The 144,179-nt window shown below is 38.1% G+C and overlaps 1 protein-coding gene across 2 annotated transcripts; it reads right to left on the bottom strand.

The window, feature by feature from the left end:
- Window positions 1-33,771: 33,771 nt before the first annotated feature.
- Window positions 33,772-112,337, bottom strand: FLRT2 (fibronectin leucine rich transmembrane protein 2). Of its 2 annotated transcripts, none has more exons than XM_014059511.2 (2): window positions 111,770-112,337; window positions 33,772-36,918 (listed from the first exon to the last, which is right to left on the bottom strand). In XM_014059511.2, exon 2 carries the CDS (start codon window positions 36,533-36,535, stop codon window positions 34,544-34,546), a length of 1,992 nt encoding a protein of 663 aa, XP_013914986.2. In that variant the 5' UTR covers window positions 36,536-36,918; window positions 111,770-112,337; the 3' UTR covers window positions 33,772-34,543. The 2 variants fall into 2 exon arrangements, with proteins under 2 accessions (XP_013914986.2, XP_013914987.2); XM_014059512.2 differs by lacking the exon at window positions 111,770-112,337 and adding an exon at window positions 107,547-107,981.
- Between the last annotated feature and the right edge of the window lie 31,842 nt (window positions 112,338-144,179).

The following is a 144,179-nucleotide window of genomic DNA, read 5'->3' as shown; positions in this document are numbered from 1 at the left end:
CAAACGGACAAAATACTGGCGCATAATACACCAGACATCACACTGGTTGAGAAAAACAAGGTTACAATCATAGACATTGCAATACCAGGTGATAGCAGGGTTGATGAGAAGGAATGTGAAAAAATCGCAAAATACCAGGACTTAAAAATCGAAATTCAACGACTATGGCAGTGGTAATTGGTAAACCAGCAGTGGTAATTCCAGTGGTAATCGGCACACTGGGTGCTATTCCAAAAGCACTGGAATTACAGTTAAAACAGTTAAAAATTGACAAAATCACCATCAGTCAAATGCAAAAAGCCGCACTGCTTGGATCTGCACGCATATTACGAAAATATGTTACGATGTCCTAGGCCCCTGGGTGGGGCCCGACTAGTAATCAATGCCAAATCCAGCAAAACATCTGGCCGCTGTGATACAATTGTGTTGTTGCGAATAATAATAATAATAATTCTGACTTGCAAAAATCCAGGTTATTATTAAATGGAAGCAAAGAGTCAGGTTTATTAATATCTATATACTGCCATCTAGATGTCATCTGGAATTTGCAGTCCAAACATCTTAATTTTAACTTCTAAAATAGATGATTCTTCCACCAGGGGGTATCAAACTGGTGGCCCATGGGCCAGATGCATTAGTTGCAGGCCATGCCCGCCCCTGGCTCCGCAAAAGCAAAAAATGTCACAGTATATCATGTGACACGATCGAGTTGGACACCAATACTCTAGACCAGTGTTTCTCAACCTTGTCAACTTGAAGATGTCTGGACTTCAACTGCCAGAATTCCCCAGCCAGCGAATGCTGGCTGGGGGATTCTGGGAGTTGAAGTCCAGACACCTTCAAGTTGACAAGGTTGAGAAACACTGCTCTAGACTTATGAAGAAAAAAAGTAGAGCAGACTAAAAATTAAGGCAGAATGTACATTTTCAGAGTTCAAATAGCAAAATTTAAAAATCTGAATTATACAGCATCATTCAGGATGTCTGACCATTTCAGCTAGATGTTGTCATAAATACTAATAATATTTACCTTGTAAAATTAGAAAGTTCTAAATATTAGCAGTCTTGCTTATTTACTGGAGTTTTTAGTACATGTTAAACTACCTGATGGATAAATTATGTTATTGTAACTGTTAGATAGAGTAATGGATAGGCACACTCAGGCTAACAGTAACAACAGATCTTTATTAAGCACAACAAGTGAAAACAATCCAGTGAAGGTTGAGTCTGACAGCAGCCCTTTTATAGGGAACTGTCAGACCCTTTGACCAATAGGATTAAACCTCTGTTCCCTCAGGAACAGAGGACCTTGGTGGAAACCACTGTAGTTAAAGCAAGTATCTAACACACCTCCCTTCTTGGATGGAATAATCCTACTTGTTACATAGTCCCGCAGCAACGACATGTGGTGAGGTTCACGGCCAGTGAGGCAAGCGGGCAGGATCTCTATATTCTCCTCTCCCCACCCCTCCAATCTAGGTAGGGTCCAAGCTGATCCAGAAAAAAATAACTGTCTGCCTCTTTCCTTTGAAGGAGAGGAGGAGGAGGAGGGGGACACCTGCTTGGGGAGGGGGGGTAGCACAAGCTGCAGGGTTCATCTCCCTGCCGCATAAGGATCGGAGGGCTCGCCTCGCAGCCTGCCTCTCTGAGCACGCGCTTGCTTGCTATAGCTGGGTGAGGGGGGCGGGGGCGGCGGGGGGGTTAAGCCAAGGATCTGAACGCCTCCCCCACAAGAAATGAATCATCTCCCTGAGCCAGCCTCCAGAGCAGCCTCGCACACCAGAAGCACCGAGGAGGGACAGCAGCGGCTGGCATTGGCAGAGCTCCCTGCCTCTGCCCGCCCTTACTCGCCGGGATTTTCCTTGTGGCATTCTGCCACCCCCACCGCCAGCCGGAATAGTGCACGCGCACGAGCCATCCAACCCCCACCCCCGCTGCACCTGAGGAGAGGGGGAAAACCAAGCAGAGCCCCCCCTTCCCACGCAAAGCCCCCTAAAAAGCAGAGAAGAAGTCCGCTCTATGGCAGACAGGCGCGCCGGCACTTTAAAGTGCATGCTGCCGCGCCCCACCATAAAGCGGGACATGTCCCACTTTATGACTAGGGCAGCGGCATGCACTTTAAAGTGCATGCCGCTGCCCCAGCCATACAGCGGGACCCACTGTATGGCCGGAAGCGTGCCAGCACTTTAAAGTGCATGTCCCCACGCTCCGCCATAAAGCAGGACACATACCACTTTATGGCTGGGGTGGCAGAATGCACTTTAAAGTGCATGCCGCCACCCCAGCCATACAGTGGGACCCTCTGTATGGCCGAAAGCGCACCGGCACTTTAATGTGGATGCCCCCATGCCCTGTCATAAAGCAGGACACTTTATGGCCACCGCCCCGGCCACACAGCGAGACCCACTGTATGGTCGGAAGCCGGCATGTCCCGCTCTATGATGAGGCGTGGCGGCATGGCTTTAAAAAATAAAAAATAAAGTGCCAGCCTGCGCGCCAGCAGAGGCACACACACACACACACACACAAAAAATACTTATAATAATACAAATTACAATTACTTACAAATAATTTTGAATTCCTCCCCCCTCCCCCTCCCTCCGACCCACATACCTTTTCCAGCTGTGTCACAGAGGATTTCAACTGTCCTCTTGTCTGCCACGATGAACATGTGAAAATGTAAAAAGAAAAAGGCAAGAGCTAAAGAGCTACTCTAGCCAGGCTGGGATAGTTGCTGCTAGAGTCACCATGTGGATGACTCTGCTTAACTGTTTAAAAAAAGCCTCTAAACAAAGTGCCCTCTGCAGGAGGAGACAAGAGAACTACATGCCTCCTTTGCATAAGGAATTTTTCGCCTTTTAATCCTTGCTTAACTCTGCTCAAGTGATCATAAAGATAGAGTAAAGGAGGCACGTGGTTCTCTCGCCTCCTCCTGCAGTTAAGCACTAAGCAGAGTCATCCACTGTGACTTTGGCAGCACTACCTTAGCCTTTTTCCTTTTCAATTTCTTTTTCATGATGACAGTGGTGAGGCCCTGCCTCCCCTGCCTCCCCTGACTGCACGTCCCTCTCACGCAGGTAGGTGGGCTTTTGGATAGCTCTGCCAGACCTGCACAGTTCAGTCAGAGGCTGTTCTTTGGACAGGTCAGATGGACCTGTTTGCTCTGCAGCTCCGCTTGGTGGAAGCTCCTGGAACCTTTCACAGGGCATGGCTGGAACTTCTAGAGCCGGTTCGCTTGGAGCTTGCTGCAGGCCTGCAACATAACCAGGTAAGTGTCCCAGTACCCTTGGGCTTGAGCTGGCTATGGAAGGAGTCAGTGTTTGCTCCATTTGGGTAGGGCTTTGGCTAACTCATGCAGGAGTTACCTCTAGTTGTCTAAGAGTGGAGTTGGAGATGCAGCCATGGAATTCAATTCTCTAATTCTCCAATTCCGACTGTCCTCGAGTTCTAAGAGGTAAGAGCGAGGCCCGGTGATGCCTATCACTGTGGCAGGAATCCACAGAGTTGCCCCAGTGTAATTGTGGGTGTATACCAAATCCCCTATGCTAAAAGTCCAAATCTTGCTTGTGGAGTCAGGTGGCGAGGAGGCAAAATAGTTTGGGTGTAGCCGGTCTAAGTGGAACCTTAGCTAAAGACCCATGAGAAGCTTGGAGGGGCTTCTCCCTGTAGTGGCACTGGGTGTGATGTGCTGAATTAGCAAAAATTGGTCAACCCGTGTTTACCAACCTCCCGGGCCCATCCTAGTGAGGGCCTCTTTTGCAGATTTCACCATTTTCTCCACCTGACCATTGGAGGCTGGATGGAATGGCATGATCAAGTCATGTCTGATTCCCTGAGCTGCTAGGAAGGTCTCAAATTGCATGGCTGTGAATTGGGGCCCGTTGTCAGAGACCAAGATGTGTGGCAGGCCAAGCATGGAGAAAAATCTCTGTAGCATCTTGATGACCGTTTCTGCCGTAGTGGAGGTCATCAGGACTATCTCTAGCTATTTCGAGTAGGCGTCCACAACTACGAGGAATGTCTGGCCATGAACTGGGCCAACAAAGTCAATGTGCACCCTAAACCATGGTGCTTGAGGTCGCTCCCACTCCTTAGCGGGCACCTCTGGGGAGCTGGTCTTGACTCCTGGCATGGTGTGCAGTTAGCCACCCATTCTTCAATCTCCCTGTCCATGTTAGGCCACCACATGTAACTCCCAGCCAAAGACTTCATCCTGACAATTCCAGGATGCCCTAGGTGAAAGCCTCTAATACTGCAATGCACAGTGGAACAATGACCCGGTCCTCCCACAGTAAACAGCCATTTACAACCAATAACTCATCATGTTTCATAAAATACATTTTGAAATCAGCCCCCAAAGGCCCCTTTGGCACCCCCTCCACACCCAGTTCAAAATTTGTTTGATGGTGGAGTCATTTGCAGAGTGATAGGCAATGTCGCTGCAAGACATCCTCGAACTCCTTAAAAATGGCTTCAGCGCCATCATCTTTCAAGGCATTGATACTAGTCACGTCTAGGCCCAGGGCTTCGAACCAGTCAAGCCCCAGGAGGCTCTACAGGTTGCTGCTGAAATGCTTGAATTTCACCTGGTAGGTGCCTTGGTCCACGATGGGGACCTGGTTGCCCTGGTAATCGCGTAGGCGGATGTCAGGGGTGCGTAGATGTTGTTTCTTCAAGCTAGGGATAGCCTGCTTGATGGTAGACCACGGCATGATGGTCAGTGATCACCCGGTGTCAATCTCCATCTCACATGGAGAGTCCTCGATAAGGACTGACCTTCAGCATTTTTGGCCGCCTGGTGCGGACTTGGCCAATTGACATATGGTAGGTGACTCTAGTGTCACCCTCTGAGCACTGTGGTGGCTTCTGCCAGGCCCCTTGGTTGAATCTCTGCTGGAGGTTTGGTGCGCTTCTTGGCTGCCAGATAGTAGCAGGGAATTCAATCCAGCACACCTTGGCGATGTGCCCCTTTCGCTCGCAGCGCTGGCAGGTAGCATTGTGGAAACGGTAAGCTGATCTGGCATGGTCTCCTCCCCAGCTAGCACAAAGCGAGGTGGGGATGGCTGCTAGTTTCCCTGCTCCATTTGGCTGGGCAGAAAAAACATCAAATTAAACCAGCGGTTTTGGCTCGGAGGTTTGAAAAAGAGGTCCTTGCAACTGAGTAAGACTCAGGGGACCTGAATAGCCAGTTCCCTGGACGATCTTCAGAAGGACGCCACTCCAAGACGTCCCCTGGCCCCACAGTAACCTGAAACGCTCAACGAGATGGGAGAGGAATGGCGGTGCTGCGCTGAAGACTTCCCTTCGGCGTTTTCGGCGTTTTTTAAGCCTTCGGCACTTTAATCACTCGCTTAACGCTAGCTCGACTTCCGTCGCTGATCGGAAGGAGCCCTGGTTGCCTGCCTGCTTTGGAGAGAGACTATTAAAGGACCATTAAAGGACTATAAAGAGACTATTAAAGGACTATTAAAGGACTATTGGAGAACTATTGTGGCTGAAGGAGGTGAGTGATTTGAATCTGTGCTGGATGAGACGAGGCAGCTGGCTTATGCCATCCTTGGATCCAGCCATTTTAAATAACTACCGTCCTGTCTCCAACCTGCCCTTCGTTGGGAAGGTTGTTGAGAAGGTGGTGGCCTTCCAGCTTCAACGGGCCTTGGAGGAACCTAGTTACCTTGACCCCTTCCAGTCCGGCTTCAGACCCGGTTACAGCACAGAAACCGCTTTGGTCGCATTGACCGATGATCTCTGGAGGGCCAGAGATGGAGGCCATGCGTCCATCCTGGTTCTCCTTGAGCTCTCGGTGGCTTTCGATACCATCGACCATGGCATCCTTCTGCGACGACTGCGGGAGGTGGGGGTGGGAGGCACTGTTTTGTAGTGGTTCTCCTCCTACCTCTCGGACAGGTCACAGTCGGTGTTGGTCGGGGGGCAGAGATCGTCCCTGAGGCCCCTAAAATATGGGGTGCCGCAGGGTTTGGTATTATCCCCCCTACTATTTAACATATACATGAAACCGCTGGGCGAGATCATTCGGAGGCGTGGGATAAAATACCATCAATATGCGAACGATACGCAATTGTATCTGTCCGCCCCGTGCCAACTCAATGAAGCGGTGGACGTGATGAACCGGGGTCTTGAGGCCGTTAAGAACTGGATGAGTGCTAACAAACTGGTACTCAACCCGGACAAGACCGAGTGGCTGTTGTGTTTCCCTCCCAACAATTTGGCCAATGTTCCATCTATCAGGCTGGGGGGTCAAATTTTATACCCCTCAGATAGGGTTCGTAACTTAGGAGTCCTCCTGGACCCACAGCTGACTCTCGACCATCATTTGTCGGCTGTGACCAGGGGGGCATTTGCCCAGGTTCGCCTGGTCCGCCAGTTACGACCCTACCTGAACCGGGAGGCTCTCGCAACAGTCACTCGAGCCCTTGTGATCTCTAGGCTGGAATACTGCAATGTGCTCTACATGGGGCTGCCCCTGAGGTGCATCCGGCGACTGCAGTTAGTTCAGAATGCGGCCGCGCGAGTGATAGTGGGCGCACCGCGGTTCGCCCACATAACACCCATCCTCCGCGAGCTGCACTGGCTACCTGTTGATCTCCGGGTGCGCTTCAGGGTGTTGTTGACCACCTTTAAAGCCCTTCATGGTAGTGGATCTGAGTACTTGAGAGACCGCCTTCTGCCGATCACCTCCCTCCGACCGATAAGATCGCACAGACTGGGCCTCCTCCGAATCCCATCCGCCAGTCAATGTCGACTGGCGACTACACGGAGGAGAGCCTTTTCTGTTGCAGCTCCGACCCTGTGGAACGACCTCCCCGTCGAGATACGCACCCTCACCACCGTCCAGGCCTTCTGCACAGCCCTCAAGACCTGGCTATCCCAACAGGCCTGGGGATAAGCTTCTCATTTGCCCCACCCGAGTGTTGAGTGTTGAATGCAAGTTGTGTTTTTATTATTTTACTTTGTTCACATATTGTTTATTTTTGAACTGCACCCCCTCCCTAATGATTGTAAGCTGCCCTGAGTCCCCTCAGGGAAAAGGGCGGCCTATAAATCCTAATAAAATGACAAAAAAAATGGTTGCGGGAGGTGGGAGTGGGAGGCACCGTCCTTCGTTGGTTCTCCTCCTACCTCTCAGATAGGTCGCAGTTGGTGTTGGTCGGAGGGCAGAGGTCGACTCCTAGGCCCCTCAACTATGGGGTGCTGCAGGGTTCCGTCCTGTCCCTCCTCCTATTTAACATCTACATGAAGCCGCTGGGTGAGATCATATGCCGGCACGGCATTAAATATCACCAATATGCGAACGATACACAGTTGTATCTGTCCACCCCGTGCCAACTCAGTGAAGCGGTAGAAGTGATGTGCCAGTGCCTGGAGGCTGTTAGGGTCTGGATGGGAACGAACAAGCTTGCACTCAATCCCGACAAGACCGAGTGGCTATTGATGCTCCCTCCCAAAGATGGTCCAGCTATTCCATCTCTCAGCCTGGGGGGTGAAATTATACGCCCCTCAGAGAGGGTTCACAGTTTGGGAGTCCTCCTGGATCCGCAGCTGACTTTAGAACACCATCTGTCAGCTGTGACCAGGGGGATCTTTGCCCAGGTTCGCCTGGTGCACCAATTGCGACCATATCTGGACCGGGAGGCCCTTCGGATAGTCACTCATGCCCTCGTGACCTCAAGACTGGACTACTGTAACGCGCTCTATATGGGGCTGCCCTTGAAGAGTGTTCGAAGACTTCAGCTTGTCCAGAACGCAGCCGCTGGAGCGATTGTGGGTGCACCTCGGTACACCCACGTCACACATATCCTCCGCGAGCTGCACTGGCTTTCCATTGGTCTCGAGACACGCTTCAAGGTGCTAGTCGTTATTTTTAAAGCCCTACATGGTATCGGACCTGGGTACTTGAGAGACCTCCTCCTGCCAATTACCTCCCAAAGACCTATTAGATCCCACAGACTAGGCCTCCTCCGAATCCCATCTGCCAGCCAATGTTGGCTGGCAACTCCCCAGGGGAGGGCCTTCTCTGTGGCTGCTCCGGCCCTCTGGAACGATCTCCCCGTTGAGATCCTGACCCTCACCTCCCTTCAGGCTTTCCTCAAAACAACTAAGACCTGGCTGTTCCGGCAGGCCTGGGGCTGTTGAATCTTCCAGCCCCATCCGAGGTTACGACTGTTGCTGTATTTTTAAATTGTTTGTCTTTTTATTTTATTTTGTATCCCCCTTCCCCTTCAGATTGTTAGCCGCCCTGAGTCTCTCGGGAATAAGGTGGCATACAAACTAAATAAACCTTAAACCTTAAAAGCTGTTTGAATTTGCACACCGGCTGGGTGCTACTGCACATGCAGCAGCTGTCTTCTTCCTTGCCTTCTGAGCTCTCGGCCTCTGCAGCCTCGCGATGTACACGTGTACACTTTCGCGTGTCTTGTGGAGCACTTTGGGGCTGCAGAGTTTCAGTGGATTTGATGGCTGATTCGGACGCCCTGGCTTCGTCCAAGGTAATTTGTAGAGTGAGGTTAGATTTAGCGAGTAACCTCCTCTGTAAGTTAATGTCCCGCACGCCGCAAATTATGCGGTCCAGAATCAGCTCGTCCAGGTCTTGGAACTCGCAGTATGCTGCAGCCTTTCATAGCACCGCAACGTACTCATTTATCAATTTGCCCTCCTTCTGGTTCATGATGTTAAACTCATGTTAAACTCATGCTTGGATGGCTTGGGCCATAGTGGGTCCTCAGCATCTGCTGGAGCACGGACCAAGCGACTGATTGTAACAGCGTCGGCTCAGAGAGGTCTTTCACCATTTCGAACACTTCCCAGCCACAGTATCCAAGGAACATGTTCTTCTTGCGGCCTTCAGAAATGCCCATGAGGTCATTGGCCTTGAGGAAGCAGTCAAATCATAGCATATACGAATCCCAGTGCTCGCTGACTTGGTCATACGGCGCTGTCAGTCGGTAGGGCGTGCATGGCCATTTTGTGTTCTGCAGGCATTTTGAGTTTGCCTCTAAAAAATGGCTGCTCAAAGCCATGCTGAGCTCTGGGCTGGATGTACTTGCCGGATTGCTACACTGTTTTTGGTTCGCCTGATTGCCTTCCAATCCCATCCTTGTTGCCAGTGTTAGATCGGGTAATGGATAGGCACACACAGGCTAATGGTAACAACAGCTCTTTATTAAGTACAACAAGTGAGAACAATCCAGCGAAGATTGAGTCTGACAGCAGCCCTTTTATAGGGAGCTGTCAGACCCTTCGACCAATAGGATTAAACCTCTGTTCCCGCTGGAACAGAGGACCTTGGTGGAAACCACTGTAGTTAAAGCAAGTATCTAACAGTAACTAATAATTTCTTTGAGGCAATCTTTGATGTAATAGTAAAACAGTAAAAAATAAAACTTGTAATTAATAACAGACCAATAGTATAAAATGGATGGTGAGATAATTGGAGCATCAATGAGACAGTCATCAAAACATTAAAGGTGGGACCAACTCTCGAAATTAGCAGATGACTTTGGAAAGCTGAAAAGATGACTAAGTTTTTTTAAGGCTCCCAAAGTGAAGAAATATTTTGTGAAATTGTTATGCATGCAGGGTAGTATTTTTGTATTTACCTTAGGTAAATACAAAATAGATGTAGAATGCCATCTTCTTTTGCTCTAAATTCATCTGCATAGCAACTTTCTGACTCCTTGTGTTTTAACTGTCATGAACGTACTCTTTTAGTAATTTTATTAAATATCGTAATTACAGTAGTAAAACCTAATACAAACTAAAAAAAGATTTAAAAATAGAAAGAGTAAAAGGTGGAAAGAGAAAAAATGGGAAAGACATAAAGAATAGAAAAGAAAATAACAGTAAAGAAAAAGAAAAGAAATATATAAATGACTCCCAGACTCCATCACAATTTTACTAATTTTTTAAATTACAACACATGGCCTCTTTTTCCCATATTCCACCTCTTATCTATAGACAAATTCATAAGTATCATCATGAGCCCCAATGTCAACAAAAGTCCATTAAGCTTTCCAGAAATAACCACATATTTATTTTAACCTTATTCAAATAACCAACTTTATATTCCTTCATTTTATTTCTAATAATCTTAATCTTTAGTCCAATCAAATGTTGCAGATTTTGACTTAATTTCTCCTTTGTCTCTTCTCATCATTTTCTTTAGAGCTTTAAATTTAAAGAACTTAAAGTTTAAGAACTTTCTGACCTTGCCAAAGTTTTTTTTAAGTCCAATGTAGAAATATTATACACTTCAGTCTCTTGGTTTATTGTTTGGATTTCCCTGTTAATTATTAAAACATTCAGCCAGTTTATTTTCTATGTCCAGTGTAACACCTTTTTCCACTTCATTCTTGTAGCCTTTCATTTGTAAGTCCATTTTCAACCCAGTCTCTGACTGAATAAGGTAAGCTAACACCTTTAGACAGATTCAATGTTTGAATATTTCACTCTATTCTGTAACTGTTACATATGTTACATATGTTTTCTACATTAATTTAAATCATTGTTTTCTTTTGGTATCCAATTTTAAAAATAATCAAAATAAAAGCATTTTCCCATAGGAAGGATTTTTTAAATTAATTTTAAATCTTGTTTCAAATTTTTCTGGATTTTTAGTTTTTGACTTTCTAAAATCAACGTTTTAATCAACCTTCTGCTGTTTATTTATTTTTTAATCTTCAGAGTGGGTTTGTCCTTCAGAACTGTTATGAAAAAAGTTCTTCACCTTTCAGAGAAACTTCACTGTTGTACATTCCAGTGTCCAAGATGTTTAAATACTAATCAATTTGGGTTCCATCAGAAATAGAAAATTCAATTCTCTTCTTTTACTAAAAGAAACCAGCACTCTTGAAAAATTATTCACTGATGGAAAAGGCAAAAAAAATTGGGAGAAAGCATACATAAATTTACCCACCCAACTTAGAGCATTAAGAATGATTAAAGTCTGGATTTTTATATTCGTGTTTTCTGGATTTAAAATATGTTTTGCTTAAATGTGTTTCTAATAGGCTATATATCTTTCATTATTACTTGAGAGGCAGATATAAAATATTTATCAGAAACAATATCTACCAAGAAGTGTAGAAATGTCTTCATTAAGAATATGGACAGAATTCTCTGTGTTGTCAATTAGTATGACACTAAATGAAATTGAGATATTTATCTAACTGATTGTGCTTATCTTCAATTTGTGATTCTATCCTCCTTCTTTCTGCTATTATATAATTAAAATGTTGTTCTTCCCTCTTTCAGTTCACTTCAAAATAGCTTATGGTTGAGACACAATAAAATATTCTCCACAATCTAATTATGTTCAAATTAGTCTTTCTATTAATAACATTATATAACATGATTTGTATCCACAATAAAATAACAAAGATTTAATTGGTAAAAACTAATTAAGGAATCATTGAAAAAAAGTGTTCTACATGTGCAAACATAGATCAACCAAAATTATATCATATGATAGCTATGATATGCTATCTAAAATAGCAAAGAAGTGGGAATGAGCAGTTTTGGTATTGGATATTAGCTTTCCAGATGTTAACATTCTCTCTTAAGTTAAGTAGAGAAAAAAGCATGATTCAGAGTGGTGATTACTAGCATCATCCAACCATCATATGAGGAGATGCTTGATATTGCCTCAACAGTAACCTGGTATTAAAATTCTATCATGGGGGAAGGTTTTATAAATGGAACATGGCATAGGCCATACCTGATCTCTGAGAAGAGTAATAAAATATATGGTGTATGAATTCCCTGTGCTCACTCTGAATTTTAAACTATCTGTAGGCCTAGCTTCAACTTTGCTCAGACTGTAATAGAATATTCCATTTCTCGTTACAATGCTGATTCCCGTAACAAGCAAACAAAAGCAATAAGGCACTATCGTTTTCCAGATTGACTCTGAAATTTAGCAAGGGAGACAGTCAGTCTGTGCTTGGTATGAGATTAACTATGATTATCATTTTTTTTTAATATAATGACATTCAGTGTGACATCATATTCACATAAAATAATTGATGGTGTCAAATATAGGAACAGGAACACTTTCACCAGTAGGCTCATTTTTTTCAGTCATTTACTGAAACATAATTTTGTTTTTGGTCTGATGAAAATTCTACCATATGAAAAGTATGAATTTCTATACAAAAATGGATACTGTACTATAGAAACATGGTTTGAATGTATCTGAGCTATTTGCATGATTTAGTCATAATCATTTGTTGCCTTCTGGTATCTCACTTGGAGTAAACCAGCAATTTTATTGCAAGTTTATTTCATCATCATGATCATCCAACTGGATAAGATTTTGCAGAATATTTAGTTAAATGGTTTAAAACAGATTTCTTTATCATAAAGCCCGTTTCACATACTGCTTTAACAAATGCTATTTCCAAAACAAGTAATGTGAAGAGAAGGGTGTTTGCACTGCTTTCATTAAGGAAGGATCAACATATAGCTTCCCTGAGTTATTGACTATATTTTGAAAGATGAAGTAGCTCTCCCACCAGAAATGTCTCTACTTACAGAATACAGAATAACAGAGTTGGGAGTGACCTTGGAGGTCTTCTAATCCAACCCTTTGAGACTCTATACAATTCTGGACAAAATGATGTCCAATTTCTTCTTTAAAACTTTCAGTGATAGAACACCTACAACTTCTGGAGGCAAGGCATTCTACTGATTAATTGTTCTCACTGCTAGGAAATTTCTCCTTAGTTCTAAGTGAGATCTCCCCTTGATAGTCTCTGTACATTACTTCTTGTCCCGCCCTTGGGTGCGCAGATAGGTAGATCTGATAGCTCCATGAAGTCATCAGCAACTGAGCTTGATTCAAAAGAATCTTATATTTTGACATCTAATTTAAATCTTATTGGATGCAGTTGAATATGTTAATTCTTGTTTTGCCACAATAGAGGTAACAACTAAATTGTTCATAAAGTAATTGTAAATGGTATTCTTCATTGGCTTCTCTACATGAACCAGACATAAGGGAAAAAAATACTTGTAAAGTTCTATGCCTCTGTATTAAAACCTCAAGGCAAACATGGGAATTGTCCTGTGATTTCCTGAAAAGAATTATTTTTGTCCTATGTTTGACTTTAGCTCTACAGTCTTTACCAGGAAGCACTTCAGATAGTCCTCAAGTTATCATCACATTCAAAAGGCAACCACAGTTTTATTTTTCTTGAAGACTTTTCACTTCTCATCCAAGAAACTTTTTCAATTCTCTGACTGAATGGTTGGGAACAGAAGGATTTATATTCCTTCCAGTCCTCTGATTGAATATAAATCCTTCCATTATCCAATATCCCATCAGAACTGAACAAGCTTTGTGGGTGAGAAGCAAAACTTCCTAAAGGAAAAAAGCAAAAAAAAAGTCCTGTTGCCTTTTGAAAAAGCACCTTTCAAACAACCATGACCTGGATGATCAAGAATCTCCCTAAAATTGAGCCTAAAATTGCTGTTGCTAAGTGAGCAATTGTTCAGTGAATTTTGCCCCATTTATGACCATTCTTGCCACATTTGTTAAGTGAATCACTGCAGTTGTTAAGTTAGCAATATGGTTGTTGAATAAAACTGGCTTCCACATTCACTTTGCTTGCCAAAAGGTCACAAAAGTTGATCACATAAGCCCAGAACACTGCAATGTCAGAAATATAGCAATAGCACTATAGCACTTAGACTTATATACCACTTCATAGTGCTTTAAATTTGAGTTTGAGTTTATTGGTCTTGTATGCCACCCATTCCCGAAGGACTCCGGGCGGCTTACAATAAACAAGGGAAGGGGATAAATACACAAAATAACACTTTAAAATACACAACAGTCACAGTTTCCGTGGGGCTGGATATTTCGAGAGCCCCCCGGCCTGCTGGAGCAGCCAGGACTTAACAGCTTTGCGGAAGGCCGGGAGGGTAGTAAGGGTCCGGATCTCCACGGGGAGATCGTTCCAAAGGGCTGAAGCTGCGACAGAGAAGGCTCTCCCCCGGGGAGTCGCAAGCCAACATTGGCTGGCAGATGGAATCTGGAGAAGACCTAACCTGTGAGATATAATCGGTCTATGGGAGGTGATCGGCAGGAGGCAGTCTCTCAGGTATCCAGGTCCGATGCCATGTAGGGCTTTATAGGTAACGACCAGCACCTTGAAGCGGGTCCGGTGACTAATGAGTAGCCAGTGCAGCTCTCGGAGGATAGGTGTGACGTGGGTGTACCTGGGTGCACCCACAATCGCTCGTGCAGCTGCGTTCTGGACCAGCTAAAGTCTTCGAACACTCTTCAAGGGCAGCCCCATGTAGAGCACGTTACAGTAATAATGCGCTTTACAGCCCTCTCTAAGTGGTTTACAGAGTCAACATATTGCAACAATCTGGGTCATCATTATACCAACCTCAGAAGGATGAAAGGCTGAGTCAACCTTGAGCCAGTGACAATCAAACTGCTGAACTTCTGCTGGCAGCCAGCAGAATTAGCCTACAATACTGCATTCTAACCACTGTGTCACCCTGGCTCTTAATTGAAGAGAGAAGAATTGAAAGCTTTGATTAAGAGAGTGTTCTTGACCATGCTGATGCTTTTAGATGCCTTCAAGCCAAGGTCTTCAGAATTCCCAACAAAAGGCATTGAGCACTGAGGGATCAGGACAAAAGGCATTAAGCACTGAGGGATCATGACAGGAAATAGGGCATGGAGGACTCATATCCTTTACATCGGTTGGTAAATTTTATTAGGACATTGTTTTTGTGGATGTTGTTCTCTGCCATGTTCATCATTAATCAGTAGAATTAAAAGAACACTCTTTTAATTCAACTGCATTGAATCTGGACTATGTAAGAAAAGGAAAATCATTTAAGGGAGGTGAGGCTGACGTTGTGACAATACAACGTGTGATCTTGAAGCTCCAAGATCGCCGTCAATATCTTGGCCCTGGACGGTCCTTTTGGACCTAAACTGTCCCTCAGAGATGGTGATAGAGAAGGTTACATCCTGCTGATCCCAGGACATCGCAAAGTCCCTGTTAGATCCAGGAGAAGCCCTTTTTCCAGTGACAAAGAAGCAGCCATTAAAGCTACTGAAAGTTGGAACAGCTCCAGAACAGAAGGAAAGCAGAAGAGAAAGTGTGTTGAATTGGTGGGATAAATTTTATTATTAGAGAAGAGAACACCCAAAAAGATCAAAAGTAAAGTTAAAATTGAAGACAGAAGAGGTTAAGCGGCAAGATTAAGCCTGAGTCAAACTTAGTGTGTTATTTTTCTTTAATCTTTTTATTGATGGAATTTTTACAAATGCTTCTTACTTTACAAACTGAACTGGGTTTTTTCTTCTTCTTTTATTTCACTTTTTAAAATACTTATTGATTAAGACTTTTTTATTTTTATTTTTTCAATGTTCTATTGCATTTTCTTTTTAAGAATTTTTATTTTTCTCCTTAAGTTTGGAATATAAAGAGGGAAGTAAAAGTAGAGGAAAAGAAGTAACACTGCCACTTAGAGGCTTGGAGGCTTGGGAACATTGTTTTTCCTTTTTTTCCTTTGAACATATGATCTACATTTCAAGGTCTCTGAGCTCGTTTATTGAAAATGATAGCGGGATGAACACGAATTGTTCATACAAGTGCTCCTCCGGGGTACTATCAGTAGCTGGACTGGAGTGAAAGAAAAATTTGACTTGAAAGAGAGAAGATTGCAGTGAACTTGTTTGGATCTTAATAAAAAGGCCTTGGATTTTATATAGTCCAAGTGTTTGCTCTTTGGAGGAAAAGACCAATACAGATGATGTTGCAACACAAAAAAGGAAAGGAAGTGACTTTGCAGATGATTATGCAAGAAATTCAAAAAATACAAGTAACAACAGAGATCATTGAAAAGAGAATGGAGAATATTGAACAAAGAATAGGAAAAATAGATGGAAAAATTGAGAATATTTACCAAAGATGATGAAATATGAGGATAGATTTCAAAAAATTGAAGAAAAAGATGAACAAAGAGATAAGAAAATTGGAGGTATTGACAGCAGAGGGTGCGTGGTTGAAAAAGACAAGCATTGAATATTGGAATGGGAGAAGGACAGATCAGAATTTTATCTCAGATTCCAGAATATAGAAGAAGAAAAGGGAGAAAATTTGGCAGAAGTAATGATAGAAATTCTGGCAGAAGCATCGGTGATAACCAAAGGGAAGCTGACGGAAGGAACAGATGAGGGATTTTGAGTCTTTACAAGATATGCAGTGAAAAACAAGTTGCCAAGAGAAGTCCATATAAGATTTACCAAGAAAACAATTAGAACACAAATACTACAAATGGCAAGATATAAGATTGTACTACTATTGGATGGATACAGGATGATATAATGAAATGCTATAATAAAAATTAATTTAAATTTAGTTAAACTTAGAATATTATGCATAAAATGAAGAAATAGTTATAGTCATATAAATGATTAACAGTGATAATATTCTCTCTCTCTCTCTCTCTCTCTCTCTCTCTCTATCTATCTATCTATCTATCTATCTATGTACACACACACACACACACACACACACACACACACACACACACACACACACACACACATATATATATATATATATATATATATATATATATATATATATATATAATTGATAATATGATAATATGAAATTGTATATAAATTGTAAATGAGGACTATGGAGAGGATACATTAAAGTTTTGTAATCAAAAATAAACAATTTTATACAGAACGCAATATAAAGATGTAATATTACTGGATGGTTTTGGGATGATGTGATGAAATGCCATAATGTAAATTTATTCTAAACTTAGAATATTTCACATAAAAGAAAGTAATAATGGTTGTAGTCAAATAAATGTTTAATGATGATAATAATTGTATGCATATATATATTAGATTGATAATATGAGGTTCTATATAAATTGTAAGCGAAGACTGTGGTGAAGGAGACAAAAGTTTTGTAACAAATCTACACACTGTATGTAATTGGAGGATGGTTTTTATGTTTTATGTCTGTTTATGTTTGTTTGTTTAAAAATAAAAATAAAAAAGAACACTCTTCTTAGAATCTTGATCTTGCTTGATAGATTATTTCTGCAATGTTATCACTCTGATCTATGGATAAAATTTAACATTTTGGTTTCTACTTATGGTTTTAGAAATTATAGTAGTAACAATAATGTAAGGAGAATAAAGAAGAACTAGAGAAAACTGTGATTTTCATTATTATTCCAATGAGTAATTGGAAAATATTCTGCATATTTTTTTCTAGCTGTGAAATGCCTCTATCAACGAAAGAGTTGCCAATTCCATTTATATATTAAATTTATTGGCTGTACAACTCCAATGAACTCTTTAAAGCAACATTTTACATGTGCATCTAGGGAATAAGGGTGGGTTTTTCCCCCCTATTCAGTGCTAATCGTATTACTAATCATAGATGTTTTCATGCAAAATTTTGCAGTACGGTTGAATTGTTTTCAGGTATTTGAGGAAGGAAAGTAGTAGCAAGACAAAAAGAAGCAAACAGTGTGTCTTTGGACAACTTGCTGAAAGTTCTTAACAATTTTGTATGCTGAACTAGAATTAAATTAATGTTCTGAAAACCTTTTTTAAAACTCCCTTTCTTGATGTACCATCTATAATAAAACCATATAATTATTTGAGGTATAATATTTTCAACATATGTTCAGCAATAAATATGTTTGGAAATAATATTTTTGCCATATGGTATAAAGTAACAATAGTCTTGATTTGTACACATTAAGTGGGAGTTCAAGTTTCCTTCGCTTCCTTCATTTTTCCTACAGTATGTCTTACACTATTCTAGAAATGAATCTTAAAAGAATCCCTTTATAAATATATTTTCCTTTTCCTGACTTTACTAATAATGCTTAATCTAAACAGCTGTTAAAAAGTTTCCATAATAAAGGTTTAATGAAAACAAATCTAATATGGGCCTTTTCAGTTAATGCATTAATTTCATAATGTGGAATATTGGCAACTGCCTGAAAGAATTGACAATATTAATTAAACAATGTACAGTATAGTTATTGTATTGTGTTATTCACCTAAGAATTAAAAAGAAGAAAAATTGTTTTAAAGAAGAATACCTAAATGTGTTGTATTCTAAAGAGCACTTATTTGGAAATAAGATGTATTTTTTGTAATAGTTAAATCATAATAAACCAAACTAACAAATGTTGTAAGAATCTGTGACCTTCCTGTCTCTTGCATAACCCAAAAAAGAACTGCCCAAAGAATTAAGGATATAGAAGCACAAAATGATATAGCTATCCTTAGTAAGGTGTGTAACTTAAAATGGCTGAGTAAATGCAAACAAACTTTACAAGTAGACCGCTATTTGAAGTTACAACTGCCAAAACATCTTAGGGAGATATTTACATGAGCGAGATTTGAACAGCTTGACACAATGGTCAGATATGGGAAGTTCCATTCTATACCCTACAATGAGAGTCTCTGCATTTGTGAAGCAGCAGATGTAGAAGACCTGGCTCACATCCTATTTGATTGTTGCTTGTATAAGGGGACAGGTACCTTGGTCTATATACCATTGGGTTCCCCATATCAAAACAACTTACCTTATGTGAGGCCAGAACTTGAAAATAACATTTAACACAGCACAGTACTTGAACAAAATGGTTGAGATCTGCATATGTAGGACTGTCTGGGATAAACTGCAGGGGTGACACCAAAATATAATTTTATCATATTTTATCTATATCTTAAATTATTGAATTCTATTCCAATTTCATTTTAGGGTGTATTTCATCAAATTCCATTTTAAATTGCTTTTTATCAGATTTTAGTAATAATTTGTCTCTGGAACTTTGCACTTTGATAATCCTCAAGGACTAATCAATAAAGACTCAATGGGCATGATAAACCATTCAATTACACAGTTACACTGAAGAAATCACATCATTTTTAGAATTTCACTTAAACAAAGGTTTGTTTATGTGTCTGTGTGCATGCAAGGATGCATGCAATTCTCTATTTCTTACATTAAGTATCATTGTTAAGTCTGCATTCAAGAGCTGCAGGATTTAAAAAAGAAGGCTGTTATATAACTTTCCTCTTACATGCATACCATGCATTTTTAACGAAGAAAAAAAAGTACTCCTGTCTATTGGTTGGTAAGAGAGTACTTTTAAACCTTATTGTCCTGCTTTTTCTGATGTAAGACCTCCTCCCATCTGTTCTTTCTCCCATTTATATCTTCACTAAAGCTTTGGAAGTATGGCCAGAAGATTGAATTCATATTAGGAACAGCAGTAGTTAACACAAGACTGGCTTTTATGATTGATACTCATCAATTTTTCTTGTTCTATGATATATTAAGAACAATTGTGCTTGAAACTGTGCTTGCTAAAATTACAACTAAAATGGTCTTTTGAAATTCTGCATCATATTTATGGGCAGAGCAGGTAAAAATACTACCAATGTTATCTTGGCTTGGTAGCTAAATAAGATTGAGTCTGATTTGTTTTTGAATGGGATTTCACTAGAGAAACAATTCAAACTTTAAAGTAGACTGAAAGGACCAACAACAACCCAAAGAAAGAAGAAAAGAACAAACCATTTCTCTATTGTTGCAAAGAAAATGTAGAGATGTGGTCAGGTAGGCATCAGAGTTGAGACTGACATGATAACGTTGCTACCTTTATCTTTAGAAATTGAAATATTTTAAACAGAAGAAGAGTTTTTCCAATAATTTCTCACATACAGGACTTATAGCCAGGTTGTAGCACTAGTACTGGAATAGACTAATGAGAAAAGGTGTTTTGTGATATTTCCCTTTGAAATTTAAATATTTAATTTTGAAATTAATATTTTTATTAATATTTAATTAAAAATTAGCCTCTGAGATTTTTTTCAAAATTCTTTTTTTTCCTTTGAAGAATGCAAAATCAAATTCTATTTAATCAACTTGAGTAAGAAAGGGAAAGGGAAAAAATCAGAATGTATCTACCTAGCATTGGCAAGAATACCACATGTGGATGAGAGGTGGGTTCCTGCCAGTTCTAACCTCTTCTATAGAAGAGGTTCCATAAATCTACAGTGTCGTTTATAACTAGTTCTAGCTCCCTCCTCCCGCCCATCCGCACATCATCAAGATAAAGAGCAAGAGGAGGAATTCTGGGAGTTGAAGTCCACAAGTCTTAAAGCTGTCAAGTTTGAACACCCTTGGGGGTTTTATCTAAAGGGTTAGAGGTGCAAGGGTCTTGTAATTTGACAGCTTTAAGACTTGCACACTTCAATGCCAGAGTTCCTGAGCCAACATGGCTGGAAGAGAAACGCTGGGAGGTGAAGTCCATAGGTCTTAAAGCTGTCATGTTTGAACACCCCTGGGTTTTTTTCTAAAGGGTTAGGGGTGCAAGGGTCTTGTAACTTGACAACTTTAAGACTTGCTTGCTTCAAATACCAGAGTTTCTGAGCCAACATTTTGGTTGCTAAGCAAGAGCGTTGTTAAGTGAGTTTCACCACATTTTACAAGTTGGCCACTCCCACCCAGTCACATGGCTGACAAGCCACTCCCACCATCACATAGCTGGCAAGCCATTCCCACCCGGTCACATGGCTGGCAAGCCACTCCCACAAAGCAGGCCACACCTACAGTAGAGGTTCTAAAAAATTTTGAAACCCACCACTGATGTGGGTATATATGATAGAGATGGCCAGAGCCAATATGTTCCACTCTTGGAAGACTTGACACAGAGTGGGATGGTCAACTGCTTTTTATGTCACTATAAGGGGATGTGATGTGGTTGTGGTGGTCCAGAAATGACACCTATTTCAGAAATTATTTCAGGTTTCTTATATATACAAGATCTTACACATATAGCTAAACCAGAGTTCTTTAATCTTTCCAGATTTGTGGATCAGTGGGGGTGGGTGGGAATGGTTTTGCAAGGCAACCTTCAAGTGTGTATGCACAACTCCATTTGTGTGAATGGCTGGCACGCTCACCTGCTGCAGACATGGAGACAAAATAGCTTGCGAGCTCTAAAAGCCTGGATCCAGCCGTATCTAGGGAGAATCTTGCTGTTTTCTCTTATGCCTCTACTTATTTATGGACAGCTCAATGATAGGAATAAATATAATGAAGTATTATCTTTAAAGGAGAGAAATATGGATCCAAGGAACTGCAGAACAATCAATCTGAGAGCAGTTCAGTAGGTCTAAATCTAATTTAGATTTACATTTATATATCATAAAGAGATTTACTTGTAAAGCTATAATTACTAATAATCAACATAGAATTAAAAAGTCCAGATCTTACCAGATTAATTTTATCTCCTATTTTGATTGGATAATTTCTTTAGTAGATTGTGAGAATGCTATAGTACCTTGATTTTTAGCAAAGCATTTGAAAAAAATATCACATCACACTTAACTAAACAAGCTCTTTAAAAGTGGCCTGAGTTATAGTACAATAAAATGGATGCATAACTGACTAGAAAATTGTACTCAAAGGTACTTATCTGTCTCTTTTCATCAATCTGAAAAGAGATACTTAGTGAGCTACCATGAGTTTGCATCCTGGTCTCTGTAATCTTCAAAGTTTGCATTCATGGTTTTGATGAGAAAGTAGATGAAAATTTTATCATGTTTGCAGATGACAGTAGATTTGGTGGATAGTTACATATAAAAGACAGACAAATATTCATAATGAACTTGATGAGTTAGAGAAATGAGATGAAAGTTATATTTATCAAACACAAATAATATTTACTAAATGCAAGTTATCTGTTCAGAAAATATTACTGAAGCATAGGGTATAGAGTGATGATAGTAATTGTGATAAAGCATTTGGTACTGATGACAAACTGCATATGAATCAGAGGTGAAATGGGGCAACCAAAAATGCAAATGTCATCTTAGGCTGCAACAACAGAAGTATTGTTTCAAATGTACAGGAGGCAATAGTTTAATTTTATTCTATATTGATCAGAGCACAATTTAATTACTTGTGCCCATTCTAGCTACCACACTAAGAATTCCCCATTTTATCCTCTCTTCGTCTAGGATTCCTTTTTATACTCTTTATTAATATTGATTTTTTTAAAAAAAAATATCTGTTACTTTTTATATTTGTATGTTTTTTGATTGTTGTGCACCACCCAGAGATGCTTTTGATGGATGAACAGCTATACAAGTTTGGTTAACAAATAAAATTAAAATGCAGGTAATTTGCGGTAACTTCCGAGAAGAACAAGAAGGATAATTAGAAGACTAAAAACAGTTTTGTGAAGAGAAATTTAAGGAATTAGGGTTGTTTAATCTTGGTAAAAGAAGATGATAGCAGTGTTTGGGGTAGAGAAAGATATGATACTATTCTTCAAAGCCCTGAAAGGAAATCCCTGAAACAGAAGAAGATCCAGACTTCCCCTGGAGTACAGTCACAAAGTTTCAGGAATTCCAAACGAATATTAGAAAGATTTTATGAAAGTACGAATGGTTTGACAGGAGCCAATTATGCAGAGAGATGGTAGACTCCCCTGTGCTTAGTATGTTTAAAGGGAGGCCAGACAGCCATCTGTTGGAGATTATTTAATTTGGATTCCTGCATTGAGTAGGGGATTGGATTTGATGACCTAAATTAATCTTTCCAACTGTATGATTCCTCTGAACACAGCTTGAAATTATGTGTTTCTGAAGAGTCACAGAAGGAAAAAAAGGGCCTCACTTAGCTTTTATCACACAAAGCTTACCAAACACAGGCAGGGAGTGGGTGGGAGATGATGCAAAGAATGATTTAACCAAAGTGTCAGATCTTATTCTCTAGATAACTTTTTTCATCATAAGATGCCTGAAAAATATGCAAGAATTCAAACGACATATTTCTGTGGAATGGACAGCGATCGTCTTTTGAATGTCAGAAGTTACATACTCTAGGAGTAATGGCATTGATGCATAATAGATTTTACAAAATGCCTCAATGAAGGGGAGAGATGTTCCTTCCCCTTTCCAAAACAGCATCTGTTTTCTGCCCAAAATCTATCATCACTTGCTAAGAAATATTTCCTTTGAAGTGATATTCTAAAATAAATGGGACTGTTCAATAAATAGTTACGCTCAGATCTGTGTTGTAATATTTCCTCCTCCAATTGTGTTATGCTGTGTGTTTTCCCTATTTTCTGAAAGGCACCAACTGTAAGGTTACACACTGCACCTTGTGTCATCAACACATTTGTCAGATAAATTGGGATTCTACACTTTTTTATTGTTAGCAAATGAAAAGGTGGTTGTGGAAAATTATTTACAAAGAAAAGATGCTAGGTCAAATACTATCACCACACAGAAAACTTGTTTGCTCTGATTCTAAAATAGATCATGTTCAAGTGCTTTTTAAATATCACCAGGCTTAGAGATGAAATGAAATGGTAAATTGTTTCTAGATATAGCACTCATTATTTATAAGCAAAGAGCAATTGTTAAGTAATTTTAATGGATATGATAAGGAACAGATTTTGAGAATACTTTCAGTCTGGAGTCAGTTAGATTTAGCCTTGGAATGTATTTTAAATAATATTTAATATATTTTGGAATTCACTTGTACCAAATAATAGTATCTATAAGTATGTGCTGTATGTCCTTTTTCTACCCACATATCAAAGGCAAATGGCAAAATCAAAGGCAGGATAGAGATATTATAGGTAGCACTGGTTCTTAATTGAAAGCAAACAGCTAGAGCTCTGGAGACATCACAAAGATTCCAGATGCCAAATTTTAATTATTCAGTGTAAACTTTTATTTGGGGGAGACCTGCTCCTTAAAAAACATGCTGCATTATTAAACATGCTATAACTCCAGGCTTAAATCTCCAGTTTCTATTTTTTTTTTCCATGGAGCTTTGATCTTTCCTTGCCACTCAATAAAATTATCTGGGATTTGAGTCTACAACTACATTTTATCAACCTATATTTTTGAGATGTCCCAAGCCAAATCTGGAAAATTGTTCTCAAGTTTGGACAAGAATTCCTCTTCAATCTATATACTGTATATTGATGATTCTAGGTGTACCTAAGCATTGATCAAGAATGTCAAAAGGGGAGTGTAAACCAAAATATAAAACCCATATCTTTTTTTACATGCATATAATGATATTCAAAACAGGCAAGACTCTTGATGTCACTAACTGTTGTTGTAGAAGCCCCTAGATGATTTATTTCCATGCTATTCCCTCTTTCTAGAGCACATAAACTCTGAACAGAATTAAAACAACTTAAATTGGATTGAGAAAATGTTGGGAATCTTTTTCATTGTGCATTTCAATTAATTTTGTGATGCAGTTCTTGTCACACACAGAAATTACAGAAGCGTGCCTATTGTGGAAAATTGTAAATAAAATATGTACATTTGGGAATGATATATACAAAATCATTATATTATGAATAACTATACATGAAAACAAATGCATTTTTCCAAAATAGCAAAATGATGCAGAAATGGGATGGATAACATCTTATTAAATATGTATCAGACTAATACAAAATAAATGTGGAGTCATACATTCCTACTTAAGATTCCTGGATTCCTACTTATCAATCCCTCAACTTCCTTATATCCCCTCCTCTGCATACAATCTTAGAATCCCAGCCTTTTAGCTAGTTACTATGTAATCATGGGAATGTTAACAGGCAACATCTGCCTTCTTTTGCTTTCCCTATTGTTGACTAACATGTACTCTTTTCAGCTCAAAAATGCCCTTTAACAATCATTTACTCTTGTTTGGAAGCTAGGAAGAAGGCATCTGATATTCACAAGGACTATCTACTTTTGCTGTTGATCCAACACTTGTCTCAGAGTGGATGAGAGACTTAAGACTTAAATGAGCCATCTGCACATAACATAACAAATGCAGAATAACTACCAGGACCCAAAGCACACCGGAATTGGTTTGAAGTTCATTTTTGTAACAAACATTCATATTAATGGTGTTGCTATTGTTTTATTTTTGGTTTTATCATTTTATCACTGATTTTTTTCCTAGTCATTCTACTTATTTTAATGTCTTTATATATGTAGTATTATTTTATTTGCACAGGAGCACTGAACTGTGGAAAGACAATCCATTTGCTGCCGAAAAGTATAGTATTGATTTGAGATTTCAAATGCATTCCGTTGCATTTCAGTGCATTTCACTAAAGCAAATACATGATACATTGAGAAGTTATGTGAAATTCCTCCAGTCTAGAAAGTTATTATGAACTTTACATGATTAGCCTACAGAGTCAAAGGCATAAGAAGAATCAACATTTTATTAAATTATCATTTGTCATTTTTGTCTGTGCAGCTTATTCTATTTCAAATCATTACTATGTCACATATATATGTATCTGCTCATCTGTGCATATTCTAACAAAGTTTTCTGCCTACATGTGAAAACTGCATATAAAGAGTGAGGAGTGTAAGACTAACTAAAAGGGACAAAACTTAACCCATTATGCCATGGAAACATCGTTGCTGGGCCCTGAAAAAAGAAATGAAAAAAAAATGACATTCTATAAATATTCTATATTATTTTCTTTTCAGAAATGTCTATTTTCAGGTAAGAAATGATCCAGCCAAAATTATGTAATATAAATGTTATGCAATTTTTACATTTTAGAGACAATGTATTTTTTAGCCTTCTACCTTTTTTTTTAGAAACTATTAGGTAGTCCTCGACTTACAACCACAATTGAATCCAAAATTTCTGTTACTAAGCGAGACTTTTGGTAATCATTGCAGTTGTTAAGTTAGCAACATGGTTGTTCAGGAAATCTGGCTTTTACATTGACTTTACTTGTCAGAAGATAGCAAAAGAAGATCCTATGAACCCAGGACACTGCAAAGGTTGTGAGTCAGTTGCCAAGTAACTGAATTTGATCACATAACCATGGGGATGCTACAACAGTCACAAATATGAAAAATGGTCATAAGTCACTTTTTTCAGTAATGATGCAACTTTGAATGGTCACTAAATGAACTGTTCTAAGTCGAGGATTACCTGTAGTGTTCTTTTTAGAAAACTGTCTCAATTTTACAAACAGTTGAGGAATAATGCAACTGAAGTTGTTTCATGGGCCTTAAAAGAAAATCACTATATGTAGTGGTCAGTATCTTAAAATGGCCTCAGGCACAATTTTCAAAGTATTATAGGAAGCCCTGTCTTGTGGTTTCATTTCACACATGGTGATAATTTATGCTTTTATTACTTTCTTCTTGAATTTCTAAATTGAGGGAAGTCTATGGTAAGGCTGATGAAAGAGTTGATGTGAGATTTCAGGTTAAGTTGATCTACTGCATTTGCAATATGATAGCAGCAAGACCTGATTAATATGTCCTCAGCTCTGAAATTTTATCTACTGTATGATATAGATATATCTACTCAATAAGCTCCCACAGGACGCTGATGCTCTCCCCCTTCTATGCAATAGATTCTTCAGTATCTAATTTTCAGTAACAAAATCATAAGGACAAAGAACATGTAATAGCTAATGTTGAATGGTAATTCCCATCATCCTTGATTATTACCCATATTGGAACTGAAGTCTAATATGTTTTCTCCCTGGTAAAGCAAATAAAGACCTTTCATGCGGAAAATATCAGATCATGTGGGGCAAGATTTATTTTTCCTTGTGTAATTTCTCCTAAAAATCAGTACTTTACCCATCACCCATGTCCTTTTAACTAAGGATTTTAACTTGAGATGTTCTGCTTGCAAACAATGTTTTCATTGAGTGTGACCCAGCAATTAAGGCAAATACTTATATAACTTTAATCTGCTGAAGGCTGTCAGTCAGTTTTGATGATTGAGTGACATATTGATAAACACACAGGCACACACATGAAAAATCCTATCATTAATGAACTAGGCAGATTTGGATTTTTTTAAAATATGAGATCATATTTCAGGTGAACCCTTAGACAACATTTATTTTTCTAGTAAAAATGGTGGAATATCCATGGGTATTTCTTAGCAGTTTGCCACTGAAGTAAGGAGAATCAATTGCTGAGTAGATAGGAGAGGGAGTTTTGAGGCCACAAAACGGAGCTGGGGAATGCACACATTCTACTGTGTGAGGCTTCCCCACTCCTGCAGTGTGCTTGTAAAACCAACAATTGGGGCTTTATTTTTATTCTGTCTTCAAGTAATCCGCTACAGCTTTTCTGAGGGTACCTTTGAGCTGTAGTATGATTTTGGTGGTGCAGGGGCTAAAATGCAGCATTTGCAGGCCAAATCTGCCCACTGAACTAAATTGAACCTGTTCAATCCTGCCAGGTTCAAGGTTGACTCAGCCTTCCCTCTTTTCAAGGTTGGTAAAATGAGGACCCAAATTGTTGGGAGGAATATGCCGACACTGTAAACTGCTCAGAGTGCTGTAAAGCACTAAAGGGTGGTATATAGATCTAAAAGCTATTGCTATTTAAGAACAAACGTGTTATCTTTACCCACTCTGCCATATTTTTATAGGGCTCAGGACGAAGTGGCTATGAAGAAATGTCTTCTTTGGATGGAGGACATATTCAGAATTTACAGATGAATTATTCTAGGAGCTACACACAGGAGACATAAGAGATAGCAACTTGAAATCCACTCTTAATGCCCAAAGGTTGTGCAAATCTTTCAAAAGAGTGAACATATGGAAGTCTATACAAAACATTTATCCTCCCTTCTTTAATGCAACTACAATAGCAAGGTTTAGTAGGTTTGCATACACTAACATGTGGAAACAGCTTCCAGAACAGCAATCAAAGCTTGGAAAAAAGAGGTGGATGCATTCAAAGCTTAGGAATTTTTTTTTAATAGTCTCTCTCTTCTACTTTCCAAATTGCTATTGCAATCATCAAGAACAATGTGAATTAAAGAGTCTTAAAATTAGCCTGTCAGCAAAGCAATGCTATTGGGGAGAATAGCATTTTTTTAAAAAATGTGTGAGTTATGTTTCTATGATATTCATTCTCTGAAATTTTGTTGCAAGTGTTGTGCAGTATTGCAAACTGGTGTTTTGCTAACTTGGAAGTCCATACATTTAAAGTTGCCAAGTTTGAAAAAACTACTGTAAACTGTTCCAGTACACAAACCTGAGGCCTCTTAATATCATCTGCAAAGTGCTTCACTTCCTCTGAGCTTGTTACTGCTTACTGGCTGGTTTTTTCCCCCCACTGACATTTAGTACTAAAATGAATTCTCTTCCTATCTGCAAAACAGGAAAGCACTAGGAGGCATAGTATGCTGATGTTGGAGGTGGAACTAACAACACAGTCCTACATTTCTTTCTGTCATTTTCTGGCTGCACAGAATACTTACAAAGATACCTTTTACAGTGAGATACTACAGTAGACATTGGAAACTTTAAAAGTTATGCACCATTGGATTCACAAGTATTTTTTAAGTTGGGGTGGCATCATGCCTTAAGGTATTGATCCCACATTGCTTACCTACCTTCAGATGAAGTGGGATAATTTAACTTTGGAGAGTTAAATTATGGATTTAACTTTCTCAATGACTGTAATCACTTCCAGAGGGTGGATGGATTGATGAATAAAAGGGCATATTATTTTTTGCATTATCCCATTCAGCTACCAGAATTAATTAATATATGCTTTTCAGCATTGTTCCAAAAATATTAGCTATTGTATATATGAAAAGCAGCCAGCTACTTTGTCATCAGAATTAATTTTCTAATCTCCAGATCTTGTATGATGATAATTTACTTTGTTTTGCCCATTAGAAGTATCACACAATTTTTAATATAATAAAATAACCTCCCTGCTCAGTTCTCTACATAAAATCATTTTAATTTGAGGAAATTCTATATTACCCTTGAAAAATAATGAAGAGACAGTCACTATTTAGTGAGGGTTTAACAAATGTTATTCACTTGCATATCAAAGTTTTGTGAGATGCATATATTTCTCTGCAATCATTAGTGCTTTATTCATATTTTTATAAGATCTGAGCATTTTATCCAGGTCAAACAAACTCATGGGAACTGGGAGAAATCTTTAATGTTATAATTAGCTATCTAGTCTCTTATTCTCTTGTGAAATTTTGATTTTGCATGACATTAGTTAGCAATCATAAACTGAGTCATTTTATAGAAAATAAAGAGTTAATCCTATATAATGGTTCAAATTCTAATAGTCTACTGCTTTTAGAAAGTCATGCTTTCCTTCCATACACCTGTTCCTTTGTAGAAAAAAATATCTACTTATATATGTTTGAAATTTGGCCAAGTCATTCGCCACCATCAATATTTCTATAATTCTATGAAATTGGGTAACAGCTTCTCATAATGGTACTTTTATGCCGATAAATGTCCCAACCTGCTGAAAAAGTTACAGTCAATTCTTTTTGGTATGGGACAATGAAACATCCTTTTTTCTTTATACAGTCAACCACACGTTGGAACTGACTATCTTTGAAATAATCCAATTAGATCAGGAAAATTTTGGGATTGGACTTTCAAACTACAGCAAGTGGTATTGACACTGCTAGCAAAAGCATCAGATGATCAAATGACTAGCTTTCCACCAAATCTTTCAAATCTTATTGCTTGTAAATTTTCTGCATAGAATAGCAATAGTATTAAATGCCTAAAGACATTAAGTTAATGCACTATCATGAGCCTAACTGGAAGATAAAACAGTAAATGTATCCAGGACATTTTTTAAAATAATGGATAAAGTTAATCCTGACATGTTTAAACTGTTGTTAAAGATCTCCTTGACTAGGTTTACATAACATTTGACTAATCTAAAATAGGTAGATTGAAACTTGATAATTTTCCATTTATAAAGTTGTAGGAAACTCAACTTTTGACTTAGCATATCTCTTAAGTTTTATCCATTTTGAAGTCTCATTGTTTGGTTTGCACATGTTGTATAAACACAGTAATTGTCCTTTGTAACATAGGTGTAAAAGCATATTATAAAAACCTTGAGGTGTGTGTATGCGTGTATGCTGTAGGATTACATATATCTCCAATCATCCATTATATTATGAAAAGTAGAAGTAGGAAGAGTTCTAAGGGAAGAAACCAACTGAAAATTGTTCATAGAAGCATAGAAATAGGAATTTTGCAACTTGAAAAGTGGTTTGGTTAAGAACTCATTGTAAATTGTTTATTTGGAATAAGCCATAGCTTTCACGACTGGTGTTCTTAGTAATGCTTATGCTTTCTGAACAGAATGAAACCAGGTCATGTTTCAAAGATGAGACGGAGAATTTCTTTCTTGTCATTGGGTGAAAAATCCTGATAAGACAACAATCAAACAAGACAACAAACTATCTCGACCCCTTCCAGTCAGGCTTCAGACCCGGTTACAGCACTGAAACCGCTTTGGTCGCATTGACTGATGATCTATGGAGAGCCAGAGATGGAGGACATTCCTCCATCCTGGTTCTCCTTGACCTCTCAGCGGCTTTCGATACCATCGACCATGGTATCCTTCTGCGACGACTGCGGGAGGTGGGGGTGGGAGGCACCGTGTTGCGGTGGTTCTCTTCCTATCTCTCGGACAGGTCGCAGTCGGTGTTAGTGGGGGGGCAGAGATCGTCCCCTAGGCCCCTAACATATGGGGTGCCTCAGGGCTCGGTCTTATCCCCCCTACTATTCAACATCTACATGAAACCGCTGGGAGAGATCATCCGCAGGCACGGGATTAGATACCATCAATATGCGGACGATACTCAATTGTATCTGTCCGCCCCGTGCCAACTCAATGAAGCGGCAGACGTGATGAGCCGGGGTCTGGAGGCGGTTATGGACTGGATGAGGGCTAACAAGCTTGTGCTCAACCCAGAAAAGACCGAGTGGCTGTTGTGTTTCCCTCCCAAGGATTCCACCAATATTCCATCTCTCAGGCTGGGGGGCCAAACTTTATACCCCTCAGAGAGGGTCCGCAACTTGGGAGTCCTCCTAGATCCACAGCTATCATTCGACCACCATTTGACGGCTGTGGCTAGGGGGGCATTCGCCCAGGTACGCCTGGTGCGCCAGTTGCGACCCTACCTGAATCGGGAGGCACTCACAACAGTCACTCGGGCCCTCGTGACCTCTAGGCTGGAATACTGCAATGTGCTCTACATGGGGCTGCCCTTGAAGAGCATCCGGCGTCTTCAGCTAGTGCAGAACGCAGCCGCGCGAGCGATAGTGGGTGCACCGCGGTTCACCCACATTACACCTATCCTCCGCGAGCTGCGCTGGCTACCTGTCGACTTCCGGATGCGCTTCAAGGTGCTGTTAATCACCCATAAAGCCCTACATGGTAGTGGATCTGGATACTTGAGAGACCGCCTTCTGCCAATTACCAATTACCTCCCTGCGACCAATAAGATCACACAGATTGGGCCTCCTCCGTATTCCATCGGCCAGCCAGTGTCGGCTGGCAACTACAAGGAGGAGGGCCTTCTCAGTAGTCGCCCCGACCCTTTGGAACGAACTCCCCGTGGAGATTCGTACCCTCACCACCGTCCAGGCCTTCCGCGCAGCCTTGAAGAACTGGCTAGCCCGTCAGGCCTGGGGATGAAGATAGTTGCCCCCCCCCGAATGATGAATGCATGTTGGTTACTGCTTTTATTATATGTGTCTTTGTTATTGTCTGTATCTCCCCTTCCCCGATTTTATGTGAGCCGCCCTGAGTCCCCTCAGGGAAAAGGGCGGCCTACAAATTTCAATAAAATCACTATTAAAAAAAAAAAAAAAAAAAAAAATCAGGAATGCAAAGGAGAAGGTAAAATCCTGACAAAGATTATTAGGATGGCATTGTTGAATATCGTATTTACTTTCTTTCATTCATGTAAATTATATATTGTAACAAAGATACAAATCTACCGTTTGGACTCTTCATTTTATTATTGATAAGATAGTGTATATGTGTGTGTGTTGCTTAGGTTCATGATATAGAAAAACATAACTAGAAACACCTAGATTAGACATAAAAGCCTATTTAGTCTATCATAATATTTCTCAAGTACATGATTCTGATTAGGAGAAAGTAATAATAACAGCTGTTACTCTGAGCAGTTGAAATTCAGAGGCATTCCTTATGCTGGAAATAAGATTTAGCCTTATGCTCTGTAAAGGGATTCAGTTTGGAGGACATCTCATTATCCGGCATGTGCAAATAATTAGGATTTTTTAACTACATAAAGTTATCCCTGTTCCACTTAGATGGCATCCTGCTTACAGGAAAGCCTTTCTTTCAACACTTTTCATAGATCTGTGTGTTTCTTCTTAATGTTTAAACAGTATCTTCTGTCAACAAACAGTTCAGTCAAAAGGGGAGAAAAGCTGTTTCCTAGCTAAAATTATATATTTCAAACCATATGGCTATCTTTTAATTAGCAACCTTTAGCAACTACACTGATATTACACAGGTTGCCTAAAATACCAATGGAAATTCTTGTTATTGTTAAAGGATGATTGCAAAATTATTGGACTCTGCTATCTTACAAAGTAGTGATCCATCTGAATGTTGCTGAACATTAATATATCTGTAGGTGTGTTTTGTGATTAATAACAGATTAGGTAAACTGAGAAAGTATACTGATCATGTTTCTTGTTTCTGTACCTTAAGTTCTCCTTTTTTCAAAGGAGATTTTTGGTTAGCCTTTAATTAAAGGATATATTACTGAGATGACTAATTTTGTAGATCCTTTCTGATTATTAGAAAATAGCTTTAAGCATCTGTTTCAAATTAATATAATTGTGGCAGACAAGACATAGTAATTGTTATTTTTAAAAATGAATGAGTTGATAATTGTGCTTAATTCTCAAGTATTCTGCATATGACTGGAGAGAGTGAATTTATTTAGATTTTAAAAAACAGAGAAGAGTGTAAGGGAAGGCCACACTAATTTATTGATTAAAATAAATAAAAATCAAATCAAATATGGGTAGTATAATCCAGCCTTCTCCAACCTGGTGCTCTCTACGTTTAGTGGACTACAATTCCATAATTTCAGCTAACATCTTATCCCTTGGCTAATATCCCAGTCATGTCAGTATATGAAGCCATCATACAGTCATGTCCTCAACTTCATGCAGAGACTACATATGATGGGGAAAGGGGAGCGTTAGCTAATCTACCATCAGTGGATCTTTGTCTAACACTAAGAGCTGCACTAAATTATCCATGCATAGCATAAGATGTTTCATATGATGCAGTGGAAACTGTCCTTTTTCTTTCACTAAAGGAGTAGGTATTCTTTTTGTCATGTTCCCATATTAATAGAACTGTACAGCTTAGAATCCCAGGAAGTCCTTTTGCAAAGATACAAAACTGGACAATATAATCTGGAAGGAATCAGATAAAGTTGAGGACATTTCCTTAACCTGAAATAATGCAAGTTGTGCAATTGGCAAAATCAGTTTGGCAAGTAATTGTAAATGGTTATACAAGACTGCAAAGTCAATGGGGAAGCCATATTTACTTAGCAATCATGTGACTGACTTAACAACTGCAGTGATTCATTTAACAATAGTGGCAAGAAAGGTCATAAACGGGACAAATTTTACTGAACAACTGACTCACTTAACAACAGAAATTTTGAGTTCAATTGTAGTCATAAGTTGAGGACTACCTGTAGAATGAAAGTATTGACTGTATTCTGCCAAAGATCAGTCTGGATTGTTAATAGAATTTTTGAAATTTATGACCGAATGTGATTTCACTGGGAATTCAAAAATGCATTTCTGGAGAAAACAAAAAAAGTCTAGATGCAGTTTAATTAAAAAAAAAAAGCATTCCCAATTTGATGAGACTTTAATAACAAATGCCTTGATGAATTCCATACCAGCTTTTTTGAGAAGAAACGAACAAAGTAATATACCTTTTGGAAAAAAAAATTAACAAAATGAAGGATACAGGTTTATTAAGCCCAATATCCAGGGAGTTCCTAGTTTTAGTCTCTGACTAAAGGGAGCTAAAGGGGCAGAGGCAGGCAAGGTGGCCAATCTAATTTTTACAAATACTATTCCATTTTTTGTAAAGATCACCAATGAAGTTAAATTGTTTTCCACTCATGTAACACTGCTTAGGCATTCCTAAAGTTTCCTCTTGTAATACAAACTTATCTTAAACTAATGGATATACGAGCCAAAATCCCCCAAACAGCTCCAAAATCAAAGTATTGAACGTTTGAAGAATGAGGCATTTTGTTTTGTATTTCCTTTGCCATGGCATCGGGTTCTTATTGTACAACCCTGTACAGTACTTCTTCAATATATATATATATTTATATATATATATTTATATATATTTTAAAGATTTAAAAAGCAAAAAGTTACAAAACTGTTTGCAATTAACTTGAAATAGAAAAGATAGCACTTTTTTTTAAATCCCATTATATAGTACACCATATAAATTACAGAGTATTCAAATGCGCAAATGCATTTGCGTAACATTTATCAAATGTAATTTTTGTTGATTTGTGTGTGAGTAGATTAATTTTGCTTGCTCCCTCTGGGTTTTTGCTTGTGGTAATATTGCCTCACCACACACCTCACTATCACGTATGACAGTGTTCCAGGTCTGAGACACTGCTGTTGCAATATCGCATATTGTTGGGGATGTGGCAGTCTGTATAGTTAATGCCCCCATTTGGGGTATATATAGGCTGCAATCTGAAATCTCCTTTAAGGAGCTGATCATTATTTAAGGAGACAATCTGAAAGCTGGTTTCTGTCATCTCCAGGATGGAGTTGTCCTTCTTGGTTCCTGCCTCACAGTAGTCATCTTTCCGTCGCCCACGGTTGTATTTCCACTTCTGAGAGGTGTAGCGTCCTTTTTTGTGCATGTGCCAGCAGAAGATACTGAGCAGAACCACCAGGACAAATACAACAGCCCCCCCAATTAAGCCTGCTAACAGAAATGGAGAACCAAGGTTATGAGAAGTTGTCTGTTCGTGGCTAGAAGCTGAGTTGCTTCCGTTATTCAACAGGGAAGCCTTCGTTGTGCCTTCTGAGCACACAGTGTCCTCACCAATGCGGTAATTATTAAAATCATCCAAGGGAACCAAACAAATCCGATATGTAGATTTGGGCTCTAAATTTGTCAAGCTGATGTTCTGCCTCTTATCAGTAACTATCCGTTCCTGAATAATGCCTCCTTCCAGACTATGACCCATTTTAACCCAAGTAAGCTTGTAGGCCATCACGTTAAAGAGGGAATGCCAGCTCACTTGGATGCAACTGCCATTTACAACGTGGATAAACAGCTGAAATCGTTCAACAGTGGGAAAGGTCATTTTTTCTTCATCATTCCTCTCAGGCACAGTGGGGATTGTGGTTATAGTAGGGGCAAGAAGAACGCTTGTTTGTTTACTACTTGGGGTTAAGTGTGATGAAGTAGAGGCCATCGTGGTTGGCAAAGATGTTGTGGGAACATGGGTAACAAATGAGGCATCTGGGGTAGTTGTGGGGCATGACAACATGTTCATGTTGAGTTCCCTGACTGCCATACCTCGGACTTGTTCTGGTCCCTGACACATGAATCCTCGGACATTGAGGGAGGGAGGAATTAATTTGAGCCATTCAGTAACCCATTTAATACTACAATCACATAGCCAGGGATTATTCCTAGCTGTCAGTTGTTTCAGGCTGCGAAGATTGTCAAAAACACCTTTAGACAGCATCCGGAGCTGATTGTTGGAAATATCAAGTCGTTCCAGGAGATGAAGATTTGAAAAGGCTGAAAGTGGTATGTGTGATATCTGGTTGTCCTGTAAATAAAGCCTAAGTAGATTTGTACCTGGAAGATCGGGAGGTGGGTATGTCAATGAATTCCTTATTATAGAGAATTCCTTAAGTTTGGATAAGTGGCTAAAGGTGCCATCTGCAATGCCTTTATTTGTAAGGAGATTACCATCCACTATGAGACGTTCCAAACTTGTGAGATTCTGAAAGGCCATGTCTGATATGATGGCAATTCTATTTTCATCCACTCGTAGTTCTTGTAAGTCCATTGGAAGGCCAACTGGTACACTGCTTAAGTGATTCTTGGATAAGAACAGAAGCTTGAGGCTAACAGCTTCCCGGAATGCCCCATCCTCCACTCCAACAGTAGAGATAGAATTATCATCCAGATGAAGCTCTTCCAGTTTCAAGAGTTGTGCCAGAGCAGCCCGAGAAATGGTCTGGATGTTGTTTTCTTGCAGGTGGAGAACCCTGACATTCTTGGGGAGATTCATAGGGAACTCGTCTAGCTGGTTGCCATACAGGTAGACTGTGTGCACAGACTGGACATTGTGAAGTTCTGCAGGAAATCCAGCATTATTAATTTGGTTATTGTGGAGGTAGAGTATGGTTACACCCTCCGGTATTCCAAGAGGCACTGAGGTCAAGCTTCGTTCATTACAATAGACAAAATTTCGGTCGCAACGGCATACAGTTGGACAGGCCAATGCTTTGGAAAACTGCACATACAATCCCAGAAAAAAAACAAGCCGGGATTTCAAGAAAGCAAACCTGTCCATGGGCCACATTCTAGTCCACGGGCCCATTTCTAACTGAAGAAAGAAGGGAGAGTTGAATAAAAAGAAGAAATAAAACAAAATAGATGTATTTTGTCCCCTTTGTTATATTCCTAGAAACTAAATGCAAAATAATCCTTGTACAACTGGACTGTCATCCAGTCGGCTTCTGAAAATCACTGTATTGTTAGCCAGGTTTACACATTTTGATGCCTTCCTCCATGTATGCGAAATGGCAGAGTAACTATGTCCTATACAGAAGGCCAATCCTCAATGAGAAGTTCCAAACGTTGACAGCAGATAGGATGGTTGGATTAGCTTTTCCTTTCACTCTGGTATCAGTAGTGAAAGTGCACTCAGTTTCCTTCCATCTAAAAGGCATTCATTTCAGCTTTAAGCTGGGTTTCAGAAATCTGTTGAGAGAGAAGAAGGAAGAGAAAATAAAAAGGCTGCATTGTTAATTGACAAACATCCTGTAAAGACAAATCCATTAAGGGTGTGAATTTGTAACATAAATAAGCCAGACAGCATTCATAAATAATTCAAACTAAATTGAAAAATTAACTGGGAAAGGAGAATGAATAATGGGTTCCTATGTTGTGGACATAACAATGTACAGGTGTACAGCAAGCAGTAGAAACAAGGGGAAAAGCAAGCTAGGAATACAGTACATATATATTTTACAGGAAAATCAGAAAAGCGGTGTTTACTGAATATATGTTTCTCCATCAGGGTGCATGGAGAAAATATCTGCTGTGAACTCCACATAGGCATCAGGAAGGGCATCCGACCAGTAAATGCTCAGCTCCATTCTGTTGCCCCCAACCCACCCTGAAGCAAGAAATTAGAGTCATAAAAAGAAAAACAAAGGTTATGTGAAGCTGAATGGAATGTAGACATTTTTTTTTCATTTTTGATTTTGAGGAGTGTAATTCAAAATGTTACTATTATTCAGATAATTGTTGTCATTAAGACAATTGTTAAATTTCAAGTCTTCCAACACCTTCCTGAATTTCTCATGTCTGTGTTAAGACTGTAGTCCTGTACATTGTCTCTTTACATCCATTTTATTTGGAATCACTACATCAAAGGTCATGTTTCCTAAGATTCAGTCTTAGAGATATAAAGCTTTTTCATTGGATGGTTTGCAAAAGTGTCATTTCATACTTTGAAACTATGGTAGTTTAAGCTTTTATTAAAGAAGTAAAGATAACACCAGTCATTTTATATCACAAAAAAAGCTTATGCTAGACTTCTTTGCAATAAAGTTTCTATGTGAATGCACAAAGCTAATAGGTCAAAAAATTAAGGCATTGGGAATCAACACTGCAATCTGCAGAGTTTGGGGAACATTTTCCTGCACTGTTAGGTTTTCCATTACATATCAAATATTCCTTAATTTTCCTTTCTCTTTCTGGTTATATTCATTACTTAAATTTAAAAGTGATTTTTTAAAAATTCCTTAAATTCCTTCCATTGTGATAGAAGATCCCTCTCCAAGATTATTTACCATTATTATGACTAATTTATATTTTTGTATATATTACATATTTAATTGTTAATGTTATAAATAATTTAACAACTAATTTATTTTAGTGAAATGCTGAGCAAAGTGCTACACAAATTTAACTCCCAATTTCACACGTGTTTCATAAAGGCAATTAACAACTGTCACAAACTATATTGGATAGGGAAAATGTCAGCATTATCTACCTATATTCCAAAGTAGTTTTTCAAGAGGCAACTTTTCAAGAGTTTCTGCCTCTTTTTTTTTAAGACATTTCGCTTCTCATCCAAGAAGCTTCTTCAGTTCTGCACATTTGGGACAACCATGACCTGGATGACCGAGAATTTCCAGATATCTACCTACATATTTCTAGGTAGGCATGGGCATATAGGAAAAGTATATATACCAATGAAAATCTTCCAGCCTGTATCTTTCTCATTACAGCTGACAGTACTATTATGTATGTATGCATGCATGCATGCATGCATGTATGTGTGTATGCGCGCGCGCACACACACACACATTTTCGTAGATTTTCATGGGTGTAGGTATGCTGGTCTTGTTGTATTCAGGTCTTTTCCCATGTAAGATTGAGATTGTCTTGGTAATGTTTGCCAAAGAAAAAACCTCCTCCCTTTTCCAGCATCTTAAAGCACCAGGACATGAAATTGATTTTGAAGGAACTAAATTAATCTCCAAAACAGAACACTTCAACAAGACAATAATTATGGAAGCCATCAAAATAGAGAAACACCCCCACAACATGAATAAACGTGATGATACCTCCCGCCTACCAGACATCTAGAAACCAACCCTGGTCAACAAACGAACCCCACCCACTACCCAGGTCGTTACAACACAAAAGAACAACAGACACATAGCCAGCACCTCAGCCACACAGGATGATACGAAACAGCCGACCAATCTACAAACATCAACTCCATCTACTAATCAGGATGCAACTACACAGCCAACCAACCCACTTACAGTAACAAATCCAGCACTCCACCCCCCTCCACCAAGATTTATAGAAAGATGACAGCAAGAACGCAGTAAGAAAAAAGGAAAAAAACTTCCTCCCTTTTTCAGCACTTTAAAGCTGAAGGACATGAAATTAATTTTGAAGAAACCAGGTTAATCTCCAAAACTGAACACTTCAACTAGAGAATAATTATGGGAGCTATCGAAATAGAGAAACACCCACCACCCAGGCCATTAAAACATGAAAGAACAACGGACACACAGCCAGCACCAATCAACCAATCAGGATACAACCACACAACCAATCATTCCACTTACTGAAACAAAGCCAACACTCCACAGGATGATACGAAACAGCCGACCAATCTACAAATATCAACATCATCTACGAATCATGATACAACCAAACAACCAATCATTCCACTTACAGCAAGAAAGCCAGCACTCCAAACACACCCCACCAAGATTTATAAAAAGACGGCAGCTCCAACCACACTTTAAGCCCCAAACCCAGCCTGAAGATGGCAAGTGACACCTTGCCGAAATGTTGCCAAGACAATCTCAATCTTACATGGGAAAAGACCCAAATACAACAAGACCAGCATACCTACACCCGTGAAAATCTACGAACACACACACACACACACATACACACACACACACACACACACACTGAATTATTGATCTTACATAGATTATAAGTTTGTTACATATAGCAAATAGAGCAAATTATATGAAACTCTTTAAACCGCAAAGTTAAAATTGCTATGAAGACAATCCAGGCTCCATTTCCGACTGCCACAGTCTCCTGCAATGCTCTGCCAGTGAAAATTACCTCTGACCAACATAATACATATTCTAAGATCAGCAGTATTCCATCAGGAGTTTTCACGGGCAGAGGGTTGCAGCTCCCAGCCAAAAATGGAGCCAGGAAGCCCGTTTTTCACTGGTAGAACACTTGGGCTACCATGGGCGTCCCCGACATGAGTGATGCCAAGTTGGCCATTCCCACCTTGGTCAGCCTCCCCTGCCCCCCTCTCCCAGGTCAAACATAACTCTGATGTGGCCCTCAATGAAATCGAGTTTGACATCCCTGATTTAGATCTAACAAATAAATATTATTCATGTAATTTAGTGACATATATATGCCTACACATGAACACACATAGAGCAGCAAATACAATGTTATAGACTAAGGAAATACATAAAATGCCCTCGATGCATTTCTGGTAAGCTGAAGCTGAATAAGAAAGCAAGTAGTGCCCTATATTTCAGTTTTCTTTCAAATGTCAGAAAGTGGGTGGGTGGGGTACAGAGAACAGTATGTTTGCACAAAAAACCCAAGGGAAGTGTTTCTCTTTTGCCTTCAAATTTCTAAAAAAATCTCATTGCAATCTGGAGTAATTTAACCACATGATCTTACGATATTAAAACTCACTTTATTGTATGATGCTAGGAGGTAGGACTATAAAGATGATTCAGCTCTCCCTTGTTCATATCCCTCTTGACACAATTTTAATTACACCTGTCTTTCTGCCTCATTTACTAATGGAGTTCAGAATTAGAAATGGAAAGCCAAAGCCGTCGGCATGAGATGGAAAAGGCAAATTGATGAATGAGAAAGGGGAGATGAGGGTTGAACACAGGGGAAATGTGCTAAGTGGAAGAAGGACTAATAACCAACACATTATAGCTTTACTGTGCATGTGTCCACTGTCAGCCTGATCAATGGCTGCATTGTTTCCATCTGCAATTTCCTTTGTCAACTGAGCATTCCTCAGGACAAAAGCTGCATCACCCACTATATTTATAAACCAAGTCATAGAAATAATTCCACAGGAGAAAAATAGCCATTCAGTGCCAAGAGTAGAAAAGGTTAGCCAATATGGAACTATAATAACAAACTAAGAATAAGCAGCAAAATAGAGTGGAGCTTGTTTGATTTCAGACTAGCACAATATATGAATACAGCCATTCTGAGTAGTAAATCCCTCAGTATAGGATTTAGTATTACATTTATATCAGGCCATTACAGTTATTTAAAAGCTATTGGTAAAACAAATTATGGCTTTGCATAATGTGTGAACTCAAACCTGTATCTTAAGCAAACCGCCAACATGGATATTTAGTTAGGGAAAATCTCAATCAAAGAGAGGAAATGTTCTATGTTAATTTTAAGATTTTAATTTTCTCCTCTCACCCATCCCTCGGCAAAAAATTTTAGGTATGCTGGGAAACAGAATCTAGCCCCTCCAAAATTTTATTAGTTCCCTCCCTCTTACTCATCCTGCCTCTCACTGTTTCCTTCTTTCATTAGTAGTCAGATTATGCTGACCTCTCTGACTTGGATCAGTGCTACAGTATTACTGGCAATTACCATTTCCTACAGTTTGAACCGTTAAAATCAGAATAGCTGACCCAGTTTCAGCTTATGGCAGCACTGGTCCCTGGATGAGCTGATCAAGTGCAAATGGAAATTGGTATAAGATGACTGAAAATGTATACGACATAGGCTCAAAAGATTGTTGAGAATTACCCCTGAGCAACATAATACATATTCTAAGATCAGCAGTATTCCAGTCAGGAGTGCAGTGTTAAGCACTACAGTCTCATTCCCTGGAGCATAATTTCAGAGGTGAAACTAGAGGGGGTATCAGTAAGAGAAAACAAGAATCAAAATGAAGGGGAGGGGGAAGCATATTTTAAGGGCATTTGTTGCAGAAAACAAAGAGATATTTGTTCTTAAGGAACAATGTTCCTTGACATTAGGGATGCCTTTAACCTAGCCAAATATATTAACCAGTTTTATTTATTTTGGAAACAAAGAATGTTCAAGGATTTAGGACAGCAACACCAGCAGCATAGAAAATGACCAGAAGAATTACAATCTCTTTATCTTTCTCTACTCTATGTAGCTGATAGGAATGCCACTTAAGATTTACTAAGATACAACTCAAAACCAAGGAGTATATATGAACTGCTGATGGTTGCAATCGTTATGGTGGAGTAAAGCTTTGAAGCGGTGCTTTGTTTTGACAACAGAATGAAGCACTTCCTTGAAGCTGCTTTGCAAAGCAATATGGACCCTCCAGTTATAGAAAGTCAAGGTCCTGCATTGCTTTTGTTTTTCTTATTCTTGACATCTTTAACAAAAAGTCTCAATAGATTCTCCCCTGGAATCACCAGGGGTGGCTTTTCTTCAGTGTGCTCACAACACACTCAGTAATCCCTTCTAGCTACTAAAAAGGCCAAAGGAAGCCACAGAAAGAATGCAAAGTATTTTGAGATTAATTGAATCCTTTCTTCTTCTTTTTTGCTTTATCAAGATGAAGCAGAGTTACAAAAAAAAGCTCTAGTAAATGTCCAAGAGCAGTTGGTTTTATTCTTGCCTTTCCTTCCCTCCTTCTCCACATTGACCTTTCTGGGAGGGAGGGAGGGACTGAGGAAAGAAGGGAAGGAGGAAATGTTTATTTGCTTCCCTATATTAGTGCAGCTTGCATGTGAGAAAGAATTATTGATGTACACAGGTGAGATATATTTTTTTATGGGATGACTTTGTTTAGTGAAGTAAAATGTCTCACGTTGAGCTTGATTCTTGAGTTTTGTTTCTCACAACTATGAAATTGGATGACAACAAAGCAGGAGTAATTGTTTTCCATGATGAAAATGTAGAAGTGATTTGCTACTGCCTGTTTCAATTTTTATTTTTCAGGGGTGGGTGGGGGAAATTTTATAATGTTTTAATCTACCCAGGGGTGTTAAACACAATGCCCACGGGCCACATTTGGCCCATAGGGCCATCCTGGAAAAAGTAAGGGGCCATCCTGCATTGCTTTGACTCAGTCTATCCAATGTGAAAAGGAAACATCGGCCCAACATAGCTTTCGACCAATCTACCCAATGCAAAGAGGAAACATTGGGCCACCAAGGCTTCAGCCTGGTCCACCCAATGCAAAGAGGAAACATGTCAGCAGTTTGGGAAGTGGCATCAAGCTGGTCATGCCCACCCAGTCAGCCACACGTCAAGCTGGCCATGCCCATCCAGTTGGCCATACCCGTCAGGTTCCCCGAGGTGAACCACAGCCCTGGTATGGCCCTCAATGAAATTGAGTTTGACACCCCTGATCTGGCACAAAGGACCACATTTCTTGATAGTTTCCCGTCCAAATACAAAACATGTCCGACCTTGCTTAGCTTTTAATGATTAGCAAAAATCTATCTAGTTAGAATACATAAATGGATGAGAGGGGGGAGAGAAGAGAGGGAGACAGACAGACATGTGGAGAGATGTATGTGTGTTTGTGTGCATACTTGAATATATATGTGCGTGTGCACACACACACACACATATATATGTGTGTGTGTGCGCACGCACATGTGTGTGTGTGTGTGTGTGTGTGTGGGTGGGTGTAAAGATTTTTAGGCTTGGTTTCAGTTGCAATTCCAGGGCAGAGGTCTTTTCTATGCACTTTTAGTTATGTCAGCCTGATTCTCCATTGTTCTTACCATGCATTCACCTTAAATTCCGATTACTCTTCCCTGTGGTATATACAGTATTATTTGGGGGGGGGGAAGTATATCTAAGCAATTGACTGAGAAAATACCAAGGTCAAAGCTGGTCACAATCTCTGTCATTAAATAGGAAAATATTGTATTTCTATTTAAATAATTGTAATTCTATATTTGCAAGAATATATGTGAATTATAGAATATGGAAATTAATATATTTATACAACCTTATCCTCTTTTCTCTTCCTCCTAGGGAAGCACAGGTAATAAAGGTGAAAAGCAATCAGCTGGCTGATTATTCTATGTGGACCATTTAAGGACCAAGCTGTTTTTTTGTCAGGTTAGGATTTAGAAGTTAAGCATTTTTGTAAGGAATACTTCATTGGTTTTGAGATAAACAGGCGACACTCTACACTTTAAATAAGTAAAATAAATTAGGATAGATGATACTTAGGGATATTTATAGAAACTTAAATCTCCTTGTGCTTATATACCTATTCTCAAGCTTTTCTGAAACCAATCAAAAATGTTATTAAGAACAGAAGAATCAACTGTCTGGTTCTCGTGAAGAGTGAGTTGGTGGCTCTGGGCTTCTCTAAAACAAGGAGAATGTCGTTGTGCATTAAATTAGGCTTTTAGTTTGAAAAACAAAAAGAAACAGTGCCTCTTTGTTTATTACACTCTCACAAGAAATGTCACTCTTGGAGTTTCTTAACATGGGTAGAGAAAGAAGGAAAGATAAGGCAAACTTTAGATATTAATGTAGCCTTAAAGTAACTAACAATATTAATTGATGCTCTGCTCAATGTTATGATGATGAAACCTGAGAACCTGGGTGAATGTTTAACATTGTAGTATAGTAGTCAACAGTTTTAAATATATTTTCTTACAATTTCTTCATGCTATCGTATTCTCTTGTCTTACCAATAAAAATGATTGAATAATTATGTGTGTATGTCTGTGTTACCCATTTTAAAGTCTGACCTTTGGACATTTTCTTCCCCTTTGGTACTCGTATATTTTTTTATCTCATTTCATTATCTCATTATCTCTTTTAAATAAAACATGCTGCTAAAATGAAGAACATTCTTTTTTAAAATGAATTCTCCCTTTTCCATAGTTTAATAAGCATTTATTTCCTTGCCAGGCACAATATCCATTTTTTATAAATTACTTTAAAATTACCTTTAGTCTGTAGCTGAGACAGAGACACATCTTTAACCCAGAAGGTAGTCCTGATTTATGGCTGTTTCTACCATGAATCACAACAATCACTAGACTCCCTTTACATTTTGAAACCTTAATTTAACTGCACACTTTTCAATGTTTAGAGAAACATCTGTTCAAAATAATTGATTCCAAGTTTTCCTCTCTAGCGGAAAAAAGAACCACCCCATAATAAAGCAAAGCAGTGAGACACACACCACACACAAATGTCACAGTTGCCTCAGATTTAACTCAGACTGTCTGATGCAGGTATGTAAGTTATGCTATTTACATGATACTATTCGGTGCATAACATCATTGGTCCCCTTTCCTATCTCAGATCCCCATTTTAAAATAGGGAGAATGGAAACTAGTTTAAGATTATTTTGAAGCATGTATTTGAGAATGTCTTTGCAGATATTCAAAGAACATGGAAAGTGCAGATCAACATCGTATCTCAAATCCCCACTTATTAGGGAAACAATCAAAACTGCAGATTTTTCTGTTTAAAGAAAGCCCATGCATACGCATAAAGAAATCTAGGAGAGAATTGCCTGATTCTAATCAAAATAAAAGCTGTGGAAATTAAAAAAGAAACACAAATGATATTCTGCATGAGAAAACTGCATAGCATTATACAAGGAAAAAATCTACATTTACATTTTACTTAAGATCTCCCATCTTAATCAAGGTAACTATTTGTACCAATATTCTTATCAACACTAACCAAACTATATCTATACGTATGACATACTGAATTCAATTTAACACTATTTCACATGATTTCATATCAAATAATGGGGCATAGTTCTTAAATTCCACTCTGAATTACTGGAGTTGAAAAAAAATGTTTTGTGGTATGCAACCAAAATTCAGATCAACTCAGTGTGAAATTAAACCAAACTTCTCCATCAGAAAAAATTGTTTAGTAATCATTGCTCTTTAAAATGATTCTTTTTTTTTGTAACCTTACATATATAATTTTGCTGAATAGAAATTGATAAAATGATTCCTGTATTTCAAGCATGGCATGAAAGTGCTTTATTTACTGAGAGGAACATTCTGACTAAAGTGGGTGTCCGGCCTTCCCAGCATGGATTTTTAGGAAAGAAAGACCCTCAACTCCATTTTGTAGTGAAAGGTATACTTTTACTAAAACTAAGTGGTTACAGCATAAGCAAAGTCAGATCTGAATATTCCTATGTAAACCCGGTGATTTCCCCTTCTCTTGGATTCTCCCCCTCTGTCATTTCACCAATGTCCAATAATATTCAAACTATGTATTTTGGTAGCAGTTTTAAAGTTTGGTGCCCTTTTGGTGGGTGTTTGCATTCCACTCTCATGCCTTTTCTCTTGGATCTTTCAACCATTATGTCTTGCCTTGGGTTGCAACTCTGTCATTCCCCCTTCCGATATTTCCCTACTTGCCCTTGCCCCTTTTTATGGCGGGATGCCATCAAAGTGAAGAAAGGCTGAAGCATTGTGATGGCAGATCTGACAGTGGGCCCTATTATCTGAATTGTGCCTCAGTCTGACTGTTTTATTACCAGGAAAGGAGACCAGTATAGTCTGTAAGAACACAGATTATAAGTGAAAATTTCTCTAATCCCTTTCAAACAACCATCTCCCAATGTAGAGCGATGATATAAAGAGAGAAAAAATTCTTATGAAATTTGTCCCAGGTCTTTGAAGGAAAAATAGAATGCATGTGTTATAAAAAAATTTCTAAGCACAGCTAAACTATAACCACCTAAACAGGACTTTTAATATTTTTCTCAAGAAGCAAACTGTACAAACTGTATTTATTATCTTATAGGGAGAGTATATCATATAATTAATTATAATATAAGTTAAATAAAAATGGATGAGGGAAAAATCTCTTTTCCTTCTCGGCTCCTAAATGTTTTCCCATGTATTTTAAAGATGAATGTTTCAACTTACAGAGCTGTGGCAGGAGAAATGCTGTTCATGAGAAACTGAAATGCTCTGCTTTCAGGCATCCCTCACTAATCATGAAATTAAATCTCCATGTGCCAAATTTTCAAATTTAAGTACCCAGTGCTCCTGGTCCTATTCCCTAACTTTTATTTAATTGTCCTTGGATTTGCTTCAAGAATGTAGCAGTAATAAACAGAGGAAGCAACTTATTATGGCACTAAGATCTTATTAAAAGAAGTTATTTAAATATTGAAATTTCACTTACTGCATTTTATGTGGTTAATTATGATGCATATATGCAGACTTGATTGCATACAGACAATAAGGATACACACACACACACACATACATCACTGCATCTTCCTTCCACACTAAGAAAAGGGTGCCTGCATATAAAACCTTTAAACTTTCTAAAAGAAACTGAAGGCAATAATGTTTCCTGAAACACTGTGATTGTTAACTAAATATTTGTATAGAATAGATTTAGCTAAATTCCCAACTGGATGTTCCTTCACTGTCTGCAAGTACAAATCAAATAGTTGTGATCAAATCTGGAGTAATAAGTATCAAGGCTACCCTGCTTTTATGGAATTTCCTTCTGCTCTTTTGTTTATGTTGCAAGCTTCATTTTTGCAAATGTTAATACAATACAAAGCAAATGAGCCCACAGTATCAATATATTGAGATAACCTCTCAAAAGAAGTCCACCATAATTTTGTCTCTAACCAGCAGTAGAGGGAGCTCTTCCACAACTACAAATCTCTATTTTCTGCTCTTTATCACACCCTGAAACCTTTAAAAAATGTTTTTGATACAATTGTAGCATTCCATGGGATATATGCATATATTATGTCTGTTAAAAAAAATATTCCTTTTCCTTGCCTGTAACTGTAAATCTCTCTCTCTCTTTCTCTCTCTCTCTTTCTCTCTCCCTCCCTCCCTCCCTCTCCCCCCCTCTCTCTATTGGCTTACCGCATATGTATCATATTTAAAGATTTCTTTAACCAATTCAAATTGTTGGAAGATTTCATCATAGTTTATAATGAAATATCAAAACACCCAAAATTTCTTATTCCTCTTTGCAATAATGGGAGCTTTTTTAAGAGGATTCTTTATCCACATAATGTTGAAATAGTTCACCAATTTGCTGAAATTCATCACCTTGAGTTTTTTTAAAGGAGGGAAGGGAAGAACCAAGGGGGTGCAGTGGTCAGAGTGCAGTACTGCAGGATACTTCAGTTGACTGCTAGCTGCAGTTCGGCAGTTCAAATCTCACCGGCTCAAGATTGACTTAGCCTTTCATACTTCCGAGATCAGTAAAATTAGGACCCAGATTGTTGGGGGCAATAGGCTGACTCTCTAAACCACTTAGAGAGGGCTATAAAAGCACTATGAAGCAGTATATAAGTCTAAGTGCTATTGCTATATAATAGCCTCTAACAGCAAGCACACTATCTCAGGATACAATGACAAAAATTACTCAGAACAATGCAAGAGAGAAACAGATAAGCAGCAGATAAAAATTAAATAGGATTAAAATAATTGGGAGGAATAAGAGAATGTAAGAAATAAAGCAGTTAAAGAACTGATTACACAGACTTTTGAAATAATACAGACTACACATTTAAAAAAAAACCAGTTTGGTGTAGTAGTTAAAGGCAGGAGGCTAGCAACTAGGAGATGATGAGTTTTAATTCTGTTTCAAGAGAAAAGTCAGCTAGGGAACTTTAGGCCAGTCACTTACAGACACCTAGGAAGCAGGCAATGACAAACCATTCAAATCTTATTAAGAAAACTACATGTTCTTCAAGACATAGTCTGCAGGAGTCAACACTGATTCAAACTCACCCAAAAAATAAATATAACTAAATGTTAGCATTGTAATATAGCACTGTGAATCAGCTTTAATATGAAAAGTTTAGGATTGAAAATAAATGGATGAAAGGATTAAGAAACGGTTAAAGAGATAAAAAAGGTTAGGGGAAGAAGTGAATTAATATTGGTATTGCAGTTGGATGATACCAGTTTTATGAATAAAATAATAATTAGGTTTTACTTATTCCCAGAGTAAATGAACAAGCATATAAATTGCCTTATAAAAACCACACATTTCTGTATTTTCACACAGTAAATATATTTATCTTCAACATGTTAGCAAAATGAAAAGTAATTTGATCATCCTCATAACTACAACAAATTAATTAATTTAAAATATGAAAAAGAAGACAAGCATTCTACATCCATCAAATGTAGAAAACTTGCTAGACAATTTAAAATTGTGTTAATTGGTTCTATTTCTTTTAAAAGTTTAATTAAATAATTTCAAAATGTAGGTCAATGGATTTTTACTTTATGAACATACTAATAACAAAATCATCTATGTATGTATGTATGTATGTATGTATGTATGTATGTATGTATGTATGTATACAGTATATAGAATATGTGTGTGTGTGTGTGTGTGTATTCTCATGCACTGGATATAAGATTTTTAGGACTATCCTATGTGTGGTACAAAATTTAGCTTATGCTTGATTCTGAAAAGAGGATTCCAAGTGTCCAGTCATTCTATCGATTAGTACCATACTGAAAAAGCAAAATATATAAATAGGCTTTAGGGAAATTAGGAAGTCCTTTAGTCCCCGATTTTGAACCCTTTGGACTATTTCCTAGAAAAACAAAATATCTTTCTCTCTCTTTTTCTGAATTAACTCACATGCTTTCATTTTTTGCAAAATATGAAAGTAATGTGGGCAAAGATTGTTTTCCAAAGTGAGAATGTTAGAGTACATTGAAAAGAAGATGCACAGCACACAATGCACGAATACAATTTGTTCAATTCCCCTAAATAAATGTACTCGGGTGTCCTCCACTGACTTCCTGCTCATATTCTTTAGTGTCAGCCTTAAGTCAGTGATGATAAAGTGTTTGCCTATCGAGAAATTGATCTAGCTTTCTTCTGATATAAAAAATTGTGAGCAATCTATTCTGGCAAATCTTTCTCCAAAACTATATTTTCACTCCAAAAGGCCAAGAGGAACAGATGATCAAATTCAGAACTAATTAAAACAGGTTTCATGTCAGGCAGGATACAGTTATGGCAGGACTGTCAAACTCCCGCCCCCTGGGCCAGATGTGTCCCATGATGGCCCCGCCCATACCTGACTTAGTGAAAGGGGAAAAAAGTCTGGATACATCATGTGACACTGCTGTGATGTGAATTTGACATCCCTGTGCTATGGAACAGGTCAGTTTGTGTTTTAATTCATCTGGCTTCAGAGCCACAATTGTCAAAATAGTTCCTGCTTAAACCTGATCCAAAAAAGCAAGAGCTCCAAAGACACCTCATTTGCCAGATAATTATATCACATGTCCTAAAGAAAGGAAATTGATATTATTTCCAACTAAAGCATGAAACGTAACATGAAATTAAAATCCCTGCTCTACACGTAAACAGGCTTTGAACAGTGAGGGACACATAATTCTCTGTTCCTTATTGTGTGTGTGATAGGGCAGAAAGGCACTGATCAAAATGGTGGCATTGATGATGACATATAAATATGCATGATACCAGAAGCAAGAATTGAAAATGGTAATAACTTTTCAAGATCTTATAGGGTTGAGTGTTTTTTTTAATGCCTATTTCAAAGAAACTAGGCTTTTCTATCTAAAAAAAAAATAAGGTCTGCTGCTTGGTAAGGTAATGAGGCCAAATTCATTAAAATATATGTTCTTAACCTTAATGCTTAGTTTTGTATGTGGCAAAGTGCATTTCTATTTAAAATAGGTGGAGAAAGAAACAGCTTGCTGTGTTTTTGCAAGCAAATTGGCTTCTGCCTATAAATTATTCTACACAGTTTGCTTTTATCTAGGCAGCCTAGCAAAATGTTTAGAGATAATTTGAAAAAGCTGCTTTCTCTGGCCTGAGTAGAGGTGGATCTTGACACTTCAATGCCACAAGCCTAGTACTGCATTACTAATGGGGTGCATGGCACCATGAGAGGCAAAAATATGAGTCTGTGTTCTCTTCTTTCTTGTCACCTTAATTAAAAGGAAAATTGGCAAGGGAGGCAGGTTCCCATGATGCCATTGCTAATAGGAAGTAGATTCCATTATCTTCTCTGGGGCTTTCAATTCCCCTATCTTTGCACACTGAGTATGAAGTGCATTGGGCATCCTCGCACATGAGCCCGAAGAAACTTATTGTATGCTGTTTTCCAGAATTATCCAACAGCTGTGGAAGGCATCTGTGCAATCCCAGGGGAAAAAAGATATTGCCTTGAACTTTTCCAGGCATGCATTATGTTCATGCTTTCCCCACCTTTTGAAGATCAAAGCACTGTACAGTGTCTTAAGAGCTTTTATGATTACATCAAATGTGATGTGTGTGTGTGTGTATGTGTATGTGTGTGTGTGTGCGTGCGTGTGTGTGTATGTCTGACTACAGCTTGGTCTAAGTTGTCTGGAGGAAGGGATGCATATACAGCCTTAACTTATTCCTCCTAAGACAAGGTATATGTGATAATTCAAACACATGGAGCAATGTTTAGCCATCACACAAGTGTTGCAACTAATATGGTAGAGTAACAGTGCAAAAATATGATGTCTTTTGCCGGAAACCCAATATCCATGAATGACAGAATCCTCAGCCTTCAAAATATGAATTGCTATAGGATATGAATAGGATTCATGCTTCTGAAAATGTGTATACATTTTCCCTTTATGTGGTAGCCTTCCAATTTGGGACATGACTGAGCACTGCTACTCCAGATGAGAGAAATGTTTTCTGTTAATCTTATGAACTTCAGAGTGTTTGTAAAGTCAAGACTTTCTCTTATCAGGTTTTTGGATACATCTTTAGCAAATTCCAAAACTCTCATTCTGGTGTGGCTTGTTTATGAAGCCATCATAAAGGTGGTGCAGTGGTTAGGGTGCAGTACTGCAGGCCACTTCAGCTGACTGTTATCTGCAGTTTAACAGTTCTAATCTCACCCGCTCAAGGTTGACTCAGCCTTCCATCCTTCCGAGGTGGGTGAAATGAGGACCCAGACTGTGGGGGCGATATGCTGACTCTGTAAACCGCTTAGAGAGGGCTGAAAGCCCTATGAAGCGGTATATAAGTCTAACTGCTATAGCTATTGCTAACAACATGCAGAGAAAGTTTTACCATATCAGCCATCAAAATTTAGATAATATAATAGCAATAGCAGTTAGACTTATATACCGCTTCATAGGGCCTTCAGCCCTCTCTACGCGGTTTACAGAGTCAGCATATTGCCCCCAACAACAATCCGGGTCCTCATTTTACCCACCTCGGAAGGATGGAAGGCTGAGTCAACCCTGAGCCGGTGAGATTTGAACAGCCGAACTGCAGAACTGCAGTCAGCTGAAGTAGCCTGTAGTGCTGCATTTAACACTGCACCACCTCAGCTCTTAGGGTTGTTCTATATTTAGCTACTGTTTGGAGCCTGAACATCACTTGATTGAAAGTTGTTCCAGGACAGGCCTTATTCTTAAAAGAAACTTGGGAAATTATATTTGTTTTCTCTTCATTAATTTTCATAATCCTAAAAGGAGACCACTAAAGATAATCGAGGCATTCTTAGTTTGCCACAAAATGTTCTTTCTTTAGGGAAAATTATATTAGATGTTACTAGGAATAGGAGACATATGAGCAATTCTTTAAAAAGAAATGAATATTTTTAGCACTGTACGCTTATCATTTTAATGCAAATAGCCCATTGCTATCCACAATATTGTTACAATATGGTTTTTAAAGTTTGATTTAGATTTAGATTAAAATAGAGCATTATATAGTCCAGCACATAAATTGTTTTTCATTATTCATTCCTTATAACTATGTTGATATTTACTATGTCATTCACCTTTTGTAAACATGCAGACCTGATAGCTTTCTTGCCTTCCTTAACCTGCATCCTTCAAAGGTAAGATTGCTGAGGGATCCAACTATGGCTCGAGGCTTGGCAACTGTAGACCCAAAATATCTGGAAGGCATGAGATTGAGGAAGATTGCTATCCTTTCAATTACTACTGTGTGTGTAATTTATGCATATTCAGTTTACCAAATATTTTATTTTTATGTTCTTCTAACCCCTAAGATTTATGTTTCATATTTTTTCTTTATTTTCACCATTCAACAGTATCTTATGACTTAGTTTTTTTATTACTATTATAAAGCCTTTCAACATGTTGATTTAAATAGCTAGTTTTGCTTGATGCTTTCAATGTATGTTACTTATAAGATTGATTATAGTTACTTATAAACAATTAAAATTAATTTATTATTTTAATTATTTTAATTATTATTAATTACTTCTCTCAAATTGAGAAATGGACGGTAAGGACTGCAAGCCAGGATTTAGCCAAGGAAGTGGATTACCCTGATTAAGTAAAGGGAAAAAAAAACTATTTTCCTTCTATTTACTGCAGCTTCTATTAGAGGAGACATGAACAAGCAGAGATTGTCCTATAATATAAAAATTAGATGATAATTTTAACTTAACTAACTAATTAATTAACTAAGATCCAAAGAGATTGGATAAATTCATGAAATATTTACCACTAATAGTTTTGAAGGCATAATGTTTTTTGAGTTGGAAGCATGCTGTCCTCGAGAAGCTTCTGAGACTTTCGTAAAGTATTTGACTGACCATTGTGAAAAAGCAAAGTGCTGGGCCAAGGGACTTTGTTCTTATTCTTATGCTCAAGTGTCACTATTTCTCTTAAGAGTAGAGAACCAGTGATTTTTCTCTGCATCCAGGTTGCAAAAACAACGGTTAGAAATAAAGCCTTTCTTTCTTCTAGCTATTCTGAAAATGCATATCTGCTTTCAGGCCCACAAAGCAGGAAGGGCAAAAGTGCCAAATAGGGTTTATTTTTTGGCTTAGTGCACTGTGAGTATCCATGCAGTATAATTCTCAACAATGCTCAGTGTGTGGCTTCGGCACAGTCTCTCTGATTGAATAGATTTATACGTGTGGAATTATGTGTTTGTGTGTGTGTTTGTGTGTGGCCCTTGTTGCTCTATCTACCAGCGTGTTGCAGCATCTAGCAGGTTAGTGGAAATAGCAAAAAGCTTTTCAACACCAAGAGATTCATAACTGGGCTTCAGAGATAAAGTTTGCATATTCATTGCAATTTAGGATTATAAGTTTGGCACAATGGATCCATTCCTCTCCTCTACCTTAGAAAATGTGACTTATTATTTCTCCCCAGTATTAGGGATGGAGTTATCTTTAGCCAAGTTTATCAATCGGGAGGGAAACAACTTAAATAACAAATGTCAGACAATCCATTATCAATGGAAGTTGGTGCAGAATTACTATTTATTCAATATGAATTTTGCATATTTGATTAAAGGATAAAAAAAAGAAGAGAGCAGCAAATTCTTAGGCTTTTGCCTCCGATTGTCCTTGGTCAGCTATTTCTGAGTTGAAAAAGTTTTGAATTATTTATGTGTAGAGTTAAATCAAAATGAATGTTATTTCTTGCTTTTCTGTCTCAGAGAAACTAACACATTGTCTGTTTGAAATGCAAGCTAATGCCAGCTCATACGTCTCCATAATTATTGCTAGCTCTTTCAACTAGATGGAAAAATGCTGCATCTTGTATACAAAAACAGAGAGAAGGAAAGGCTTATATAGTGTATTTCAAATGTTTCATAAAATTTACATTGTTTGACACCTTCTGTAGCTGAGCAGAAAAATCTATTATCACCGATGATCAGATTTTAAATTGATATTAGAGGGAATAGAATAAAATACTATTACTAATAGTAACATTTATCATCATCTAAGCCTCTTGGCATTCTCTTCTGCTTCCAATACTTTAAATTTCTGCCTTTTCTCTTGTCAGACTTTGTCAGCTGATGCTGTTTCATTTTCCTGATGTCAATAATCATTTCAGAAACTGAATTTCAATGTTTCAGATTCACAAACCATAGAAGACAAAACATTCATATCAGATATATTTTCCTCCTCTGTTTGATGAACAGATTTTAATAATTAATGACTTGATATGATATATACTGCAAGTTGTACTCTTACAAAACCTGCAAGGCTAAATGCATACTGTAATATTTGTACAACTGAATGCTACCACGTAATTATTCCCTATTCCTCTTATAGATATTCCTGCCCATTGTAGGTTGCTGATAGTGAGGCAGCACTGATGTGATATGAAACACCTACAAATTCTAGGTCTTTGTCGAGGCTGAAAAACCAGATCTGTTTTCTTCCTTTCGTAAGCCACAAGTGAAATGAATATGCCAGTAAATTCATCCTGTATTCGGATGCATTTTTTTTTTCATTACACACACTGGCTGCCACTTCCTAGCTTGCATTTCACTCAGATCCTAGTGTCTGTTTCTTGCTTTGGAGAAGCCCTCAAATGCAATTTTGCTGACATACAAAGGGTTTACTGACATGTTCTGGATTTGCTGAGATTATGTATTGTTCAATTATTTATCAATTCCAGCACTGTCCAGTTGCATACAAACTCTGGTCAGTTCACAATACAAAAAAAAAAAACAAATTTTTCAATAAATAATGAACAGGACAGGAGGTTGCATCAAACACAGAAATGCAATACATACACACACAAAGGGTCCTCATCACCCTAGCCTAAGGCCTGGGAAAACAGCAAGAAGTTTAAGAAGTTTCAGAACACCATCAAGGTGAAGCCATATGGATTTCAGGGGAACTCATTCCAGAGGGCAAATGCCACAACAGACAATCTACTGATCTGCCACCATAGTCTGTCTGTCTGTCTGTCTGTCTCTCATATGGCTTTGTCTGTGGAGGACATAACAGAAGCATTTTTATTTATTTTTGAAGAAAGGCGGAATAACTTTTCATTCATGAAGCATGAGAACCTTTTGGTGGGAACAGTAAACTCTGTATTAAGTAAGCTTGATGCAGAGAAAGTTACTGTTGTTTGGCTGGTGTTTGGGTATTTAACTATTGGCTAGCAGAGACTGAATAAAGATTAGTTGCAATTGAAGACTAACCTTCGGTCTTGGAAGATTATACAGTAACTAACACTATGTAGTATAGTCTTTATTGTCATTATACAAAATAAATACAACAAAATTGGTTGTAATGTAATCCAGTCTGCAGATAAGCACAACAGCATGGAGGAAATGTAAGTTGGTTGGAACAAAGAGAAAATGGAATGGCTGGTGGTATGGCATTTTTCACTATTTGCCTATTTTACGTAGACTAACATTTCTTCCTTCTCTTCTTCCTATTTGCAACAGGTGAGAAAGAGAGGGAGGAAGACACAGTAGCAGCCGCCACCACTACCTCCCCCCACAAAGGCAAAAGTCATAGTACACTTGAAAAAAGAAGTTTAAGAAAGTATCCATGATTCTGAAGAGTTAAATAAATATGACTGATGCTCTCCATTAAAAATATTTACAGTAACAGTATCCTTTTTCATTGAACAGAAGAAGTAAAATGAAGCTAAATGTTTTAAACAGCAGCCTCTATTATGCTCCGCAGCTAGCATGCCCTAGATAACTTACTGCAAAAGTAATAAAAGCAAACAAGATACAATATCCTTCTCTGGCTTGTATTCAACGTAGTACGACCTAAAATTCAAAAAAGAAGAATATGCTTTTTTGTACCTTGCTGCATTAGTACCTTGTATAGCATGGTCATCTAAATAGAACTACTTTCTTTTATGCATTACATCTTTTCAGCATGCTCTTTTTCTCCAATCTTTGGGCTCAGTTGTTTAAAAGCCAAAATACTGTCTGCAGGTTAAAAAAAACCAAAACACCTGACTTAGCATAAGGTAGAATAGAATGTATGTAGTTCAGGGTTGAACTGTGGAGTCTCTGGTGCTTTTTGATTAGGTAATATCAGTGCAAGTGAGTGTAAGGTTTGATTCCAGTTTTTATACAAAAGCTTGCCCTGCCAGGTTTTGGTGGATGATGTTTTCTCCTTAGTAATTCCTTGGTATCATTTTATGACCAATTGTCTGGTGTTAATCCCTGCTTTTCTGCGTGATATCTGGCTGCTGGAAAGAATATTTGTCGGTCTGTTTGTTTCCTCAGAACAATCAATCAACTGATGTTACCTAGTTGGGTAATGGAACATCTGCAAGCACACAACCAAGTATCCTATTAGCATAAAAACCCTACCACTTCTCATTTTCAAATGAGAAAGCTTTAGAATATCATTAGCAGACTTGCCTAAGTAAATAAAGTATCCATTTGCCTGGACAAGTTTGGGATTAGGGCATGATAAACAGACACCCATGTTGCCTGTAGCATACTGTATAACTAGCCAAATCTTATTGGGGAAACTCAGCCAATTTTCTACTATGTTTGCAATTGCACAATTAGCCAGATGGATAAGGAACTTCTCCTTGAAATGAACCAAAAGTGCCACCTTGTGTCATGTCTCCTGTTAGGGGACAGATGAAACACTATACTTCAGCCAGCTAAGGGTTTGTAACTAATCCTCATGACCACATTTTGAGGAAGTTAGGTTTAATTGCTGCTTGTGAAAAGACAGTGAAAGTAACACAGAGACAAAGTAGTATTTTATTTCCATATGCTTCACAGTCATAGAGAATGTGTACACTGTTATTACTATACAATTTACAGGTACTGCTGTTTGGCTAAATCTGCTGTCATTCTAGGCAGAATTATATTAATTAGACAGGCTGCTACTTATTTTTTTAAAAAACTAATAAAAAATCTTGGGACTCCAGATTGTCCTTCCTCTTTGTCTCTTACTTTAAGGCATATGCTTTAGTTACATGAATTTCCCATCTCAGAATAGAAAGAATGGTCCTCTCTTGCTTCAATTTCATACACTTGTAGTCAAGAGAAAATTCTAATCCTATATGCTATATTTGTGACACAGTTGGTTATTTTTGCCTAATACACAATGAGGCTTGGATCATTTACCCAATATCAATATTATCTGGGGCCCTTCAAGGCTGGGGTGGCAGAAGAATTTCAAATGGAGAAATGAATATACATATATATTTCAAACGAGTGCCTTCTTACTCTGTGATATCTCTGCAACTGAGATTTACTTCATATTTACTTTATAATGCAGATATGTGAATTCTTTTCATTCAGAATTATGTGGAAACGTGAAAGCTTTGTGAGTTAATGATATGTGACTGCTTAAAACCATGGGTTATCTCAATGTTCAGCAGGCTGGTGTTCAGCCAACCTGTCAAAGACCAAGCACAACTTCTTTAGGCTATATATTGTTAGTTATGTGCTGATGAGCCTTCACACTGAGATCGCAAAAGCAGACAGTAATCCCCACAGAATCGAAACAGCAGCTTCTAACCTACTTCTGCTCTGGGATTTGCAGTTGCCAGCAGAGCAAAGCTGAGCTAAAATAATTAACTCTCTATTAAGGTGATATGAGCCTGTTCTTGCTCGTTCCCTCTAATACACATTAATTTCTCACTTCCAGTTAATATAATGGATACATTTCAACAACAGGTTGTATAATAATTTACTGTCAACAGACCTAGGTGCCCTTCCCTCAGGACTGATATACCTATATAGCAGTGGTGGGTTTGGGGCGGTAAAGCCCAGTACGGGTATACAGGTGATAGCTGGGAGCAGCGGCCACCGTACCGGAATAGTGGCTCATTTGGACCACCCGCATTCCTTACCGCTTTTTGATGCAAACGGGCAAATTGCGTACGCGTGCATAGCATGTGGCCCCTGCGTGACTTCTGCTTTCATGCTTGAACTGAAAGAAACCAGTATACCATGCTGGGCTTGGCAGCATAAAAAACTAGCCGTGGAAATGATATCCATTGGGTATATTCACATTTTAATTATGATTGCCTACAACTGTGTTATCTGTCAATGTTTTATTTGCACCTGTGACATAGAACAGCTTTTCCCATCCTAATGTTCTCCATATGTATTGGGACTGTGGGCAACTTGAAGATTATTGCTAATATGCCATCTAATCGGTAGCATATTAGTAACCACACAGATTTCCTCCATGACAATTTGCCCCTATGGGAATTATTAGAGTTGTAATCTAAATATATCTAGAGAATTATACCTGGTTATGGGAGGCTCACCTATATGTTGGTCTCACAACATTCTAAAACCTGTCTGAGATGGCGATACATGGCTTATCTGGCTTATAGCCCTACTAGGTTTCTGTTCTCCTTTCTTTATTTTCTTATGCCAATCTTACAGTAATTCAATGCAAGTGCAAAGCAGGGAATGGAAATCACAGTGGGGAATTGACTGTAATGAAAGCTCTTGCTGAAGTCCCTCTGTTTCCCGGAACAGCACAAATGGATGGTGTGATTTACAAGGTTAAAATGAAACGAGAGTACCATTGCCCTGGATGCTGTACTATAGACATCAGGAGAAATGCAACATTAGTAGCACAAATGATGCGATTGAAGGTAAATTCTCCTTCAAATTGAGTTTTCTCTTGGTGACTTCATAGATATAGTAGTTTGGCAGTGCAGTAGATGTGGTTTACCATTATATTCCCTTAAAATTTTGGTATTCCTTAAGAGTCTCCCATGAAAGTAAAAACCAGGCCCAATTTTCCTTAGCTTCTGAGTGCAGACAAGGTCAGCTAAATCCTGCCACATGGTAAAGCACAAAACTCTTTTGCTTCTCATGTTTTAAATTATTAATAATGGTTTCTCTTATTTCACTTTCTCCTTTCAAAGGGCAGATCACATAAAAACACTGCTTGACTGTCATCAGTCCATAGACTGATATGAACATTGAGATGTTCTGGACCAGTTGCAAAAATAAGGTCACAGAGAACAGTCTCTCAGAATCAATCTGACATAGGATCAGAGCCATGGACTAAAAAAAGAAAGAAATTTAATTAGTAAATGATTTGCAATAAACAGTAATATAAAAATATAGGAATATTTTTTTAAAAAAGTGTAAAAATGCCTCATGCCTACCCTATAGAATATCTCAGCTGAACATGATATGTTTTCACAGCCCCATATAACCAGAGCCTATGTGTTGAGCATCTGCACAAGGAAAATCTAGTCAAGGAGATGTTTTCCATCCATATTTTAAGTGTGTGCATCTTCAAAATGGAAGCCTCATTGAGTATCATGAACTGATGACATTTTATGTTCAGGTTCCTTTTGAACAAGGATAAAGTGGAATACAATACAATACAATACCAGAGTTGGAAGGGACTTGGAGGTCTTCTAGTCCAACCCCCTGCCTAGGCAGGAAACCCTATACCGTTTCAGACAAATGGCTATCCAACATCTTCTTAAAGACTTCCAGTGTTGGGGCATTCACAACTTCTGGAGGCAAGCTGTTCCACTGATTAATTGTTCTAACTGTCAGGAAATTTCTCCTCGGTTCTAAGTTGCTTCTCTCCTTGATTAGTTTCCACCCATTGCTTCTTATTCTACACTCAGGTGCCTTGGAGAACAGTTTGACTCCCTCTTCTTGGTGGCAACCCCTGAGGTATTGGAACATTGCTATTATGTCTTCCCTAGTCCTTCTTTTCAATAAAATAGGCATGCCCAGTTCCTGCAACCGTTCTTCATATGTTTTAGTCTCCAGTCCCTAATCATCTTTATTGCTTTTCTCTGCACTTTTTCTACAGTTTCCACATCTTTTCTACATCGTGGTAACCAAAACTGAATACAGTATTCCACATGTGGCCTTACTAAGGCATTATAAAGTGGCATTAACACTTCACGTGATCTTGATTCTATCCCTGTTTATGTAGCCTAGAACTGTGTTGGCTTTTTTGGCAGCTGCTGCACACTGCTGGCTCATATTTAAATGGTTGTCCATTAGGATTCCAAGATCCTTCTCACAGTTACTACTATTGAGCAAGGTACAACCTATACTGTACCTGTGCATTTTGTTTGTCTTGCCTAAATGTAGAACCTTACTTTAAGGAATAAATTAAGAGTATTGGTCAAGTGGTTCATTTTGTTCACAATCCATAATTATGTCTGATCCACCACACTGAATCAGCTGTGTATCTACTTCTGTCCTTTCTCCCCCCCCCCCCCACCAATGACCTGTTTAAGTTCTTTTCTGACACAAATCTATTTTTAAATTGGCTTTTGGAAGCGCCGTAAAATGCCATTTTCTCTGATGATATGCATACATTTGCTATGGTTTTTGCTAATGGTAAAAAAAAATATTTCTGAAAAAGGGATTCTAAAAGTTCAGTAAGATAACAGTTCAAAGGCAACTTTCTAGGAGTGTCTGAATATGCATCTTCTACACTCCTTTAGGCAAATCTGTCTGAACTATAAAGATCAAAGAGATAGGAATGCCTCACAAGAAATATTACATATAGTTTCCAATAAACATTGCTATAGTTTCTTCAGAGGCAGCTTGCAAGTTCTCCTCCAACACAAACATTTATTGGAGGAATATAAGCATGCAAATGTAAAGCATACTTTGACTCTTTGAAACTGGCATTACTGATAAAGATTGATAGCTGTAATCCTGAATATTTTTTTAAAAAATTGAGTATAAATGGATTGGAGGCAGGCTAAGAAGATGTATAGTTACATCCTTATCAATGCTTTATCTTCTCAGAAAAGTTGATTTCAGATTTTATTCAAGACAAAATAATTGATTTCTGTTCATAAAGCAATAATAATATATTTTCTTGTAAGGCGTAACACAAAGAATGGACTGAAATCCATTGCAGGAGCATACAATAACATCAGGGTAGTTCAGATTAAAATCTAATTTTAATCACTTCGGAAGCTACAGTTTCATTTGTTAAAAGCAATCATCCCACAATCTGTCACCATCTAGATGCGCTGGATTATAATTTCCAGCCTCCTTATGTGAATTCAGTTATGACTGTATTAACAGGGTATTATCAGAGTTGAAATCCAAAAGATCTCAATGGCATTATGATAGAAAAAATATTATGATAATTTTTCAAAGACATACATTTGTTTACTCCAACAGGGGATACAAATTTTACACTAAGAAAAGTACACACAGTTCTCATTACTTTGAATTCTGAATGCCTCATATGTGCCAATTCCATCCTTTATTGTAAAGGTGAAGTATTCTTCTAGACTTAAGTATTCTTATTCCTGAGTCAGATGATAGGCATATATTTTGCTTTGATTATCCACTTCTCTATTTCTTCAGAATATCAGTTTAGTTATGAAAGTTTAATCTCAGGAAATTATTGTTCCTTTTCTTTTATTCAAGGACTTGTTGATTTGTGATTTGATGACTCTTTGGTGGCCTACTTACCGTAACTATTTGTACTGTTGTGTAACTATTTTCACTGTTGCCATCGTCACACTTAAGGCTTGAATCTTTTGGAGAATGGGGGTAGTTTAGCTTTGGGAGAGGGAATATTTGCATCCATGTCAAGGCTGCCTGCTACCTGACCAGAGTCAGCTGCATCCACAATGTCCTACAACTCAAAATTGTACATGAACTTTATGATAAATAAACCTTTTACTCGCTTGTACAATATCAAGAGATTGAACCTTATCAAAACTAATTGAAAATGTAAGAAAACAAAATTGAAACAATTTCTTCTTCTAGGTAAGACTTAGTTTGCACATTACCCTGTTTCCCTGAAAATAAGATCTCCCTGCATAATAACACAGCAGCAGCTTGCGGCCTCCTGAACCTCAAAAATAATAAGACCTCCCCAAAAATAAGGCCAAGTGCTTATTTCGGGGGTCAAAAGAAAAGAAGATCCCATCTTATTTTCGGGGAAACACAGTATGTATGTTTCTTACAAATGATAGATTCAGGGGAAATTAATTTTTTTAAACCCTATTTCCATTAAAAACAAGCCAATTGTCTTTAGATGTTAGAGAGATTCTTTAAAGACTCGAGTGACAAAACAAGATAATAGGTTCAGTCATTTCTAAAGGCTACTTTAGTATTTAATTTGCTGTTCAAAATTTAGCCTGAAAATTCAACTAAAGCAATGCCCCAACACATAGTCTATAAAATCTAACAACCCTCATTTGATCTTGTTAGATGAAAGGATAAAATCTGACTTGGCATTAGAAAGAAAACCCCTCTCAAAAGGGGTTGGCTAAAATCATACCATGACATTCTTCAGGCACTGTTTACAAAGTCAATAACTGTATGGGTAAATATGATAACAGGTACAAATTACACCCACACTACTGACTATATGGATGTTAACATTCTCCTTTCTTCTCCTCCTCCTAAGAAATAAATACCTTTTAACAGCTAAGAGTCAAGGATGTCCTTGAAGGCAAAAATCCCACTTAACATAGGAGGATTGCTCAACATTCTATTCCCTACCTAAAACATACAGGCAATGTTGACTTGCAGTGCACACAGGAATTGCAAAATGTGTTTGAGATTAGAAGGTGCTGAAAAGGTACTTTTTGTTGATGGCCCGTAAAACCTTGGAGAGATAACCAATGAGCCAAGTTGATCCTAGCAATCATAAAAGAAGGGTAGTAAACTGAATAATCATCTAAAACAAACTACACTGTAATGGGTCCCCAGCAATTGCTTAACACTCTTGGCTCCAAACATGGTGACAGGCACAATAATCTCTGGGTTTCTGATCATTTACTGGTAGAACTATAAGGAAAATAAGCAGCCCAGATAGTCCTGATAAACAGCGGCTCTTTGATGGATTCTTTCTGATAATATTGACCTCCTCAATAGTTATTTTCAATACATAATGCAATCCCAAAGTGCCATCTTTTGCCTAGAATGAATTGGACTTAACAAAAACTACTAAGGTATCTTTGCATTGTGACTCTCACAAATCAAAGTTGCACCCCTTGCCGCAGAAGCCTGTTCATGATGTGCCGTTTGGAAATAGGATTCCTTTGATTCAGAGCAGCACTTCTAAGTTTTTTTGTTTTCCTTGATCATTAAAGCAAGTAACATTAGCAGGGTCTCTAAGATTGCAGAACTGGGTCTATGTTTTTGTTGTTCTGCTTATTTTGTTTTTAACAAAACCCAGTTATTTTGCCAAGATAGTAACAAAAGAAAAGTATTAGAAAACAGCCTCCTGCACTTTTCCATCTTATCCTTCAAACAGATGTTCTGATCAAAATAAATTTAAGGCAGAAAGTTACTTCATAGTAGTTAATCATATCATGTAACCATGGTATACCAAATATTAGAGAGCCGAGGTGGCGCAGTGGTTAGAGTGCAGCACTGCAGGCTACTTCAGCTGACTGCAGTTCTGCAGTTCACCTGTTCAAATCTCACTGGCTCAAGATTGACTCAGCCTTCCATCCTTCCGAGGTGGATAAAATGAGGGCCCGGATTGTTGGGGGCAATATGCTGACTCTGTAAACCGATTAGAGAGGGCTGAAAGCCCTATGAAGCAGTATATAAGTCTAACTGCTATTGCTATTGCTATCTTTCCAAATATGAGCCATGGATATTGAAATCTACTAGGAAAATAAGCAAAAATTATTAAAACAGGGGGGAAAAAACCCAGAAACCAAAGTGGTACATGGATAATATTAAGAATATTCTTCATTTGTGATGAACAAGTAAAGGAAACAATGATAGTATGGGCAAAGAACTTTGGATATATTATAGATTTAGATGAATGGCAAAAGTTTTGGGAAATAAATTGTAAATTGACAATAGTAACTGCATATAAGGAAAATTTATATAAAATGTTTATAGGTGGCATTTACCACCCGCATGATTAGCAAAGATGTTTGAACATATGCCCACCAAATGTTGGAAAGGTAACAGACACTGGGGACATATTATCATATGTGGTAGACATGTGAAAAAGCAAATATTGCACAAAAATACATACATGGTTGGAGAAAATGTTAAAACATGTAGATTATAAGCCAGAAATAGTTTTGTGATGCGTATGATAAAGGGAACCTATATTTAATATTATATGTCTCACAGCAACAAAAATTGTGTACGCACAATATTCGAAAAAGGAAGAAATGCCCACAGGAGACAATGCAATTTTTTAAAAATTAGATTGGGCAGAAATGGATAGATTGATATTAAAAATAAAAGAAAAAGAAGATAGAATATTTTCGAACTTGGGATTTATTTTATAAATGGTTGGATAGTAGAGGTAGAAATTAGGAATGGGAAGAACATTAAAGTGTAAAAATAAACTTATTCAGACAATACACTGTTCATTAAGCACGTGTATGTACATAATGAAAAAAAATATAAATAAACTGTTTTTAAAAAAGAATATTCTTCATTGCTATGATGAGGATTTATAACACCTGATAAACTACAGTCCCTTCCTTACAAACTGTACAAAATCCATCACAATTCTACTCAACCTGTGTGCCCTCCGGGTGAAAGAATCCTCAGCTATGGCCAGTCATGTGGAAGTTGACACTATGAAGTACCAATTTAGAGAAATGCAATAGTTTGATAATGGCCTTGCACTTCTGAGCAAAGTCATTATGGCAAATATGTCTCAGGATTTTAAAAAGGGGAAAGTAATGGGTTATAATCATACTCTGATGTCTTTTCTTCAGAACAAACTCTTCAGTTTCATCAGTATGAATGGTAGCTGGTCTTTGAGTTTGTTTGGAGGTTCTAGCAGGGAGTGCAGCTATCATATACCCTTGACTGAAGATCAGTACACTCCTTCTATCTGGGATGGCCGTCCTCTTCCACTGAGTGTGCAGCTTCAGGAGGGACACATATGGAGTAGTGAGGGAGAAAGGGGACATCCACCTAGCTAGCCAGATCAGCCAAATCAACTCTGGCAATCAATGGGGTGACAAATGTCGCAACCAGATCTATTTCAAGCTATTTAGCTCTCATCAGCTAGCCATACCCTTACTGGGAATCGAGTCTGTGCTGTATTGCCTCTTAGGCAGATGTGTTAACCACTGAGCTACAGAGCTCGACTCCTTATCAGCCAAGCCAGGGTGAAAGGTATATATTTAAGGGTGAAAGGTATATATTTAAATATGGCTAGCAGATGAGAGCTAAATAGCTTGAAATAGATCTATACTAGTCTCCCTTTATTTATTTATCAGCACAAATATAACAAATGTAACAAAAAGGCAACAGTAAAAAATATTGAGTTTCTGTCTGGATGGTCTCTTGTGACGAGCCGAAGGACAGAGAATGGAAGTAGTGATCTTCCTCCCATATTTGGGCATACCAGGGGTTGTGACTTTAAATATATACCTTTCACCCTGGCTTGGCTGATAAGGAGTCGAGCTCTGTAGCTGAGTGGTTAACAGATCTGCCTAAGAGGCAATACAGCACAGGCTCGATTCCCAGTAAGGGTATGGCTAGCTGATGAGAGCTAAATAGCTTGAAATAGATCTATACTAGTCTCCCTTTATTTATTTATCAGCACAAATATAACAAATGTAACAAAAAGGCAACAGTAAAAAATATTGGGTTTTTGTCTGGATGGTCTCTTGTGACGAGCCGAAGGACAGAGAATGGAAGTAGTGATCTTCCTCCCATATTTGGGCATACCAGGGGTTGTGACTTTAAATATAAATATAAATAATATAAATAATATAAATAATATAAATAATATAAATAATATAAATAATATAAATAATATAAATAATATAAATAATATAAATAATATAAATAATATAAATAATATAAATAATATAAATAATATAAATAATATAAATAATATAAATAATAATATAAATAATATAAATATAAATACACACACACACACACACACACACACACACACACACACACACATATATATATATATATATATATATATATACACACACACATACATACATACATACATACACACACACAAACACACACACACACACACACACACACTTATATAGCTTTCTAAAAGGTCAGATTATTAACTCTGCCCTTTGGAAAATGAAATATTTTAAAGTTTTTCAGTGAATGACAAAATTATCTTTACTGTCTTCTGAAAATCAGAAACAGAATAAAAAAAGTCAACAGCCTTCTAAAACTGCTTATTCTTCCTTTTAATTATTTTGTAGGTCTGGAATTGATAATATAATTAGGTCTTTAAAACACAGTTGATAGAAATAATAGGGAAAACCAAAATAATCTCTATAGTATTCAAGATTAAAATTTAGCTCTGAAAAAAGCTCTGGGGGAAAAAAAACGCCAAACATGAGACAAAATGCAAGTTGTATCAACTCTTATACAATAGAAACTCTTGTGTAAGATTATTGTTTCAAGCCTTTTACACAATTCAGTCGCAAAACTAATGTGTAGAGGACACTAATGCTAACAAAAACATCTAAGAATGTAAAGAATGTTGACCCAACAATTTCTTAAGAACCTGTCATTTTGATCTGGCAGTCAATCCTGCTAATCCACAGCAGACCATTCTAAGAAGCAAGATTTGGCACACATTTTTCAAGTTTATTTTTGTCAAATGCTAATTCACACTTCAGAGAGAAAGAAGTCTGTATTTTCCTCTGAGAACATTTCCACTAGACAACCTCAGCCAGTCCCTTGAGATAAAACTTTGTAGTAAAGGTGCCCCATATAACTTGCTTGTCATATTAAAACATTACATTGCAAAACATATGTCAAAAAACAATGTGACACACACACACACAAATACATTTAGTCTAAATGTGGAATTGTGATGTGGAATTGTGATGGTGATCCAAAGGCCAAAGCTTAATTGTAAAGTTGATATAATCAAATACACCTCTGATTGCACAGAAAATAACACACGTTTAAGGTGACTTTTTAAAATTCTTTCTATAGGTGATGAATCTCTTTCCCAAATGATTTACAATCTTTAGATGTGCTGAATAAACATACAGTATTTACAGATTTTTTTAAAAAAAATATTTTATGTGCCATTCATCTCACTATCAAGAGACTATGGGCAGCTCAAAACATCATAAATAACAGTAGAGACAATTGAATGTAAAAATATTAGAAAAATTGAAATTAAAAATTAAAACATTAAAAATAATAGTAAAGTAGATAAGACTGAATACAAAAATGGGGTGAAGATGTAATCTTCATCTTAAATCTATCTACTATCCACCTCCAGAAAGGGAGGTGAATTTATCTTCCTTCCGATCTTATGCCTGAACCAAATGTTCAATAGGGACATCTACCTCTATTATTTCTCTGCTGTATCTAATTGCAAAACTATTCCCTGCATGGATGTCCTCTTCAAGTTTCCAAGCCCTCAAATATATATTGGTTAAATGATTGTCATAGCTACATTATTTGCATTCTGGCATTGCCAGCTGTTACTATGCTGAGTGCATTCTTTTGTGACTACAGGAAGAAAATGTGAAGGATGAATGAAAACATTTAACTTCTCAACTGGATATGTGACAGTGTTCTAATATGATAGGCATTTGTTTCTGTGCACTGGGCCAGCTTCTTTTCAGCTTCATGCTTTCCTAATTCATTCCACATCACTGTCTAGGAAAGAATGTTTGACTTGATAAAATTATGCACAGTCTTGACTTCAGAATATTAAAATGGGCAGGGAATAGATGGCTCATGTGATTGATAAAAGGTTCATATTTCAGTGCACTGTTCATAATTTGGTTTCTAATAATCATTCAATCATTCTTGTAAACAATTCAATGTCTTCAGTGAGAAGAGTAAGTGTGAAACTCATTACAGCTTTTATGAGGCACACAAAGAAGAAAACCATGTGTCATAATCAACGCTAAAGCCTAAAATATTAGTGAACCTGGATGTAATTCTAATTTGAGCAGCAACAGAGAATGTTTTAAAATAAGAGGCAATTTGAAGTCACACCTCTTATTTATTTGTTGCATTCGCTTTTTAAATCACCTAATTGGAAGACTTAAAGTGACATACAGAAATTTAAAATTCATCATGTCCTATCAGAAAAGCCAAGTCTGGAAACAGTAGGGTTAGAGACTTCAAGGAAAATGCTGTTCCAGAGGGGAGAACTGGCAATATTTCTTCAATGATACATGCCAGGAGTGAAGAACTTATTTTGGGATGGAGGCAACATTTTAAAGAAGTTATTTGGCGTTTGTCGATAGTGAACTGCACGTCTGTTGGTATGATTTTGTGTCCTGATTTGGGGGGTGTAGGGGAAGTTAATGGTTAAAATGAGTGTCATAATCTCAGCCCACCAAAGGGTTACTAATGATGTCACTGGAAAGAGCAACCAGGTTTTGAAAGACTGGAAAGTTTAGGGAGAAGATTTCAATGCAAATGAGGTAGTTAAATCCAGTTGAGACTTATTTAATATAAATTCTTCTGTTCCTATTCCCAAACTGGCAGAGGTGGGGACATGCTAGTAAAAAAAAAAAAACAGCATGAAAGAAAGTAATACAGTTCTGATTTTGAAATGAACATTGGAAATGATGAATTCGAGTTACTAACTTTCAGAAATCATCCCAGATTAGATGTTGGTGAAGCTGAGTCAATTAACTCTGTTACTAATTTAGCAACTGCAGTGATTCATTTAACAAATGTGGCAAGGTCACAAAATGGGTCAAAACTCACTTAACAAATTTCTCACTTAGCAACATAAATGTTGGCTCAATTGTGGTCATGAGTCGAGAATTACCTGTATAATACACATATACAGTGGTGGGATTAAAAAAAAATACTACTGTTCTTTGGGCGTGGCTTGGTGGGCATGGCAGGGAAAGGATACTGTAAAATCTCCATTCCCTCCCCACTCCAGGGGAAGGTTACTACAAAATCCCCATTCCCTCCTTATCAGCTGGGACTCAGGAGGCAGATAATAGATGGAGGCGGGGCCAGTCTCATATATATTTTATAATTATTTATTTATTTAAAAGACCCATTTTGAACATCTCTGGGCAGTTGACATTTTGTCCCTAACAAACTACTTCTCAGAAAAAAAAATACTATGAAATCATATTACTAATGCAAATACCTGATACAGTGGAAGTCAGGACAAGAAAAATTGTCTCTGATTTCATTTCTAAAGAAGCAGTTAATAACTAACATAACCTCTGTGAAAAAAGGCAATATTGCTGCTAGCAGGACTGGGATTCAGCTGACCAGTGACTGCTCAGTAATTTACATTTCCTTTCTTTTACTAGTATCTTTCCCTGCAATAAATGGACTGTTAACAGAAATGAATCCAATTCTGCAGTAAAGTCATTCTTTAACAGCTGAAGCAATTTAACATTCCCTTCTGACACCTTTGCCTTAATTCTGCTGTCATATTCCCTGGGTCAGTACGGCCTAGCCATTTGTAGCTAGACAGAAATTATGTAATAAAGATGATTTGCAATATAGCACAGCACAGCACTCACCCACCTTCTTTTTCCACATCGGGGAAAAAACAACAACATAGCCTACTTTTGATGGAAAGCTTACATAACACATTCAGGAATAGGGCTGGTATGGTGCAGAGATTGGGCTGAAACTTCAAGAGAATTATGCAACGAGAGTGTTTCCCTCCACTGGATGTCTTCAAACACAAGGTAGATGGCTGCCTGTCAGTGATGCTTATTTGGAAATCTGGGATTGTGCATGGAGTCAGATTCATTGTCTCAGTAGCCCCACCAGCTTGCTGATTCTGTTTTGTCACTGTTTTTGCTAGCATTTATTTGCATTTTTTCAGGAAGTTGATTTGTAAGATCTTTTAGTGATGCTAATTTTTTTATAAATGAATGTGTACAGAACTGTTTTGTTGATTTCGGATTCCCTTTCATTCTTCCTCTGCCTTTCAGAAATCAGTACAGGTAGTCCAGTGATGTGCGGTGAGGTTTACGGTTGGTGAGGCAAGAGCATGGCGGCGGCAGGAAGCAGCGTCCCCACTGCTGTCCCCGAGAGAGGTGTCTTGCGTTTATGTCCACCATAGATGCGAGACGCCTCTGTCGGACACAGCGGTGGGGATGGAGGAGGCAGGGTGTAAGGCGGTGGAGCGCGGCAGCTGCAAGAAGCAGCATCTCCGCCACTGTCCCTGACAGAGGCATCTCGCGTTTATGTCCGCCATAGACGCAAGACGCCTCTGTCGGACACAGCGGCGGGGACGGAGGAGGCGGTGGGCGAGGCAGTGGGGCACAGCAGTGGCGAGAAGCAGAATCCCCGCCACTGTCCCCGACAGAGACATCTCATGTTTATGTTATGCAGGGGGCCAGGCGGCAGCTGGCAAAGAAAGGGGAGAGGAGGAGGAGGAAAGGGAGAGGGGAGTAGGATGGGGCTCCCGGTGGAGAGGAGAGGAGAAAGGGAAGGGGGCACAGCAGGCAAAATAAAGAAAGCGCCAGCCCGCCAGAAGAGGCGGGTAAAACAAGGCTGCCCCTCTCTTCTCAAACAAGCTGCCCTCCCTGCCTCTCCCTCTTCCCTCTCTTCTCAAACAAACTCTCTCTCAAATTGAGAGTTTGTTTGAGTGAAGTGAAGAAACAAACACACACACACACACACACACACACACAAATTACTCACAATAAAAAAATTACTTACAAATTACAATAATTTTGAATTCTTCCCCCCTCCCTCTGACCCAGGACCCACATACCTTTTCCAGCTGTGTCACAGACGATTTCAACTCTCCTCTTGTCTGCCATGATGAAAATGTAAAAAATGTAAAAAATGTAAAAAGAAAAAGGCAAAAGCTGCTGCTGCCAGAGCAGGAAGCGGTGAGAGAACCATGTGCCTCCTTTGCATCAGGAATTTTTCGCCTTTTAACCCTTGCTTAACTCTGCTCAAGTGATCATAAAGATAGAGTAAAGGAGGCACGTGGTTCTCTCGCCTCTTCCTGCAGTTAAGAACTAAGCAGAGTCATCCACTGTGACTCTGGCAGCAAACTACCTCAGCCTTTTTCCTTTTACATTTCTTTTTCTTTTTCATGATGACAGTGGTGAGGCCCTGTCTCCCCTGCCTGCACATCCCTGAGGTAGTCCTTGGTTAACAAACATTTGTTCAGGGACTGTCTAAAGTTATAAGGGCACTGAACGAATAGAAGTTGTTGTCATTGCAGTGCCCTGTGGTCTCATAATCAAAATTTGGGTGCTTTGCAGTCTCTGCTCTTTTACAATTGGTAAAAGTGCACTTTAACACCCCATATGGCAACCCCCCCCCCCCGCCACATCTCCTCCCTTTTGCCATTCTACAGTCCCTGCAGAGGCCTATGCAAAGGATCAGCAATTGCCTTGGTGGGCATGCCTCATCATTAGCAAGAGAAAGAAGATGGTGGTTAATTGTGAGTAGCAGGGGGAAGTGAAAGAGTGCAGGGTGGCTAAAAGAGCAGAGATGGAGAGGAACAAGTTGAGTGGGGAGGGAGTTAATGGAGAGGTAAATATGGCAGGATAGAAGAGTGAGGTCCTCACCTAGCAACGGCACCATCCTGGCCTGCAACCAGGAATACCAGAACTGCTGTTGGTAAACAGTCCAGTCACATGACTGCATCACTTAGCGATGGAAATTCTGATCCCATTTAGAATCTTAAGAAAAGACTACAGCATGTGTAAATGAAACTGAACATGAGGGCATACACATCCTCTCTGCAACAATAGCCATATAATTTTAACATTTTGAATTTACAGAATCAGGCACTGTGACTTTATGATCCTCTTTGCGATAAGGACAGATGCTTGATTTAAAAAAAAAACCCAGTTCATGTTCACTACTCCTCAACCAAGTAGCCTAGTTCCTAGACAGCTCTTTATAATATATTTCAGATAACTATGTCATATCCAGAATGGCTTTGGATACAACCAGCATAGAATATTCTTATAGCAGTATAGCCCTTTCTTTGAAACAATCCTTAACTATATTTCCCTCTTCAATTAAGTGAGGAACAGTGTTCAATTTATATGGATGTTGCAGTTTAACATGTCTATAAAATGACTACATTGGAGAATACACCCTATAATGAGTGATGTATACCTATAACGAGTTTCAGTGAAATGCAAACAGTTGTCAATTTAACATTATTTATCAACTAAAAAGCCAACACTTTACAAGCCAAAAGTTTTTTTTAGCTGTTGATAATGACTACCTGCTTCCTATTTATTTCCATATCAGAATTGGAATTTAATGGTCCCCAAATGTCGATTCCTAATTTGAAGGATAGAAGTACTCTTAAATTTCAACACAATTATCAAGATTTATGGCAGTATATAAAGTAATGTCATAGTTTTGGTGGGGTTTTTATTATTATTATTATAGCAGGAGATAGTATTCTTGAATGCTTAAATGATTATTATAAAGATTACAGATATCATATTCTCAGTATTTTTTTTTCTGGTCATAAAAAGCCTCTCAATGCAGTAACTAAGCATCGGAGCATCCTGAAATCAAATGGCCCTTTTCAGTTCATTACTGAAATAGGAGTGATTTTGAGAATTATTTGAGGTCTGGACAATAAAGCAATGAAGTTAAGTCACTTGCGTGACCTTCAAAGAGCATTAAGATAGCTAAGGAAACTACCATAATCTGTAGATTTTCTATAGGGAACAGGGTAGCTAGTACAATATTAGCCCTCTGATCAATTTTGCTAGTGTGTGTAGGGGGAGGGGGGGAGGGATGGCAACAGAAAGCAGCTTGTAAATGCTCCAGCTAGCCAGAAAACTTGATGATTTTACACGCAGCACCAAAATAACTTTGTTTAGCTTTTGGATCTCTAGTTAGCCTACAAAGACAAAAGCAGTTTTTATTTTGTGTTTGGGTCACCTTCAAATAAACATTTTGTGTAAAAATGATTTATCACCCATTCTCTCTTGCTTTATGAAAAGCATGCATATGTACAGTACATAGTTCAATGCTATAATAGTCTCAAAATAGTTATCACTGTGACCCTTTTAAATATATAAGGCTAAATAGACCGTGACCCGTCAAAAGCGCGGAGGACAAAATCACGCTCAACGAAAGTGCGCATGTGACGTCATAACAGCGCGACGAAAAAAATTAAAAATTGAAATAAAATTAAAATTAAAGCAAGCCGATTCACATAAAGGTAAGGGTTAGGTTTAGAGTTAGGGTTAGGTTAAGGGTTAGGGTTAGGTTTAGAGCGTTAGGGTTACGTTTAGCGTTAGGTTACGGGTTAGCGTTAGGTTTAGCGTTACGTTAATGGTTAGGTTTAGGGTTACATTTAGGGTTAGGTTTAGGGTTAGGTTTAGGGTTAGGTTTGGAGGGGTTAGGGTAAGGTTTTAGCTTTATTTTTACATTTTTCGATCACAGCGCGATGTTTTCGTCGTGCTGTGATGACGTCAAATGCACGCTTTCGTCGAGCGCGATTTTGTCCTCCGCGGTTTTGTGGTGGAACCAAATAGACACACAGATGAAGTAAGAAATTGCTTAAAGTTTTTGATTTCACACACTTCGAGACAGCAATGTTGAGCATCGTCAGCTACGCAGTGCAAAAATGGTCACACTCAGCATCAGAGTCATTTCACACATTCTACAGCAGCAAGCTCAGCACTGATACAAGGGTCCTAAACTTGTCATGATCACGTCTATGTTTTGCGTCAACAACTGACTTTAGTTTATGGTCTTGAGGATTTCCTGGAAGTCCCTCCCCCATCAAAGTACTAACCAAATCTACTTGTCTTTTAAAAAATAGTTAAATTCAGTAGGTGCTGCCATCTAGCTTTTCTAATTGACTCAGTATCCAGGCTTTTTATTTAAGCCTTCTCTCCTTGTTTTATATTAAGAAAAAAAGTGAAGGTTTTCTCTATAATTTTCTAAGAAAAAAGTTTGGAGGATGGCAAGAGCTCAAGTTCTACTTCTATCTTTAGGAGGGTGTGCATTATTAGCTAGAGTATAATGTGCCACTAGGTTTATAATTGCAGGCTAACTCTGATGAGTGTCAGCCGTTCGATCCTGACCAACTCAAGGTTGATTCAGCCTTCCAAGGTCAGTAAAATGAGGATCCAGATTGTTGGGGGCAATAGGCTGACTTTGTAAACCGTTTAGAGAAGTTTTTAAAGCACTGTGAAGCGGTATGAAAGAATAAGTGCTATTGCTAAGTGCCAGCCTCACTGACAGTCTTCGCACACATCAAGAATAAACCAATCCCTGACGTGTTTTCTGCTACTTTTAAAAAGGAGGAAACTTTGATGCAGTTTTATATCTGAGTATTGCTCTCCCTTAATGACAAGGTCTTTATTTGTTTTGTCCTTCAGAGTCAGTTTATGATGCCTATTGACTGTCTGAACAATTCTCTACAGTTTTCTTGATAAGATATTTGGGAAATGGCTTGCCATCACCTCCTTCCTAGGACTGGGAGAAAGTGACTGGCTGAAGGTTAGCCAGTTGGCTTGGTGCCTAAAGCAGGACTAGAACTGATCTTGTGGTTTCTAATCTGATGCCTTAAGCACTGCACCAAGCTGACTCTCTTAATGACAGAACTCAAATATAAAACCATATCTGAACTTCCTGCTCTTCTCAGATTTTGAAAAGAGAAATTGACTTATTTCTTAACCAGTCTTTTTTTGCTGCAGTATCATATCTACACTAGGCTGCTAAAAGTAGGATGTAGAGTTGAAACTATCAGTAAAGTAGCTAAAGGGACTTTTTAGTGGTAAGGGGAACAACTGATAGAATATATACCAATTGTTCAGCTGAAGCTAATTTCTCTTTTTTATTGTTATTATTGGACTTCTAAAGTTAGGCAATTTTTTTACTAGGAACAAGATCATGTTTTTGCTATACATATTACACTGTCTCAGCAGCAAAAGCTACTGGTTATCATTTCAACATCCTTAGAATCAAATTACAAGAAATTTTATGTTGTGATGGGAATTTGCCAAGGAAGCAACTTTCAAAGGGGTTAAAGAAATAATATTAGCAGCATAGACTGTTTATGATAGCAGTTTTCAAATTCATGGTGCCTTCCAATGCCAGAAGCAATAGCATAGGGAGAGTGTTATTATAACAGCATGATTCTCTGTGAAAGCTTGTCACCTTCTGCTCTTGAGCCTTGCTAATGCACAAAGGCAAGATGCCCAGTTTAGAAAAGGGATGTTTTCCAACAGTTACATGGTAGCTGCTAATTCAGATATTAATGCACAATAATGGTCTATTCTTGCTGCAACTAGCACAGGAAATGCTCACCTCTGAGGATAAGAAATGTGGATTGAGCCTCAACACATAAAACAACCGATTCATGCAGTATCATTTTTTAAGAACTATTGCCAAAATGCTATTTTGATTTTTTTTTCCTGAAAAATGTCTAATCTTATAAGGATTAGCCAACGCAGAGTAGTTCCTGTTTTTTGTCTCCGAAAATTCCAAAAAACTTCACCAAGTTACCAACACCAAGTTACCCCCCCTCCCCAAGGTCAAAAGTAATAATTTAGAAATGTATCCCTAAGTGAAAACTATAGTTTCATTTATTTTTAATTATTTTTCACTATAATATACTAAAGAGCTTTCCACAATCTTAAAACAATTAATGTGTTTGTGTGTGCGTGCACACGTTTGCATGTGTGTAAACTGTAAAAGAGAGAAAGCATATCATTACTTCACATCACTGCAGTCCCTTCTTCTAGGGAAGAAACATAAGCACAGAAATTACAAGCACAATGACTCTAATTTGAAGTACTATATACTCTTATTCATCCAGTTTCTCTTAAAAAAAGAAACTAAAGGAAAAGAAGGACTAGGGGTGACATGATATGAGCTTTCCAATATCTAAGGGGCTGCCACAAGGAAGAGAGGGTCAACCTATTCTCCAAAGCACTCTAAAGACAGGACAAGAAGCAATGGATGAAAACTAACCAAGGAGAGATCCAGCCTAGAACTAAGAAAGGATTTCCTGACAGAACCATTAATCAATGGAACAACTTGCCTCCAGAGGTTGTGGCTGCTCCAACACTGGAAGTTTTTAAAAAAATGATTGGAGAACTATTTGTCTGAAATGATACAGGGTTTCCTGCCTGAGTAGGCAATTGGATTAGAAGCCCTTCTAGGTCCCTTCCAACACTGTTTTTCTGAAAAATAGATGAACCAACTGCCTGAAGAAGTTTGCTTCACACAATATCTTATCAAGGTCAAGATGAAAAGAGTGGTTCAGTTTCACTTCCCAGTTCTCCCTTGTTCCTACTTTTCCTCACTAGTTTCTTTGCTTTTCTTGTCGGATGGTGTGGAATTGAATAGATCCAAACTATATAGGACATAAACAAGACTGTACAATTGCAAGCTGTAGAGGTTACAAACGAAAAATTATCCTGAAATTCCTAGGGCTTGGTCACAGTTTACAAATCACTGTGTTCAATTACATAAGCTTAGTCCTTTGTAGGTAAATTTCAGACTGTGGTCTAAGAGGCACACTTTTTTGCTACTAATTGTGAAAGATGACATTTTAATGAATAATGGAATATTTCTCCAGCCAATGCTGTTTTTAATTATTGCTCTACTATGACAAACAAATTACATTCAGTCATCTGCAACATTAAATGTCTCTTCATGCATTCTTCACCAACCCACTATTCCCCACATATTTAGAAAAGCCAAAGCAGAGAAAAATTACTGCCCTCCCAGCACATCTGAATTATTGGACCAGAGAAATGCCGTAGATATAGTTTACTTGGAGTTCAGTAAGGCATTTGTTAAGGTAGACCATAACCTACTACTAGATAAAGTAGAAGAATGTGGGTTAGACAGCATCAGCACCAGATGGATTTGTAACTGTCTGACCAACTGCACACAACGTGTAGTCCTCAATGGAATTGCATCTTCATGGAGGGAAGCATGCAGTGGAACACCCCAAGGCTCTGTTTTAGGCCCAGTTCTCTTCAACATCTTTAGCAATGATTTGGATGAGGAGATAAATGGGGAACTCATCAAATTTGCAGATGACACCAAGTTGGCAGGAATAGCCAACACTCCAGAAGACAGGCTTAAGATACAGAAGGATCTTGACAAACTTGAACATTGGGCACTATCTAATAAAATGAATGAAATTCAATGGTGAAAAGAGTATGATTCTACATTTAGGCAAGAGAAACGAAATGCACAGGTACAGTATAGGTGGAACCTTGTTCAATAGCAGTAACTGTGAGAGGGATCTTGGAATCCTAGTGGACAACCATTTAAATATGAGCCAGCAGTGTGCAGCAGCTGCCAAAAAAGCCAACACAGTTCTAGGCTACATAAACAGAGGGATAGAATCAAGATCACGTGAAGTGTTAATACCACTTTATAATGCCTTGGTAAGGCCACACTTGGAATACTACATTCAGTTTTGGTCGCCATGATGTAGAAAAGATGTGGAGACTCTAGAAAGAGTGCAGAGAAGAGCAACAAATATGATTAGGGGACTGGAGACTAAAACATATGAAGAACGGTTGCAGGAACTGTGTATGTCTAGTTTAATATAAAGAAGGACTAGGGGAGACATGATAGCAATGTTCCAATATCTCAGGGATTGCCCCAAAAAAGGGGGAGACTATTCTCCAAGGCACCTGAGGGTAGAACAAGAAACAATGGGTGGAAACTAATCAAGGAGAGAAGCAACTTAGAACTGAGGAGAAATTTTCTGACAGTTAGAACAATTAATCAGTGGAACAGCTTGCCTCCAGAAGTTCTGAATGCACCAACACAGGAAGTCTTTAAGAAGATGTTGGATAGCCATTTGTCGGGAACAGTATAGGGTTTCCTGCCTAGGCAGGGGGTTGGACTAGAAGACCTCCAAGGACCCTTCCAACTCTGCTCTTGTATTGTATTGTATTGTAATAATCATAAGCTAGAATGACAACAAAGGACATGGTCATGCAGCGGACACACACAGTACTTAATACTTGTATCACAGCATCTGATGCAAAAATATAAGCTGCACTATTTGTGTCATATGACATAAATATACAGTATGTCATAATTTGCTTCCACAGAAACCGTGCTCTCCCAATTGCCTGTGGTTGCAGTGGAATGAAGCTAAAAATAGCAATAGTACTTAAGATTTATATACCACTTCACAGCACTTTTTACCCCTCTCTAATCAGTTTACTGAATCAGCCTATTGCCCCCAACAATCTGGGACCTCATTTTACCGACCAAAGAAGGATGGAAGACTGAGTCAACTGTGAGCCAGTGAGAACCAAACAGTTTGCAGTAGTCAGAATTAGCTTGCAATACTGCATTCTAACCACTGTACCAACCACAGCTCAGTATAAAGCTACTGGCTTTATCATATTCCTGGAATCTTGCAAAACTATTGCTGGACAGATTGCATACAATGAAGATTGGGGGGAAAGAGTTGCTGGGTTCTTTCTTCCACCATAGAATGGCTTACGAGACCCAGGCATGAGCAATGTATGGCTCTTAGGTCATATGAAACACTCAGCCTTATTTTTGTGATGCAAACATAATTCACAGATCATGGCACCTGAATTCAGTATTGGGACTGACTTTTAGCAACTTACTTTATTTTGTACAAAAGACCCAGTAAGTTTTAGACATTTGTTTTTAAAGGTAAAATGTTTAGTAAAATCTATTTAAAAAAAAAAAAAACTCCTTCTGCCTTAAAATATCTGGGGAAAATACTGAGAATATATAACTTTAAATCTACAGCTCTTGTAAAACTTTTCAAAAAGTGCAGACTCTATCAAGCTCTACTGTGGTTTGCATGGCTTAGAGCAGGGGTGAAATTCAGCAGGTTTCGGATAACCGGTAGCGGAAATATTGAGTAGTTCGTAGAACCGGCAAATATCACTCCGGCTGGCCCCAGAGTGGGGTGGGGAAGGAGATTTTGCAATATCCTTGCCCCAGGAGTGGGGAGGGAATGGGGATTTTGCAGTATCCTTCCCCTGCCATGCCCACCAAGCCACACCCATGGAACCAGTAGTAAAAAACAAAAATATTTCACCACTGGCTTAGAGGATTGTCTGAACTGGAGTTTGTACAAAGAGCTTATGGCTTTAGAATGTTGCAAGAATGTAGCCAATTATAATATATTTAGTAAGCAAACCATGGGTTTATTTTGTTTGCCCATTCATTTCAATGATAGCTCTAGAAGCATCTGTTCTGGAACCTCAAAATTCTCACATTCTGATTTGCTGGATTGCAGTATTGTACTTCACTACAGAAGTTCAGGAGGGGTAACTGGCTAAAATGAGAGAAGAAATTTCCCAAGAGGTGGTTCTTATGATATTGGCTAAAATTCCTGTGTTGCTATAATGTTGCAGAATTTTGGCATAATAACAACTAAAAAAAAAAGAGATGTTATACAGTAAATAGCCATAATGTCACCACACTGACCTTTTACTATTTGAATACAATGCTTTAGGAAAATTTCTTAATTCCAAATGATTCTGTGAAACTACAGACGGTAGTGGATTGCATTATAGATTTTTGTTACTATTAAAAGATAGGTAATATATATTTCTAGTGTGATTATGTAATAATCTAATTTGTCTTCATAATAAAATGCTGGCAGCAAATTATTTTTATTCTCCCCCTTTCTTTGTGTACCAAAAAAGTACTTCAGTTTGGCATGACAAGTAATTCTTGCTTTTGCGTTATGAAATGAGGTTATTTTATTTGTATTTTGGTTTGTATTTTGGCTTGACTAGCATGTTATAGGGCTGGAAAACCCACAGATGTCTGAATTGTTCAATGGATGGTTTTTGATAGCTGAATGTGTAAAAACAGAGGTAATAATTATCTTACTGCCAGAGGTCAAAAGCACTTCTACTGCTAAGCTAAGCAGGTTTACCCCATAAATGTTTCCCCGTGCAATTGAGAAGGGAACATTAGCATGGGTGTATATCTGTAGTAGCTTTGTGGTTTTACTAAGCTTTGATGCAGTTTCGTTGGCTTTTCCTTTAATGAAATTCTTTGTTTTTATTTTGTTCACCACCCAGATGGCAAACGTATAAATTAGATGAAAAATAATTAAAAATAAATGAAACTTGCAAGATAGTAAGAAACTCAAGAAACATGTCTACGTTGCATTGAGGTTATTTGTGGAAGAACAAGATTATGTCAAGCTTTCAAGTAAAGTTGCACCAAGCCTTTTCTTTTTAAAATTGATGACCTCTTTTGAGAGGCATAATGAATCAGAATCCAGTGGCTAAGAAGAGAGTCAAGACAAAATGAGCATTTCTTTTTTCCAGAAGGAAGCAGGCCAGTGGTAAAAGAAGCTAGACAACAATGTGCAATGTTAAATAAAGTACTAAATTTAAGTATTGCCAACTCATCCTTAAGGTGGCAAAAAACTAAAATAGCACCATTTAAGACCTGCTGTGCTTATTTCTGCCTTCTTTCTACTGTCTCAGTTCTCACTCAATGCCAATCACCTGGTTCCATCCAAAGTACTAGGTGACAAAGTCTCAGAGCCAATCTGAGTCAACACTTTTATGTTAGTTATCTTGAAGGAAATCCTCAAAATTATACATAATGAAAACAATTAAAAGGCAGCATGATTCATCTCACTTTTACAACTATGGAGGTCAATCTGGAATCGGTATGTGCATGTATGTATGTACAAGGGACAAAACATTACATTAGTTACCATCTAAATTTAAGCATTCTAGAAACAATTGAAAAATCAAAATGTAATTATTAAACTCATGTTATTAAACCGTCAGTATTTTAATACCATCAGTAAATATTTCCCTTTGAAAATCAATTATTTTAAATTATATTGTGCTGTCATTTTTGGTGCTGTAAATTCTAGTCCATTTTCTCTTCTGGACCACGAATATATCTTTAATATGTGCTCAGGTCTAACGTGACAGCTGAGGAGGTGAAAGCAACTAGGATTCTTAATTGAATTCTAATCTTCCCAAAAGCCTTACGTCATCTTTAAATATAGAATGCTGGCCTCCAACCTACGTGATGGACTACTGAATGAAAAAAAAACACAAACCTCTAGTGTTATATGAGTTGCATTGTGAAATATACAGAATAGAACCAGGGAGGCCTGAAAATACAGACACAATAAGGTTACAGTGTATGAACAAGACCTCAAACAGAGAGATCTGATAGTATCAGATAACCATACAATATGTTTTCAGTTTTTCAACAAGAAACCTTGCCTGTCCTAGAAATTCCTGTCATTTTTGAACAAGAACAGAGACATAACAGACACTATTTAGAAACTGGGTGTAATTTTTATATTTAGTGCAGTACAGTATAGCACAGTTCAACTATGACATGATTGAAGATTAAAGTTTTAATTCTCCTACTTGTGGATGAACTAAGCGGAAGAGGTAAAGGGAATAGAGAAGCAAGCAAAAATCGAATACCAGACCAATTCAAAGACCTATGTAGTCTAACATTCTGTTTCCTCTGAGATGGTTATGAGTGGAATGACCAATAAACCTTGTAAAAGGACAGATAGGCAGATGAAAGGAAAATCACTGTCCAGCAACAGGCGGACATAGACATGGAAACATGATAATACACATCTGTTTATGTTCCTTAGTAATGGATATTGAAATGTATATTAGCTCAGATATCAGGACTGAAAAAATGAAGATGCTTTCTGTCCAGATAAACCCCAAATGCACAGTAATGAAAGTGTAATTGCTGATAATAATTGAAAATAAGGTTGAGTAAAATTTTAAAAGCTGCCCTGTTTCCTTAATGCTTTGAGAATAATGACTCTCCAAAGCTGTTTGATGCAAAATGTTTTTTTTAAATATACATTGCTTCCAAAGGGCAAAACAAAACTGCTACTTTGATTTACATCACTTCTCAGACTACCTCTGACATTTTGAGCAGGAGACATGGTAAATTCTGGCTACCCTATACCCATGCTGCATCTCACAGAAATAAATAGTGTTGTTTCTGTAATATAAAGCAAAAATATTTTGCCTAATGGATAACCCCTGCAGCTCATTCCCATAATGCTAAACCAGTATATGTAAATCCTTTCTGTGTTTCTTTTTCTTTTATAAGACCCCCGTTCTTAAATTTGTTATGCTTAAAAATTCTTCACCAAACCATTAAATGTGTGTACATCAAAAATATATACTTTTGATTACATTCATTCCGTCATTTCATTTTAATGATGGGATGCACAGACATGAAAAACAGTTTAAAACAATAATGTGTATGTGAAGCAAAGACATTTTTCTTTCATCAATGAAGATAATGCAATATTGGCATGTCTGATCTAGAAGTAGTTCTAATAACTTTTTGTATTGTGAGAGAGTCACACAATATGCAATGCTAATATAATCTGTCATACATTCCATCAAACTATAAAGGGTAGTTCTGCTCTATCACCTGAAATTGGTATTACCAGCAAAGATAAATTATCTTTGACATAGCAAGAAAATAATTCAACCAGGTTTTACTAAATGTGAAGACACTGAAATAAAATGACAGATCTCTCAGCATGGTCCATCCTCCCTAATTTGCTTAGCCTATTCATATTCAGAGGTGGCAAATTGTGTGTACATGTGTACGTGTTTCCATTCAGTTGGACTCCCCTTTTTCAGAGAGGTATTCAGCCATCTAATACTGTTTGCCCAAATAAAGAATTGTGTAGAGTTTTTGTTTTATATATATTTAGCTGTGGGCTGCTACCACAATGAAATACAATTCTATTCAATGAATTGAAGGAGAAACCAACACCATACAAAGCAAGGAAGAAAAGATGTTGGCTGGGAAGTGAGGCCTTTTGTTAGAGTGAGTGCAGATTAAAGATCATAAATAGATAATCTAATTAGTTATTACAAATAATCCTATTCCATTAGTGTTGTTTAACTGAAAGTCTCAGGAAGTTTTATAAAAGGAATTAGTGCTATGCTGAAACTTCTGCTTTTTTTCAGCCATTCTCATTCAAGCACATAAAAAAAAAATGCTTCCTCTTCCCCCCCCCCCAAAAGAAAATTCTAACCAGAGGGCTGAACATTTCCTGCATGTCTTAGTTATAAAGCAATCAAAATGTATGTGTGAATGCTACCTTTCACTGTACAGTACAATAAATACTTTACCGCCTTTCAATTTACATGCTTCTCACAATCCATTAAATCCGAAAAGAACCTCTGCAAGGCTCTACCTTTACCCATCCAATTTGGAGAGCAGGAACAGCCAAGGAAGCTGCAGATGCCAAACAGAAAAAACAACAAAACCTATATCCTTGGCCACAAATTGTGCTTTAGAAAAGACTACCAGGAAAACTCAGAAGAATACTTTCAAGCAGACGCTTCTTGCAGATGAAGAATAGTTCTGGGAAATTGGAAGGCAGATAGTGATATACTATTATTTTAACGTTTCTGTCTCAGGCATCAGTATGTCCCAGTTTAATTCAGCAGCATGCAACTTCCTCCATGGTAACAATTCCATATGATGAAAAATACATGAAGTTTGAATGCTGGTCTTTTTTTTTTTTTTTCAAAAGACAGAGCTATTCTAATCTATAATCAAATGCTTCTCTGGAGCAAAAAGTCTAAGCACTTGGAACGTAAATTGTTATGGTTGTTTTTTTGGCAGATATGAAATTCAAATCCATTCATTAAAGTAAATTTCTTTACCATGCTAATAAATTGCCAGTAAAAAAAGTGTTGAGTTGCTGTCCTTGAACTTTGCAGTTTTTAGTGCATATGCTAAATTAAGTTGAGAGTGACAAGGTTATGTTTAAAATAGATAACATAGAAATAGCACATAGACTTATATACCACTTCATAGTGCTTTACAGCCTTTTCTAATTGGTGTACAGAGTCAGCATATTGCTCCCAACAATCTGGGTCCTCATTTTACCCATCTCGGAAGTATAGAAAGCTGAGTCAATCTTGAGTTGGTGAGAATCAAATTGCTGACGGCCAGCAGTTAGCAGAATTAACCTGCGGTACTGCATTCTAACCATTGCACTACTACAGCTTTTAAAATAGATAATTAATTAATGTAATAATTAAAGTTGAAGTTGTACAGTTTACATGACTGACACATGTGTGCTTCATTTTTAATTCCATGCAGAAACCACTGTCAAATGTGTCAGAAGGTCAGAATAAAAAAAAAGATTTAAAAGAATCAGAAAGTAACTTTTATTCTAGCTAGTTTAAACAAACTAGACTTAAACTTAAACAAAACTCACAACTGCCTTTGTCAAAACTAGTTTCAATTTGAAGCCATTATCACTGAAGAAATGTTGGCCTTAAGCTACTATGTAAGGCTGAATGTATCTTGTCTTTTTATGTACACTGAGACCATAGCACCAAAGACAAATTCCTTGTGTGCCCAATCACACTTGGCTAATAAAGAATTCTATTCTATCTATTCTATTCTATTCTGTTCAAGATGACATGTCAGAGAGAAAATGGAACTTGATATGTCTCTTACTAAAGGGATAGTCAAGCTATGGCTTATGGGCCCCTTGGGCAACTCCCCGTTAGGAGAGGTCATATTACCAATTTGTAATAACAATAGCATTCAGGATTTTTCTTCTTCTTCTTCTTTAGCTTAAAGGCGGGATGGAAGGAGAAAGAGATCCATGGAATGAAGTTGCTCCAAAATTGACATCTCTCCTCCTTTATTTCCACCCTTTAAATACTAAACATTCAGGCCAAATAAAGATGATGGCAATTATGACAATAATAAATAACACCACACTTACAGCCCTTTCTGTGGTATTTCTTTTCTAGTGGTACCACACATGGCTTCCCCCAGCAATCTCATCTATGATCAAACCCACAGACTCAGATATTTATGAGCTGGCAGAAAACTAAAGAAAAATATCAACTGGTGTTCCAATACAGGAACTCTATATCAGCAATTAAATCTAAAACTCCCACCACACAAATGGGTATAGATGTGATTATGTAATTTGGAGAAAATTGCTATAACCAAAGGCGGGGAAATGTTTGAACAGAAAAACATAAAATGGGGTCCACATTCAATTCTTTTCTATACATTCTGGGCATAGCATAATAATGTAACTTATCCTTGAACATTACTTTTATTTCCAAAACAGTCAATGCTTCTTAAACAATTGTGAGATTCAGCAAAATGAAAAAAAAACCAAATTGAGCTGTAGTTTGGTTCCAACTTCACCATGATTCCTATCCAAGCAACTTATCATGGAAGGGAATCTATGGATGGTGCTAAGAGCAGTGTTTCTTTTGCTGAAAAGTCATTGTGCCTATATACCTCCCCTAATCCTATGAGATTTAGAGGAGCAGGGGAAGCACTGGAAAAAATGGATTGATTACATAAAAAGTAAATATGGGACTAAGAAACTCCAGATAGCTTATGCTTTGTATCAGTAACAATTTAAATTGTTTAAAATTTGCGTAACAGTAAGGAGCTGAGTTCAATGTAGAGATATTTTAGACTGTGATTGTCCAAAAGTTATACCACGTATGGTCTTTGGGAAGTCGGGGGGAGGGAAGGGAGGTGGGGATTTAGGGGGAGGGGGGAAACACAATATGTGTTAAATTCCATGATTGCATTTGTATACTGGGGCTTTTCAATGTTAGTGCGAAAATAGAACAAACCGAATATACTGGAAGATAATAGAAATATACCGAAGGAAAGAGTCGAGTGAAAGAAGAAGGAGGGTGGAGAGGGTGAGAGAGAGGAGGAGGAGAAGGGAGGGAGGGAATGGATTAGAGGGAGTGACAGGGTTAGGGTTAGAAAGAAGGGGAGGGGAAGTAGGCGTAGAGGGGTGTGTGAGAAGGAAGAATGAAAGTTGGAGGGGGTTGAAAGAGGGTGTATGATGGGCCAAGGTGGTATATTGGGTTTGTATTGTAGAGGGCATTTTCTATATAAGTGAAGGCCGTGTTTATTACTCAATGTTATATGCCCTGATCAAGCACAGTAAATATGTGATTGTATAGAATGAAAACATTATATATATATATATATATATATATATATATATATATATATATATATATATATATATATATATATATATATATATATATATATATATATATATATATATATATATATATATATATATATATATATATATATATATATATATATATATATATATATATATATATATATATATATACTTAAAGTCACAACCCCTGGTATGCCCAAGTGTGGGAGGAAGGTCACACTTCCACTCTCTGTCATTAGGCTCGTCACAAGAGTCCATCCAGACAGAAACCCAATATTTTTTTTACTGTTGCCTTTTTTGTTACATTTGTTATATTTATGCTGATAAATAAATAAAGGGAGACTAGTATAGATCTATTTCAAGCTATTTAGCTCTCATCAGCTAGCCATACCCAAGTTTTCGATTCCCAAAAACTTGGGTATGGCTAGCTGATGAGAGCTAAATAGCTTGAAATAGATCTATACTAGTCTCCCTTTATTTATTTATCAGCATAAATATAATATATATATATATATATATATATATATATATATATATATATATATATATATATATATATATATATATATATATATATATATATATATATATATATATATATATATATATATATATATATATATATATATATATATATATGAAAAGAGATTTAGAGGAGCACATCTGTGACAACAATATCCCACTTGTAAGGGATATGATAGTTGGGGTATTCTACTTCCCTATTTCTAAATATGTTAGCTTCTGGATTTTGAAGCTCTTTATTTAAAATGATGAGAACCAGTTTAGTGTAGCATTTAAAGCATCAGTCTAGAAACAGGAAGCCAACTAGTCCCATCTTAGACATAAAGCCAGCTGAGTAACATTCGGCTAATCACTCTCTAGGACATTGTAACCATGAGAAACCATTTCTGAAAAACCTTTCCAAGAAAACTGTAGGGACTTGTCCAGGTAGTCTCTGAGAATCTGACACAATTGAATGGAAAGAGGGGTGGGATTGCAATGATATAAATCTAGAGATACACTTATATTCATAATAAATGAATTTATAAACTAGTGACTGGCTTTCTCACAGGTTTTAGGAAACTGAAATCTCTTGCGGTTGGGCCTCTTTTTTGCCCACTCCAGGCTTTGGAGGCTTTCTTGAAGCCTAGGGAGGGCGAAAAATGGTCCAACTGTACGTTTGTGAATGAACTTCTGGTTTGCCCGATGGGCCATTTTTCGCCCTCCTCAGGCTTCAGGAAAGCTTCCGTAACCTGGGGAGGGCAAAAATATGCCAAAAGGGTCAACCGGAAGTTTGGAAACAAACTTCCAGTTCACCTGTTGGGCCTGTTTTTCACCCCCTCTAAGCTCCAGAGGCTTTCCTGAAGCCTAGGGAGGGCAAAAACGGCCTCCCCCAGCCCTCTGGAAGGACGAAAATCAGCTGGCCTTATTAAAAATAAGGGCTGCCAAGGGCTGCAGTGCTGGCAAATATGGCTCTGTGTGCCATCTGTGGCATGCGTGCCATATTTTTGCCATCACAGGACTAGTCCATGGTGCCTCTGCCAGCAAAAACACCCTCCCAAGCTCCATTTTTCCTGGCAGAGGTTTGCAGGAAGCCGTAGCAGCCGAAAACAGAGCTCAGGAGTCCATTTTCACTGGCAGAACACTTGGGCCACCACAGGTGCCCCCCGAATGATGTCGAGATGACCATGCCCACCCTGGCCCCCCAAGGTCAAACACAACCCTGTTGCTTTAATTATGGAATTTTAAAAAAGACAGTAAATAGAGGCCAACTATAGTTTGGCATTAGATTTGAAATTGACCTTCACAATTAAATTCCTATTCCCATCAGAGTAATCAGAGAGAAATGAGCTGCAACCTAGATGGTCATTTATGATTACCTTTCACTTACTTAATTTCACTTGTTTTTTCTTCCAAACACAGAGTTCTGTTCCACCTTTCATCTTTCAAAAACAAGATACACAATTTAATAGAATGAACAGCAATCCTCTCTTCTAAGACAATGAAATAATTTCAAAACTAATTTAGCACTTGTACAGTACAAGTAAAAAGCTGTAGCATAAAGGATGATGATTGATCTTGCAATGTTATTCCCTTTGAATATTTGCCTTAAGGTGAACATTTTATATTGATGAGATAACTAAACAAGATGCAACATAGCCCTGATTTGAAGGCCAAAGCTCTTTTGGTAAATTGCAATAATCTGTCTCTGGATGCACAGGGCTAGGGATAAAAAAAGATATTCCCATAATTAATAATATAAACAAAATGAAACTAACAAAAAAGCAGGGTTGCAGTTTTAAAATCATAATACTATGTTAATAATTGGAACAGAATTGCAGATCTCTGCAAGTAATGTGATTTGCCTGCAAGCAAGAACTGGTGGACCACAGAACAGACAAAATAATAGAAAACAAAGAAGTCACCATTCTGGGATTTTAGAATTCAAACAGACACCTCCACATAGCACCCCAGATTTAACCATTCTTAATAAGGAAGACAAAACATCTGGATAGTGCTACCTGGAGATAGCAAATAGAAGAGTAAGAACTGCATAAAAACACAAAATGCAAAGACCTGCAAATAAAAGTAGAACAACTGCGGCAAAAGAAAGCAAAGTTAGTAGGGAATTATGAAAACCTTTTGGTATCCGCTTCCAACATTAACAGGTTTAAAATAAATAACTGAGCTGCACCGATCTAAATTTAGCCAATGATCTATAGCAGATAGAGATGGGGATAAATTTTCCATTGTCGTACTACATCACTTTGGCTGCTAGGATATGCTGTAGCATCTAAATTGATTTTTAGATGATTTTTCAACTAGGGAGGGCTTTCATTTTAGCCCTGAATTCACGGGATCCCAAGGAAGACACCTTCTTTGGGGAGGGGGGAATAGCTGCATAAGCAAACACCGTTCTGGGTGTAAGTCCCATGAGAGCCCAGAGGAATCTATTTTAATTCCTTCATTTCAACAGCTGTCCTCAGTGACCCTTCCGCCAGCACAGGGTCCTGAAATCTCTCTGGATTTTAATTATACTGCAAGAATGATTCCCATCTGTGTCAAGCAGGCATTATCAGATAATGAACAAGGTGCTTAATCCACATCACAGCATAAAGGGTGTTTCAGTGTCTATATCAAGGAGAAAACAACTTTTTTTTTTTGCTAAGCTGGCAAGTGCCTATGCATGCACACATGGTACATGCAAAATGAAGTGCCACCCACACACTGAAATTCACTGAAAAACTAATGTACTGTGAATTTAGCTTATAAAGAAAGAAAATATGCATATGACATTAACTGTAGTTGTTTAAATTCGCCAGATACAATATATTCCCAGTGTTGTCTTTATTATTCCCCAGATTCTATAATTGGCAGACTGGCTTCAATATATTGCAATCAGATGCGTATTGAATATGGTAGATGGCAGACTCTATGGTTTATCACTATTATTATTCCATAGAATGAGTGGTTAATGTAATAGGATTATAGAAATCCAGATTCAAGTAGAGCTTCAGCCATAAAAATTCACTGGGTGGCTATGGGTGAGGTTAGTCTCTTTCAGACTAATCCAGTCAGTGGGATACAGGAGGGGAAAAAATGGAGAAAGCATGCTATGCAGGCCATCTGAATAACCTAAAAGGATGGCAGGCAGGCAGGAGGGAGGCCAGATCAAAATCAATAAAATCCAGGAGCAATTCTAGATATTACATTTAATTGAATAGTAACGGATGTCAAGAATGTCCTTCTCTTCCTCAAAAAATCTCAAGTATGAATAATAGAACTACAGTATTATTATCTGGAAATAGAAACCTAAATTTCATCCAACAATATCTAAGAAGTTAAAGAGCAACTGTTGAGAAAATGTACCCCAAAAGACCATAAAAGCAAAACTGAAATTATTTAAGCCAAGTGCAGCTCATTCAGCAGATTCCTTCTAAGATATATTGTTGGTCTATAGCCAGTACCTAGTATTTGTGGTTTTTTTTAGATATACAAATAAGGACACTTCCCAGTTAATACAAGGTCATGTGTGACTGTTGAAACAAAGCTGTTCTATATTTATTCTACAAAATTATTTACTTCCTCATTAGTTGTTAAAGCAGCAGGATCAGAATTTCTTTTGCAGAATAAAAAAAAATAGATTAAACACCATGTGGTGGCAACAATGCTACCAACATGAGGAATTCTAAAAGTCCCTACAAAATCATAAGGAGCTTTATCATATATGTAACCTTATACTTTACTTGGAACCAGAAACTCAGAACTATAGCATTTATCAGATGATTCTCCAAACCAGGGATGGACTTCAAAATTTTTAGCAAAGGATTCTCTGCTCTGTTGCTGAGTAGACGTGGCTATGGTGGGCATGGCCTAGTTGGCCTCCTGAGCCACAGTGTGTGTGTGTATGTATGTATGTGTGTGTGTGTGTGTGTGTCCCTGAGCCCAGGAGGGTGAAAACAGCCTCCCCATGCTCCGGAGGCTCTCTGGAGGCCAGAAACGGACCCGTTTATGGCCTTCCTGAACTTCCAGTAGGCCTGTTTTTCCCCCTCCCCGAGCCTCCGCTTTCACCCTGCACGTACCTGCATCCAAAATGGGCTGCATGGGGACTCCTGGGAGGGGCAGGGTAAGGTATGTGGGGCCAGCCAGAAGTGGGATTTGGGGTTCTCCGAACTGCACAGAATCTTAGCTAAGGTTCTCCCGAACTCCTGCGAACCCCCAGCAGCCTGCTCAAAATCCTGATTGAAGACTTCCAATAAATGACAGTATCATCTCTACAGGTGATTGGAGGCATAGTTGAACTATTGTCAAAACATTTATTTTAATATTCTCCCGCATATATCTTTCTGTAATTTAAACTCACTAGATCTAATTCTAGCTTCCTGAAGGGGGAAAAAAAGTCATTGCCATTCCTTTGTGTGACAGTCCTTGAAGATTTGTTGGACTCCAATAACAGAAATGAGTGTATGATTAAATGTTTTTACATTCTTAAAATCCTGTCACTGTAATATTCAGCTAAAAGATCTCACATATCTGTGCTGGGAAATGATTCTTGCTGAGTTCTCAGACACTGCTTCCAGCACTTTCTATTAACACCTGCCTGCCATACAGTTAGACCCCTCTTAAACATGCATTTAAGCTGTGCAACTTCTAATTACAGCGGCTCTAGAAATAAATGGCTTGTATTTCATAAGCATAATTTGACAGAATTATATTGCAGCTACATCAGTGATGCAAAAATGGCATCTTAAAACTTGCCACCCTATCTGTCAGCAAAGGATCTGGAGAAGCATTTCATTCAGTACTTCCAGTGAAATGAAAAATTCTCCAATGGGGTGGTTCTCACTATTAATTTTTCTTTTGCCATCTTTTTTTTAAAGTTATTCTTGTAGCAACCCTAAGCCCCTAACAACTGCTTTGGACCCTGAGCAATGTCCTTGCTCCAGAGCAGAGGTGGTATTCAGCCAGTTCTTACCGGTCCGGGCAAACTGGTAGCGGCGGCTGCTGGAGTCTCCGCCCACCCGCCCTGACCTAATGTGCGACCTTCTGCGCATACATGAGTTCACTCACATTTGCAAACTGGTAGTGAAGGTAAGTGAATCCCACCACTGCTCCAGACCCCCTTCAGGGTACTTATGGGGAAAATATAAGTTCCCACAAAATAAGAAAATGAAAACATCAATTGCCACAAAATGTTCAGGATAGAATGTAAAAAAAGAAGAGTCACAGAAGTACTTTCAGAACTATAACTGGGAAATGTGGATTTAGTTCTAGCTGTTCCTTTCCATTACTTCCAGCAAGATTCTTTCTACCATATTAGAAGTGTCTTAGCCATTCTGGTATTATTCAGCAATCACAGCGGGAGACGAGAAATGCCTTCCCAAGAGAAGCTAGAATGTTAAAACCAGAGAGAATCTGACTGCTCTTCATTTTCCAAGTCATGGTGTGCTTCTTACAAGAGAAGACATTTAACTTACTAATCCCAAACAGTTAAAATTTAATGCAAAGTGCCATATGTCTACAGCGGTATCCGTAAAAGCCATTATACCTGCAATCTTCTGACTCACAGACAGATGAAAGCCTGGTAAATTTTTCAGAGCCTTCTTAAATGCCCATAATGATCAAATGCATATGAGAAACCAGTGAAAAAAGATAACAGACTGTATTCTGATAGTCAGGATGTTGGGGTTTTTTTCCAGAATGATCAGGAGAGAGAAATTATTGAGAAACAGGACCTAAAATATAAATAGATTTCCTTCTAGTGAATCAATCTGCTATTGGAAGCACCTGTTTATTTCACTGCAATGTGAATCTGTAGTTTTTCAGGCAAAAAGCATATTTTTTCACACATATTTTCCTATCCTGAACTCAGATTTGTATTACTTTAAATGGCTGCATTGTGGGCCTTCAGATTAAGAACACAAAACAGGAAAATATGAATACGACATGGCAAGAGACACTGAATTGCTATACTTTTCCATTTTTGTGTAATATCTAGGTCCAATTGCTATAATGTGATTTATATGGGGGAAAAAATGAAGATTGTTTGAAATCTTTGATTAATTTAAAATACAATAGCCAAGCTACCAATTGGGACTTTTTAAATTGAATGCATTTTGTCAGTTTAAAAATTATTCCCAGATGAGCCATTTGCTTCAAAATGAATTTTAAATAGTTTGTTTTGACCTAAGGAATCATTACTGTCAAACAAACCTATGCAGCTGCTGACAGCTTATTCAAATTATTTACCCCAGATGCACAATTCTTTGTGCATCTTGGGTAAATACAATTCCATTAAGATATTTTATATGAACTCCTCCTCTTCTTAAGTAGCGACCCTATTCAGAAATTCTTTATAGAGTCCTAACAGTGTTGTGCCAAAACTGTTCAATATGCTCAAGAAAAAAATAAAAGAGGTACAGTATAGAAAGGAAATGTTGCATACTTTATTAAAAGCCAGTCACAATGCTGGAATTAGTTAACACTTGAATATATGCCTTAGGAACATAAACAGAGGTTAAGATGAACTACACATTTTACTACCAGAATAAAGAATATAAATATCCACAATTTTACAATTATAGTCTAGATTTGCAACTTGCAGCTGTGAAGTTCTGGAAGACTTCCTGGGTAGTTTTGACATATTTCAATAATATCAGACAGTTAAAAGTTTCTAAGGCTGAAACAATTTAAAAGGAGTTTATGATATCACCCTTGAACATTTGTGTGTTTTTGTGTATTTGCCCCTTTTATTCATTATTGATTCCTGACAACTGCCTAAACTACTCTCCGCAGTTTTCTTGGCAAGATTTTCAGAAGTGGTTTGCCATTGCCCTTCCATTGAAAGAATATGATTGGCTCAAGGTCACCCAGCTGACATAGTGCTAAAACACAACTAGAACTCAGATTTTCCAGGTTTCTAGCCAAGTTCCTTAACCAGAAAATCAAACTGGCTCTCTTGAACAAAATAGCTCAGTGCTATTATTGCCATATTATGGGTATTATGCATATTTGGTTCAGTATCCTTGATCAAAACCTTCATATATCAGACAGAATCTTCATAATTCTTTAATCAAAGCTTCATTGTTCCTTATTTATTACTATAAAAGATTGTCAAACATGCAGCAATGTAATGTTCCCCATGCTACATAACATAGCACACAATATGTGTGGACAGTATGGTCTTTATAAATGTTTATCTTCATGGTAAACACCATTATCTTAAAGAAACACATCTCTTTAACTATGTTGTTAAGAAACAAAATGATTTTGAATGCCAAAAGTCATAATCAGGTTTTGGATCTGTTACAATTGTGTTTGTTTCAGTTTAAACGTAATAGATTCATAAAGTTAGGATGCAACCATAATAATGTTGATAATTATATATTTCCTAGAATATAACCAAGTCTGAAGACATCTATATAAAAGTAGAATGAATTCTTAGGCAATTCTTGCTTTCAGTTATTGTAATAGCAGCACGAATGTGCTAATGAATTTGTGGATACAACAATGCATTTTTTATAATTGCAATGTGGGGGCGATCACTTCTTCATAACTTTCATTTACAAAACAGAAGGCATCGTTATAAATTATGAAGTGCTAAATTGATTATGATTGCACCCTGCCATCAAGGATTCTTAAGAAATCTCAATATTTTGTTCCCAAACTGTTGTAAGGAAATTAAATACTCAGAAAATTACTAAAACAAATCCATCTCTGTAATAGCTGCTGTATTGTTATCTTCTGTACTTAATGTTTATTATTTTTTGCTTTATTTTTTATTAATGAGATTCATATGCCACCCGATTCCAAAAAGACTCTAAGCAACTAACAAATAATGCAAAAATATAATAACAAGAAAAAGGAACAACATTCCAAAATCAAGAACAATAAATCTTTGGCTTAACACACAAACAGTAGACATAAGGAGGGGACTCATCGTGTTATCAATCCTGAAAGGCTTTTTAAAGAGCCAAGTTTAGGTATTAACCAATGGTGTGTTCCTAATGGTTCGGATGAACTGGTAGTAGCTTGTCGGCCTGGGTCGCTAGAACCAGCAGCGACCATGCCCCAAAACTAATTGTTGTCGTTTTTTGCTTCTGTGCATGCACAAAGCAATTTTCATTGTACTGGAATGCGTGCGCACGGGGGCCACATCTCTGAGCAAACAGGCAGTAGCAGCTGCCGGAACCCACCACTGGTCTTAACTTTCCTGAATAATCATAAAGCTGCTTTGAACTGGATACAGATAAAACATTGTCTCTGACCATTATCATAGGATGAAATTTGAAAGGTACCCTCTTCCTAGAGTATTTTTATCCTATCTTGCCTCCAGATGTTCAAGACAATACAGACAGTACTCCCTCTTCCAATATTTTTCTCCCAAACAACTGTTTTTTGAAGTTGGGTGGAGAGAGACAAACAGTGGTCCAATGAACTTTCATGGCTGAAGATTTTAGTCCATGCTGATTTTGTTTATCTTACTTGGATAACAGTGCAATCTGCCTTCCTTTAGATGGCTTTGAAACCTATCAATGTAGGTATTAAATAGTCAGGTTCCATATGTTTTCCTTTGGAAGAGTAAGATATTGGCAAAGGCAAACAAAAGTTTAAATTTACAACCATGACATATGAATGTCATGTTTTACGGTTTCTGGAATGAACTGCACTTAGTGTTTCAAAATTTCTTTGGCAGGAAACCTCCCACTCACTCACCCATCCATCCTGTATTTAGAAACTGCCTCATTGACTTGATCATTTTCATGAACTTTTGCACCCTTCAATATCAGGGTACAGGATTACTTTTAAAAATCAATGGTCTTTATTCATCTTCACTGGAAGTTACACATAGTTCTTGGCAGTACATTTGGTCTGCTTGCAAAATATGTTCATTTTCCTCACCTCGCAATTCAATACAGGTGTTTCTGGATCAAACAGAACCAAATTGAGTTCTCTGATAACAGCAAGTTAAAATGATGGCTATTTGGATGGTATCTGTCAAAAGAATGTTTTCGTATCAAAACTCCACATAGCAGACTTAATTTTTAAAAAGCTTTTTTAGTTACATCAGCCCAGAGAGTATCTGACAGGTAGCTTTTCAGATCAGTAGACCCGAAACAGCTCGCGCTATAGGCATGTAAGCATTGGTTGTTCGTTAATGAAAATGCAAGTTTTCCCCCACCAAAGTAGCGAAATGATGGAGACATTAGAGAAACGTACTACAGCAAATTTGGAAATGCAGTGTAAACAAAAACAAAAGAAGTTCTTAAAAGAAGTTAGCAGTCCTACAATTTATTTGTGTATTTATTCATTCAATTTCTATAGCTGCCCATCTCAACCAATGAGTCTGGATGGCTTACAGTTCAAAATATATATGCTACAATTAAAACAAAGAAAGGAAAAAAAGATTTTAAAACAATAACACCCAGAATTAACTTACTGGGAAGATGGACAGCATACAAATTAAATAAATAAGTAATAAAACACATCCAAAATAAATACACATAGCAGCCCAGATACTTGGCCAGTTTAATGAACATTAAAGGCAGGAAACAGGTCCTTTAATGCATTCAGTGCCCAGGATCAAAACACAGCCAAGTTTTAAAACCTTATGAAAGGCCAATAGGCATTGGAATCATTCTAATTTCTGAAGGGAAGATATTCCACAGAGCAGGCACTACTGTAGAAAAGGTCCATCTATTACTCCCCACCAGTCGACATTCTTTGGCTGACAGGATATGCAGCATGCCCAGTCTGCTAAATAGAATTAGACAAGTAGAGACTCTTAGAAAGAGCCAATTCGTCAGCTAAACCAGCACCAGGAATTGCATACAAGAAACATATAGTTTACTAATGCAGCTTATGCAGTACAGGTAGTCCTTAACTCACAACAGTTCATTTAGTTCAAAGTTAAAATGGCACTGAAAAAAGTGACTTATGACAGTTTTTCCCATGTACGACCATTGCAGGGGTCACATGATCAAAATTCAGATTCTTGGCAACTTGACTGTTGCAGCTTTTGTAACCTTCTGACAAACAAAGTCAATGGGGAAGCCAGATTCACGTAACCACCAAGTTATTAACTTAACAAATGCCAGGATTCATTTATCAACGGTGGCAAGAAAAGTCAGGGCAAACTCACTTAACAAATGTTTTACTTAGCAACATACATTTTGGGCTCAATTGTGGTCATAACTCAAGGTCTACAATACAATACAATAGCAGAGTTGGAAGGGACCTTGGAGGTCTTCTAGTCCAACCCCCTGCCTAGGCAGGAAACCCGATACCGTTTCAGACAAATGGCTATCCAACATCTTCTTAAAGACTTCCAGTGTTGGGGCATTCACAACTTCTGGAGGCAATTTTGCTAATTTTGATGCATCTTTTAGAGCATGTCGTGAATATTTGGGGAGGACATAAGCAAATGATCCCAGTTTGTAAGATGGTTTTGGGGAAGAGGGATCAATTTTTCTTAGCTTCTGGTTCCTTTCTTTGGAAACTTTGCCTTCAGTTTTGGATATGGGAGTACGGTAGTTTAAAATTGCTGCTGTCTTTTAAATAATGACTATTTGCTTTGTTAGACACTTATTCAAAGCCCTAATTTTGAATGGGCTGCCCCCTTTAAAATTGCTAAAAGGTAGGAAGATTATTGTCTACTGTGCTCAAGGTGGAAAAAAGTAGAAAAAAATAAAAATGAAAGTGGACAATGCCAGGGTGGACAAGCAGGAAAAAAAAGCTGCAATGAGAGGCAGATATATAATGAAATGGCTACTCTCCATCCCAGTTCTGAAGGTCATCTGCATTTATCCGAATTCAGCATTTTCTAAAGCAAGTTCTGTTGCTTTCAAAGGAATCATGTATGTTACTCCAAATATTTCACAATATTTCAGTACTCTCTGGAAGCACAGAATGCAGCATGCAGCACAAAATTGCTATGAGTTTTTCCTTGCTGTAGGAGACTTCTTCCATATCAAGTATGTGTAGGGTTAAACTCTTAGCCTTGTCATAAATTTGTTGTGTGATTTCTTGCAAGCTGCCAAGAGCCCAGCAGGAGCCAAATCATCATAATCATCTATTTAAACTGAACACAGTTTTTTTTTTCCAGTAGGGATTCAACCTGAGTGTAAATTCAGAAACCACACATGGCACTAAAAATTCTTACAGCACATTCCATAGATCACAGTTGGGGACACAATTGTTAAATGTCTACAGTGTCCTGCAGTCAAGAGTAAATCAGCGAACCCTTATCTATGTTTTTTTCAGGAAAATATCCACACATGGCTTTTGCGTGACATGTTGAGGATTATATTCCCCAATATGTGGGGAGGGCAGGAGAAATGAATGTGTGAGGCCAAGACAAAAAAGAGACTTTAATTTAATTAAGGAATTAAAATGTTATTTGCTAACCTGGAAGAGACTGTTTTCTTAATGGAATCTTGAGTGGTATTAGTTTTTTTTTCCCTTAGCTCAGTTAAGCTAATTCCAAACTTATCATTATTTTTACTTGTAGACTGCCTAGAATCACTTAGTGAGATAGGCAGTGTATACATTTGACAAATAAATAAAATGGCAGTTATACAAATGTTTAACACATCTGGTAGATACCAGGTTGAAGACGACTGCCTTAGTCCACCTTTTCTTAAGAAGTCTAATGTAACTGGGTGGGTGGGTGGATAGACAAAGTAAATTAAAAAAATATATTAAAAGTTTGGAAAATATTGATTATGAAGATTATGAACTATGACATATGCCAGAGTTCAAATTTGGCAATAACTTTGTGAAAGTGTATTGTTTATCTATTTGCCTTCTTTCTGCTTCCTATTCCTGCTGCTTCAATAAGATGAAGAGTGAAACATCTTGTCCCAGGTAGATCACTTCTCCCTAAACTATCATCCTGTAACTTGTAAAATATGATTGTTTATGAGATATTGATTGCTCGAAGGAAACACTAAAGAACTGAGTATCATAATTAGAAATCCACTGCATTTCATCAAATAAAGATTTCATCAAAGGAAACACTAAGGAACTGTGTGTCATACAGTAATTAGAAATCCACTGCATTTGATCCAATAAAGATTTCATCACAGTCACTGAGCGATGAGTGGCTGTGAATTCTGAAGTCATCAGGGCCAAACTGATTTATACATGAAGAAAGCTGAACAAATTAAGGGCAAAAATAATATGTCAAATATTTTGAACAAGACATCTCCTTTTTTATCTTTTGGCTGATTGCTGAGAATTTTAAATTGTGGCACTCTGTACTTTAAGTCCAATCCATCTACGTTTAGTGAAAGTATTTCCTTAGTTGTAGATCTATAATTACATCATATAGAATATGCCAGGGATTTAAAAAAAAACCTACAGGAAAACCAAGTTTGGATAAATCAACAAACTCCTCCCCCCCATCCACCCCACCCCTTTTGCTAGGGCTGTTGGCTGTAATTCTAAACATCTTTTATTTTAAATTTATATAAATCTTCTAAGTAGAATACAGGCCTTAGCTTTTGACATTTATATATTCCTTCTCTAGAGATATTAGTGTATATGTAGAATAGTTTTGTCAAATGGTTGTAGGGACATAGCAATTAAGGTCAATTTATCTAAAACAATGGTGCAATGTAACTAACAGCACTTGCATACAGTGAGGAAAATTCCAAAAAGTTCCTCCAAAATGCTTACTGTAGGTTTTACCCTATCCTTTATTGCTATTTTTCAAACTGCAATTTATTCCAGTGTAAAGACTGTTATTGTGCAGCATGACATTCTTACAATGAAAAGGCACTAAAATTTCAATAGATGGCAGAAGTAATTTGTCAAATAATAACAATAACAATCCAGACTATTTCAGTCAAACATGTGTTTTACAATATATCGAACAGCAGCTTATTTTAAAAACAAGAGAGAAAAAGAAAAGCAAGAAATTTTCACTTAGTACTCTGGCATCAAGCCAAAGACAGTCCAAACATTACCCCTGAGAATCACTGGACTGATGCAAAGAATTTGCAGGATGTTTTCATTCCTCTATCTGCATTGAACTTTGTGTTTCAGCTATTCTATACAATTTTGATTTGCACATAAAAAATATCCTTGCATGCTATAGAAAGAAAAGTACTTTTGACATCATATAGAATAAATATCTATAAAAATAATTACATATTATAATTAACAGTATCCTTCAGGGTAAGTGTAATGTCAGAAGGCCAATAAATTATATAAACAAAAGTAATATATATTCTTGGAATGATATATCAATTATTACTTCTATATCCAACATATAGCTGTAGTATCTCAAAAAGTGTTTCTGTCTAGGCATATATGTTAAGATTCATTAAATAGTACAACAAAAGATAAGTATAAAATTAGTACCAAGCAATATCCAACATAGATATTGAACACCAATATACTTCACTGGTGTCTTGATGATCTAGAAGAGTAGGTACTAAAAAAGGAACATGATTTAATTTATTTTCAATCATTACCTACTACAGAGAGGGTAGAAGTTAAGGTTCATGTGGAAATGTTTTCTTTTTTTTACTGAAATCTTGAGTTCCAGCAATTGGAATAGTTTGAAAATAGCACTTTTAAAAAATATATTTTCTAGTTCACAAGCTTTTTTCCCTATTTTTCTTCTTTCTGAAGACAATGGCATTTGATTGCTGCCTTTGTTGAATAATTGTGCATAGAAAATCTTTGCTTATATTCTTCAAATCACTGAGATTCACCTGTAGATCCCACTCTGTCCAGCACTGATGTAGTAGAAATTAATAACAAACAATGGAACCAACTATGTTAAAGATGTTTAGATTGTAAGATCCTGTGATTTTCATTTACAAAAACTGAGATAAGGAAATAAAATTAATGATTAATGCAGGGTACAAGACTCTGATTATGCAGAGTTTATTTTTCGGTGGGCCAACTTTCATTATCAATACAAAGACCACAGTTCCATGTAACTAAACTTGGCTATTGTGCACTGCCAAGAGTCCCTTTAGAACTAGGTGGCCTTAGAAATGAAATAAACACTGGGCATCCATTCTGTATCCTGTATAATCAATGTGGTTTAACAATGTCTTGTTCCTCACAGCGTCTAGTAAAATAAAAACAAGTAAAAGGACATCTCTGATTGATCCTGATGGCCAGAATTACAGTTATTCCCCAAAAATAAGCATTAAAAACTTTTAAGTAGATGTAAAACAATACTAACTTTCACCTTTTTAAGTATGAAAAAACTGCAAGTATCTTTCAGTATTTAACTGTTGGCATAGATATCTGAAAATCTAGTAGATGGCCTGATCTGTGGAAGAAGAATTGGTCTGGAAACAAGTTTGGTATATTATAACACTATGATTCTATGATTAAACAAATAACTTGGTATTTCAGGATTAAATAGATATATCAATAACCCAACCAATTAACCTACAATTCCAAGATGTCTTTTAATGAAACACAAAGCACTCTGAATGTGATCTGAGTTGCAAACTTGATATTCATTACTTTGCACTTTAAAACACATAATTTATTTCATATTTTGTTGGGCCAGAATGCGGCTTCTGCCCTGAAGGAAAAGAGATAAAAAACAGATTCACATGTTGCTTTGACAAATATTTGGTAAATACTTTCTCAAGATAGCATGTAATTGTTTATGATTTGTGTTGGTTTAAATACATAATGGTCAAGAAACTTCAATGTTGAATGGTACAGCAAACATAGGCAATATTTTCAAGGCATCTATGATGTGCTGTGTGAGCTATCTGTATGCTAAGTTTGCATGATCCTTCACTCACAAGGCGGCCTATGATTTCCCATTTGCTTCTGTTTATGAGACTGACACGTTCCACCAGCTGCAATTGAGAGTCATGTTTGGCATCATTAACCAATTTCTATCCTGATAAGGTCCTGGATTTTGTTTCCATTCTGGGCATTGACCTTTTACATCTGTGGATCTTGTATTGGCTTTTCAGAAGGTTTACAGCAGCTACCTTCAGATAGATATGTATTGTACATATGTATTGATTCAAATGGCACAAAAATATTGAAAGAAAAAAAACGAAAGTTTGACACATTTATAAGCTTGATTTGGGGTCTGGTCTTAAGCAGTTTAGTCTGGGGCTTTTATACATTTTATACTTTGGCCCTTCATCACTGTTTAGCTGCCTACCACACTTTAAAGTAGCTACAATTTTAAATCAAGCTTGCAGTAATTCAATGAAGTATGCCTGCATCTAAAAAAACCCAGAAGACATTATGTTTTTAGTGGTGGAAGAGAAAAGTGATCTACATTTTCATACAAACTAATACACTTTAATTTTTGTTTTATTGAAGTGCTAAGAAATTATTTTTTAAAAGTCTGTATCTCAGAATTTCTCAGTGTAATTGTCTCATCAAAAATGTGCTATCTATATAAATACATGTATCAGGGAAAGGAACATACAAAATAACAAAATTGCTTGAAAAAAGTCTTATCAAACTAAATAGATTTTTACAGGGATTTTTCAATGCTTAAAATGAAATTGTAAAAGGTGAAAGGGATTTTTAAAAAGGGAACAAAAACTATAATCAAATGGGTTTTCCACCTGTCCACCCTTTATGCCACCATTATATTTGCAATTCTAATTGTCCCATTACATTCATACAAAGAATGGAAGCATATAGAATAAACACTTGACTTTATTCAGCCAGTCTTAATAGGATTTCAAGAAAATATTTGATGCTGTTCTTAAACATGGAAAAATTCTAACCAATTGAGTAACACAATATAAATTGTATGCCTGTTGAAAATATAGCTGCAGTATGTTCCATGGGATTCAGTTCAAGGTAACTTCTCTCTAAACTGGGCACTTTGTCCTTAACTTTGAAAAGTTACTTTAGTCTTTAAATGAATAAATTGATTCTGGTGGTAATAATACTCAATGTATGCTTAACTGAGCAAAATCAGAGAAGAAATTGATTCCATGATTGTATAAAACAATCAGAAATAAAACATTCTGTAGTTTCTGATAGATTACCATATGAACAAAAGTTTATCAAAAACTGAATGGGTAATTATCAAACCTGTTTAAATATTACTTTCAAGCATTTCTGGGAAACTTTTAATTTTCGTGATAGTTATTACTCTACAAACTTTCACAGGCAAATACAATATTAATTTATCAGTTGATTAGCTATTTATAATAATTATGAATGACTAAAAACCCATATACAGTATATTATAACATCTATGGAAATATTTCAATGAGAGTTAAGCAAAAACTAATCTTGTATGAAGCACGAACAAAATATGGTGATAGGTATTCAGAAATATTGGGAGTACAGAATTCAGGTTTGCATCAATAGTTTTGACAATTGGAAGACTGGAATCTAAAGTGTATTGTCATCATAAAATTGTATTTGAATTGAAAAGAAATGGGTTCAGCAGTCTCAGAAAAAACAGCGTAACGAAAGTTTTTAGAATTCTATGCTTCAGTCCCTATGGATTAATCCCATGTAATTATTAGGTCTGTTCTGAATAAAGTTTTAAGTCATAATCTATGTGGAGAATAAAGTAGATTTCTTCTAAAATTCTGCTTATCCCAATTTCTATGCAGAGGAAAAGTATCCCATTAAACTAAACTAATGAGGTAATTTTAAACTAAGAAAGTAATGCAGGTCTGGTCCCACTGAAAGCAAAAAAAGAGGCTTTTAAGAACCAATTTGAAAAGCAGGCAATTATTCTTTATATTTTAAATTAAGGATATTTACAAATTGCTTGAGAAACACCTTCAAATAATGCTAACAAAGAATTTTGTTTTAAAGATCTCACTAGTGCTGACTTTGGATTCGTTCAAAGAACTATGTCAGGAGAAGGAATCAAAGAGAAATAAAGCCAGTTAATTGTGTAAATCACCAGCCAAAGACCAAAGAACAGGAAGATCACAACAACTTGGGCCACTGACTGGAAATAATAAAGTGCATTGTACTAACTAAGCATTTTACGGGTTGACTGAACTTGAAAAAATTCTGGCAAGACTGGATTATTTCCCTTCAGGGTGCTAGTCTTTCCTAGGAAGCCAAAAGGATTTGTTTTGTTTTTAATTTATGTTAAAATGAATCAAGTCATAAGCATTAGTTCTTTATTTAAAAAAAATAAAAAAATGAATATACAACTTATTTGCTGCTTTAAATAAATAATAGCATCAGTCTGGAGTAACTCTATTTAGAATAGCCACCATGAGTTCTTATATTTATCCCTCTCTCTTTCTCAATTAGACATGGGGAAAAGGAGGGGGAATTATGATTATTAATAATGCTGGGCATTTTTAAGCTTTTCTGATGTGAAATAAAGGAAATGTATCAAAGAATAAACTCTTAAACAGACGTACTTAAAAAGAATGTGGTCTTCTGACACATTTAATGCCACTATATTATTCAGCAGTAAACCCAAAACATCATTTGCTAAATGTATTCAATTTTCAATTCACATTAATTATCTCAGTCATGAAATATGGATCTGGATGTAGGCAAGAGACAAATTAGTACTGGAAAGCTGGATTTAATAATGCTTTAAAAGGGAACATCTGTTAATAGCAATGCATTCCCTTGATCACCCGCTTGTATTCACAGCACAGGAAAATTTGTTTTAAAGCTATTACCTAAGATCATGCTTTCCCTGTATTCAGATGCTGATTATTGTACATCTTTACTAAGTAATTTTCCATGGATATGTTCCTATATGGAAATGATATGTAAAATCATTTAATCAACTAAACCTTTGGAATAAAGATTGCCAGAAAACTCAAAACTGTATATTGTATTTTTTGACTGTAACAAGACAACCTGTCCTTATAGAACATTGTCCCCAGTGGCTGATTTTCTTCACATACCAACCGGATCCAAGTTAGCTTGTATTAATCTATTTTTAATTGGCAATACAGTGAATGCTCTGACAATATACTTGAAAATAAAAAGCAGAGGAATCACTCTTAAGTTATCAAGACCCCAAACAGTTCAACTTTCTCTCTTTCAATCTACTGCATAGAAGAAAAAGTGAAGAGAACATGCATTGATTCCGTATACTTCTCACAGATAGAGGTCACTAATGGACTGAATTTGAATCACTGTGGCAGAAACCACAAAGTTATATGAAGGTAATCCAATGAAAAAATAAATTCATTTTTGCATTAAGAGCAGGGAGTACACATTGTTAACTAAGAAACTGCCCATTTTAAACCAAAATTTTATTTTTAGAGGAACAATTTTCTTTATTTGGAAGATGCAGCAGAAGAAAACTCCACTATTGTTCTTGAACATTGGCTTCTTTCTTTCCTACATTCCTATTTACCTATGCTTTCTGACAATTGTAAATATATCTGTGTTTCTGGTTCTTGCCTGAAATTGTAGTCTATGGCATGCATTTTCATCGGGAGTACAGATGAAGTTGTCTGCTACAGATAAGACTATTTCTGTATCAAACACTTCTGCCGACCAGGATATGATCATCAGTTACAGAAAGAGTTTAGATTAAAATTGCAGAGTAAAAGCCAAAAGTAGATAAAAATAACATTTCACAATCATTCTGCCTCTCCCACTTGTGTACATTCCAACAACTTCTTTAAGCACAGGATTTCCATAAACTATCCACAGCATTTTGACTGGAGACCAGACTGGAAGCAAAGTATTATATAAACTAGATAGATAGATAGATAGATAGATAGATAGATAGATAGATAGATAGATAGATAGATAGATAGATAGAAGTACACTGATCTTCTAGGATGTAGCTTCCTCTCTTTCATAACTACATTTATTATTTTAAAAATCATACTTTTGTTAGGTTTATTATATACATACATACATACATACATACATACATACATACATACATACAGTGCTAGGCCTCATTAAGGTATCACAGGAAATTTGGGAAGTTGATAGACTCAAAATAGGCTTTATGGCATTCCTTGGGCAGTACAGTAGTAGGAGAAATTAAATTTAAAAAACCTGATCACAAAAGGAATATATGAACAGCTTAATAAGCAGGAAGAAAGAAGAGCTTTAGGAGCCAGAGATGGAATCTTACAACATTTAGCCAAATGTACATTAAGATAATGACCTCACATCTGAACATTTAAAAAAACAGTTACACTATTTTTGGATTTTTTAAATAATAACAAGTTACAATTCTAAAATAAAGGCCACCACTTCTGAAGGATTGCCATTAAAGTTTTATTTCTTCTGAGCCAAAGATTATCTGCTACTGAATTGTCTTCTAAATTAGCAGAACCCATCATATTCTTTTGCTGTAAATGTCAAGGATGTGTAGCTTGTATTAAAAAAAAAACTTAGTAGTCAGGTATGTTTGACAAAATACACATAGATTTTACCAAGGACCCATTTTTTCTCCAAATGGATTCCCAAATAACTCTGCAGAGTGGGATTCCCAATACACACCTTTCAAGGAATAAATCTATGAATGAACTGAGAGTCTGTCGTTTATCAAGGCATTTTTGAAGAATGACAGGTTCTGTTGCCTGCAGAAGATTAACTTTCTTCTCTAAATTGGTTTGATTGGTTTGTAAGCACAGGGGAGCTAAAAGGCAGTAAATAAACTTCTGGAATATGAATGCATGCAAGAGGGGGGAAAACCCAACAGATGTTTTTCACCCCCATACATTAAAATGCCCTCTTTCTAATCCAAACCAAAGGAAAATAACCATTAAAAAAGTGTATGTTGTAAGGGGTGGGGAGAATCAGCCACTACAGAAATCTAATCAGCACTTTCTATATGCAAGCAAAGGGTTTTGCATGGATTTGTGCTTTGGAGTTCATTAGCTTATTGTGAGCCTTAAAACACATTTCCTCCATTAAAATTAATTAAAAGCTCCTGTTGACTGATTCTCTATTCCAAAGAAGAAAGTTGATAGCTTCTCCCTTAGTTTTCAGCTGGCATTTTATTTAATGTATGCTTTCACATTCTGCAGAGCCTTTTTTTTTTCAGCTGTTTCCTTCAAATGTCCCTTTTGCCTCTTAGCTTGATCAAAGTGATCAGCTCTGACCACTTACATGAAATTATTCTGCTGTGCGTTTGATAGACCTGAAATGCCATTTCTGCCTCCTCCTCCTCCAAGCCACCCAGTCTGGCTTTATTAATGAGAATCTGAAGAATAGCAAGGCAATTTACAAATCATTCCTGCATCCCTTTCATTGGAATCTCATAATACCCATCGTTTTTGATGCCTAGATTTCTTCTTAGGTTTAGAAACTACTCCATTTGTTCCTTCCTTGCAACTTCTCCTCCTCCACCATTCTGGGAAATATTCCCAGTCATTCAAGATGCACAGTCTTGGAGCCTGGTATCACAAATTGTGGGGTGCTAAATGGCAGGGGGGGTAAAAAAAGGGAGAAATTAGCAAGCATGCTTCTATCTACATCCACCTGGGTTCTCACACTCTGGTTAAGAAAAACAGGGAACTAGTCTAGCTTCGAATGGCCGCCAGTTCCTCCAGTTGTCAGACAACTGGTTCTGCCTACGTGTAGGTCACTCTTTCACACACACAAAACGTCTCTTCTGGCAAAAAGAAGCGGAAATCTGGTGCCACCTTGATCTCCAGCCATTCGTTTACTAGGGGGTGGGAGTGGGGGGGGCGAGGTCTGTTGTAATAGTCTGGCAAAAAGAAGCAACCTGCCTGAAGTGGGGAGAAATCGCTGAAACGAGAAGACAGAAGAGACGCTCAAACTCTACCTGGCAGGTCTGGGTTAAGAGTCCACCTCCGACTCCGATGCTTATATAATCCCCCGGGCGCTTGTGGCGGAGCAGCACAGAGCAAACTTTGGCAGCAGCCGCCGGTTTCTGTCGGGCTACCTTGTGCCGGAGGGTCGACTGCAGCTTAGAAAAACAGGCGGGATCCCGACCTCGGCGCCCTAATTTCCTCCTCCTTCTCCTCCTCTTCTTGTTCTCCCCCGAGGGCTGGGGGCGCTTGCCTCCGGTGCCGCTGCGGCCAGCTCCGGCTCTGCGGAGCGCTTCCTTCTCTTTCCTTCGCCTCGCTCTCTTACGAGGCAGCGACCACATCCTCCCCCTTTCTCCTCCAACGCGAAGCCTGGGACTCCAGCATCCCCAAAGAATGCCCGGGCAGGCGCAAGCACGCGCACGCACACGCCTCTTTTCCCACCTCCCGGTTGGGGAGGAGAGAAACGGGGGGGGGGGGAGAAGCAGCGAGGCGCGCGCGAAAGAGGCGTCGAATCTCCCCCCCCGCCCCCCCAACCAAGTCCCAGGCAAAAGGGAAAAGGGACGCCGAGAGGAGGCGCGAGGCTGCCACGGAGCTTTTTTTCTCCGGGTTTTCGGAGATCAGATCACCCAAGTAAGCGGGACCCGGAGTAAATCACGAGAACTAGCCTCGGGCACTTTGCAGAGGCGTGTGGAGCGGGAAGCGTGTGTCTTGAGGACCTCGTCCCTCTCTTGCGCAAAAGTCCCGGAGCCTGCTCTGGGAGAGCGACTCCTTCACAGGTTGATCTTCGGCGTAATGAGGTCCCGGCTCTGACTCTTCCCAGCTAATGGAAGCTGCGCCCTTCCCCTTTTTCTCGCTTGAGACCCCGGGGATATGTTTACAGTAATGAATTCAGCTGATAGCCATCTCGCGCTCTCCGCCTCTCGCGCTCTCCGGGAGTCCCTCCCATTTTTTTTTTTTTTTACTTTAAAGAATGCATGGAAGGGAGGGCTGTAACCTGAAAGCTTTCCAAGAGGTTTAAGAGCCTTTAAAAAAAGAAAGAAGAAAAACACCTATAACCTTCGACAAAAAAAAAACCCCAGTCCGCCTTCATTCCATTAGCGGCGTTTCTGGCCGGATTAGTTTCTCTCCGCCCATTTTATTCATTTGTAATTTGTTGTGGGCTCATCTTTCAGATAGAATACGGGAGACAGGATTGAGTAGTAGCTCAGAGCTTTTGCCTTTTACTTCTCGGCTTCTTTGCCCCTTATTTGCAGGCGGCAGCGCCGGCGAGGGCGCGCTTGCCTATGATAAGGGCTGTAATTGACCCAGCTGAGATTCCTTGGCGAAAGAACGATGGAAAGAAAAGGCCTCCCATCTGCTCAGAAAATCTTGGCTGAAGATAACCTAGAAGTTTCCTGGTGTTGTTAATAACGTTTTAAAATCCCATCAGCTCCCAAAATGCAAGTCACAACCAGTTAATTTTACTATAATTTTGAGAGGCCAGGAAGAAATTGAAACTTCACTTCCTTAGACTATCCTTTGAAAGAAGGGATTTGCAGCCAATAGATTAAACCACCTTAGAGTAATTACCATAGAAAAAATGGGGGGGAAAGAGTCTCCACCAAAGAAGACCTGTACTCTAAGGAGCCTAGAGTGCTCTCCACTTATCTGAATTTTGTATTTAGCAAAATGTAATCATGGAATAGATTGATAAGTTCTTAGAGGGAAGAAATCTCTTGTGTTATCTCCAGAAAAACCAAATATATATTATCTCTGCATGTCACTTTGAGCCTAACAATAGCACACAAAAAAGCCTTATCCTAAATGATACTATTTTCAGTAAACCAGTTGGGAAGGGGGGAGGAAGAGAGACAGGTTTTCAATCATCAACTCTCCAAACAGGAAAATGAGTACATTCTCACAATTTTAAAGCTATAGTGCTAATGTAGGTGACAGGAGAGAGGTTTGCTAGATCTTGCTGTTTAAAATATACATTATCCAGATTGCATATTTTACGTTATTTTAGTGCCAGGGATAGTAGAAAATCAAATTGGAGGAACTGATTGATGCCATGTGTCCGAACTTTTGGAGATATTTTATTTAAGCATTGGAAGGCCCTCACTATTTTTCTATTCATTTTGTCTTCACCTCTATCATTTAGCCTTCTAATGTGGTAGACCTAGGGAACCTTGGGATATATTACATGCATTTTTTTTTCATAATTTGGCAACTGCAATGTCAAACTAATAAACAGAACAGGTGAAAGGTCTATCTCAGAACCAACCCTACAGCAATTCTCAAATGTTAGGTGTTAGCTAAGAATTCCATAGAAGAGAACTATGTTAAGTATACTAGAACTTATTTTAAGGAGCTGGTGCAAGCAACTCGAACCAAGAGACACCACTGCAGCAGGCCTAGAACATTCAAACATCTTTATTGTGACAAGCCATTTCTTCCCTGCTGATTTATAGCATCATCTTAACATCATTGTGGCTGTATAACTGTGTATTCATTATTCTTAGATCAGTGCGGCAATGGTTGAATGACACCATATATCATTAGTGAGGAAATGGCCAAAGCTGTCTAAACAGAAATCTTATACTGAGTCTAAGAAATGGTTGGCAATATTTCACTTGTCTTTCTGCTTCTTGTAGGTGTCCACACATTCTTCTCAGTGCCTCCCCCATCAGCCAGGTCAACACAGCAAACTAAGTCAGAGGATACTTTCAGTCTGTTAGTAACTGGCCTAAGAAAAAAATGTAGAGCTAGAGGCTAAGAGAAGATGGCTGGCCAACTCACTGATGGCCATAGCTAGCCCCGCAGTTACAATGACAGTATCTTCACCCTTGACTAAGAAAGTGTGATCACCATGTGGGCAGGAGTAGCTAATATTTTGTGGAAGTTTGTTATAGACCAATTTGCTTCAGGACTTATAGAGACTAGCAGTTCAAGCCTCTGACCTACACTAGATTGGGAAAGGCTTTCTAATACTATAACACCTTAAAAAATCCCACAGCCAGCCTTGGAATGGCGTCTGGAGCCAGACACTATCACTAGTATTCCGGCTGCCCCAACAAACAGCTCTCGAAGTGCCAGAGAGACTCTGTTGCCTTGCCAGTGTAGAGGAATCCCCGCCCCCCTCGAGGGTCCGACCCACTTCTTGGAAACACGAAATAGCTGGTGCGCTGCCGAGCCCCAACGAGAGAAAGGGCGGTTCGGCGAGCTGCTACACCCAGCTCTGTCACTGTGAGAGCCTGGAGTTTGGCGAACGGAGCGGCTTCCGCTCCCTTCTACAATACGACCTTGCTTGTAGAAAGCTGCCACCGAATCGAGGCTCGAACTGTGGTTGGCTAGTTCGGTTGGCTAGTTCACAGGACCTCGGAAATGTGGAAGACTGGAGGGCTGGAAGAGTTAATCTCAGCCCTAGAGCATTGCATCTATCTTTCGTGGAGGCGGAAAAAAGATAATTTGCGAGACACGAGAGTGACTGATGGGAGAATAAAGGGGTTTATTTTCTTCAGCAGGGTACTGGGATGAAAAAAGGAGGGAGCTAACTAGGAAAAAAAGGGACCTAGAAGCATTGAAGTACTGTTTTCCAATTGATTAATTCTGCCCCGTTTGTAAGGTCTTTGTTTCTTTACACAAGGGATGAAGGAGGAGGAGGTCCCCCCCCCCAGTAATCACCCTCCCGTCTGAGTCAATAGCACCTATACTTATATAGTGCTTTACAGCCTTCTCTAAGCGGTTTGCATTTTACTTGTGTGTAAAAATCCTTTTGAACTCACCCAAGCTGCTTCACGACTGGGTACAGCCAGGTTTCAGCGGCGCAGCCAACAAGCGTACAACACACACACACACACACACACACACCCCTCCTCTCTTAATCCTAAACCGCACGGCGGTTTAGTAAGGGAAAACACACTTCAGCTAGCGACACATGCCAGGACCCACTTGTCGTGGATCTTTTGGAGGGAAGAAACAGAATTTTGGGGTGAGAAAAATCGACCCTCTCCATTGTGGTGTTTGGCGTGTTTCAATGTGCCGACCTGCCCCTACCCAACTGAACCTGCCAACCTCTTAAGAACCTAATCTCTTTCCCTTCCTACAACCGCAACTTTAAACTTTGGCGAAACGCGTTCCGCTAAGTTCTTGGCTTATTCATTTCTGGATCGCTCGCTTGATCTTTCTTCTAGCGGGTGGGGGGGAAGGAAACCCCGCAAGGGAGAGACATTTAAAAAAAAAACGATGTCGTTTTTACCTGTGGAGAAGACGGTCGCGCGGCTGGTCTGCAATTGGATCTCACCCAAACCCCACTGGGTCAGGAAGGTGGAGAGCGAAGCAGCTCAGTCCCGACATTGTACTGGTTTAAGGATCACCGCCAAGGTCTGGCTTGGTTCCATAGCTGGCAAGAGCCAAGCTCGTCCTCATAACCACACCGCTCCGAGCGAGCGTGAGAAGGCGATTCCCCGGAGATGCTCTCTCACCCGGGCGTTCAATCGCAGCGCCCAGCGACGCCAAGTCCGACCGGTACGCTTTGAAATCTTCTGACCCCTCTTCCTCACCCCCAACAGCAGATTTCTCCGGCGAAAGTCGAGGTCTGGGTCCTAAACCAAAACGCGGTTGAACGTCTTTCCCAAACGAGCCGAGAGAGGGTAGCTGCCACAGCGGCAGCGGCAGCCACACGCCGCGTCGCCTGCCTCGAACGCGCAGCGCCTTCCTCGAAACTCCGCCGTCTAGCAAAGAGCGGGAGGCAGCACCGGCCGCTTAACCCTTTGCGGGCGTGGCGCTAAAGGAAGAGAGGAGCCGTGTTCCAACGTTCCTCCTGCCGGGAACGGGGTTTTGTTATGACTGGTCCCACCGCGTCTGGAGACAGACTTGCTTGAGGAACAGGCACACACACACGCACGCAACACGCTCAAAGTGGCGGGGGGGGGGAGGCGGGAGGAGGAGAGAAGTGAAGTCCCACCCCGGGCAGAATTGCTTTGCGGATTAGTCGCCCCTTCTTTGGAAGGAAAGGAAGGAGTGAATGGCAGAGCTGAACTGTGTCTTAACTCGGGAGCATGGGAGGAGGGGAGGTCGAGTGACATCACGGTTTAATGAACCTTCCCACCTGCTCATTTTTTCGCCTCACTATTTTTCACCTGGGCGGGTGTGCACCCAGTGAAAGAAAAACAGTCCCGATCATTTTCCGGGACTAGTCCCCCCCCTCCAAAAAAAAAAAAATCATTGCAGCGCGCGCCAAAAGAGTTTTGCGAAGGCGTTTTAGCTCAAAGGTCTCCCTTTCTCTCTTCAAATAGACCTAAGAGGAATCAAAGTTTTCTTGAACCTCCTCGATCTGCTTCGGTGTTCGGAGATGGGATGCGAATTAAAAATTGATCTACGGTGTTGAGTACACCTTGGAAACTCCTTTGGTGGCGTTACCTCGTTCCTACTCCACATTTCCTAGAGCCTCATATGCCTCCATTTATAGAGCGACTATTGTTTTCCTGCTTAATCCAGCTCCAAGCCATAATTGTTAACTTCTTGCATCCTTCCTCCCCTCCCCTCCACCCACCCACCCCATTTCTGGTCAGTCTGCACATACTGTACGGCCACGTTAGCTTTGACGTGCCAGTAGTTTGGGGGGGGGATGTAAATGCATGTGCATCACTATGCTCCAAATTACAACACACTTCATTGGCCAGTCTGGACGTCAAGGAGAGTCTGGAAAAATCTTTCTCCAATTCAGCCACAACTGAATTCAGAGGCAGGAGAAATTTCCAAGCTGTAAACCCTGCGGCACGCATCTTGTTCCTTTCGATCTCTCTCTTCCCAGCCTAATTCGAACCGAAGACAAGAAGGTAGCTTTGCCTCTCGGGTTCGTTGGTGTGTGTGGTGCGCGTGTGTGTCCGCGCGCGCGCTCGTGTTGTCTGTACATTTGCTGGTATGGAAGCTTCGAATTCCTCAAGATAAATTCGTCTCGGGAGGGGGGGGGGAAATACGGGAGAGGCAATTGGCGAAGAACGCGATTTCTCCGGGACACAAGCAAGAAGCTGTTTGCAATAAGGGGCCTTGGGAGGCGAAAGGAAGCGGGGGGAGTGCAGGCGATCGGAAGGACCGTCGCTGAGCTTCCCTTGTGGAAGGGCGGGAGGAAATCGTCCCGTTGCCCTCGAGAGTTTTTTTTATATATTATTATTATTATCCGAGCTGAACCTCTTCTAGCAAGACCGTGGAAACGACGACGGCGGAATTGATACGCGCGGCCGCTGCGCGAAAAGGACAAGGGAAGAGAGGCGAGCGGGAGCGCGGGGTTTGAACCTCCGCGCTGCAAATCCCTCGGTTTAGCCAAGGTGGCAGTAGAGCATCAGAGGCTGGGAGGAAGACGCCTTCACTTTGCAGCTCGCAGCTCCGGGGAGAGCCGACAAGCGAGGACATATTCGCCTTAGCCGCCTAAGCCCACGCTTCTTCCCCTTTGGCTTTCATGTGGAAGATTTATCTCTCTAAATTCCCCCCTCCCCGCTTTTTATTTTGTATTATTTATTTGTCTTGGCTATGGCGCGATCACTTAGCATTTTAAACCCTGCTTTAACACAAGTGCTGTTTTGTACCGTAATTCTTGTTCGGATCTTTTCCGTAGTTGGCAAAAATCACCCAGGAGAGGTCGAACTGGATGTGGGAACAGGAGCGGGCGATGTGTGGCCCTCTAGATGTTGCTGAACTCCTATAGGCTCTTCCCATTATCCATAAGAAAATCAACCAAGCTGCATGCAGAAATGGACCAAACAGGTGCTCTTTGTTGACCGATTAATCAAGTCATTCATAAGGCTGCAGTCGTCCTCTATACAAGCTCTCTTGGGTTTAATCCAGCCCAGCTTTCTCAGAGCCATCCAGTCTCTTCCTTCAAGGGGAGGGGAAAATGAAAGTCACTTCGACTTTCTTATGGGGAAGAAGAATGAACCCAAACCAAATGTAAAATAATAGTGTGAAATTCAATCAGTATCTAAAGCAGAGAAAGAAACCTGTGTCTCTACAGCTGTGGTAGAAACTACCCTTTCTGGCAATTCACAATAATGGCTAGGCTGCTAGAGATACAGCTCAGCCCCTGTCCCTACCCCTGATCTAATGATGAGGGGAAAAAATTGTTACCATGGAAATGGTGTGTGTGTGTGTGTGTCATTCTGTGGGGAAGGGGAAGGGGGAACTATCTTGAAAGATTCCCTCCTACTAAAATAAAATAGGTAAAGGAAGGCGTCTGCTCTGGTGGAAAATAAGCAATCTTCAAAAGGCTACCAACTAAGTGATATCGACTGATCTTCAGCTGAAATAAAAACCAGTGTAATCTTCCAAGTATGTATGTTTTGGGACTATATGAAAACAGATCATACATGTTTTATAAAGAAATAATTTATATTTTTATTAATAGCTCTTGCTAGTGAGCAGTATGAACTAGCAGCTATTTTTGTATTTGGCAAACAAAGGGTTTTTTTAAAAAAAAACTTCATTATTAGTATGAACAAATAATCTAGAATTTGGCAGAAAACCAGGATTAATATTGCATTGCAATTGAATCGGAACACAGAACCCTAATAACTTGCTGCATCACTTGAGGTTTTTAAGAGCAGGTTGGACAGCTATTTGTCGTATAGGGCCTCCTGGCTGAGCAAGCAGTTGGACTAGAAGACCTCCAACTTTCTTCCAAATCTGTTATTCTGTTAAAGTGAACTAAAATCAGCCTCGGCTATATTACAGACTCTACACTGGCTTTACTTCCATGCTAAATTAGATTAGTTACAAAAGTAATGCTTGGTTAGCATTAAGCTTGGTTATTTTCCCTCCTTAATGATTTGCAATGTTTTTTTTAACCCAGAGTCAATAACCATATGATTCAGTACACTGCAGATCCATAGTATAGACTATTAATTAAATAATCCAGGCCAAGCTTGTTCCTCATAGAGCTGTTTACTGACAGAGGTTCTCAGGATTTTAGACAGAAGGCTATTTAAACACTGTCTAAAAACTGAATGTAGGCCCTCTTGCATGCTTGGCAAGATGCTCTTGGAAATGCTTCTTACTATTTACATGTCCCTACTCCCACTACCACTTGTGCTCCCCTAATTACTCTTCTTCATATTTCCCCAACAGTAGCACTAGCTCTTTTCCTTAATTTTCTATTATTTTGGAAAAGCATCTTAGATGCACTGCAAGAATGTAGCTGCAGTCCTAGGCATTCAGGAAAGCAAACAGGTGAAGAACAGAACCAGATCTCAAAAGACATATGTGACTATGAACTTGGATCAGTGGTGCAATTCAGCTGGTTCTATCCTTTTGGGCAAACCAGTAACGGTGGCAGTGGGAGGCTCCACCCTCCTTTCCGGACATCATCATGTCCCATGTTTGATGCTCTGGGCATGCACAGAAGGTCCTGCGCATGTGCAGAGATGGTGCATGCACTCACATTTACGAATTTGTAGCGAAGGTAAGTTGATTTCACCCCTGACTTGGATTCATCATGGAGAAAGACTTCCCCAATGTGGAGAAATTGGGCTGCTGGCCTATGGAAAATGGGTAAGAACTATGAATCTATTGAACTCAAAATTGAGAAATGGAACACAAAACATGGGAGAAAAATCAAGTCTTGCCCTGCCAGCAAAAATTGTGCAGTTGTGGAACCGTATTTCTTTCTTAAGCAAGGAAAAGTAATGATACTTATCTTGGGGGTATCAATAATGATCTCTTGAAGTCAGTGAATCTTGGCATTTAAAACTCATACTTTGCACAAAATCCCTGTTATTTTTATTACATATAATGCAATTATTCTTGTAGTTTTATTTCAAGTCTTAGTGAACACAGCGGTACAGTTCCTGGGAGATCACTTTTAGGTTTAGGTTAGTCATATGAAATCTCTCTTAGAATGATTTGAGACATAAGTCCATAGTAAAAAGACAGAAGATTGTTTTGTTACAAATCAGGCACTTCACTTCAACTTCATAGGCATTTCATTGACAACTTCTCCTTTTATTTAGTCAAACAAACCATTCCTTAAATTGCCTCATTTTCAAATTTTGGCAAAGGAAACAAATTATGCACCTTACCGAATACCTTTTATAAAGAAAAAATATGGGGCGGGGAGAAGAGAGAGGTAGAGAAAAAGAAACCTGATAGGAATATAAAGAAAGTACATACCAAATATATTTTCCGACTGAGGATTAGCCACTGCATTACTCTAAAGCTATGCAGGGCCCTCTCTGGGATCTGAATAGCTGCCTACACTCACCATTTTAAAGGAAAGAGCCTCTTGGCCAGGCCTTTTCAGATGAGTTCATGGAGATTCTAATTGGATTAAGGATAATTGTAGCTGCCTTTTAATGAGTTTTAACGGTTACTTTTATTTTGCCTCTAGCTGCCTTGAACATACTAGGAATAGAAAGATGGGTAAAGATTTAAATAATAAGGCAAAGGAAGGTCTTCTGTGAATCAAGCTCAATTTCTAGCAATTTCATAGACAAATCTATTTAGCTTTCTTAGTAAAAAATGCAGATATGGTTTACTAATGCCTTCTCGCAGGATTTGTTCATAGCTACAGCTACCTGGTAATCTCTTCTCCATGTACTAATCAAATATATTCCTTCTTATCTTTTTAAAATCAGCTAGGTGCTGTTGCTAGAAGTAATCACCTATAGGTTTCAGTCCGAAACTGAAAGGGGGGGGGAATCTAGGGGAGGAGGGCTTAGCACACTGAAGGAAAATGAAGACAAATGATAGAAGTAAGAATATTAAGATAAGTTTTACTAATAAGACTCTGCAGAAGCTTTGTGACCTGTTTGTGATGCTCTAGATATAGTCCATCATCTCTACTTTAGTTTCTACATAGCCTTCCTCAGCATTTTCTTACCTTGGAGAGTCTGGAATTCTGATTTCCCATAATTTTGCCTGTAAGAACTAAAGCATGCAGTGATTCTTAAAGTTTATTTTTTTAAAAAATAGAACATGATGAAATTAGCAGAAAACTTAAACCAGTATAAACATATCAAATGCACAGGTTTTTGCAGGTTATTTTTAATTATTTCTTTAAAATGTGGTTACTAAGGAACCATAACTTCATTTTGTTTTGATTTTCACTAAAAAGAATACAATTTATATAATGTATACATTGTAGAATTTGTACAATCTAATTTTGTAAAAATTTGCTGGGATTTTCAAGTTGTAGTAGTTTAAAAGCTGATTTTAAAAAAATTGTTAATGAAAATCATCTATGCTATCTCAAGAGTAATTTTTGTTGTAAATACAATGTCATGAAAATTATAAAGACTAAGGACTATTTATGATTAATTGTAGAAAGGTAAGAGGTTCTCTGCAAAGACATGGGATGAAGTCAAGGTGCAGGGTTGGGCTAAAAGACCTCCAAGGTCCCTTCCAGAACTGCCTTCTATGATTCTGTGAGGAATAATGATCCCTCTTCTTTAATGCGATCAAGTATATTATCAAAAAATATTGAAATAGTTAATACAGCCTTCTGCTGGATTGCCATACTTTTATTTCCATGGGAAATAACTTATGGAATTGAATGATAAAACTAGACATTTTCCTGCCAAGACTTCTCTCTCACTCCCAAGATACTGTGTTGGGAATAATTGATGGTGATCTGATTAAAAAACTTATTCTGGTTTGCAAATGGATCTCTCAGTCTCTGAATCTACTAGACTTCCTTCTTCCTGAACAGAAAAGAAAAGCAACCATGTTCAGTGAAGGTTTTTGAATCAATTCAGGATAGCTTGGAACCATCTATGCTATCTCAAGAGAATTCAAGTCTGCCCAAAATTGTCCAGGTTTACATTAGTTTGGGATTTGCCAGATGTTGAAGTCTAGTCCTAGTTGATGGATATTTCACATGTCCTTATTCTTTCTCATGGGAAACTATTATATAGTACATCAGCTGCTAATTCTTATACAGTCTGAATGTGACTATGTCAAGCTCGGTTTCTCTTAATTCTTCAGTTTGCAAATGCAAATACTGGGGAGAAGTATAATTTATATATATTCCAAATGCTACAGTCTCTATGTATTCCAAATGCTAATGAGAAATATACAGTCTTCAACAGCTACTTATCCACATAATTACTTATTCACCTATCTACCTATCCATCAGTTGGGCACAGACTTCCTCACTGCACACAGATGGATATCAGTAGTCCATTACAGGGATGCTATGGAAAAGTAATTTCCAGAGCATCCTAAGAGAGAAGAATTAAGTGCTATATTTGGTCATTTGATATTGAAAAAAATTAACCCTCAATCTTCTGGTGGTCCATATAATATACTGGAGCTCTAATACCCATTTTCTTGAACGAATTATCTCTTCTTCTCTTCCTCGTCTTGAACGAATTATCTCTTCTTCTCTTCCTCGTCCTCTTCTATACTACTTGATAATATTTTTAGCAAGAAAGTTACAAAGATATTATCCAGTTACAGTCCACTCTATGCTTTCAGATGTAGCAATTTATTCACTTGGCAGACCTTAGTTTTTAGAAATTAGCTTTTGATAGAAACATGGTCACACATGTATGAGAATTATTTCTCACAATTCCTCAGTATCTCTTCCCATAGGATACAGACTTCACAAGATGCTCATTCATTTCAACTCTAAAACATCACAAGGGTGTGATAATAGTTTTTCAGCTTGCAGAGTTCCTTTTTTCTCTTTAAGCAAATTCAATCACAGGTATATCTCCAAAAATATATTCAATAAGGATTACACTCTGATGATAAGAGCAGCAAAGCATAGTTAATTATTTATTTTATTCCACTTATTGTAGCTATGAATTGCCATCTGCCAAGCCTGTTATGTTGATCTTGTCATCTTGGAGAGGGATGGTTCAGAAAGTCACCTGAACAGTCACTGTGAGGATTATTCAAAGAAAGTCCCTCACATTTGTTCTGAGTTGAGGGGGGTGGGGTGGGCTTAGGGTGTGTAAGCCTTCTTGAGTTCATTAACAAAGGAGCTAGCAAGTTTATTATGGAATTGATTGACTTTGTTAACCCAGAAAAGAAGATATAGGCTGTGCACAATTAGCACAACAACTGGTGCATTTACTCCATGTCCTTCCTAGTTTGTTAAGGTATTCCAAGAAGTGAAAGGTAGAGGGTCCAAGTGTTGGAGAACTCATCCTCGAGAGAGATACTGTATTCATTTGTAATTAAGGAGATGTTAGTCCATCCCTTCTTGAGTGCACACCACAGTGTTGATTAATATCTTCTCCATTTCCAATTTTCCTTTTTCTGTTAAGAAGATGATTGGCCTGCAGCTTCAGCAGGCTCTGGAACCAAATTATATCAACCCCTTTTAGTTGGGTTTCTAGTTTGGCCACCAAAACAGCTTTGACCATTCTTATTAATGGTCCATGATGGGAGTACATCTATCCTGTCCTCCATTGGTCATTAGTCATCAGTACCATTGATCATGAAATTCTTCTGAATCAATCAGGGGTTGAGAATGGGAAGCAAGATATTGCATTGGTTCTTCTCCAGTCAGTTTTTCTAGTCACTGTTATGTATGTGGGGTGATGGGAATGAGACATATTCGCATTAGTCCGTGTTGAATCTTACTTCATGGCTCATTTATCTCTCTGATCCTGTTTAACATATTCCTGAAGCCATTGGATGCGGTTATCCATTTGCACAAAATTAGGTACCTTAAGTAACCACTCAGAGCTTTCAATTCTTGACATCCATGCCATGGTACTGAAGTTTTGCTTTGTATCTCTGGAGATCTGGAAGTTAAAAAAAGGGCTCTGGCTCAATCATAACAATCTTGAAATGTCCAACTTTGGTTCTTAGTGGAATTGGTTTCGCTAGACCTGGACTTCTCCTGAACTCATAGATTCTTCTTGGAAAGCAAGTAGCAACCAAGGAAGTTTTGTACCATTGTACAAAACCCTCTTTTGCATCAATTGCATCCATTCTTGGACTTTGGAGGCCTTACAATCATTAATGCTTTATTCACAAATCCAAAAAATAAATTACTGAAAGGCTCTCTACATGGGGCTGCTTTTGAAGACCATTCAGAAACTACAGAACGTGAAAGAGTAAATAATTACCAATGTACTTTGATGTATCTATGTAGTACCTCTGATCTATGAGACGTACTGATTACCAGTAACTTTTTGGATGCAATTCAAGGAGCTATAATGCACAAGGTCTGGTTGCTTGTGGAATTATCTGACTACAATTACTTCTATCCAAAACATTTTCTCAGGGTAGATTTGCTCCTACTCCAGTCTTAAGCAGTGTACTCTAGCAGGAACCATGAGTCAAAGCTTCTTTGTCACAATATGTGCCCTGCAGAAGAGCATATTTAGTTACCAATAAGTTAGTAATGTGGTTGTTAAGTGAATCTGGCTTCCCCATCAACTTTGCTTGTCAGAAGGTCACATAAAGGGATCACATGTGTCTGGGACATTGCAACTGTCATAAACCAGCTGCCAAGCATTTGAATTTTGATCATGTGATCATTGGGAATGCTGCAACTGTCACTTTTTTCATTGTAACTTTGAACAGTCATTAAATGATTTTTTGTGTTGAGAAATACACACACACACACACACACACACTCACACACACACTAAATACACTTTTGTTGATCTTATTAACAAGCTTGTGCTCAACCCAGAAAAGACCGAGTGGCTGTTGTGTTTCCCTCCCAAAGATTTGGCCAATATTCCAACACTCAGGCTGGGGGGTCAAATTCTACACCCCTCAGAGAGGGTCCGCAACTTGGGAGTCCTTCTGGATCCACAGCTGTCATTCGACCACCATTTAACGGCTGTGACCAGGGGGGCATTCGCCCAGGTACGCCTGGTGCGCCAGTTGCGACCCTACCTGAACCGGGAGGCCCTCACAACAGTCACTCGGGCCCTTGTGATCTCTAGGCTGGAATACTGCAATGTGCTCTACATGGGGCTGCCCTTGAGGAGCATCCGGCGACTTCAGCTAGTGCAGAACGCAGCCGCGCGAGTGATTGCGGGTGCACCCCGATTCACCCGCATAACACCTATCCTCCGCGAGCTGCGCTGGCTACCTGTCGATCTCCGGATGCGCTTCAAGGTGCTATTAATCACCCATAAAGCCCTACATGGCAGTGGATCTGGATACTTGAGAGACCGCCTTCTGCCAATTACCTCCCTACGACCTATAAGATCTCATAGATTAGGCCTCCTCCGCAGTCCATCGGCCAGCCAGTGTCGGCTGGCAACCACAAGGAGGAGGGCCTTCTCAGCAGTAGCCCCGACCCTTTGGAACGAGCTCCCCGTGGAGATTCGTACCCTCTCCACCGTCCAGGCCTTCCGCACTGCCTTGAAGAACTGGCTCGCCCGTCAGGCCTGGGGATAAGAATCGCTACCCCGCCCGAATGATGAATGGATGTTGCTTACTATTTTATTATATGTTGTTGTCTTAATGTTGTATTCCCCTCTCCCTGGTTTTCTGTGAGCCGCCCTGAGTCCCCTCAGGGAAAAGGGCGGCCTACAAATGCTAATAAAACCTAAACCTAAACCTAAACCTTATAAGCTTATTCAATTATATATTACATTTGTGTCTTATTTTAGCTCAGCACGGACCTACATTTCTGCTTTTCAAATTCCGATGGTGGATCATTTTCATTTTAATGGAAAGCTTTTTGGTTCACATTTGTTTGCATTGTATTTTATGTAGGAAACACCTAGTTCCTAATGAAATTTCAACAAGATGTAGTCGTAAGAAAATGAACCAGCATGTGTCTAGCTATATTCCTTTGGAAAGCCAGAAAGAAACTTTTCTAATTAAAAGAGAGGGCATATTACTTCTGCCAAAGTCTATTAGCTTCCACAATGGATAATTGTAAGTTAGATGTTTAAATACTCTGAACAATTTCTTAAGATGATGATGACTTCCAATTTGGTTCATTAGGGTAGCACTCATAGTGTTTAAGACTGATAACTAATTAATTTAAAGTATTATTGATATTTACATGAACTAATCCAAACAATTTTGTTTTCTTTTAGCCAATTGCAGACATGTAATCATTTGCTTGGAAATCAGAAAGAATAGAAAAGAGCTTCAATTGAAATTAAGGAAAACAGAAATAGATAAAAGCTGCAATCTTTACAGAATAGCAGTAGGAATAGTCAACCAGTATTTTCTGTGGCATGTTGTCTCTGGTGCTTCTTTGATTGGAGGTCATTTTTATTATAAATATAATAATATGTTCTGAAAGACAGTTAAAAAAACAACTCTAATAAATTGTTAGGACTTTTTAGGAGAGTCCAAAATTCAGCAATATCATCTGGGGAAAAATAGGTATTATATCCAATCAGCCAGCCACCCACCCACCCAGCCAGCCAGCCAGCCTGCCTGCCTGCCTGCCTGCCTGCCTGCCTGCCTGCCTTCCTTCCTTCCTTCCTTCCTTCCTTCCTTCCTTCCTTCCTTCCTTCCTTCCTTCCTTCCTCCCTTCCCTTCCCTTCCCTTCCCTTCCCTTCCCTTCCCTTCCTTTCTTGAATTATAATTTCAATGATTAAAGGCATCTTACAATAATTCTAACTCCTAGAATAAGAAAGTTGAATAAGAAAGTTAAGAAAATGTTATAGGGTGAAACAATGTTGTCAATGACATCCCAACTTTTTTCATTTCTTCTGTCCTGCCCTCAAGAACTGTATGCACTACTGTGGTCACTAATTCAACTTTCATTAAAGTTATGGAGATTGTTTCAAATGTTTTCAAGGTCTGGCACTTACATACATATCTACACACACACACACACACACACACACACACACACACACACACAAAAACACCTTGCTTGTTTTCTCTCTCTCTTTCCCTCCCTCTCTCTCTCCCTTCCTCCCTCTCACCAGCCACAAAAGAGGCATACTCAGTGTGCACTACTGCCATCTTATTCTCTCTTAATGACACAATACTAACTTCATTCTGAAGTTATTTTTACCACTATCTTATACCAATTTTTTTGCATACTGGGAAATATTAACTAACCTTTGTGGATTAAACTGGCAAGGATCCAGTTCAGCAACAAAATTTTAAAGCTTATTATTTAGGGTAGCGCATTTGTCACTCTTAAAGTCATCTCCAATCTATAAACTGCAAGGCTTTCTAAATCGACTTTAGAGATCATAACTCACTTCCAAGTGATCAAGCACCTTTGCTAGAATAAAGTCTATAGCAAAACTACATTTCAAAAATCATGATGGCTTTTACAGATAGTTTTCAACTTACCACCATTCATTGAGCAACCATTCAAAGTAGGTTCACTAAAAAAAAGTAAATTATGACCAGTCCTCACTTAAAATTGGACACTTGGAAACCGGCATGAATTTACAAAGGTTGCAGCATCCCAGAGTCACGCAATCACAACTTGCGACCTTTCAACAAAGAGTGAATGCAAGAAGTTGAATTTGCTTAACATGTAATTTTATATTAACTGTTGTTTACTTATTAGAGAAATCACAAGCATAATATATTAAACCACAAACTGCAATAACTCTTCACATTGAAATAAAATTAAATGCACTATATTATAATTGAGTGTATTGCTCGACTGTTGTATCTAGCAGTGGTTTTATCTTTGGGAAGAGCTCGTCTGTTCATTACAGTCATTGTAAAATCCTTATGTTCTTGGATATGCAATCATAACCATGAATACAAGGGAATAAGGTTTAACACGGTGGAAAAGCCATAATGCAATGGTTCTTGAATAACTTTTATTTTGGCACTGTTCAACTGTAACCGCAGCAATCTAAATAAAGTGATTATTTTATGAAAAGGTAAATTATTATACACACACATATTCTCTCACTCGCTCACTGTGCAAAATAACACAAACCAATATTTACAGAGCAGATGGTATCTATTTTGTGTATGGATGTGTATTTCTTTTACAAAATATTCAGGACATGAGTATAATGATATGATTATGTAACTGCTGGATGGACTGCTATGAATTCTTCACTATGCAGCACACAAATAAATCTAATTTCTACAATTCTAGCTTTTTAGTGAAAACAATAAAACCTGTAAGGTTGTGATATTTGTATTTTGCAAATTCACACTAGGGATATTTAGCACTGAGCTAAATTCATTCAAATGTTTCCTCATTAATAAAATGGTAAAATACGACTTAGATAATACAAGTGCTAGAAAATTGACTGAACAATTACTCCAAGAGTACTTATAACTACAGTAGCTCCAGAGCAGACTGGGCACTGTTTTGAATGAAGTGCCCCAGCGCCTGATCCTGTTCAACATTTCTATCAATAACCTAAAAGAGAAATATTGAACAAGTTTGGAGAGGACACAATGGGGATTGTGTAATACTTTAGAAAAGAAAGAAAAGATCAACAAAAAGAGGAGACTTGAGTGATAGGTCAAAATGAACAGGATTAAATTTAACAGAAAGAAATGTGAAATCCTGTATCTAAGCAGAAAAATAATTTATATAAAAGTAAAGAATTGGTGAGATTTAATTTGTCAGTATCACATGTGAAAGTAATCTGGGTGTCCTTGTTAATCACAAGTTGAACAAGAGCCAACAGTGTAATGGCAGATGCTGAAAAAGCCTATGTTATTTTAGGATATGTTAACAGAATCATAAAGTCCAGATCAAAGGAAATAATTGCCTGTTTCTAATCTGCCTTGGTCAGGTTCTACTTGTGTCCAATTCTGGGTCCCGAAGTCTTAAAGAGCCATTGATCAAGTGGAGGGTTTCCAGATGTTGGCTACCAAAATGGTGAGAGGAGTGGAAACAAGCTCTATGAAGAATGAATGAATAAATCAAATACGTTAGCCTGCACAAATTAAGAGGGAGGGTAGATACCATAGCAGTCTTCAGATCTTTAAAGAGAGGAAGCATCCTTGTTCCTTGTTACCCTGCAAGGCAGGGACACAATCAGTGGGCTACAACCCAGAAAGCTAGATACAAGTTAGGTATAAGGAAGCATCTCCTGGAGATGTAAGAGAATAAACCAGTGGTATAAGCTGCCTTGCCAAGTGCCTTTACTGGAGAGCTTCAAACAGATGTTAAATAATCATCTGTTCAAAATGCTTTAATGGGTTCGGCATGGAACAAGCAGTTGGACTAGATGACTTTTGAGGACTCTGCCAACTCCATGAGTCTTTTAGTTTTTTCTTTGTCAGCTGGCATATTGGGAATGGTGCCAATTTAACAACACACTTTTTAAGAAAAAGCTTTACCCCAACTTTCAGCCCAGATCAGTTCTTGGCATTTGGAGCATCGATTTCATATTTTGGTAATTAATCCTGTGCTGCTACTGTGAATAAATATAGGAGTTTGATGACATGCTGAATAGAATAAGCAATAAGCTGTAACATACCAATCTTCCCCAATTAGTTTGGGAAGAGAGTCTCGGTTAATTTATTGTTTTATTTTAGTTTCAATGGTTACATTAATATAGAACATGTACTGTGATTTCATTATTTTTAGACAACAGGATGAGTTGATCATATTGGAAAAATAAACAGAAATCAGGTGCGTCATTAAAATATTAATCAACCATTCAGAAAATAGAACAATGAGAAAGAGTTAATTTAATGATGTGTGAACTATATATGGCAACAGGAAAGCACAACTGAAAGGTAAAAAATACCTCAGCTTTCTTGTTGATGTTATTGGAGAGTATTTCGACATAGAAATGAATCATTTCTTTTTCATGCTGTCATTCCCCAATTTTTACGAGGATTGTGAAAGACTGTGGATTTTATTAGCTTTTTGAGTAGGTGAAAAGAGGCATTTGATGCGTAAACACACTTGCAAAATCTTCTTAAAAGCTTGCAAGCTTAGGGTTAGCTTAAACAAGATCAGGGTAGACTAAAACAAATTACATTCTCCATTTTTTTTCCTTTTTACTCAAGTTTGTATTTATTGGCCCAAGAAACATGGTTGGCAGAATGGAATGTATGTCTTGTTCATCTAAGTTTGTGTAGGCCACATCACTGGATATGATGTGATGAATCATTGGAAAATACCTAAAACCTAAAAGTCTCTAATTCAGGTAAACAAGTACAAAGCATGTATCAAAGCGCATTTGTTTCAGCTTGAATCTGGAAGCACTCAGATATTCCTGAGCCACAAGTTCCACCACTCCAGTCAGGGAGAACAATGGAGAAGGGCATTAAAAATCATAGTTCAGCACTATCTCAAGGGGCACAGATTCTCCATTGCTGGTGTATATGAAATGACAGTGGACGTTTCAGACAGGGACTTTTCAGCTTTTTATTGACTAATCTTTTTTTAACACTGGCAGTTCACAGATGAAAATACATAAAGCAATAAAAAGATACAATGATGAAAGCAAAGATCAGAAAATGGCAAACATGGTACAAACAACAATAACCAAAGCAACCCACATCACCCAGAAGGTATCACCAGGCTGGTTTGTTTGCTTGCTTTTCCTACCTTGTCCCAATCCTGCAGGATTCTCAACCGTTTCAGGAGAATACCCTAAAACAGCTAGTCAGATTTATTTTTATTTATTTTATTTTTATTGTCAAACATGTACAAGATAACAGGTATAAGTATAAAGATGGAAATAAATAAAGGAAATAAGTACAAATAAATGGGGACAGTTGGACAGGCACGCATAGTGCGCTTATGTACATCCCTTACAGACCTCTTAGGAATGGGGTGAGGTCCACAGTAGATAGTTTAAGGATGAAGCTGTGGGGTTTGAGGATGTAACAATGGAGTCAGGTAGAGCATTCCAGGCATTGACCACTCTGTTGCTGAAGTCATATTTTCTGCAATCGAGTTTGGAGCGATTTACATTGAGTGTGTATCTATCGTTTGCTTGTGTATTATTGAGGTTGAAGCTGAAGTAGTCGTTGATAGGTAGGACGTTGTAGATTAAATGAATGAAAATCTTACAAAACAACAAAATTTCAAAATCCAAAAGCAGGAATTAGGACTAAGTGATCTCCAGAAGAGCTCCATTTTGAGTTGGCTCTGGAAGGTTCCAAAAGGCAGTAAGGCTAGAACTAACTTCAGCTCAAAAAGGTGGAGGCTATTCCAGACGGCCAGCAGCACTACATAAAGGCAGTACCCAGAGCCTCACCCCTTCCTTCCCAAGACTAGGCAACCATCAACTACTTCTTTCAACAAGATCAAGTTGGTTGGGCTGATTCCACTTGGCAAAATACAGTCTTCAAGAAAACTTGGAACACAAACTATAACTGGACTGAGTCTGAAAGTTTTAACATATAAAGTACAATCCTTTTTTATTGAGACATATGATATAGTCATGCATGGTCTGAAAGGAAGTAGGAAGGGGGGAGGAGAGAGGGAGAAGAAAGTGATGGATAAGGTACAAATATGGTGTATGGAGAGCAGGAGAGCCAATAATTGGTTTTTGGGAGTTATTGGTAAGATGAATTGATGTAAACATTTAATAATACAATACGATGTTGGCTATGTAACAGTATACATGTGTTTATATGTTATGAAAATAAAAAAATAAAAAACTTTATAATATAAAAAAATGTCTGGTGCTATTGAGTCTATTATTTCATAACTTGTTCCTTCCTTGTGTGCTTTAAGCAGAGAAACAGCTACTAAGATATTTCCACAGGGTTTTTCTTTGGGGGCTTCAAAGGGACTTTTGACACCAGCCTCTAAACATCCAAAGATTTATACCTTTAATGTACAATGTTGAATCATACAACAGTGTTTCTTTTGAATCCTGTGGTTAGTATTAAGAAGCAACCAACTTGGGGATATTGTCTCTAGTATCAAGAGCTCACGTATGCTATTTTTCCTTGGGGGCTTTTTTTTTTTTTTTTGGACTCCAGGTGATATGTGTTGCTGTTTAATCAGACTTCTATACTAAAGTAGTAGGTCATATCCCTCACCAATCATCTGGACTGATGTTGTGTTCATTGTTGCACCATTTCTGCAGCAATCTATCAGTAAATAGTAGAAAGACATGATTGGATGAAGATATCCATTATCGCTAACTCTTTATGACATTTAAACTTTGGCAGTTTAGTAAGCCCTTTACAAGCACAAATCCACACCCTTAGCCTTTGTTTTGCCCAGTAATTGTTATTCTTGAAAATCTCAACTTTGATGTTTTCCATTCAACATTGTGTAGTAACACAACACTAAATAAGTTGAGGAGGGAGGATTCTATGAGCAAATCTGCTATGAATTTCATATTCTACTCATTATACAATTATCACTCAATTTCAGAGCTTTATTTTTTAAAATGTTTTTGGAAGTAAGACTTTTTTTTTACTCCTGGTGATGGCCTAGACAAGTCCCAGCAATATTTTTGGCAAGGTTTTTCAGAAATGGTTTGCCATTGGCTCCTTCCTAGGGCTGAGAGAGAGTGTTTAGCCCAAGCCAGCTGGCTTTGTGCCTAAGATGGGACTAGAACTCACAATCTCCTGACCACTACATCAAACTGACTCTCTAAAAAGGAGTTAAATTTTTTATTCAAAAGGTGAATGACCTTATGTAAGAAATTATCTGGGCAATGCTATTTGAAATTGTTAAAGCGACGGTCTCTGATAGATCAAGAATTCATCTTGTTTCTGTTATAAAAACTTAAATTAACAACTTTTCAATCAAGTGTATATCCATTTGAATATACTCTAATTTTGGGTCATGGATCATGCTGCAAAGCTTCAACGAAGTGTGATTTTTTTTAAAGGAACAAAAATATCTAGCTGAACAATATCCCTTTGTTATCATTCTCTCAATATTCATGTTTCATGAAGCTTACAACCCCTTACAACTGGGCTATTGTTAAATATACTAGTTTGTCTTGTTTTAAATCCCATTCTATTCACATCATTCATTAGTGGTTCAAAATAGCTTACCTTCTGACTTTTATTTTTTTTAAAAAAAAAACCTTCATGTCTTATCGGGAACAAAGAGTAAGTCATATGCCGTAAGAGCTTGTCAAAGTCATAATTACAATTCATTTGTCTGTGTTCAGCTGTCTGTCATCTGTTAGCAGTTCGAATGCTCTGTATGTCTTTCTGAATTTGTTGAAATTCTCTTTAATTATTTACTGCTCCATGATAATCCATTACTGATTGCTAACTGCTTTTGGCTCCCTCAGCTCCTGGTCTCCCTGGCCTTGTATCAACATTGCTTACAACCTTCAAACCGTTCCAAGCACGAAAAGCTGCTGATGCTTATTAGCATTTCTACAAATTTATGAAAATATCCTTGTTTACACAAGTAACAAGAATGGCTGTGTAGATAAACAATCTGCTCGCACAGTGTGCCAAAACACAGAAGGAAGTCTAGTCAAGCCACAAGAATGGGATTTCACAAATTCTGGTTTCTTTCTCTCTTTTTTATGTTTCCTCCATAGTTTTGGTATTAGGTGGTGTCAAGGATTAATCTTTAAAACAGGAGTGGCACTACAGCTCATACCTGATGAGAAATCATGTTTCTCTGTTAAGATGGAGGAATCCATTCCCCATTAGCTCATTTTTGACTGTTCTCACTGGCAAAAAAAAAAGTCAGATAAAAATTAAGTTATGAGTTATGAGTTATGAAAGTGTATTTATATGCCGCCCTTTTCCCTGGGGGGACTCAGGGCAGCTTACAACTCAAAGGGGGGGGGGAACAAACATTTAACATGTAAAACAATACATAATTAAAAGCACAACATTCATACCATTCGGGTGGGTTACAGTCTTTAGCCCCAGGCCTGACGGCATAGCCAGATTTTAAGGGCTGTGCGGAAAGTCTGGAGGGTGGTGAGGGTACGAATCTCCATGGGGAGATCGTTCCATAGGGTCGGAGCTGCCACCGAGAAGGCTCTCCTCCGCGTAGTTGCCAGTTGGCATTGACCGGCAGATGGAACTCGGAGGAGGCCTAGTCTATGGGATCTAATCGGTCGCATGGAGGTAATTGGCAGTAGGCGGTCTCTCAAGTACCCAGATCCACTACCATGAAGGGCTTTATGGGTGACAAGTAGCACCTTGAAGCGTATCCGGAGTGATATGAAAGTGATATGAAATAGTTGTTGCCAGCCATTGTATCCTCATAACCCTGCTATTGTTACTGTTGTAGGACATGAGGGTTGTGTTTATTTTTTAAAAAAAAATTAAGTAAGGGGGGGGGGAGACTAATTTGAATGTAATGCCAAAGGTCTTCTAAACCAGATATCTGCACATATAAATATTGACATCTTATTTACTGTTGTATTAATATTCTGATTTAGTGGATATCTTTCATATGTAGTGTTCCCACCTTTAATTTTTCCCCACAACACAAGTCTATATGAAGGTTGAACTACCCTGAAAGCTTCCTGTGATCTTCCATGCCCGAGTGTGGACTTCAACTTGGGTCTTTCTTATCTAGTCCAAATTCCTTAACAACTGTACCATACTACTGGGAAGCAGGAAAACACAAATGTTATTTTTATTTAAAATAATAATTCGCATAAAAACGGGTATATGGTAGTCCTTTTTGCTATGCTCCAATCTGAGATGGCTAGTAAATTCCTATAGGATTAAAATCCTCCTAACTGCATGTCAACTCTGAATTAAATTAAGTGTTTCATGGTTATTTTTGAGTGGTTATTTTGAAACAAACACCACAAGCAGATCGTCACAATAAATATCTTAACTTGGCCTTCAGAGGAATAATCTTTGTTAGTGTTGTGAACATGCAGATGCTGGCCACAAGATCCAATCCATTAAGAGAATAGGGACAAGCAATTCCAAAAGTTTTAATAGCCAATGACAAGGGATGTTGTGAGCTGTGACCTCTTGAGAATCATAGACTGCCTGTTGCTATCTTAAAGTTTTCTCTTTGCATTTCTGGCAAAGTACTTGAATTCAGATTTAACAGCAAGAAGCAATTGCAAACATTTATATCTGCCTATCCCAGGCTCTTCAGAAGGACTTGATTTGTGGATAAGAATGCCAAATCCAGTCTAAACATCTGGCTGACTGTACAACCAACCATAATAAAAAGCAGCTTTACTTGGAACAGCTTACATCCTGCAATGATATCTTTAACGCCATTAAACAACATCTGCCTATCCCAGATCCCTTGGGAAGAACTTGATTGGTAAATAAAAATGCCAAATCCAGTCTAAGCCTCTGGCTGATGGTGTGACCAACCATAGTAATAACTCCACAAGACCCTCCCAAAGCATCCTGTAGCCTGTTCAAGGCTATAGTTGCACTGCAAAGAGCCAGGCCGGGAGACATCATCAGCAGTGGGAGGAAGAAGATGGTAAAGGTCAGCAGGGGCAGCAGAATGCAAAGTGGAGAGGTATAGGGTGGAGTCAGGGGGTTGGGAGTGGCTGCAAAGGAGTGATTGGGGGATTTTTGGATTGGTGCTAGAGCAGCCTGTGACTGAGACAACTTGGGCTTTGCACTATGATGCTGGGGAGGCTGGTTATGGTGCGAAGCTTGAAGTGCCACTCCTCAGCTCTGATGGTGGCATGGTGTGGGTCCTGGAGCTGAAACAGAGGCCTACAGATGGGTTTATGCTGAGATTGCTGAAGACCCTGGGCTTCTATTCCAGCCCCAGTGCCCCTGGCACCACCACTGCTAAAAAGGATCGACACTGTAGGGCAGCCAAAAGAGCAGAGATGTGGGGAAATAGACAGGGGGGAGGGAATTAAAGAGGAAACAATCCCTTCAATTGGAAGAAACAAAGCTCCTTGCTGGGAGGAAGAAGTTTGGGAATGGTTTGGATCCAGGTAAGTCTTACCTAATGACTAAGGGGAATTCACTTAATGATGGCAACAGAGATATCACTTAACAGAGTTATAAAGCAACATATCACTTAACACCCACATTGCTTAGTGACAAAGTTGCTAGTCCAAATTGTGAAGGTTAAGCAACATCTACCTGTAGACGCAGTGGCTCAGTGGCTAAGATGCTGGGCTTATCGATCAGAAGGGTCAGCACTTTGGTGGTTCGAATCCCTAGCACCATATAATGCAGTGAGCTCCTGTTACTTCTCCCAGCTTCTGCCAACCTAGGAGTTTGTAAGCATGTAAAAATGCAAGGAGAAAAAACTTTGGTGGGAAGGTAACAGCGCTCCATGCGCCTTAGGCATTTAGTCATGCCAGCCACATGACCATGGAGACATCTTTGGACAGCGCTAGCTCTTTGGCTTTGAAACAGAGATGAGCATCTTAGAGTTGGGAACAACTAGTACATATTTGCGAGGGGAACTTTTATCTTATGCCTTAAAATATTTCTAATGAAAACATCTTCCTCTTTGTAGATGCGTGATGAAGGTCACATGTTCTTTTCCTCGATAAGCAAAGTAGACTGGACTATTTTGTGCTCGATTGGTTCTAAATAATGGTTGATTGGTTCTAATATACATTTAATTCAATGGCATGCAATTGCTCCCCTCCTCCGTCCCATTTCACAACTTATAAAAAAAATTTGTTGACTACTGGTATCTTGACAAGTGTTATTTCACCACCCACACTCCCCAGCTGTGGCATAGTATTTCCCATCCCTAGTTCTCAAAGAAGGATAACCAGAGGGATTTCAATGCTACCTGTAATTTCCTTAGCAAATTTAAGCAACTGAAAGTACTTATTAACACAGGTAACCTGTCAATTAGATTATTGCTGTTGGATTTTGTATGAAAAGTTCACATAATTAAATGTGATGTTTTAAAGACAGGCTGGTGTGTGTACGTACGTATGTATATATATATAACCTGAGGTGACTGTCCAAAATTATAATTAGGATCTAGAAATGGATACAATTACACTGGAAATTAAAACGTTGCTTTGAAGTATGAACTGTGTTTAGCATTGTTAGGAATCTAAATATTCGTTCCACAAATACTAAATTTGTTCCACCAAACACTAAATCATGGGAAGTGATACTTTTTCTTTACCATGCCTTTTATGGACACCACATTTCAGGAAATATTGAGACAATTTGGAACAGTTTCAGAGAACGGAACAAAGATGATTAGAGGGCTGGATATAAATAGCACTTTTATGTACTTCAAAAATGACATACACAAAACAGGTAAGCTAATATCATTCGAAAGTTAGGAAAAATTTTTAATAATGTGAACCGGAGAGATGATTACCTAGGACAATTGTAGGCCCTCCTTCATCAAATATGTTCAAGTAGATCTGCACAGTATGTGATAGGATGCATTAATCTGAATTTCTGTGTTGAACAAAGCTTTAAATACTCTGGGAATATGTATGAGATAGTTTTAACTTCCCAATCCTTCCAAAGAGGGTTCATGTAGCCAAATAACAACCTTCAGCTCTCACTACCAATCCATATTTTTCACTAAGACTATTGCATTCTACTTAACTATTACCTTCTCTTATTCTTCCATTGAAATGAGTAATGGAATGAGGGGGGGTACAAAATAGGGGTGGGATCCTACCAGTTTAACAACTAGTTCAGTTCACGCATGCGCTATCACTTTGCTCATGTGCGTGCCTGCCACACACTACATGCACCTGCGCAGTTTAGAGGAAAACAGCTGAGGCGCGAAAGACAGTTGAGAGAAAAATAGCTGAGGCGCATGAATCCACTCTGCTGTATCTATCAGCTGGGCTTCAGAAAAGGGAATATAGATGAGTATAGCATAGGGGCGGGTGAGCAGGCCCAGCTGAAAGATGGAGTGAATCAGTTTGCTCATAGCTAATAGTCGATGATACCAGTTTGCCCGAACCGATAGAATCCAACCCCTGGTACAAAAATACATGGGAAGTCCTATGTGGGGGCTAGGTTTCATGGAAGGTGCTCTTTAATTATCCAAAGAAAGGAAGATGGTAGGAAAGTTTAAGTCACTTTCCAGCTTCATGTCATGGAAGAAAAATAGCATTCACAGTAAAATTGCTGGTGCCTTTTACTATTCTTTCCTCTTTAAAATGGATACTTAAGAATATTGGAATATATCTTTGCAATCCTCCCATAACTATTGTGACCCATGTATGGCTATTTTCTTGCAAAATATGAGGCATCTATGAGTTTTATATTAGCAGAAAGAACCTCTATTATGGTCCACAATGGAATGCTATTTGGTAATTCCACCAATAAAAACTTATATTCCATTTCTTTAGTTTCCTCTGTTAGAACATCCCATCTAGATATACTATCTTAAGAACCAGTAATAAATGCCTCAGATTGTTAAAACCTTGAAAATTTCCCCATTTTCCTGCTATGTCTTGAGACATCAGCTTGTAAAATGACAATGCTGATAACTGGGTTTTTTTTTTTGTCTGTTTAGTCCGAACACAAATAGCACACCCTGTTGCTTAATGATACCAATTGCTTTGAAAGTTGAAAATGCAGTATAATCACATTTCATTTTGAAAAGACTTAACATTTGATAGGTTTTCAGTAAAGCTTACCATTTTAAGCCTTTTGTGAACCTTCATGGTGAATTGTCCAAATTTTATTCCTCCTCATTGTAGTTTATTCCTAGTCTCTTTGTTTCAATTATGAAACAGCAAAATATAGCCTGTTCAGATTTTAATAAAGACGTATTCTGTTGTTGAAAGCTTCACACAAGGTGGGGAATAAGGGGCCATTCCATTCTCCTCACTATTTTTCTATTTTCTACTACCTCCTCTGAAACCAATCTTTCTAACAGGAAGTTTCTTGAAGAGGTTTAAATCCATAATTGCAAAACATTTGCAATTATGGATTTAAAACTCTTTTTAGCCAGATTAATTTAACCAGATTAATTAATAGCTCTTATACTAAAATCAACAGGATTAAAATACTGAACTCTGGATGGCCTATGCCTATGAGTTTGGTAACATATGTCAAAGAGATATCTTTTTAAGGAGTCATAATTGGCAACAATTCCACGTTGATGATAAACTTGGGTTTACCTTTCAGTAACTGGAAATAGCTTATAGTAGATAACTTGAGTTTCAGGAATTTGTCTCTGCTTGGTACCAGTAACATATAAACGAAAATGCATTCACATTTTTCTTCCAAGTGAGGGTGTCTTAATTCCTATGACCCTTGTTACTGCAAACATACAGTTCGCAAAGGGGAAGTAGTAATCCACACTTACGGTTGCCATGACATTTTTCGACAAAATAATTAGACCACAAAGAGCAATGACAGCGATTGAAAGTGTGTGTGTGTGAGAGAGAGACAGAGGGAGGGAGGGAGAAGGAGGAATGGAGGGAGGGAGGGAGGGAACAGGAGGGGAAGAGAGAAGGATTTTGTTTCTTTACCAAATTCCACAGTGAAACTTCATTGGATAATTAACAGTATTTGTCAAATTTAATTGATGCATTGCTAATAAAAATGATAACTATTGTTTAATACATTTCCAGCACATGTGTGCTTGGGCAAATCTATCAGTTGTTCAGTAGTTTATGGGGAAAGGTCTGAGATTTGAAAAGAGTGTCATCTTTAAATACTAAAAAGAAACAACAGAAGCATACAAAAATAACAAAGAAACATCCACATTTATTTATTTAATTAATTTGTCAGACATATACGAGGTAACTGGTATAAGTATAAACATGGACATGAACACAGGAAATGGGTACAAATAAATGGGGACAGTAGAACAGGGATGCACCCCCTTACAGATTTCTTAGGAATGGGGTGAGATCCACTGTAGATAGTTTTAAGGTTAAAGTTAAAGTAACAGAATCTGTAACAACAGAATCAGGTAGAGCATTCCAGGCACTGACCACTCTGTTGCTAAAATCATATTTTGTGCAATTGAGTTTCAAGTGGTTTACCTTGAGTTTGTATCTATTGTTTGCCTGTGTATTATTGTGGTTGAAGCTGAAGTAGTCATTGACAGGTAGGACGTTGTAGCAGATAATTTTTGTACTATGCTTAGATCAGATCTTAGGTGTCCTAGTTCTAGGTTGTCCAAATTTCAAGGCTGGTGACATAAAGTATTCGTTTGTGAGCATAGGAGTGGAGTATTCTTCTCGTGAAATACCTCTGGACTCGGTCAATTGTATTAATGTCTCATGTACAGTGTGGATTCCATTTACTTTCTCTTAATGTATTTTCTTAAATTAAAAATGAACTCACTGGCTATATAATTTTCCATTACCATCAAACTGTTTTCTCAGAACCTCAACAATATTTAGGCTCTTTAAATTAAAACTCATTTAGTGTACAATAAAGTCCCAAGATGAATTTTCCAAGGTAGGCTATCTCACCTTGATTCTGCCTTAAACTGCCTCCTTTTTCATGGAAGAATTATTTTCTTCCTTTCTTCTGCATTGATGGATGGAAGAAGATAAATCCTGGTCATAACCCAAATTGGCTTGTCTTATAGGCTGAGAAATAATGCCTTACTCTGAGGGGCACAACTTCTTGTCAGATTTAGCTCCTCCTTCTTTGCATATCCAGCAATTTAATATGGGAGAGAGTGCAAGATTCTTCTATTTTTGATAAGTTATCACTAAATGATAACCAAAGAATAAAAGAAAAACAGACCACTTAACAGCCATACTAACTTGATGAGTAATAGTTCATTTAGCAATAATAATAACCAGAAACAACTTAAATGGTCCAAAGTTTTTGTATATAAAACCATTTCCAATAAAGTAATTATATATTTATTCACATGACATACTTTTAACAAAATCAATATTATCCTAAGAATATTTACATTTTAAATTATATTTCAATTTAGGTGAATTTTTGCTTCTAATTTTGCATAATCTTTATCCCACTAGCTGCATTTTCAGTAAAAGAAAAAAGAAATCATATCCAAGCTCTTTTTGAAGTGGACAAGCGATGATTGGGAGCATAATGAAATCACTAATCCCTTCCAAGTCTGCCTTATGCTCCAATTGCTTTTTCCTAGGAAAAAGAAATGGTAATTCCGAGCTACTTGATGTCAACCTCCCCCCCCCTCCCAAAAAAAGGCTTAAATATTATTTTTGGTAAAAAGGATAACCATTACATTAAACAAAATATCTTTGATATATATCTTTGATATATTCATGTTTGCATGTCAGAGTAATTAGGTTCTCTTAGTCTATTACAATTTTCCTGAATCTTCAACTATCTAACAGCTGAATATTCTAGAATTAAGAATGTAATAGTTCTGGCTGGAAAAGGCAAATCTACTACAGTTTTCTTCTGTTGACTATTAGTTGTATCATCCTTGGTTAAACCAATCAAATGAAGTACAGTTTATTTCTTGCATTATTGTATTCAGTCAGTTTTGTTATGAGTGAGCAGTGCATGCACTTTAATTACTAGAACACCTAATTTATATACCAACATGGATATTTTGTTTTCTTGGGTAACCTTGGTTTGGCAATGTTTTCCTTTTTTTTTTGCTCTTGGGTAACCTTGGTTTGGCAATGTAGCTTTGATATGCTTTGTTTGCACATCTGTGTAACATTGGTAATAGCTCTTCCCTGTCTGATATGAGAGCACAGTAAATAAATAAACTGAAGGCCACAAGGCACTTCTCTACTATGCTAATAGGCTAAATATGGGAATTAAGAATAGAACCAAGAGCTGTCAATATTCTCATGCTATAGCAGTGATATCCAAGGTTACCTTGCACCAATGTTTGGATCATTTAATGTCATTAGGTTCATTAGAACCTGAACAAAGGCACATAATTTTTACTACATTAAAAAGGCTTGATTTGATTTCTTACTGTTTGGTCCTAAACATCTGGCCACTAGTTGTAATATGTCTTTCCATTTCCAAGATGTGGATGAATGGTTTAGTGATGTCCTGCCATAATGTGATGTTATCTCTGGCAGGTCTACAATATTATCATTATTAGATGTCCATGACTGCCCTGGATATTCGAGAATGGTTTGGACTTCATGAGGTGACTTTAAGCTGGAGATATGTCCTTGAAAGCTGAAGTCTTTTTCAAAATTAAGCTCTGATATGTTAACTTCTCATGTCATAGATTTTACCATTTCCCCCCTTTACAGTAATAGTATAGAACTATTAGAAGTATCTCTTCTAAGGCAGTGTTTTTCAACCACTGTGCCACGGCACACTAGTGTGCCGTGACATAGTGTAAGGTGTGCCGTGGGAAAAACACTTTATATATAGTGAATATAGGCACAGAGTTAATTTTTTTTAACATTTTCTAATGGTGGTGTGCCTCGTGATTTTTTTCATGAAAAAAGTGTGCCTTTGCACAAAAAAGGTTGAAAAACACTGTTAGGCATTATACTCCTTGGTACTATATTATCATGCTAACTTTTACCTTCCATCTTCTTCTTCACATTTTTTTCTGTGAAACAAAAGGATTTTTTTACACGTTGAGCTGATTTTGCGGCCAGCATCTTCTAAAGAAACAAACAAATGCAGAAAATCACAACACAAACTTGATTTGCCTGTTCCATATTTAAATGACATTTTCTTTGCTATCCATATGCCAAACTGTATGAATATATTGCTCAACACTTTTTATAATAAATTAATAGTTTATGTATGTATGTATGTATGTATGTATGTATGTATGTATGTATGTATGATATATGTATGTATGTATTTATTTTTATTTATTTATTTAGATAGATAGTATTGTAGATGTTTGAAGCTGGAAGAAACTGAGAATCACGTCTCTAATCTAAAAGGGTTAGAGGAGAGCTGTTTCAGTTAAGATTAATTGTAACACATATGTTTCTTAGGATTTCTCTGTGTGAAAGAGATTTTGTTTTTACAGAGCTCATCAAATTTGCACAGCTCTTTAATGAGAATAATTGACCTTAGAAATAAGTCACCTGGCCATAAAGTAAATTCTGTTGTTTCAAGACAGCTGTTTACTTGCTTCAAAGATCTATTTAGTCTTGAAGCCCTAAGGTAATAACCTCATTGACAGTCTGCTTAATACCAATATGCAAAGAGCTTTCCACAGTGGCAGTAGCATGCTATGCTTATTCCTCTCTTAATAGGACAGGTGAGAAGAGCAGGGAGCATTTGCAATGCTTGAACTGAGCCAGGATCATCCATGTGTGATGAATTCTGGAATCGTCTGAAGTAGGAACAGAAGTTGCTGTAGAAGATGACCAGGCTTAGTCTGAGAGAGGGTTAACTGCATCATCAGTCATGAATCCTTTTGCACCCACAAAAGATCTAAGTCCAGCCCACTTTGAATTTCTTTGAGTCTTATCTACTGCCAATTTGCTTGAACCATTAGTAGTTCAGATTCTTGTAGAGAGCATAGTATTGCAATAAATCTTTATAATCATTTGAACTGCCTGGATCTTGACAGTTACTAAGTTTGTCTGCAATGGCCCAGCATAGCTATTTCCTAAGAGAAAAAATTTGGAATGGAATGGTTTGTATTGCTGAATTACTAAGGAAATATTGTAAGAAATATTCCATCTTCTTCTTAAGAGAAACATTATGGTACAGAGAAAAGTAGTTGCAAGAAGCTTTCACCTTGCTGCTTCAAGCTGTTTCTAAATATAAGTCTAATCCTCTTCTTCCTCCCACTTCGTCCCATGCCCTTCATATGTTTGGACACAGGGTTAACACTCTTTCGAAGCAGCAGGTCCAAATTGGGTGCTGTGGAAAAAGCTGGCAAAAGAAAGAATCAGTCTAAAAATGGGGTTGGATCCAACACGACCTGTGAAGAAACCTGTTTCAGAAAAAAATGACTCCTTATACAATCTTGTGGTTAAAGTAATTGGACTTTGCTGACTGTTCTGTCCTACAGTGTCCTAATTTCATGACTAAGAACCATGTTTATACACTTGCTCTATTGTCTGACAGTATACTGACAAAAACAGAGAGGCAATGTGAAGTGAGGGCAAAAGTGTGCATATTCTTATGGTGGAATTCAATTTTTTTTACTACTGGTTCTGTGGGTGTGGCTTGGTGGGCGTGGTGTGGCTTGGTGGGCTTGGCAGGGAAGGGATACTGTAAAATCTCCACTCTCACCCCACTCCAGGGGAAGGTTACTACAAAATCCCCATTCTCTCTTGATCAGCTGGGACTCAGGAAGCAGAGAATAAAAGGGGGTGGGGCCAGTCAGAGGTGGTATTTACTGGTTCTCCAAACTACTCAAAATTTCTGCTACTGGTTCTCCAGAACTGGTCAGAACCTGCTGAATACTACCTCTGATATGCATCCTTTCTGATTACTTCATTATACAGCCCCAGGCAACACATATGTACTCATTCTGATTAGGCTACCGCTCTCCAATATAGGATGGTCATTGAAACAAAATGATTAAGACTAAAACAAATCAAAGGTATTTTTAAAAAGCTCCCCCAAAAAGAGTGTAGAGTTCCATGATTTAGCAGGGGCTTGTAACAGAATCTGTGTGTTTCAGTCCAATATGACCATCAATATTCTATTATGGACCTCTTATACTGAGAGAAACAAGGAAGAAAAAATGCAATTCTTGTATTCCCTGCTTCTCAAAATAGTCGTATACTCTGATTTAGTGATGATGCTCATGCATTTCTACATGACTTAAATTTAAAGGTTATTATGATATCCTGACTTCTATTTAAAGGTTATTAAGATACTCTGATGATGAATGTGTCCTTTCATATTAGCTGAGTCATGATTATCTACACTCCTTTTTTAAAAAAAGCCAGTACAAATCTCATTTCTTAAATATAAATATATCAACATTTACATCTCTACTTATAATTACAAAAAAATAAAAATACTACTAATAAAAAGTAGACATAATGAATGTTGGAAGGCCAGAGATCACTTGCCTAACCCATTATTATGAGTAGCTGAGGATAGTCCTTGCCATCAAATATTCTAAAAGTCAATAATCTCTTATTCAAATTAGTAAATTAATGACTCTGCAAGAGGCATCACCTATGGGAAAAGTCATGGCAGCAGGAATAGTACACCATTTGGAAAGTGCAGTCTCAGCCTCACTAATGTCATCTTCAGAAATACCAAGAAAGGTCATCTATTTAGAGTCATTCATTCAATGTTAATACACTGTAATGTCTGTGGTTCACTCAAAGAGGAAGCAACTTCTGAAGCCTCAAAATCCTTGAAGGAGACTCTTTTATTATCACAGTCTGAAGTCTCCAATAAAGCAAAATTAGCAAGCAGCGTCTTCCTTAGTAGAAATTCCAAATATTAACTTATTAATTGCTGAGTCAATTACAACATATCCTTTAATGTAATAGTAATTCACCTGCCTAGTAGAATGAGCAGGCACAAAGGTCATCTGGTTACAATTTTCTTTACTCAGGTTAAATGTTCTTCTGTTTAGATTACATTTATTAATCTATATTTTCATCTATCAATATTAATACTTGCAAATATTATGAAAGTCTATGTCTTCTATTTGCAGGAGGAATGTATTATGGTATCATCTTACTCCACTTCCATTCAACTTCTTGTTGACTCCTGTACTTACAAAAGCCAATCTGGATCAAATTTAGAGTTGAAGGCAGATCAAAATTCAAGTCAAAGATTTTTCTTCTCTCAAATAATCTAATTAATTTAATTCCATTCAAAAGAATTGAATGTCAATTAAATTTAAAGTTGAACATAGAAGAAAGTTGGGCATCAAATGCCATGAATCCTTGTTATTGATAAGAGTGAGGGCTAGAAAATGCTTCCTTCTACCAGCATCAATAGCTTTGTTTCAAGTTTTTAATGAGAGGAAAAGGATGTTAACTCCATTTCTTGCTTACAAACCTTTCCCACCCAATACCACATATTTATTTAAAATCTCCACACACTTACGTTTTCAGTTATATAACTCTCCATGTTCCTATGTGCTTATATTTGACTTTGAAAGCCTGACATTTGGAAGAACAGCTCTGACAGCCATCAGAAATTAAATATAGAATGCAGAGGTATTTAACCTAAAATAAAAATCAGATATAAATGGTACACAGATGTATCATTCAGTAGCTCTGAGTCACAAAGAGTTTATCTCTTCTTAATCCATGCATTAAACACAGCTATTGCTTGATACAGTTCATGATTTTTTTACACAGTTGCTGATAATGTTTCTAATGGATTAGATCAGGAGTGTCAAACTTGCATCATCATGTCATTGTCGCATATCACAACTTTTTTCCCCTTAACCTGAGGTAAACATGACCAGTGTGTGACACATCCGGCCTATGGGCTGCGAGTTGGACACCCTGGATTAGATTAGTTTTCTTCTTCTTTCCTCCATATATTTCTATTTAATCATATAAAATTGGAATCAACAAAACCTTCATAACGTTGGAGAAGTTTTGTTATCCACATATTTACTCAGATTGAATCTTATTCATTATTTATTTGCTGATTAGATTCATGTACCCCTTTTTCTTAAAACCCAAGTCAGAATACATAGTGTTTCCTCCTTCACTTTTCCTGTATAGCAATAATACTGGAAAGTGTGTGGGGAGGAGAAAGAGTCACTTGTCCCAAATAATCCAGTGAGCTGCAAAGGTGAATTTGAACCTGGATTTTTTTTATGACAAACAGAGAGTCGCTAAAAGCACAGTCCCATAAACTCAGAAATAAATCCTGAGGGATTTGTTGGAATTTATGCACAGCTATATGAGCAGAAGGTTGCAGCTTCAGAATGAGCTGTGAACTAAGAAGTCTTACCAAAAGCCTTACCTCTACTATTAAATGATCTTAATACAAGCATGTCTCTTTATTCACAATCTCTGCGTTTGAAATATAGGGTAACAGGGATGTTTTATTAAAATGTAATAATGAAATCACAGTGAAATCTTCATGACATCATCTCAGCAGCAGCCATAATAAACATGATGACATCAAAATGAAAATGCATGCCTCATGATGTCATCATGCAAAAAGCACAACTTAGCATATGAGATGCATCATTTTATTTACTAATGCGAGCATTATTTACTTCCTCCCCCTTTCCTATGAATTATTCTTTTCTACAGTACTTAAATAGCCAACCTAGATCTGGTTTGGTCACAACCAGTTTTGACTTTGTTGTGCTGTTTCTTAATGATTCTCTTCTAATCCTCAAATCTTTTCTTAGCTATCTACAAGAATGGAATTGTTTAGGGCAGAGGATCCCTGTCCAATATGGAACAACCCATATAATTCTTTCCCACAGTTCATGGGGTAAAATGAAAGTCAAGTGATGAAACATACAATGCAATGTGATGATACAAGCACCATATCTTACATACTTACATGCAGGGGTGAAATCTACTTACCTTTGCTACTGGTTCGCAAATGTGAGCGCACGCACCACCTACATGCATGCGCAGGAGCTTCTGTGCATGCGCAGAGCATCAAAAACTGAGGTGACAATATTCAAGTGGGTGGGTGGAGCCTGCTACTAAGTGCAGCTGAAAGGTAAGTAGAACAGTGAGGGGTAGGGATTGTGCCACACAATTTAGATTGCATGGCATGCAATTTAGATTACCTAATATAAATTGCACGTCACAGCTGATCGTCAGTTTACCATCGGTTCGGGCAAACTGTTAGCTTTTTTTACTACTGGTTTGGGAAAACCAGTCATTTCACCCCTGCTTGCATGCAACCTACATGTGTCACAAGTACAAAAAGGCAGAAGCAGCATTGCAATAGTGCAATACATATTTCATTGTGTTGACATCATCAAGGTGAGGAAAATCCACCTATGCTCATATGATGTTAACTTTTCAAGTATATCATCAGGACATGGAAAATCATGGTAAGTGTCTGTGCTCCTGAAAGTTGCAGCTGTATCAATAGCAGCCTGCATCAGAACCATTCAGTATACAAAC

This window comes from Thamnophis sirtalis, unplaced genomic scaffold, assembly GCF_051295495.1.
Source record: "Thamnophis sirtalis isolate CommonGarterSnake01/CBP01778 unplaced genomic scaffold, rThaSir2_p1.2 scaffold_1, whole genome shotgun sequence".
Taxonomy (NCBI): domain Eukaryota; kingdom Metazoa; phylum Chordata; class Lepidosauria; order Squamata; family Natricidae; genus Thamnophis; species Thamnophis sirtalis.
Note: the sequence above shows the minus strand (reverse complement) of the source record. Positions and strands in the feature narration are given on the sequence as shown.

What these genes read in the sequence shown, in the direction of transcription:
- FLRT2 (XM_014059511.2), bottom strand. Translation starts at nt 36,535, where the DNA reads ATGGGCCCGTGGACTAGAATGTGGCCCATGGACAGGTTTGCTTTCTTG.